Source organism: Taurulus bubalis, assembly GCF_910589615.1.
Source record: "Taurulus bubalis genome assembly, chromosome: 5".
Taxonomy (NCBI): domain Eukaryota; kingdom Metazoa; phylum Chordata; class Actinopteri; order Perciformes; family Cottidae; genus Taurulus; species Taurulus bubalis.
The window spans coordinates 20,489,880-20,634,058 of NC_136593.1; the positions used below are offsets into that span (position 1 = coordinate 20,489,880).

General features: G+C 45.0%; 1 protein-coding gene across 2 annotated transcripts; it reads right to left on the bottom strand.

The window, feature by feature from the left end:
* Window positions 1-9,431: 9,431 nt before the first annotated feature.
* Window positions 9,432-96,486, bottom strand: pdzrn3b (PDZ domain containing RING finger 3b; the record flags this gene model as incomplete). 2 transcript variants are annotated; one of them, XM_079218674.1, is made up of 10 exons in its annotated part: window positions 9,432-11,789; window positions 12,280-12,396; window positions 12,620-12,721; window positions 12,945-13,007; window positions 13,096-13,194; window positions 15,035-15,119; window positions 17,011-17,264; window positions 88,301-88,408; window positions 90,377-90,457; window positions 95,773-96,486. In XM_079218674.1, 10 exons carry the CDS (start codon window positions 96,484-96,486, stop codon window positions 10,296-10,298), a joined length of 3,117 nt encoding a protein of 1,038 aa, XP_079074800.1. In that variant the 3' UTR covers window positions 9,432-10,295. The 2 variants fall into 2 exon arrangements, with proteins under 2 accessions (XP_079074800.1, XP_079074799.1); XM_079218673.1 differs by having other exon boundaries at window positions 90,371-90,457.
* Between the last annotated feature and the right edge of the window lie 47,693 nt (window positions 96,487-144,179).

The window sequence follows — 144,179 nt, forward strand, 5'->3', positions numbered from 1 at the left end:
ATTGATTTGACTTTCAGCTGGAAGAACATGAAGTTAAAAATGTCGCGAGAACATGTCATGGCCATTTTAGAGGAACTGCTGCTGATGAAGGCCACAACGCCAAACCGAGCCTTCGTCCCATTTAGAGCTGCTTGTCGTTCGCTAAATCGATAGGGAGGAAGTAAGACTTACTCACAGAGTCTGTCACGCAGCCGAGGGTTCTAGGGACAGCAGCATTTTATGTGCACAGCACTTGAATTACGTCTGATACGTCATGGCACATACATTATAAATGAACAGAGGAAAGGGGGATAGTAAATATTAAAAGGCTGACATCTAAATTGTAAGAATCAAGTGTTGCTAAATATGTGAACTTCCGCATTACCTCATGCTCTCTAGGGATATTAATAAGTGCTAATGTTCAATAAAAGCCCAACTGAACTACACACATACACAATAACTACAAATGTGCTCTGTCCTGTTAATATACTGCACCAATAATGTGCTCTTCAAAAATCTGAATCTTGGATGTTTTTTCTTTATAAACGAACTACAGTGTGAACACACGTTTTTCTTTCAGCAACTGATAACATTATGTCTTTGAGAAGTCTCTCAATTACGGCCTGTATCACGCTGAGATTGTAATTCCTTACTCCAGTGGTTCTCAAAGTGGAGCCCTTGGCGGGGATGCTTTGAAACCGAGGAGCAGTTTAATTTTACCATAGTTTAATTTAGCAATTACATCGTTAGCTTGTAGAGCTCTCAGAGGGGCAGACTGAAAGTCAAAAGCCAATATAATCCTTAGATTAACTCAAATGTTTGACATGGTCAGATTAAGCATCTAGGGCTCTGAAAGGCTAAAAGTTGTATTTCTGTGGGTTTTAATCCTAACCTTGCTTATAAGAAGTAAAGATACCCAACAGCAAAACATATTTTTGGCAAAGGCCAAATTACTACATCCAAGGCCATGCTCACACCAGATCAGGCGGTGCGGCGAAAATACCAGTCCTCCCACTGAGCTGAGATGGAGTGGTGCGTTTGGGCTTTTACTGTCGGCAGCATGGTGACACACAGGGCAGAAAAGTTAAATTTTGCACTCAACACTTTACCTTTACACTTTCTTTTTACTTTAAGCACATAGTGCAGCTGCCCTGTACTGTTGCATGCAGAATGAATTCAACCGAGACATTCTACTTCCTCATTACATTGCACCTTGGACCTATAACCTTTGGCTAAATATACACATTATCTGTCGAACAAAATCGACCCCATTGGAAGCATCAGCTCCTGGCTTAGCGGAGTCTGGATCTTTTTTTATCTTGTGCTGAAAGTTTGCCGGAAGTTTCATGAAACGCACAATGAGGAGGTTCACGATCCGGGGAGCATAACTAATTTCACGGCAATCTGCTTGTTCCGTTTTAATGTTTCTTTTCCACGGGATGTGATTGGTCTTTTTAGTCACACCCACTTGTCCAGCATTGTGCAGATCACCCCTGGATATACTGTTTCCCAAGAAAGATGCCTTGAAGTTCAAGTGCTCATTACAAACAAGGACTAATGGCCTCTGTCTTTACACAAAAATGCAACAACATCAACATCCTGTGTGTGGGTTCTTAATAAGAACTCACTCAAAGGTGCTTCTCAGACAGTGAAAGAACAGTAAAAAAAGAAGCTCTGTTGTGTCTTTTGCTTGCAGAGCCTCCAAGTTGTGTATTTATTTATCATAGCCCATTATCTGTGTTCAACCTCTGTCACCAAAAACTCCAATCTGCTCATTTCTCGGCAGCTGTGGTTTCATCAGATTCATGCAGTCAGCCTGTTGTGACAGTTCTGTACCTAACACTCAATGACGTCGGTGTTATCAAGCGACGAGCCTCTTTGAACGCCGGCGTCGATCCCCTCTGCACAGGGCGAGCTAAATCATTTGGATCCAGTGGGAAATGTGGTGGCACAGAGGAAAGACAGCACGCCTTTCCCTTTCTCTCTCTCCTTCTCTCCTTCCTTGTTCCGTTGCCGCCATCCTGCTGACTGAAGCCTATAATTTGGAATAATGGATAAATTAGCTGTCAACCAATAAATCTGCAGAGCGGGAGACATAGAGGTTCATGCGATCTGACCCGGGGAACTGCGCCGTGAGAATAGTCGAGCGGGAGAGGGGACGAGCTGTGGGAGGACGGACGGCGGTGAGTTACGGCTCCACGGGGCCATAAAAACACGAGCAGCGGGCCCTTTGAAGCTACCAAGACAATGCAAGGGTCAAATACGTAGTTAGAGACATTTACGTGTCTTTGGCATTCAAAGAGTTGGCTTGCATTCCGCCGCATGCACGTGGTGGAAAACATGCTAGGAGATGAGACAAAAAACATTTTCAAATGAAGCTGAAAAAAGCTAAATTCATCTTGAAGAAACGGAATGTGTACAGTGTGGTGAGCAGAAGGTCCAGCACAGTCTTCTCATACAAAAACATTAGAAAGAGAAATTAAAGGTCTGGATTCATTTGTGACCACTCATGTTTTGTCATTTTGAAAGCCCATTTCCGTCAGTAAAAGAAAAAAAATATCTTATGAGATAAGAAATTCGAAATTATGAGATTGAAAGTTTAAATTATGAGATAGAAAATTTATATTGTGAGATAGTAAGTGCGCATGCGCTTTTTTCCCTTCCTGTTTGTTATCTGGTGATTTTTTCTTTTGACTTTCAATCTCATAATTTCGACTTTCTATCTCATAGTTATGACTTTCTATCTCATCATTTAAACTTTCTATCTCATAATCTAAACTTTCTATCTTATAATTCTTTTCTTTTACTGTCAGAAATGGGCCTCCATACCTTCCTGTCCGTTCAGGTGAAGGTTTGAAGGTTTCCGAGACACCTGCGTTCCTCGAGCTGACCTTAACACTCACTGCCGCATTTCCTCTCCTGACCTTTTAGTCAAAGTGCAAAGAAATGACAATAGCATGAGCCGCCCACAGGCCCGACTACCGACCATCACGGTGCCGCCGCTTGTTTCAGATCACTGTGAAGGTCGCTCAGAGCTCAGCGTTGTGGAATCTGAACTTTCCAACCAGGCTTTTCTTGACTTTTAAGTCCAGGAAGTCTAAGGACCCCATAAGCAGTTACACAGGCAGAATTAGACCCCTCCTCTTTTTACAGTCTTTAAACTAACATTATACAAAAAGTCCACATAGGGCTGATCACAAAGCCTTGAAGAACAACTTTCAAAATGTCTTGTTCACTAATGTGTAATATGATTCAAATCAATATCTGTGATTCAATTTCCATATTTGTTTTTCTTTGTATTTATGGAAATATAACTATTTCTACATTTATGTGACATCCAGTGCCGCTCCTGCCAAATCTCTCAGCGGGGGGGGAAGGGGAGGGGCAATTGTTGCGATGACAGCTGAGGTGACCTGTTCAATAGGTATTTTACAAATAATGTTGGACAGTCATTTTATCCAGGAGTTTATTGTAAAAGTCTTGAGTAAGATGATATCGGCTCTACAGACTGAACAAGCTACTGCGGTTGTCAACAGATTGCCATTTATCAGTTTACCCTCACAAATACATTTTAATGTAAAGAGAGAACTGCTCTACCATTAATCAAATGAAATTGAGTAAGGTATTCACTCTCACAATAATCAGATTCAGTCTTCATCAAACAACATTTTATTTCAGTTGCAGCAAATCTTAGAAAATGTATTCGGTAGCTTCTGAATAAACAAAGAAACAAAAGCATGCAGAACCTATATCCTAAAGTTACAGTGCACATCACATACCCACTAGATGGCAACACACATACGACAACCTTCTCTTTCTATTGTGGAGTTTGAAGAAGAGCTTTGCTGAAGCAACACATTGCCCGTTAACTCCAGCTGGCTCTAAGCTGCTTATATTGTGAAACACTTGACACTGACACAGGAAGCTGTTCCTGATTAAATCTACTGCTGATTTCTTCTGTTCTTACTCAACTGTTGCTCAGAGGATCTTTATCTCTTTCAGTTGTCTGTGTTGTTATTCATGTACAAAACATGATCTGCAAACCCTTCATACAAAATAAACATATAATTGTAAAGAATACACCTTTGGACGTAAAGGCAACTACTTCCTCGAGCAAAATAAAGAGCAGTGACACTTATATATAATATATATATATATATATATATATATATATATATATATATATATATATATATATATATATTTCATGTAAAGACTTTATATATATATATGTGTGTACATATATATATATATATACATATATATATATACATATATATATATACATATATATATATATATATATATATATATATATATATATATATATATATACACACACACATATACATATATATATATATATATATATATATATATACACACATATATATATATAAAGTCTTTACATGAAATATATATATATATATATATATACACGTATATATATATACGTGTATATATATATATACACGTATGCGTATATATATATATATATATACGTATATATATACGCATATATATATATATATACGTATATATATATATATATACGCATATATATATATATATATACGTATATATACGTATATATATATATATATATATACGTATATATATATATATATATATATATATATATATATATATATATATATATATATATATATATATACGTATATATATATACGTATATATACATATATATATATATATACGTATATATATATATATATATATATATATATATATATATATACACATATATACGTATATATATACGTATATATACATATATATATATATATACATATATACATATATATACATATATATATATATATATATATATATATATATATATATAAAGTCTTTACATGAAAGTCAGAGCGATTTGGGCAATTTTGCTCTACTGCACCACCTCTATTGTTTTTGTACAACGTTTCTTAATCAGTGTGGTGGAACTGACTGAGGAAATGACTTTAAAGAAGACGAAGACAAAAATAACCCCACAAAGACATTTAAAATGGGAGAAGCATTTTAAGGGTCAGGCGGGTCAGAGAATTAAAGTCCTGCTACAGAAAACACGTATAAACTGAAACACTGAACACAAGTGAACAAGCACATCTCAAACATCTCGGGCTTTGCAGCTCATATACATGTCAGTGTAACCAACACTGACTCAAGGACATCGCATATTGGGAGTGGAGAAAATCAGCTTGAACGACGATCCTGTCAGCCTCAGATGAACTTGTTTATGATTTTTTTATTTTATTAAAATGACATGACGTGCATCAACGCATTTGTTTTGTTTCAGCAGTTAAAATCATTAAAAGCTATGCATCCTTAACCCATATCCTGGATTCTGGTTTTTGAATGTTGGGCAACTGAGAATCAATATTTTCAAAATGATCACACGATCAATATTTTGACTCTGTTGTCCGGGCTCATATCTCCCGCTCGGCCTCGTGTTCCTCTCCTGCTCATCAATCATCGTAATGTCTCGGTGTTGTTCCCTCTTGTACTTGTGATACATCAGGGCGGCCCCTGGGTTTCATTATTCATTTTATGCCTGTGATATATTTCGCTACGTTTGGAGAGTTGCCCGTCCATCCCGGCTGTCACATGCAACTTCACAGCAAACGTGTTGCTCTGGAGAGAAACAGGAGTGATAAAAATGCTGTAAAATACAATGAAGTTGTCACTTCTTGAAAACAATCCCTAGCTGATCAAACGCTTGTATTTCACCGCTGCCATGTTTGACATCGCTGCAGGCAGCATGAAAGACGAGGTCGGCCGAGACGCAGATAAAGGCAATTTACGGTTCTTCACAGAGTTGTGTATAAATACACGGCAATTGCATTGCCCCAGTCCATAACTCACTTAGAGAATGCAGTTTTATTTCTATACGTCTCCTTTCTAAAGTCTAAGTATGTCTTTTCTATTGTACATTAAATAGCAATATTTTTTGCCACATTTTTCAAGGTTACCACAGTAGTCTTGGTACAATGGACTTAAAACCACTGATCACTCAACCATCTCTGCTATTTTAATGTATTGTATATACACATTTCCCCCTGGGGATGAATAAAGTATCTATCCACTCAAGTCGAGCTCAGAATGATTGCTCTCAACACACACATATCCACTAATTAAAATATTGGGAAAAAACTATAAAAATCACTAGTGAAGATATGTGCACGATCTACATTAGGAGTGCCGGAAACATATGGCCTCAAGTTCGACTAACATTTTGCGATAATTCCATTTTCCATGCAGAGCTGCAGTTTTACTTCAGCAATATTCCTCTGGCTTCACGTTTTATTGTGAACATCACATTTTTTGGAACAAAACTCTTAGAGGTCAGAGACCGAAAAGCTCCGAGGACACGCCCACACATGTAAGAGCAATCTTTCTGGCTGACGTTCAGAAAGGGTGGCGGGAATCCGTGGTTCAGCACTTCTTTCTGTTTATCCAGTAGCCTGCTCCCTTTAATCCAAGATGTGCTAACACAGTCTCAACGCTTTTGTTTTTTTACTTGCTGGAGCGATGCTTCGCCTCAGAGGTTTCCTATAATTTAGGTCATGCAAAAAAAAATAAAAAATCATCCACTATAAGTTGCTTTTTTACAGAGCCACAAACATTCCCTTGAGGTTGTCCGTCAAAGTGAACGTGGTAATACGGTCTTGTAAATATGTGGAGGGATAATATCTGGCTTGTCGAGCAGCTCCTCCAGCGCCTCTCGGTCCCCACGGCGAAGCAGCATCAGAATCAGCAGAGGGCCGCCTCCTTATCACGTAATGGATGAGTACACTGGAGTCCCGCTGCCCGAACACGGGACGGGACGAGGGCGGGCGAACACTTTCATGATTTATAGAAATAAAGGTATCAAGATCAATCAAGATAATAAAAATACATGGGGGTAGTGAAGCCAAGTATGTGAGCGGACTAATCTAACGCATAGCGTTCCGTGGGGATGGGGCTCCCAGAATTGATTGCCAGAGCTTTTTGTTTGCCTTGCATGCCATATTGTTATCTCCCATTAAAAGAGTGTGTTCAGAGACTTGTACCCAGCCATAAATCACAAGGCTTGGATTTGGTCAGGCTTAAGGAGGAGTAATCAGTTACATTGCTTACTCTCATCATCATAACCCCTCCTTTCAGTCAAAAATGGAGAGAAGAAACGCATGCATGAACCAGGTCTGACAATTTTTGATAATAATAATAATAATAATAATAATACGTTGTTTTACATAATTCAATAATTAAATTTAGTCATAAGAGTTGCATGAGGCGGGGACATTTTGTGGGGTGTAGTTGGAAGATGTGATGTCAGTGACCTTGAGAGTGAGGTGACTGATTTCTTTATTATATTTACAGTTAACCTGATGATAATAAATCAATCCCAATCAAACTTTAAAAAAGGACCACTCCGCTCATATTACATGTTAAAGTAACTTTACCAGTTATGGCCAATATCTTATCTGGCACTAGGAAAGACTGACAAAGCAACACATTTCCCCCTTTCTAATTTAAACGAGCATTACAGATTCTTGGCGTGGAGTTTAAAGGCCGTGGGCGTTTGCAGTACTAGGCAGGAAGGTCTCATGAATGACGCCTTCATGGGAAGTGTACTGTGGGATTAATAGTTTTTGGTTATTGGGGATATGTCAACCTCCGCTGCTTCAATCTTCTTGCAATTCGTCCAATTTTATCACAGTGAAATACTACATTGCTAAAGTTCCCCTCTGAATAGCAGACTCAGAATCTCGGGACTAATGTGGTCAAACAATTTAAAGCAGTATTCATTGATTTTCTTTGGGGCCTTTAGAGGCAGCAGAACAAGCTCTAACCATAACATCGATATAGCATTGCCTTACTATATGTACAGATCCAGCAGACACGGAGCAACACAATCATTCATTTAGTGTTTCTGCCTGGAAAATATTGATCCTCTTTTTAGCTCCATGTTTGGTCTCCACCAACCCGAGAAACATATCTGGCTTTTTAGCATTAAAACGCCTCACTACATTCACATTTGCTGCTGGCCAGATGGCATTTAGTGGGTTTATCAGAGCTAACAGATGCATGTATGCCGTTACAAGAACAGTGAGAAACAAACCAGTGAAGATGCGGTCTGCAAATCCAAAACAATGAGCTGAAAGTCACTAAAATGCTCCATGGAGCTGAGAAAAACCTGAGTCAAGTGGTACTTCTATGGAGGCTTATCACATAGTACACAATTGATTAACACATTGTTGATATGAACGTATTGAGTAGTGCAGCTTTAAGCTCAATCAAACCTTAATTTAAGCATGACATTATGATCGGAGTGTCATACATTTCAAAAAGATATGTAAAAGATACAGATCAAAGTACTGAATTTGCAAATGCACTTGAGCATGTCTAAACACGCTAAATGCATATGAATGTTGCCCTAATTTGTGTTGCCTCATCAAGAAAACCATACAAAAGGTGTGTTTGATGGAGGCGCGATGACATAAGGAGTGTCAGCAGTATCAGCAGAGTCTGAGCTGCCTTTGTCCTCAGTAATGAGGCACTGAGCTGCTAATTGCAGGATCATATGGGACTGAGGGTACCAGGTCCCTCTAACAGATGGTAGGAGTCTTGAGTCAAATAAATAAACCAAGGAGACATCGCCATGCGAGGGCGCCTCATGCCAGCATCCCGGACGACTTGGTCCCAACACAAAACAACATGCTGCTTCAGAACCGATGGACACATTTGTGTAAAAGCAATAAAAGCGGATGGAGGGCAGCCACCACGGCAAAATACATTGGGAGGGAAGGACTGTCACAATGACAAGAGAAAACAAAAGTTGTTAGCCTTCAACCATTTAGATCTGGACAGCGGGGATCTGTGCTGATTGGATCGTTTAATGTCGATGCCAGCCCGACATGCTGTTGCCTTACTTGGGCTCCGGCATGAAACGCAGACTTCTCTTTGCCTCAGGATTCCTGGAATCATTACGACAAGTTGGCGAATGTAAATCGAGCAGAGCGTCGGATTGTGCGAGTCCGTTTAGGACGCACATCCGTTATTTAAAAATGCGCTAAAGAAGAGAGCAATGGGGGCTTTTATTACCCAGCGTTAAACAGTAATGCTGAACAAGTACCAGAAGGAAAGTTGGAAACGAAATGAATCCCGTGTCAGCGTTTGTTCTCAAACCCGTGGGATATCCTTGTGGGTATTCTGTCACATGGACCACCCTCTGACGGATTATTGGACGCTGCACACTCAATACAGCTCAATAAAACTGGGTCGAGTTGTGTTCCACTGTAGCCACCCTCACCCATTCCTACATACTGGAAATATATTCTTATTTCCCTTGTGTGGTCACATTCCTGACGGTCCAACAGCTCGCACAAACGACAAATTCCAACAACATTTGAAAGCTCATCATATATAAAACAATAATTTATTATTTCTCTCATTTTACAAGACATCAAATTGTGAGGCTAAACTAAGGATTTGTTATGCTGTTATTCCGTCCAATACATGAAACCCTAAGAAAGCAAAAGCGACTACGACGTGCGCCTTAACAAACACAGACATGTCAATTCCAATGCGAGGAAACATCTTTGTCTAAAAGGTGGGTTACATGCACAATGATATCACGTTATGACGTCCTCTACATTATGTAACAGATGGTACATCGTGGGCGGTATTAACTTTGGGAAATCAGCACCATTAGAGAGAAATTTAAACTAAAAAAGTGGATTTGTTACAAAGATTTTTATTTTTTTTAATTTACAAAAGTCCTTTTGAAAAGGAGTACGTGTTCTACCTTGCAGGAAAATAGCATTGTTTCCAAAAAAAGCATTAAGTATGCATAACAGTAAAATACTGATAAGAGATATATAGTACGAACAAAATAATGTAAAATAGTGTAAATGCTGGCTGTTTATGTATGGCAGTCTTCACACACCTTCAAAAAAAAAAAAAAAATCCAAAAAGTCTCATATTGTGTTTCTGATTCCAAAAAAAAAATTCAAAAGAGCAAGCACAAAAAGGTAGAAAATGTCATTGAAAGAATTTGAAAAACAAGAAAAAAGTTTTTTTTTCAAAATCATCCTCAAAGCCGTGACCCATTCGTGTCAAATCCAACCATCGTTATAAAGACCTTCTTTATGTTCGTCCAAGAAAGGCTCTCCTTATTTCCTATTTACAAAATGTTGCCACATTGAACGAGGCAGGAATCTCTACCCCCACCTGGTAGCGTCCTATGTACAGTCCGTTACTCCCCAGTCCGGCCTCCTCCGGCTTGGCCCGCCCACCTGAACTCAGAACCGGCCTCACACTGTGGTCACAGACAGGAGTGAGTTGTAAACCCTCGTGCCGTCTGGTGACTTGGTACCGTGGGTCAGCAGTTCCTGGATGGTCATCCAGTTGTCAAATATTTTCTTATTTCTCTTTTTATTCATCTTTTTGTGGCTGAGTTCGATGATGTTGGGCTCCTTCCTGTCCTCCGGGCCCGACTGCTCCTTCAGACAGTCGGCCCGGCTCTGCTTCATGAACTCGCGGCGCTGCCTCTGCTCTTTGGAGCGAACGGCGTGCTGCTTCCTCTCCTCCTTGCTCCAGTAGCGGCCCATCTTCAGCTCGCTGATGGCGTCGTCGTCCGTGGTCATGCCGCTGCGCTCCGCGTGGATGCGCAGGGCGCGCTCCCTCAGCAGCTTGTCCCGCACCGGCCGCTTGGTGATGTAGCGCGTGCCGTCGCTGCGGATCTTCACCTTCCACTCCATCTTGGGCTCCAGGTCGCCGACGGGGTCCCGGCACATGCTGACCAGGCTCATCTGGCTCTGGGCGTACTCCACGGCGGACTTCTGCTGGATCAGCTGCATGTAGCTCTGGTAGTGCTGGGCGTGGGCGGGGATGTGGGCGTGCTTGTACGGCGAGTGTGGCTTCCGCTCCTTGCTCTCTGGCTGCGGCGCTCCCTCTGGATCCTTGGTGGAGCCTCGGCTCCGGCTCGGGACACGGGGTTCTTGGACGGCAGACAGGAGCGGTTTGAGGACCCTGCCGTTAGAGCCGCTGGAGCCGCTAGAGCCGCTGGAGCCCGCCGCTCCGGCCGGACCCTGATTCTCCGCTCCCCGCCGGAGCGAGTTGTCTGGAGACAGCTCCAGCGTGAGAGGGGTGCTGCGGCAGCTCTCGCCCGTGTTGTACGCGCTGGAGCTGTCTTTGTCCGATTTCTCCGGCAGCTCCGTGATGTCGGAGAGCTCGTGGCGGCCCGCGTCGCTGCTGGTGTTGTAGTTGCGGAAGCCGCTGTCGTGGAGCATCCAGGACTCGCGGCACTGCTCCCTCAGCTGCTGCATCTTGTGCGCCCGCACGATATTCAAGCACTCCAGCTCGATGGTGCGCAGCTCCTCGTTGAGCATCTCCAGCTCCTTGTCCACGCCGTCTTGGTCCGGACCTCCCGCCCCGCCGCCCTGGTAGTAGAGACCCTGGGCCCCGCTGTTCCGCATCTGGCACTTCAGCTCCAGGAGTTCCCTGAAGCGCTCGCACTCGTCGGCGGGGATGCCCAGGAAGTCGGCGTCGGCGTAGTCCGCGGAGGTGAACGACTCGCCGCCGAAGGGCAGGTCGGCGCTGCCGAGGGTGTCCTGGCTGTAGGTGAGCTTTCGGCAGCTTCCCAGCGTGTTGGAGGCCGTGGTCTGGTCGTCGCCGAGGTTCTCCTGCTCCGAGCTCTCGTCGTTCCGGGTGCTCTCGTCCGTGCGACCGACGCCGCTGTCCTTCTCGTGGTGGTTGGACAGCAGCGTGGCCGTGTCCGTGGTGCCCCCGTCCTCCTCGTGCTTCTTCTGGTAAAAAAAACAATGACAAAATGATTTGGAAACAGGGTTACATGTTACAAATCATCAGCGCTATTAGATTTTGTGTAAAAGACACACATATATAGCATGCATAATATCATTTGGGTCAGGGATGATAATAAGGTGAATTCGATCTACTCTGACTACTGCCAATAAAAATGCTACTTTATCGACACCAACTTAGAGAATCTTTCAGCTTCAAACAGTTTTTGTCAACGACCATGTGCTTTTCCGTGCTACACCCTCCATGAAAAGTGTTGCCAAAAGAAATGTTGACAACAACAGCTGCTCCTCTCTGCAGAGATGGGCTCGGCCAAATTAATCTATAGATGAACATATGTGTGCAGACTGATTTGCCAGTTTGCCTCTACACGCTGCGTGCGTGTGCGTGTGTGTGTGTGTGTGTGTGTGTGTGTGTGTGTGTGTGTGTGTGTGTGTGTGTGTGTGTGTGTGTGTGTGTGTGTGTGTGTGTGTGTACCTGCTGCAGCATGCTGGCGGTGAACTGCATGGCCTGATGGTGCTGCTGCTCCAGCATGTCCATGTGGAGGTCATCCAGGAAGTCGTTCCTGTCATCATCCATCCAGCCCTCGTCCAGCTGAGACGCAGTTGGGGGCAGAAGAGAGGCCTCATTAGAAGCAAGTCCAGAGCAGAAGCTCGACAGAAAAAATAGGAAACTCTGCGGTTGAAAGTCTTACTGTTGTTTGTTTGCATTGGAATTTGATGGGAAACTATATTTTGTTCCAAAAGTGACCATATGAGGATTTAATAGCCTTGTTGTCATTAACTGTTACTGTGTTTATTGATGACATTCTCAGTACCTGGATCTCTGGTCTGGCCACCAGCAGAGAGATGTTCTGGTTCCCCTCACTGGTCAGCAGCGCTACAGCATCCTCCCGGTTCTGGATCTCAATACCATTGATCTTTTGGGGGACAGAAGGGAAACACATTTAAATACCTGGTCTTTTTTTACGTGTATGTTCATTTTAACTCCAGATATCACTTCATAAAGAAACCTAACATACGTCAAATATTGTTTTTCCATATTTGTAATTAATTGACAACCAAGGAATGGGGTCTTAGAAATATACATCAACTGTATATTGAGGAAACAAGTACAACTGCTGAGACTTTCAGTGATCTTACCTGAATGATTTTGTCCCCTTCTCTAATTCTGCCGTCCTTTGCGGCAATGCTGTTTGGATCAATCTAAAAAGGAAAGAGAATAAATAGCTACTCATCGTAACTGCTGACAGTCCTAGCCGTCACCATCTACTAGCTGTAGTTGGCCACATACCTCACTAATGTAGATCCCAGCCTCGTCCTCATCATCAGTCCTGTAACAGATCGTCAGGCCGAGCTTGTCTTGGATGTTGGCTCGGTATAAATCCACTTCCTGGTAGGGCACACGGACAAAATAATATCAAGTCTATCTGAAATTATTAGCTTTTTAAAATTATTATAAATTATTTTTCAGATTGAGTAGAAAACATGTGTTTATTTTCTCATGTTTTTTTTTCTGGACAGACTAAATTTACTGACTACGAAATGGGTTTGTGGGGCAACAGTGATCCATCAATCACTGTAATGAATCTTTCAGCTGGACGCTGGGAAGCCATTGGCGTTCTGAGAGGACCCCGCTGACAGGATGAGAGACGAGGCAGCGGGCCGCAGACGGGCAGAGCGCCGTTTCTCACTTGTCAGCGCCTGTAATCTCACAGATACAGATAAAGATACGAGCGGCGCTGTTCTTCGAGGGCAGAGGGCGGACTCCGAGAGGGTTAAGCCCGCCCTCTCCAAAAAACGGAGTCTCGGCTGAACGCTGAAGACGATCTTACAGGAATAGTTTGACATTCTGGGAAATAGGTTTACTGCTTTTCCCCCCCCAACAAGAGATAAATGAGAACTCGTTTTTATGGCGAAGCTCTGGGGTCTCAAAAGTTCTGTAAACTGTGCTGAACAGCATCAGCTCAGGGTGGCCATGTTGACAACGCCCCCAGGTGCTCTTCAGTGGGCTCAGACGTCCTGCCACAGTGTCTCTATAACATCTTTTATCACCACCCATTGTATATTTATGGCACTCAGATAATCTTATATGACCTCGCTGTACTTTTGGGCATTTCTTTTATCTACTATGGTGTCAATTTAATACGGTACTGTAATATTCCTATTGGGAGTTATATCAATTCATGCAGTGTAGTGAGTTTATAGTTTATAGTCACCATATTATTCCCATAGAGGAGAGTGCGTTTTGTTTTCAATGTTGTGTTTATTGACTGAGGAGTCTCTATTGCTGAAATATTTATTCATCAATAATTTATTCATTTATATGTTAGTTGAATGATATGGGTTGATGTCTTGGACAATGTTACAACAAAACTAATGTAGTATTTTTTGCTTTTAACTCAATGGTATGACTGTACCGTGATGAAACGCATTAATGCTGCTGTTTGTTGATATTTCTTTCCGGATGTATACAATCTAAAATATAAAAAAAAACAGAATGCTAATGCCCACTGAGCAACTCCTCCTCTTACATAACTTACTGGTAGTCACTGTACAGACATCCTGTTATTTCTAATCTATTTCTGCATCTATTCTTGTGCGCTTTAGAAACCTTACGGTGTACACAAAGTGACAAAGCACGAAATGAAAACTGATCTGAGTCAAGCGGAGCATCACTGGATCGATCAGCTGTTCTTTTCCAGGTCTGAGAGGCCGCCGGGGTTACTCGGTGTTAAGTCTGCCTTAAAGCCACCCGGAGCGTCACCTTCCTGGTCTCAGCCTCCCAGCTCCTCCGTGAATAGTATTAATACCAAGCAGTGGGTGGCTGGGGTTCTTAATGGGAGGTGGTGTCAGGAGTCAGCGGAGGCCTGATCATGGCCTCGTTCAGACGTTGTTAGCGTGCATCATCAGAGTCATTCCCGCAGACCTATTATCTGTGCCATCTAATTATCCTCCAGCCCAGGAAGACATATTAGGCCTTGTCACTAAGAAGTAATGATGTCACCGCTGTGCATCTGTTGGAGCAAACCGGCAACTCGATCCCCGTCTGGCCTACATCTCAGTGTCTGCACAGAGAGAGAGTGCCCCATTAATAACTGGGATATATCAGTACTTGTGGCCGCCAGCGAGGCCATTGGACTGGAGACACGGCGGCGACCTCGGCTCTGCTTATGGAGCAAATGATGCGCGGCTGTCTGAGCGGAGACGGAGGGGGTGGAGTCGGTGTTTACCTCATATTCCAGCTCCTCGCGCTCGATGTCCTGATGCATGACCTCTAGGAAGTCGTTGGGGTCAAAGTATGCATGTGGAGGATGCCTGAGAAAGGAAGAAGAGGAATGTAAGACACACCGGAAAAGAGTAAATGCTAGTTTGAAAATAAAAAAAGGAAAAGAAGAACACATTTTACCAATCCGGATTCAATTTTCTCCAGATTTGCAATGTAATGAGAAGGAGTGAGGAAGTAAGACGAACTCAATGTAGAAATCACTCTTGAATCAGATCTATTGAAGCTTCACCCCGAGGCTAATCACAAATTAACATGCCTTGTTATTAATTTGACTCAGAAATCAATTAAAGGAACCACACTCATTCATTAAAGAGCAACTGCTGCTGCCATGGGGTTTGAAATGCAGCCAAACTCTCTGAGCTCCAGGGGCTCTCTCTCTATGCAAATACGGCTGAACTGAACCATCGCTTTAATGCGTCTGTGTGCCCCGGAGGAGCTGTCACCTCCCGTAAGTGACAGGGACATTTCCCTTTCAAACTTCAGACGCGTCCCGGGTGTTCACAGCTGTGTGGTCTGGAGCAGAAGATAAGGTGTCGCTCTCTTAATTAACTGTTAAATTGAAAGGTCTGCCTGTGTCTCAGAGTGAGCTGACCTTTTTCTGAAACCAAAGCATTCCCGTACCTTCAAAGTGCAAGCGAAGTGGGCTTTCTGGACGGCCGTTTAATAATCTTTCCGTTAGCACGGCGGTACTGCAAGTAAACGCTGGTTTTAAAAGTCAGTTTCAGGTTGATAGGAATTCGTTTTTCCTGGATGATATATAAAACAATATTATATTCTACCGAGCAGGCAGCATCATGTCATTGGGGGACCACACACACAACCTGCATTAGGTTGGAGTTTGTGGCAGCGTATCGCTTCAGGTACCGATAAGGTGATGGCAAACGAGACGCCGAAAGACTGCCTGCACAAGGGGGTTATAATACTCGGGGCTACGGCAACAATGCTGTCGGCTTTCATTGCAACAATTGCGACATTACAGTGATGCAACAGAGGAACAGCTTCATAGCATTTGGACAAGAGTTGAGCAGGATATAACTGTTCTGCATCAGCACCTTCTCAAGGTCAAATTCTAATGACTTCATCCATCCTGGTCTGATCTCTAAGATATCTGTACATGAGTGCAGAATCTGTAGGCAACAGGCTATGAATTTAAGTATGGGAGGCGTTTGGTATTCTGATTTCCGTTAGTGGTCCGAGTCGTATGGACCAATCACATTTACGGGCATCCAACACGGAGAGCAAAAGAAGCCTTGGACTCAACAGAATCTCCGATCATTATTAAACCATTATGTGGTTTAACGACGATGTAACATTTTTATTAGTAAAAACTAAACTGCTAACTGCGTGAAAAGTGGCCACTTTCAAATAATTTGGGAGTAGACATCGTCTCTCAACGCCAAATCCAGTTTTGCGTTGCCAAGTTGTTAATTGGCCTGTAAACAATGACCGGTGCTTGAAAGAAAAGATTGTTGGCCTTGATATTTTTTATTCAGACCAACGCAGGGCTACACCGATATTGTCCGTTACCCTCACACCGATTGCCAATGGGTTTGGAGGCTCCAGCAGGCGGGCGGGTCAGATTCAGGCCACTGAGGAGCCATTTTGGCAACCAGGTCAATCATGAATTTCTAAGCTGACAAAAGAATATTTCTGAATTCTTTATTGAATTTCACAGGAGGAGGGCCTGCTTTGGCAGGAGCTTTGTCCTTTCTGCCATGGGGAAAAAGAAATACCCGGTTGACTTTAATGTGCGTATGTACATGGGTGTCTACGTGGGCATATACAGCATGTAGGGGCAGAAATGTGTATATTATTGTATGTATTATGCAGACAACAAATAAATATGCTAGTGCTTCAATTTCTCAGCCGCCTACTCATTCTGGCATGAACTACTTCTTCGTGAACCGAGTGGGCACTTACTCCTCTGGGAGCAGATACTCCTCCAGCTCCGTCATGGGGGGTGAGGAGGGGGAGAGCTTCGTCAGGGCCATGATGTGCTGCAGGGTGATGTCGGTCTGCGTGCTGATGTCCGAGACCTGGGCGTCACCAGCCGCGCCGACCCCATTGGGATGCGGGGCTCGGCGCAGGACCTGGACCACGATGGGCTCCTTGGCGGTGCGGAAGGCCTCCACCGCCTGGTCGTGGGTGGCCTTGGAGAGGTCCTTGCCATTGACCTGGAAGAAGATGAAGAAAAGGACAAATCAGCTATTTTTGTTTAGATTCTGTATGTTTTTTTGACGGAGAAGAAACAGGAATGGAAGGAAGGACGGACGCACAATATGACAGATTTGATTCCATTTGCTATCGTGGTCCCTGAGACTGAAGATGATGTTAATTGCTCCGCACTGATGTCATCATTACCCGAGACGATTAGGGCCTCGCATGAAGCACTGCGCCCACACACACACACACACACACACACACACACACACACACACACACACACACACACACACACACACACACACACACGACTCATCGCTGCCTCGGCTTGTTTTACAGGGTCACAGTCGGGCCGAGCCGAATAAGACCGTAATTAGGACGAGTCTCTCTTTAATTAATCAAGGTCAATAGCCGAGGAGCCCTCATTTAGCCGAGTAATTTTTCAGAAGGAGATAAATGTGACCTGCCGTCGGCGACAGCGGAGCGGGTGCCGCGAGATTAACTCGGGCGGAAAAAAAAAGGGCCGCGTCGCGTCGCAGGGGAGAGGCTAATTCGTATGGTTGAGACCCTTTGGAGCTCTCAATGGAGTGTGTCGCCCGCATCCAATGACACTCAAGTCTTCACACAGATCTGTCAAAAAATGTCAGGCCGAACCGCGCGGATCAAATTTAGATTGTAAGTTCCCCAAAGCATTGATTGTGGGAGACGCAAAACCCCCCAAACAAGCATTAACCCGGTGCATGCACATCGCACATCCCGGGTCATCCCACTGGTCCTCCGATTATATCAGGGCTCACCCAGAGCCACCGTCCCTCCGTCAATCACCCCATCGTGAGGACGTTTGTGATTCCGGGACGTGTCGAACGCTTCGATAGGATCTCAGGCCCGGGCGCTCATCTCATTTCCCTTCATCCTTTGGAATCGAGTTACTTTCTGCCGTTTGGAGTTGCAGGTCATAGATCCTCGCCGTTCCTTTTCACTCCTCCCGACATCTAACATACATGCGAGTCCGCGTTCGAGGATTAATTTTCTGATAAAACGCGAGGGCCCGGTTGGCTCGTCTGCCTTCCGGCCACGAGCGTCTCATTCGCATTCGCGGCACACTTTGCAGACTTAACTGTGGCGCTGCGCTTAAATCGGCAGCAATATTAAATCTCCTCCAGGGAATGAATGCTTTGTATATATACACAACCTGCCTTTGACCCAGACAATGTAAAAGCTGAGGACGTATTTCTATAAAAGAGTACATATAGAAACCACAGGCAATGGGCTCGTGTGTGTATGTGTGTGTGTGTGTGTGTGTGCTTGGAGGAAGGACGAAGAAGGCAGGAAAAGGAAGGAAACTTAATGCAGAAATCAGAGGCGGCTATGTGCCCACTAATAACCAGAGCTGATTAATGCTAATCCGGGTCTGCAGGATAATTGGATCATCTCAGCGGACTTAAACTTCTACCTCTCCTACATCAAAACTTAATAGCTCATCTATTCACAGTTTTCTCTGAATAATATTATATGTTATCATATCACAGAATGCAAATGTGAGGAAAAACCTGCGGAAAAGAAACAACAAAAAACACAAAGCAACCTTGAGATGTAAGACGCTCTCTCCTCATAGCCAAAAACACCCCAACAGAAAGACAAACTGGCCTTGGCGTAAAAAACAACCAAAACAAGTAACACCAGCACATAAAAGAAGACATCTGAATTCCTGTGTGCGGTTGCTGCTGGTATCGGTAATAAATAAATCCTTAAATCACACGGGACCTCACATCCGCAGCCATCTTTGTTTCCCACAGTGAGCCGCGATGTTGTACATCAGCTGAGGAATACAAGCGCCTTTGTGTCCCCGCCTCTCTGCATGCAGGCTCCAACAATCAAACCTGGTTGCCAGGAATCCCGGGGGCTACTTGGAGGCAGTGAACCGGAGACAAAGCCTTTAGCCCCCCCTCGTCTTGTTGAGCCGGAGTATTCTGCCTCAGTGCTCTCAATGTTTGAGAGGGAGGATGGGGGGGTCTCCTACCAGCTGTGGAAGAGGGGGGAGGGGGGCACGACCTCCATTCATCGAGCTCACCTCTGACACGGAGCGGCCCTTTTCGGCACACTGGGGGGGCTCGTGAGGAGCGAGGACTTGGAGCTGATGCGGCGATGAGCCGAAGAAACCAGACTCCCAAGTTCCTCCCTAACTGGACCTGAAGGTCAGAGTTACCTTTAGGAGGACCGATCACTCGAGCTGAAAAAAGAAGAAAAACGCTGGGCAGGAATGACTCCGGTGCATCCTCCGAGAAGGGGGTCTTCCCTAAACCCGTTTTAATGACAAGAGGGCAGCCGGGCCCGACTTAAAGGAATACTGATTAGGTCTAAATCACACGTCTGCTGTGTCGCTGTTTGGTGAGGAATGTACACAGCTGTGGCTTTGTTTAATGGCTGCTGTCATTAAAATATCACATCTGACCTGGAATGCAACAGTGGACATCGCTGGACCCGTGTCCCTGCACAGGATTTGGTTTGGGTTGTTTTCGGAGCAAAGAAATAAAGAATAAAAATAGGATTTAGTTTTTTCATGAGATATCTATGCCAGTCTACAACCCGCTGGGGAATAATTAGGAGCAGCAGGGATATCTTCCATGGAACGCACATCACGCTGGGTTGAGATGCTGATGTGGGAATATCAATATGTGTGTGTGTGTGTGCGAGTGTGTGTGTGTGTGTTTGTTCAGCGATTGCTAACCTGCTGCCAAAGATGCTTATCTGCCTGGCGGCCAGCGCCGTCTCTTTCATTATTGTCTTTGTAATACGGTAGATGGGCTGAGGCTGCCTCAGCTTCCCCCCACCCCCCCTATTCTTTATTTAATCAGGCAGTTTCATTGAAATCGAGCTCCTTAATCACGGATATATAAAAAAAGTATTAAATGCAGGAATCAATCAGAGTTAAAAATGTATTTGAATTTACCATTTGCCAAGTCAGTTTGTATTATAAGTATGATAATATGTGTGTGTTTATACAGTATATACACACACTGTATATCTTTTTTTCTTTCCAGTTTTAACAAGAAAGGAAAATAGTCCTATGTACATTCTGATGTCGCACCCTAGGACCAGTTTCCACATAGTGCGGATGTGCTAATGTCAACTGGGCTCTTTTTTTTTCCAATGTAACCTGTGAACCATCAAAAATAATGGCGGATGAAATGCTCATTGGCCTCGGAGGAGAAGACGAGGTCAGCAGTAAAGCTTGTGGGCCAAGCATGCTGACATGCCATGTCTTTTTGGTTCACCACCGGTATAATAAAACAAGGGTCAGGGTTGCGCCACGTTCGTCTTGGCTGCGGTCGTTTAACGGCCGCCTGATCCTTCAGTAAAGAAGAGGAGAGCGTCATGAAAGAGCCAGTGTTTCTGGTCCTTGGGGTGAGCACATAGGAAACTCTGGGCTGGGCGAGCGGACGACCTTTTAGAGGCCGAGGGGAACCCTGGGAACTTCGCTCTGTACGCCGAGCATTTCTATTTTTTTAACGGCGCCTCGAGAGCCTCTCTTTTGGATGCACTTCATAGACGGATTCTTCAAAGTCTGTATTTCGGAAACGGAGAGGAGCGCTGACGTGATGGAGAGCGCGAAGACTTGAAGGCTTTATTTTTCGGGGAGAAGAAGGGGGGCTTGGGGGGGGAGGGTTTGAGTGGCAGTTTGAATGTGGGTCGTTCTGAATGAAAAACAGTTAATCCCTCTTTTATTTCACTTGTAACAATTTTCATATGAAAGAAAGAAGATTCAAGGAGCAGCCAGTGATTTTCTCAGTGTGTGTGTGTGTGTGTGCGCACACTTTCAAGTGTGTCTTGAAATCGGCAACATGTTTTCTTTAAATACAAAACAGAGTGGACAGAAACACTCTCCGCGCCGTGGGGCTTGGAAACACAGCGGCCTTTATTTGCCACAGTGTGCGAGTTTACTGAGGATTACGGAACAAGCAGCCAAAAATGTGGACTGAAAGAGACACCACTGTTTACTGCTAATCTCATTAAAGCACGGGGCATTGTGTTATCTGCCGTTGATCAATTAAGAACCCAAATCACTTCCAGTGAGCTTACTGCTTCCCCTCTCTCTCTCTTCCCCACTTTCTCTCTCTCGTCTCATTGAAGCCGAATTGAAGCTTACAACCGTCTGCTAAACTTCACTTGAAATTAAATACATTTTCACCCGTTCCACCCATTTGGTCAAATTTGGACTAAAAATGTATGATTTGTCTATTTCAAGAGGGATTTCTTCGTGAAACACACCAGCAGTATCCTGCCACCATGACGTGAACCTTGAATTGAGAGCGGACAAAACTCTTCTCATCGAAAACTACTCAAGTGAAAATACATAATAAAAACAAAGCGATGCAACATTCTTCTGAGTCATTGGTCGGATCCCAAGGCTCCCCGAAGGAGAGAGCGCCGCCAGAGGACTTCGCTCTCTGCCCCTCAGCACGGACACGGGAACGCCGTATGGTGTTAATGAAGGCCGGAGTTCACGGGGGAAATCAGTAAAAACAGGTCCCAACCCTCGGTCTGCTTCATTAGCGTCGTTATCTCACCCCGCACTACCCCTGGGGTTCCCCTCTCTGTCCAGCCACACACACACACACACACACACACACACACACACTAGCCTGTGAGGAATCACATGGAGCTCTATATGCCAGAGCAAGTCGGTTTGCTCAAGTCCTGGGCTTTCGGTACCGGTGCCGATAACAGAGTGCTGATCTGGTGCCAATGTTTGATCAATAAGCCGCATGCCTCACGGTGTGGAAGTTAGTCCTACGCTTGAGGTTTTGCTTTCTTAACTTAATCAAACAAAATGACCGATACCAGGTGGGTGTTAATGCGATAACGTTATAATCTGCTGCTCTTGCAAAACAACAGCTCCTTGAACCTCCTTGGAACATCTGGGACAGGGGTTTTAAAGTTGTGCAGACTTTTGATTTCGTCAATGAGTCCTGATGAAGCGCTTCAGTTGACCCACATGGGACTCGAGTCAAACCTGACACCCCTGGGTACAGTGACCTGGAGCCATTTGTTATAACGTTGTCCGCCACATGTATATTGAGAGACATCTGTGAGCGGCAGGCATTGCTAAATCTCTGTTTCGTTTCAATATGTTTCCTCAAAGCTTGGTTTGATCCCCTTTGTCATTTGCTATGGACTGACTGGTAAGTACACACGGGATCCCGCGAGTGGTCCCCTGTGGCCGCCGGCCACCTGCTCCAGTGTCTAACAGATGTGGCGGCCAACGATCTGAGCTGTTATTAAAAAACACACAGTTCAGGCTCCGGTGGCCGCCCTCTGAGCTGGTCTCCGTACGCCGTCTGTGTCAAGCCTCATTATCGGGGAGGCCGAACGGGGACAAGCTACATCTTTGCGAGTTCCTTTTGATGACCGGGGTCTCTGACAGCGGGGCAGGGAAGGGGAGGGGCAGAGGATTGAAGGGACGGCGGGTTGTCTTGTACAAATATTTCCATCTAATTTCTCCGTCGGGTCTGGGCCCGAGACGTGTCACACTGAGACCATCTGGCGTTGTGACAACTCGGCTTCTCCAGCTGAGCGGGACATCTTCAACCAGGAAGCGAGCTAATTAGGCCGCCGCTCTCGCTTCCAGAGGGCTCATTTGTAAACTTCTATTGCGCAGCAGATCAATCCGGTTTTTCGGCTGAGGATGCCGTTCCTCTGCAGGGAACGGGGAGAGGACGAGTGGACGACGAGAGACGGAGACGCCTCAAGAAAGCGACCGACGTACAGAAGACAAACAATAGTCCGGATCAGTTTAGCATGGACCCGCGTCCTCGGTAGCCGACTGAGGCTCTCATTAAGCTCCGGGTCTCGTAAGAGCCGCCGCACGGCGCCACAGCCATTACAGAGTGCTTCTGGAGAGATTAAGAGCCCCGGGACTGTCAAACAGAGTTTCCAAGGCCTCCGCCTGAAAGTCCCTGACAAAAGCGGCGGAGCTTACGTCTCCACATGGCGCTTACCTTCAGCTTTGAAGAAAGGACCGAGGGGTCCGCCGCTGTCAGAGGGGTCAAGTTTGAAAGGGAGCGCTGAGCCCCGTCGCAGCTCAGGCCTTTAATGATCATAACAAGAAATGGGGAGGACGCTTATCTAGAACGCCACGTTGGCTGCCTTTAATAGACCCGAACAACGTTTGATCTCCAGCGTGGCTCCATTGACTCTCAGCATATTGATAGGAGCAATTCCTTTCGAGGAAATAATGTACACCAAATCTCTTAATTCGTTCTATCCAAGCAGACTGCTAAAGTTTTATGTAAAAAAAATAAAAAAATCAAGCGAGCATTTCTAATCCTGCCAGGATGGATCAGAATGCCTCCAGGTGCCGTCTGTTGACTTTCATAAAAAAAAACGTGCAAAAGCATATTTTTCCACGCTTCAGACACGGGAGTCGGAGCTGAGGTGTTTAATGAACTGGAAAGATTTCAAGTGTTGGCGGATTATTAAGTCCTTAGAGAGATGAAGGGGGATGTGAGTGTGTGTGTGTGTGGGCGCCGTGCCAGGACTACCGAACAAGAGGATCCGCCTGCATTCTATCAGGAGGGAGAAATAAGACCTCCCAGAATCGAAGTTAGGGTTAGTCTAAGTCAAGTAACACAGAAGCCTTTTTTTCTGCAGCTGACTAGGAAATCGCAGCACTGGGCTGAGCAGACGGTGAACTTTTCACCTGTCAAAGTGTCTTGCGCGCATGTATCTGAGACCAATCGCTTCAATGCAGTTTGAAAAACTAAAACCAAAAAAAAGAAGAAAAAAAAAAAGACAGAACGTAACGGCCATGCTGGCATGACCCCGTCGGTCATCATTAACAGGACACATGCGTAATGATTACACACAGTGTGTCAGACTGGTTGAGTCGGCTCTGTAATGTAGATTGGTCATTGTGGTGTAATTGGCTAAACCCCATGGAAAAACTCACTATTTCTCATAGTCCTGGGCATACGGAGCCACTATTTAAGCTCCTAGTTGCATTATTACGGTTATTCAGTCACCGTCGAGGTTAAAGGGGAAATAGTTCACGCGTGAGGGATGCGGCCTCGGACTTCACAAGGTCAAAACGGATTGAGATTTTGCTTTTAAAACTCAAGTGAGTCTCACAGCATCAAGCCTACGCTCTGCTGCGCTGCTGCTCTCCTCCTGACTGGCAAGAGGACAACCTTTCAGTTTTATTGTTAGTAACGACTCAGGAAACGATGGCGTCACACGGTCGGCCGATTTCATCAGGAAAATGGTTGAGCGGAAAAAGCTGCGCTACAATGATTGGTCGATTAATCCATCACTTGAAGTCCCAAGTATTGTGACAATCAACTCATTGTTCAAACTCTTTTTTTTTCAAACATTTCACAGACTAAATGATTAAACAAGAACTCGAGAACACGATCCGCAGATTAATGGATGACGAAAACAGTCGCAGCCCAAAAACAAAAAACAAAAGGGTTCACAACATGGCCACCTTCAAAAACAACCAGAAAAAAATAAACATGAAAAGAAACAGTCACTAACTCCTTCCCCGACTCTTCTGACAGCATCGTGATTATTAACCGCTTCAGATCCAAGCAACTGTCAGAAATCATCCATTATCTTTGCTGTCACGTGGGGAGGGGGGGGGGGGGGGGGGGGGGGGCAACATGACAAATGACTTGTCGTGTTAAGACCCAGCACGCCGACTTTCCCTGCGGAGCCGACAAAAAGGAAGAGACCGCTGAGAGACAGACAGGAGGAGGGGAACGGATAACTGACAGGAGGGATGACTCTGTGGCCGAGGAGGAACAAAAGAAGTGACAGCCCTCTTCCATTAACCATGTTTTTGCCGTTATTAGTGGTCTGTTTGGGAGGGGGGGGGGGGGGGGGGCTCTCTGACCCCAATATCGGCATCCATGATCCATTTATTATGCCACTGCACAACATCCTTTCCTCGAGACACGCAAACACCTCTTAGTCTTTGTTGTTGTGTGTTATGAACAGACCTGATCAAAGCAGAACTATTTGCAGACACACAATCTCAGCCCCCCCCCCCCCCACCCCCTTCTTATCTTCCCCTTGACGGGAGGGAGCATAATGAGCGAGATCCGCAGCAGAGAGCTCGATCATTACGTTCATTTAAATCAGCCACTGGCCGCCCGGCAGCCCTGTGCGGCAAATGGAGATGTAATTCGGTGTGATTGGAGGATAACACTTCGGTCGGGCTCCATTATGGATGGAAAGAACGAAGAGGAGAAGAAAAATAAACTCAAAAGATGTGCAACACAGTCTGCTGTCAGATGTTTTCACTCATTAGACCGGCCAATTGAATCCAAACACTCTCAGACGAAGAGGCCGGCAACATTGCTGTCGGTCTGTTCTTTGTATTTGTTTGGGGGCACCACACCTGAGGGAACGGAGAATAATTCAGTCGGCCACGAGTCTCGTTGTGACTTTCTCTACAATCGAACGCTTTTCTTAAGAGCAGAATTGGAAAAGGTGGTTCATGCCGAGTTCACCCGACGGTGCGGAAGATCCAGACGGAAAGGCTTTAGATGGAAACGACGTCCGAGGGAAAAAATAACTAAGGAAACAAAGAGCGTTTGATCATTTTCAACACGAGTCCATCGACAGAAAGAAAACCACTTCAGGATTGGGGCAACTAAATCGTCCATTTATCCGATAATATTATCAAAGAAAAAGTCCACGATGATGTCTTGAGGTTGTTAGTATTGGCTGACCAACAGTCCAAAGACATTACATTTCCAACAATATAAAACAAAGACAAGTAGTTCACTGGAAGCTTGAACCAGAACCATGTTTGCCATCTTTGCTCTGATGAATGTCAGTTAATCAATCGACCAAATCATTGTTTCCCAGCCCTCATCAGGTCTTCCAGGTTTCAGAGACCTGTCCCCTCGCTCTCGTGAAAACATCCTCCCTCTGTGGTAACACTGCGTCTACAACGACGGCTCTGCTCCGTTTTTCTTTGGCGGAAAAAAGAAGAAAAAAGTGCAACACAAGCACGCCGCTGTTAAATATAAACTTTTCTTTTTTTTGTGTGCGTGAAAGTCAAACAGCGGTTAAAGCCGGAAAGCTCCGAGTCAGCATTCAGTCCACAATGAAGAGGTGGGCAGCGAATCGGCGCACACACTAGCAGACACATTGAGAGAGCTGTCACCTCTTCGTCACCCCCCCACCAACCCCTCTTCCTCCTCCTTTAAACGCAGCGCGCCACCTCTCGCTGACCCCCGCGGCCAGAGTTCAGGCTGCTCAGCTGCAGGAGCTCCCAGCCGGCAACAACTCTACTCCACTCCACTCTCACACTTAGCCGGTGACCCCCCCTCCCCCCGTCACAACAAAGTCACAATAAAATAAAAACAAAATAGCCTAAAAACTGACTGTGGCTTTTGCCGAAAACTGAAATAAAGAAAAAGTACAATAATACAAAGAGTTTAAAAAACAAAACTTCCTCCAGAGGCTGGGGTCACAGTACCTGGCAGACTTCATAGAGTAGTTTATAATGCTCCTCGGGCTTCTGCAGGGTACAGAGGCTGCATCCCATGGTGGAGGAGATCACACCATCCAGGCTCTCCCTCCGGCCACTCGAGACAGTGGAAGCTGATCTCTTCTCCTTCTCGCTCTCCACTGACTGCCTCCGTCCGCTTGCAGACACACGACAACTCTGAGGGACCCGGGATTGACTTCCCACCCCCGGCTTTTCTCTCTCTCTCTCTCTCTCTCTCTCTCTCTCTCTCTCTCTCTCTCTCTCTCTCTCTCTCTCCTCTCTCTCTCTCTCTCTCTCTCCTCTCTCTCTCTCTCTCTCTCTCTCTCTCTCTCTCTCTCTCTCTCTCTCTTTCTCTTTCACACACACTCTTCTTACTCCCCACCTCACCCTTCCTCGCCTCACACGCTCCCTCCCTGCCTCTCCGACGTCCCTCCAGCTCTCTGCCTGAGGTTCACCGGGCCAGAGCTCGGCCTAGCACACGCCCCCACCCCTCCTCCTCATGTCTATTAAGTGAACCCTCGTTGATTATTCATGAGTGGGCGGGGGCAACTCGTGGACGAGACAACGTGCGAGACGGAGTCCTCCTTATTAGCAGCGGTTCTAGACTTTTAGTTTGAAATCCAAAGTGAGACAAGAAGACGTTCATCCAAGATTTGAAGATCAAGCGGCAAAATATTTGTGACTCCGAAGCGTCCGAAGCTTTGCTTATTGCAGCACCTTTTTGCCGAGCCCCGGTTAAAATAGCACCCGAGGACAATGTTCCCTCTAATTTTTGCAAAAATTTTTTTTGCTGAGCGCACATTTCAGCACTGTGAGCAATTCGCAACCACGCGACCTGCCGAAAATGACCACAAGCCTGCGTTAGCCGTAGGGGATTCAAAGAGATGACAGCAAATGCATCAATATGTATACAAGGTTGATATTTATTCAATATCCTTTATAATGGCTGGACTTTGGGAACATTTTAATGATGGTGTTTTACCAGTCAGTTTAGTTGAACTTAAAGGATCTTTGTTGAACTTCAATAAGGGGAGGTTACGACTGGTTCACTGGCTATGACTGATAATGATATATATAAAAAAAATAAAAGTATCAAAAGGTGTTTAGTCATTTCTCAGCAGGTACAACATTTAAGTGGAACTTCATTGAAAGAAAAATGCTAATGCAGTGCTTAACAATAATTATAGGCCTATTAAATTGACATGGTGTCATTTTTCCTAAAGGTAGCCTATATAAACAATTTAATCAAAGATCTTATTATTGCGGAGATGCTCACTCCTATCTCAGAAAAACTGGCGCAAAAAAGATTTTTAAAAAAATCGTTTGTGCGGTCTGAAAAATCTATTGCGCGGCCACTTCGACTGGCCTGCGCGGCCGCGCACGCACGCAGCTTAGAGGGAACACTGCCCGAGGACCCCCGGTGTACTAATCCAGCAGAGAGAGAGACACTGAGCATTCTTTCCTGTCTGTCCAAATACACAGGCCCAAAGCCAGGGGAAACAAATAAAGCAGCTCCCTACGTATGCCGCCCCTCTCCAGCGCAGGCGGCCAAAGGCCTCACCAGCAGAGACCCGCGTGCAGACTGCGGGTACGTCTCCACAAGCCAGAGCTGGCATCCGCCCGCTGTTTGCTCTGGTGGACGACGCGCAGCCAACCAAAAGACAAACGTCAGTTTCAGGGCAGTGAATTCCGTTGCCTCGGTTTTGTGAGGGTCAGAGATGGAAAACTTTACTGTTCTACGGGCAGAAGATGTGATACAGCGTTAACAGTCCCATTCTGGACTGCAGGAACTTTCCCCCAAAGACTGGAAAACCTTTTAAAAGAATTTTCCACCGCAGGGACCCGGGTCAAAATCAAATCCCTGGGACATTCCCCCCCCCTTCCAAAAAAAAAGACTGTTCAGGGGGTGGCACTTCCTGAAAGAACTTTTGGTTGGTTGGTTTTGAAGTTGGTCAAACAAACAGCAGCGCTGCTTCAACTCGTGTAGCGCTTCATTCATAAAACCAACCAGATTTAGGGCCATTTTAGGACAAGGGGAGAGCAATTTTTACCTAGCTCTGAAGGACGCTGTATGGACATGCAGTGAGCGAAGGGAACCTTTTAGTTCCTTAAAAACTAGTCCCGGGACTAAAATCTCCAGGAACGTCTTGGCGGGTTAGGGTTAGGATTCATGCAGGACAGATCTCATGGCCGGAGGGGGGGATGGTCATGTGGGAGGAACCGTCGACTGCTGGTGATTTCCTCCTGCCAGATGTGTCCACTGATCCCTATCTATCAGCACTTCCTGCGTCTCCAAGACCGTTGGGTTGTTAGTGAGGCTGGAAGCTCTCCAGTCAAATGTCAAGCAAATTGTATGTAAATCTTTTCAACTGCCACATCAGAGACGCCGGGCAAAATATAAGCGGCTGTCATATTGTACACTGGTGTGATGGTATGTTCAGCGTTTATGGAAGGCTTTGATTTGGGCATTTTACTTTCTCAGAATTCACCATTTCTATTCACTTCCCCAGTTTCTAATTTACATACAAATACTTGGACGGGATTTTGGCTAATGAGATTTCACTTTCCCATCTTTCTCCATATTTGTATTCCGTCCAACAGCTATTAACTTAAAGGCTGTCTTCAAATAAATCCCCGTCTTCCCCCCTACCCACAACCATGAACACCCAGAGTACTGAAAAAGAAAAGAGAAAGATCTTAAAATTATATCTTCCAGGCAGAAGAAACGATGTGACAGGAAGTTGCCTCGGGGCAAACAGTGAAGGTATCCGTGTGAACGCAACAATCATTCATAATTACTGCGGGCTGCACTCGTCTGGGTGCGAGCGAAGCTCACGCTCTCATCCAGCAGCAGCGTGGCAAACTCATTCTACGCTCGCATTAGCCGCACCAGTTGTGCCTGGGGCTGGGATCGGTGGAGAGTTTTAGCCACGGCTAATCTTGCTCTCACACCGAGATTATCCCATTCACAAAGTAAAAAAAAACAAACAAAAATGCAGACGGCGCTTTGATATGAACGGCCGCTCTGAAAAGGTTACGGCAGCTGTTGCAGAATGACATGAAACAAATTTAAAAAAAGATGTGGGTATTAATGAATGTCTGCGGTAAAACACAAAGCAGAGAAGTCAACTGAGGACTCGAGTGCACACTGACCGCCATTGTGTTCAGAGATTTAATTTAGCAGGTGCTGATTACATTTCTTTCCCCGGCTGGTGACGGAACCGTTCTCCTCCGTCCCCGGGGTTTGATCTGTGGGCTCAGCGGAGGGGAAACACGCACACTTCAGCTTTCATTTATTACTGGTCCAGACGGTGACACCGTGTCAGAGGTTCCCGTCTCAGCGGGAGCGAGACCAAACGATAATAATGTCATGCGGTTTGTTATAATAAACATCAACATTTTTTTTCTTTTTTAATAGAGACAGGAGGGTAAAAGGTCACCACATACCCGACCAATTAGCAATGTGGGGCTTGTATCCTGTGCATTTGATCTATGCTTGGCTGGATCATTGATATTCATAGAGAAGGCCTGGTGTTGTTTCGGCGTCCCGCTGGGCCCAGTTTAGGAGTCATGGCTTTAACTCGAGCGCCACGGTGGGATCAGGTGGCGTCGGCTGCGGCTGTGTGGTTCAGAACTCTTTAACACCTCACATCTCACCACAAAGCCAGTGAATCACTGTCTGTCTGCCTGTGTGTCCTGCGCGTATCCCGAGGGCCGTCCAACTGATCTACTAGGGTTATAACGTCAAGCAGCAGCAGAGCAATGGCCGTCTCTTGTTCCCTTGTGGATGGGTCGTACAGTTCTGGATCGCCAATCGGTGAAACAGTTGGATTTTCCCAACTGTTTCAACTTTTCCACACAGACCACTTTAAAAAAAACTAAATAAAAAGTTAAACGCACAACTCTGGGCAAAAATGGTGATAAAGCGCATTTCCCAAAATGGTGAACTCTATACCTTTTCTGAAAACCTTTTAAAGTTTTACAGTGTGTGACTGAGGAGTAATTGCATATCCATGACCCTCAACGTCTTTAGTCCACTGAAATTAACGTAATCCGACCTCAACGTTTCACCCTGCCGTCCGGGCAAAAATGGCAATCCACGTATCTCTACATCGTGGGAAGCGAGATCTTGGTGATACAAACGGAGAAATAATTATCATAATGTTTTTTTTCTTTTTTTAAAAAGGTGGATTTAACAGGGTGTGGAGCCAAAAGTCTGCAGAAGGTGACAACGTGGCAACATGTGAAGAAACAGGACACCGATGGCTGATTGTGATAACACAAGGAAAGAGCATGATGTCCAGGCGTCTTGCACGACTCTAATGCGCGGTCCAGACGGCAGGATGAGGGGAGGAAGGAGGGAGGACGAGGACCGACAGAGTGACGGGGGGAAAACTAAATGGGCCACATATTGTGAATCCATGAAGGGAATGCCTGAGTGTGGCTCGACAGTTGTATATAGAGAGTCATTGCTTTGTGCATCAGCGGAGGCTGGATCAACGCCTTTCCACGTCATACTACTTAAGGTCAGAAGAAAGAAAAAGAAATCCTGACTTTCCGCTGTCAACTGTTCCTTTTTTTTGTGTGGGGTGAAACCACAAGTGCTGAGTAACACAAACAGGCAGATGCTTACATTTTCCTTTTTCCTACATGACTGGAGGGACAGACTTGTCTCAAGTGGGACGCCACTTAAAGCCAAGTGTACCACTTTCTAGTAAGTTCCTTTTTTTATAAAGGCTTTACGAGTTACAGACAACTTTCCTGTTTACATTAAGTGCCACTCACCAAAACGCATTATGTGTATCCTTGAGCTCCAACAAAAGGTGTTAAATATATTTCCTTTTTTTTTTAAATAAATTATTATGCAAAGCCAAGACGTTTTTTTTTCTTCGCCTTGGAAACACCATTATTAGCACTTGTCAGCGGCCTCGCTCCCTGCTCACCGTCGCCCGCTGTTGATCAGAAAAATAATGTGAAATGCAACGTAGCCACCGCTCGTCTCTCATGTGGTTAAAGTGTTGTTCCTGGGGCCGATGCAAACGTGGACAAAGTATACATTTGACTTAAATGTGGCCACACGTACATTGGTGGGGCCCCCGTGATTAGAAAGGGCCACACCACCATTGGTTTACCCATCATCAACAGTGTTCAACTAGTTAAAACAGCTGTTTAATGTCTTCTGCGTTAGATTGTGAATTTAAAAAGACGTCGGCATTCTTCACGCCCTGACAAGTAGCTCGTGGTATTATGGAGAACGTGGGATCCATCATGTTTCACACAAGCGATGATAAGTAAAACTATCTCGACTCCTGCTTTGAATTTTAACCGTCCATTTTTTAATCCGTCTTTCGCAAGTTCCTGAACTTTATAGAAGTTCAAAGCTAAACCCCAAGAATTCCCCTTTAATTAAGTATTTCATAAGACTCGAAAGCAAGATCGGGTGTCATGCTGGAGTAGGATAACGCCAGTCGACATTGGCAAACCAAAAGTTATCAATAATGTTTATAGTGAACCTATAAGAACATAATTATCCATCAAACTTTAATAAAGCTATCAGTTACAACTTGTGGAACCTTTACGAGGTTCACTGGATAATGTGTCTGCCTTATTAGAGAGTGGAACCAAGAAAAGTTAGCTTGAGAGCAGAACACAAAAAGGACATTACACTGAACTACTAAATAAGACGGCTTCTGTCTGGAGTATGACTTTTATCTGGAGACCGGGATTAGAAGACCTCCACTGAGTCGATTTCAGCCACATATATATATATATATATATATATATATATATATATATATATATATATATATATATATATATATATATATATATATATATATATATATATAATGCCGCCGTGTTAATGGAGGTACTGGATGAGTGAACAGGAGCGTCAAGAGGCAGCGAGAGCGAACACACGGGATGTTAAAAGAAGGTGTGAACAAGAAGAAGAAGACGGACACATGAGACGGAGAGAGACGCGCGGTAACCGAGACAGAAGCCAAATGTGTGGGGGACTTTAATGAGTCTCCAGTCCCTCTCAACTGTACCGCTGGGGCCTGAGCGGCATGAGGATCAGTGTATGCATGTGGGTGCCAGTGTGTGTGTGTGTGTATCCACCTTTGAAACACTAGACTGTGCATAATTTATCAGACAGCTGTCAGCTTTGTACTCCTATTTACACTGCCAGCCAGATCCTGTGCCAACACGGAGCCCAGCCAGCAGGAATGACAACCACCGAAACAGTTTAATTGGAGACTCAAACAACTAATAATGCCATCACTATCACTTCGCCGTAATTACTTAAGTACGAGGGGATGCTAACAAGACTGATGTGTTAAAATCCTAATGTATGGCACTGGATATTTTGGAAGGATTTAAATTTCGGTTCACAGAAAATGTAAATCTGTAAACCTGTTTACTCCTTTTTGGAGCTCCTCGGGGCCGTTTCCTATTATCCAAAGCCTGACAGTCAAATTCAAAGAATTTCCCTCTCTGCTGTAAATAATCATCTTCATTTTTTTGGGGGGTCTTGGGAAGAAACAAAAAACAAAAAAAACAGCTTCAGGCATGTGTTGCAGTGCGGCCACCGAGGAGCCGGTTCACACAAACACAACGACGCAAAAGCAATTATCAGTATTTTGTGTATGTGTTCGGGTCAGACTGGGACCTCTGTCCCTCTGCCACCTCGCAGGAATATTTCCCTACTTTAAACCCCCCACCAAGAAAATTCTGTCAGCTTCTTCAAATAAAAAACAAACATCACTCGCGAAGGAGTGTATAGAGGAGAGCTTTCTGGCTTTCTAAATGAGCCAAGTATTGGTGCCAAGTGGATGCAGGCATGCGGGCGGGAGGACTTGAAGTGTAAATTAATTGGGCTTGGTGCAGACAGACTTAGCTCTTGCAGTGATTCTCTTGGTCGGGTCCCTTGTAACCCACCACCACCTATAAGAGACCTGTAGTAAAATGACCACCTAACCTTTGCCGCTGTAAAAAATTAAACGTTGTGATGGCGAAGTATAATACAATACTATTTACAGCTAATCATCCAAATGCCACGACATTCCTGCAGAAGGTAACTCACGGGCGCTTGTCAACACAGTTATTAGGCGGGATATTAAAAGGAGTTCATATTTCATCCCCTCTGCTGTGCCGACAGCGGGGCTCGATGACGCAACTCTACTGCGAGGGTCCCTGCAGGCCTCTCTGTCAACTCCCGAGTCCGCGCAGAGTTCCTGTCACCGGCTATAATTCCCCCAAGCCTTCATCGCTCCCGGCTGCTCCGGCATGTTGGCAGTCAGAGTCACCAACGGCAAAAAAAATAAAGAAGCTTCCGACCACACTGGTTGCAGAGTGAGGAAGCGCGTGGGCACGCACACGCACACGCACACACACACACACACACACTATAGTCAGCAGAGGTGGGCGCTCGGAGAGAAACGGCTCCGGACTGAAAAGGCATGGAGGCACTCAGAGTGTTTGAGTATATGACAGTGTTTGATTTTTTTTTTTTTTTTACAGCATTAAAGCTGTATCATTTACAGCTATGGTGCAGCAGATAGAGCAAGTCGTCCATTAAAATAAACGATAATAAAAAAAAGCGATCAAAAAGTCTCTCGCCATTGACTACTGTACATATTCTTTTCCCCAAAATAAAGTCCCATGGGGGACACTGGGTGAGACAGGCCACATGTGCAGAACACCCGGGTGCTGCCCGGGCCGGGGTCTTTTAACTATTCCAATCTTTTCCAATCCAACCTAATTACCCATCTAATGCAACCAGCGCTGCCTTCATGACAATAACAGCAAGCAGGAGAAAAACAGAAGAGACTATGAATCCAGACAGCTACATCAACAGGAAACAGGTGAAACCGAGACCAGCCCAGTGGGTTAAGATGAGTTACTTGGAACATGAAGGTAGGCTATGTGTTCACATTTTCCACAGCCATTGGCAGCTGCAGAAGGAACCTGCAGCGTATAATCACCTCCTGAGGTTCTCCCTAAAGCAAAGAAATAACTAGAAATGGAAATAAAAGCAGACCCCTCGACAATGTCTACATGTTACGGTACATTTAGCTTCGTTCCTGTCGTTGAAGAAGGGTAAACCTGTTTGAGCTAGAGGTTCCGTAAAGTGAGTTATAGCCAAAGGTCCATGTTCAGGCCTCACTCTCATTACATTACGGTGCTCTTCCAAATGAAAAGCTCTGAGTGGGAGCGGAGGTCACTGAGAGGTAACTGGCTGACGTGTTGGCTGACATCACTCATACGTCTCAATAGCCAGACGGATAGCCGGGTTCAACAGCACAAAGTCAGCGGTGATGAATGGGGGGGGGGGGCAATGTTATTTTTTACACACAATGTCTTTGAGCGTTCCACGAGAATTTGATGAAATTGCTCGCGATGCTAACTGGATGTCTTGACCGCTCAGTAAATCTCTTTTCTGCGTGACCCCCCGCGACCCATTAGACGGGCCGAGGCAGTGACCTCAGAGGCCTCATGGGCAGCGGGGGCCGGTTCACAGCCTCCCCTGTTGTTTTTCTGCTGAGCCCGTCGGTAATTTGAAAGCGAGATGTTCAAATGTGTCAGACTCCACTGGATGGATGGATCATCGCGAATGATGGCTAGCTTCATATATGGCTCAATGAACCTCAATACACAGGCCAGATGGAGGAGCTTTTAGCCATTACGCTTTCATTGCTGGGCTTTTTAATATTCAAATATTGGGAGCCTCCAACGCCAATGTAATGGCTGGCAACGTTGTGCTTTAAATGAACACTATTTAACTATTATGAGGCTTTTAAAAAAGGTATGCAATGAGCTATACACTGGATATCATAATTAACCAAGAAACCCCACAGGATACCCCGAGACAATCTGATTTGATGATGACAGCTGACCTTTAAGATTAGACCAAGCCGACAAATTCATTTTCTCCTAGAAGTTAAAATGTCTTTGAGCAACACATTTAGCCCTGATATGGGGACTTCATCTTATCTGTCCTTGCTCTTAATGCTTTATCCTTCACATGTAACCACAGGGTTGGTGTTAAAAAGATTACATCACGGAAGATTGCATTGCTCTCATCGGAAAGGTCAAGCTGCAACTGGTGTAAAATCAAGGAAATCTGTCAGATTTCCTAAAATGCATTTGGGTGATAAATTTTCCGATTATGTGATAACTATCAACATTTCAGAGGTTGAATATGAGTCCAATATACCTGTCAAAATAGCGGTGTTCACTACAAATTTTGCCATAAAAGAAAGTAGCAGTTTAAAAGTGTCAGGATTTTACATCGCTGATTATGCTAACAGTCATGAGTAGTCAGTGCTGAATCGATTTCGTCAATATACTCCTCAAATGCTTCCCATGACACATCTGCTCATGGCAATACAAACCAGATTTGTCCAAAGTAAATTGAATTAGCAACTCCCAGGAAATCTAAGTGTGTGCAATATCCCATTCTCCACTCCTGATCCAGTGATTGCCCTGACCAGTGGGCCTTTTAACGAACAAAATGCTAATGCCGTTATCGCGAATGGAAAATTAATTTGTGACATACGTCAATAGATGTACTGAAATGATTGTGCAAAGTGGTTCTTAGAATGCAAATGGGAGCATTCAGTTTGCCAATGTGTCTGAATGCTTTGCAAAGCATTCAGGGAGTTGAATTAAAGTGAAAACATGACCGCAACAGCAAAAAGATGTTATTTTCCTGTCTATTTTCCAAATAGACAAAAGTCTTAGAGCTTTTACCAAACAACTCAGTGGATCATAATGAAGCCTTTTTTTCTTTTTCGCATAGAGGGTTTGAATGAATGAAAGACATTATATGCTTTAGTCACAGTGACACTCTTGGCTGCCACGACAACAAGAAAATACTAATGTCAAAATGGTTGAAAGCATTTCATTTCAGACCCAGCCAGTGGGCTCTGTGCATTTCACATCAAAACTGGGAATTGGAAAATGGCCTCAGAGTGCAGGTTTCTCCTTTAACGCTCTGAGCGTCATTAACCCAAATATAATTTCTTGAGAACTGGTCCCACCAAAACGCCTTCAGAAGGAGTGCATCTGATTGAAAATAACAACAACTTGCAGCTTCCCCGCCCTCCCCCCAATTTCCGAAATGGAACGAGAGAGAAAGAAATTGAAGCTTTGCTGTCAAGCAGCCCGAGCCCGTAATTTCCATCTCGTTCCGACTTCATTTGCGCTGAAGTACCCTGCGAAGGCTGCCTGCACAGAGCGCAATGCTGTGGTGATGCTGAGAGTGTAGCCAGTCCATTAAGAGCGGGAGGGAGAACTATATTCTCTTTGGAGAGGAGCAGGGGAGCAAGGGGAGGGGGAAAGACGCACACAAAAGAGCAGGGGATGGGGGGTAATGCGGGGAAAAGGAGGGAGAGAAGGGAAAGATGGCTGTGGTTTAATGAGGAGACAGTGGTTTTTAGGGAGCGAGCAGAGGGGGGTGGCTTGATCTTTGACCTCTCAGATCCCTCGGTGCGTGTGACAGGACTGGAGTTCAGACGGAGGATTAAGGTAATCAAGGGCAGTAATGAGAACAGAGCACACATTCATGAGCCCGGAGACTCCCCGAAAGCAACAATTATGCACCTTACTCGCCGCTCTCCTGAGAGTGTGTGTGTGTGTGTGTCTCTGCACCAAGACATCATCGTTGCCCGTGGTGGTTTTCTTCATGACAGAAGGGGGCCGCAGCAGACGGATATAGAGATGTGCGAAACAATGCCCATGGAACCCCCATCTCTTCCAATAATGGGACACCTAGCCTTTGTCCCACTTTCCAAGGACACGTGTCTTTTAGCTGGCAGCCTACAGATGACACTTCAATCCAACTCGACAGCAATGACTTATTGGAAAGGGGATATTTGAGATTCGAAAAATCACCTGTCACAGAAATTTTATTTGAGCAGCAGAAACACCTTTTTCTGAAGTTTCATGGACCAAAAAGAAGGAACTAAATAAAATAATCAACAGATTAATTGGCTACGAAAATAACGAGTAGTTCTCGCCATACTTTGCAGATAAATCAGAGAAGCAATTAATGATTATTTACGTTAAAGATTATTTTCTCGACCAATAATTCAGGTCAATCAATTGGTCTAAAAAAATCACCAGACATTTTCTTTCTTGAGCTTGAGGTGAGGTCATCAAAGCTCTTGTTTTCTATGAGCCAAAGATAATAAAGACGTGACGATGATATGACAAGGAAAAGTTATGTATGTTTGCCTTCATTCCAAAAGGTGGGTAGATGTATATTAGAACCCACTCCACTGTCATTACACGAGGCTAAAAGCCTGCTTTTAATGATTAATAATAATGGATTCTGTCTTACTTAAGTTCTGTATGTTAAATATTTCTCCTGTTGAGGTGCATTACGTTTCTCCATTAATCATGACCAATCACAAGCTCGCAAACTGAATGTGTGCCAACAGTTTGGCTGAAGAGAGAAAATTCAATTACTGTGGAACATTTTTGTCAGAATTGTGTGATAAGCTCCGAAAGAAAGGAATGAACCAACTCAGTGTTGGGAAATCCTGAAAACATTGTTTTGGCAATTAAAACTGGACCAGTATCTGAAGTTTGGTTTATTTTTGGATTAGGGATTTGCAAGTGAGGATACAATGTAAAGAAATAAGAAATCCCTCCAAAAATCCAACATAAAGAAGGGTATTACAAAAAGAGGGTAACTGGACTTTGTAGGCCTTTTTTTTCCAAATCCTAGAAAACGTATAACAGCCCGTCTGTTTTCCCAGGAGAGACGCCGATATGGCCAAGGGAGAGGAGGCACCTTAAAAGGCTACGCTCTGTCTGCAGCCGACCGGTGGAACATGACTTCATTTTGAGGTCGGCACAATCCTTTCAACAACTTCAGAAATCCTGGCTCCGGCCTTAACACCTACAAAAGGAGGACGTTTAAGTCCTCGTAATGAGGATGCCACATGCCGATATCATCTTTCACAGGCTCCGTTTGACCGGTGCTCCTGTTGGATGGAGTCACGTTCAGCGGTGCACATCCCTGCCCTTTCTTCTTTTTTTTTAAAAATCACATGTTTTCAATTACTCCGGGAGTGCACAGAACCGACTCGTGCTGCAGTTCAATGAGGGCACAAAGAGGAGGGGTGACAGTCGGACATTGTCCCGGGACAGCTGAGTGACAGGGGTGAGTATTTTTGGACCTCGGAGCGTACAGCGGTTACTTTGTACCGGTCACTCAAGCTGTGACACAGACAGCCCGCCAGGGCACTTGGGGGAGGGGCCTCCAGAGGCGAGCGAGGTGAGAGGTCCTCCTCCACAGAGCAGACCCCCCACCAGCAGGTGACCCGACGGCTTGAAAAATACAAAAACGTCCCATAACAATAAGAAGGGCAGAGCAGCTGGCTACCGCGACACAGCAGTCGAGCAAGTCGGCACGAATGTGCACTCTGGCTCCTTCAGTGACACTTCAAGAGCAGCCAGGACGACACTGAATACAAAATAAAACAGCCATTAAAGACGGCTTTCCACTTTATGTCATTACCAGGTATTGAGGACAACATTTAAAAGCGCATGGACATTTTTTCACAAAAACGTACTCCTTGCACCGCACTTTTCGAGCCATAATTGGCTGATTGAAATTCACAGTTTAGAAAAAAAAATCCACGACAAAGAAAGGTAAAAGAAAGCAGAGGGAGACAGATGGTGGATTTTCAGGTCTGACACAGTTATGCCAGCAGATGTGTAAAGTGGATCTTTTGCGAACATTGGTCATTAGTTTTGCAGGTATTTTGGTCATAAACAAATGTACTGGCCAATCCACCAAGTTGACATGGAGATATTGCCCTGAATAAGTGAAAACTTTGCCATGCTGGCCGTATGTAAAGACATGCCATCACCAACGTCTTTTGGTTACATTGTCGGGGTGCCACGACTATCTTTTACCAAACATCATGACAATACCTTTCATAGTTCTCAAGACTATGTAAATCAATGAATAATGAATTAATGTGAACGCCCGTTGCTTTAAAAGGAGATTTTTCTTCAACCATATGGGGATGAAAAAGCCAAATGTCTGCGTACTTTTGGCCGTGTAGCGAATAGCTCACAGGTAACTACAGCGCAGTACAGTCCAGCTGAAATATGCCAAACGGAGAACTCTGAAGCAAAGAACGATCAATAATATTTAACTGCTGCTGCTGGATTTAGTGCTGCTAAAACCATCTCTATTTTCCGGATCCAAGAGCACCACTCTGCCAGAAGAAAGTCAGATTTTCTCTCCAGTGACGCTCACACTCCGAGCTCCTTCGGCCCCATCTATCTCTGTCAAAGCTTCTCACTACAAAGTACTCCTTCCCTCGGTCCACCGCTGACTACTTCCTTATCCACCGCTCTCAGCTAATACACCATTATTCAGACTGCTTCCGAGCCAGTAGACGTCCCTCAGCCGAGGGAAGAAAAAAAAAAAGAAGAAAAAAAAGATTGATTTTTCCCGCTGAGTGGTAGAGGTAAGGAGGTATTATGTGCCAGTCACGGCTGGCTGGGCTGCCAGCTGGAGGGAACGGCTGCGGACAGCAGATCACACAGGGAGAGGCCTCGGAATAACACTAACAACCCTGAAGATAAAAAGCTGAATACAAAAGCAAATTGTAAAGAATAAGACTGGAAACGCTGGCGGATTTTCTGTCGGGAGAGTCCGGCAAAGCCTGTTATAACTGAAAACACCCTTGAGAACTGATGACGCCAGGGAGTGTTAATGCACTGATAATAATAACAATTTTATATTGGAAAATAATGGAGGCTGACAGAAAAAACGAGCAACATGCGATCTTAAAAGTCCATTGGTCGTTAGTTTATATATATATATATATATATATATATATATATATATACACACACACACACACACACACACACACACACACACACACACACACACACACACACCACTGATAGATTCTACACCAAAAGCTCGGACAGGAAAGGAAAAAGTTGGAGCGGAGCATCCTTGAGTGTTTCCAGAATAATTGTGCGATTGTCAGGAGGACGATCCTCTGAAACAGCTTTTAAGAACACGGCCGCTTTGCACTGGAACAAACTTTAATACTTTAAGTGTAAGTAAGCACTTTGAGGCGGAGAGTGCCGGTGCATTCAGTGGCAGAGGGACCTCTGGGCACATCACTGACTTCATACTAAGTAAAAAAGCTCAAATGAATGAATGTGCAACTTGAATAATAACTCATCACTGATTTTGGAGACTGACAAGCAAACATGTACGCTAGCCCAAATCACACTAAGCTAGGCAAAACGAAACTTGCCAGTTCATATTGCCTACAAGCCGAAGGGTAGAGGACGGCTGGTGGTCTGAGCTGGACAGGGTGTGGGCACTGGAGACCCGTATTAGATTCAGAAATTGAGAAATAAATTATGGAACCGCTGGACACAGACCAGGAATTTTCTATTAGATTCAGCCATAACAACCTTGGTGAAAGTTGTTTTTCTCTCTCTCCAAGAACACCTCTGTGTGTGTGTGTGTGTGTGTGTGTATGTGTGTGTGTGTGTGTGTGTGTGTGTGTGTGTGTGTGTGTGTGTGTGTGTGTGTGTGTGTGTGTGTGTCGATGGGATGACGAGACTGTCAGGCAGGCAGCGTCTGAGACGACAGCCACAATGAAGCAAATGCACATGCCGGGCAAGACCCGTCGCCAAGGAAACACAACCTGCCTCTGACCGTCGCCACGGAAACCTACATCCCAAAAACAATGAGGGCTCTCTTCAAGGGGCCGTGTCCCACCGTTACAGTTTTTGCTCTTGGGGTTGTCCGTCTCCATCAGACAAATCGAAAACAATTCAAGATTGGGCAAATTCAACGAACCCTCTGAGGTCACTGTATAATAATGAGAGATAATCCTTTCCAATCGGCAGGAAAGGAATTTGGATGCTGAAATATCACTAAATGTGCCAAGAAATGCTAATTCCGATGTTTTTTTGTTTTGTTATGAAAGCTGGCGCTCATTGGGCACGCTTGGCCACCGCGGCCGCTCAGAACCAGCTCAGCCACTCACAAAGTCTCGTTGCTCAACCCGAAGCCGGGCCGGGAATGCGTCTGGCGGGCTCTAATGCCGCTCTTGATGCTTAATGAGTACGAGGGTTCAGGTGAGCTGGCGCTTTTGTTCCCTTTGGTAATGAGATTATTGGTTCAAATGGGAGTCGGGAGGGGCAGAAGGATGGCCGAGCTGCAGACATATATATGAGAGGGCGGAGATTAACTCCTGATTACATCACAAACCTGCCCCAATCCACCATCCTCGGCCAAGACTGAGATGTGTATTGTAGAATCCCCCCCTTGTGACACACACACACAACACACCCACACACACACACACACACCAATCGCTCGCATTCCGGCACCGACGGGGGGGAAACAACAAACAAGCTTGCTCATGCAAAAACATACAAAATAAGTGAAAGCCTCACAAGGGAGAGAGGGGAGCGAGAGGCCACGGAGAGTTCAGCCGCCGTCCAGACTAAACAACCCAGGGAGAGCTGCGATCACTTGATCTCCACTCAGTCAGGGCGGTCGTGTCACTCGAGAGGGCATGGGAGGAGATGTCCAGCTCGGGGGGTTACATCAACAAGGTCAGACCTTTCACGGACAGCAAGAAGGATTGAATGGAGGGTCGCCCTGCAGTGAACCGCTTGGGCTCTTTAAAGTGGCAGGAGCTTGTTCAGAGTGAAGTCTGATGATGGTGTGTGGCAAGAGCAATCCATAGCGCTCTGCCCTTCGGGAGGATATCGCAGTGTAAAACTGTACAATGCAGTGTGTGAGTATGATGTATATGATTCGGCGCGAGAGATCTTCCCCGACGATGAGCAGCAAATCAGCTTTCATCCTCACAAACTGCCAACTTTCCTGAAGCACGTTTGATGATCGTCTGTCAAATACATATTCATCTATCTCGTTAAGAGCAGCCATGAAAAATACAAAAATAAAGCAGTTGAGAAACTTTGAGACATCCAGGTTTTCTTTTCTTTCTTTTAAAAAAATAAAAATAAAAAAAAATAAAAAAATATCACACAAAGCAGTAACAAGACTGTTTTTGCTGAAGGGAAATGGGATCAAATAAGGGCAAGGAAGAAAGGCTATTTACTAAAGAGAGCTCTGAGGGGAGTTTCTGAAGAGTCACATCGCCACCTACTGGTGATAGTTATAACGCCTTGGGAGTGAACCCCGCTGATGCTGGAGCAGCAAAGGAGCCTCAAACGCTCAAAGCTCTCTTGCTTTGCTTTTCATACGTGTACGTGTTCAACTGGGAGGACTTTGGCAGATGGTCGGTGCCGGGGAAGCAAAATTAAGAGGAAGTGGAAGGGAAACATAAACAAGTGGATGGACGCAAAGTGAGAGTATGAGGGGGCGTGTTAGCAAACATGGGAATCTGTGGAAGCAGCTTCAACAAGTGGCCTAATCTGTGGGGGAGAGGGAGTGTGTGTGTGTGTGTGTGTGTGTGTGTGTGTGTGGGGGGGGGGGGGGGGGGGGGGGGGGGGGGGGGGGCACTGGTGTTTACCTGCTAGATTCTACAGCAGGCCATCAATCTCAATGTGGGCCTCGCACCGCCCGCCCCCTACTCCTTCTGGCATTTCATCACTCCTTCTGTCCTCCCATCAAGTGCCTCTCCGACATGTCTGTATGTGTGTGTGTCTGTGTGTGTGTGTGTGTGTGTGTGTGTGTGTGTGTGTGTGTGTGTGTGTCAGGAGCCCAGCTGGTTATGTCGGCGGTGGGAGGAGAGGTGGGAAGGAAAAGAGGGAAAGGGAGCTCGGGGAGCCGGAGCCATGGCTCCAGTCTAGCATGACTCAGGCTGGGTGCATCCATGCCCCGAAGGGGAAACACACGAAAACATGTAGCAAAAACACACAGCTCTCACCCTCTGTAATCAGTGTGTTCAGATGCTCTCCCCCTACTTTTTCAAAATCCCCCTTTTAACAAGCATTTCCATGTCTCTCAGCCCATCTGCTCGGAGGGGTAATAACGGCAATGACAGGAGGGCGACTGGAAAAGCATTAGTCTGTTTTTGCAAAGAGAGAGAGAGAGAGAGCTGGGAGGGAATAAAAAAAAAAAGACTCCTGCTTCAGAAGGCTCTGCTGCGACCGAGGGCCGAAAAATGCGACGCCCGGGAGAGTGCACGAGCTGGACGACACAAGAGAGGGGGGGGGGAGAGAGAGAGAGAGAGAGAGAGAGAGAGAGAGAGAGAGAGAGAGAGAGAGAGAGCATTTTACAGCCCCCGGGGGGAGGAGGGGGAGCCCACCTGTTCAAACAGCCAGAGCTATCCCGAGGAAATGAAAAGGTCCATCTCTGCAGAGCGGTGCTGATCCCCGCGCGCCAAATCCCTTCCACTTCCTCGCTGGCTCACTCGCTATCTTCTGTTTCCACAGCTGGCTCCAGGACCGTCTCTTCCCCTTTCTAATCTGCACCATCTAGACCCGGCACAGAACCTTACAAAAAAATAAATATATAAAATCCCTCGACTCATTCAGGTTGGAAATGACGTATATGCCTCTTTAGCCAAAGGTTGTGGGACGTAAGATGACTTAAAAGTGGGTCACAGTAATTGTTTTACTCTCGCGTGGAACGCTCCGGTGAAGCGACGGAGGTCGAGATCCTAAACAGAGGGCCCTGGGTGGGTGGGCGGCGGCGAGCACAGAGACCAACGAGAACGTCATCGCTGAAGGCGCGAGAAGGTCCTCAGGGTCGAGCCGGGTTACGACCCCTCATGACCTAAAGGCAAGGCAAGTTTATTTGTATAGCACATTTCAACAACAAGGTGATTCAAAGTGCTTCACATAAAACCATTAGAAGCATCAAAAGGCTCTGTTGCTGTTGTTTCCAGACAGCAAAGAATAGCTGTATTACGCAGCACTTTTCAGAAAAAGAAGTTAATGGCCAAAACAAAATATGTTTTTTTATGATGCATTAGGTGCTCCCGTCCCAGAAACACTCGTCATTTACTTCGCCGTTCCGTCTGTCAGACTGTTTCTCTTGCACAACTTCGCCCCGAGGCGAAAGCAAACGTCTTCCAGACCGTGCGTGTTAACCTCGAGTCTCGGGCCTTATCAGCAGACGCAGACTGCTGGCGTCGGAGCGGGCAGACAGAGGCACCTGGAAGCAAACACCACCTTTAACTGCAGCCATCGCCAAAGAGACACATGCAGAGGGGGGAGGGGCTAATGAAATACCTGACAATGGGGGAACAGCTCTTTTTACGAGCAACTAATGTACTCCCATGCCTCTGTCCGTCAGTACCGGCGTCCACTTAGCCCCCTCAGACAGACTCATCTGATGACTCATGCAGAGGAGGAGGAGAGGTGTTGTTCATGCATTCTGTCACCTCATCACAGGTATACAATCCTGAACCTTTGGGTGTCAGAGGAGCGAGAGGATGGAAACGATCACAGCTCTGGCTGGTCTCTGCTTGACGTGACAGCAAAGAGACACCCCACCTTTCTTGCTTTCTCTCTCACTCACCCCTCACCCCGGAGCTTTCACCAGAAACCTCAAATTACACCTTTCAGACGAGTCATAAATCAGAGCTTGTTGGTTAAATGCTTTTGTGTCAGACATAAAACAGAAGCATGACAGGTGGCAGAAAAGATAGTCAGCGAGTGATACGAAGGGGATGGAGTGGAACTGCACGAAAAAAGAACTTCACACAGCAACCGAGGAGCACACACACACACACACACAGCTCTCTTTCTATCATCATTTCTGACACACTGCTGCTTGATGTAAGTACGCACGGTGGCCACCAGGGGTCGCTCCGACCCTCCACTGTCGAGATGTGAGGGCAAGGCTAGCTGGACGGGAGTCAAGAATGATCTTCACAGGACGGAGCCTCAGTCCAGATACAAAGACGGCAAGGAGCACGCAGCGCCAGAGGGTCGACCTGCGCTCCTTTTGACAGACACACTAAAATGCATATTTTAGGGAGCATATAAAAGCTTTATAGAACCGCCACAGCTGGCACAGACACTTGTAAATCCCTTCTCATTTGTGAAAACATCTGCCAGAAATATGCCTTTGTCTTGGGGATTATTACTGAAGTACAACTCCAGGGCTCCTTTGGGGAACAACGCGAGAAATAAAGCAAACGGAGAACAACACATTGTTGGGGGCCACGCTCCGGATGGGTTATGCAACGGGCCACACCTGAGAAAAGGAACAGAGACAGACAGACACGCGCACACACACACACACACACACAAAAATCGCTCCCTGCTTCACATTTAACTCTCTCTCCAGATGTCGGTGACAAATGTATCTCTTTTATTAGAAGAGTCCAAGAGAACAGCAGAGAGCGTGGGAGGTGGAAAAGTAGAAAAACGGAGCCAGAGAGAAATAGTCAAAAGGAAATAATAAAATAAAAAATAAAAACAGTTGGATGTTTAAAGCCCTTTTGCTGGTCCCACAGGGCATTGTAGGAGAAGCAACGGTGCAAAGCTCACGGCTGACTTGGTCCATCGTGGGCGCATTCGTACTTTTCCAGCAGGCAGACAGGAAGCACCTGGGTCCAAGGGCCCGAGAGTGGCGGTGTGTGTGTGTGTGTGTGTGTGTGTGTGTGTGTGTGTGTGTGTGTGTGTGTGGCTCCCACTCAGGCCCCACCCAACGCGACACATCATCAGCTCGACTTGAAGGATCCTGCGCCGGCTCTGTAGCACTAAACATCACTCCCTGGCTGGCTGTGCGTAAACAAACATGCCTCCTCTGCAGGCGGCTCAGGGGGCGAGCGTGCTTTCATTCAGTTTCCACCCTCAGGCGCAAGAAAGCGGCGCTTCGGCTCTGAGACCTGCCTCTTTACACTAAAACCTTCAACGAACTAAACGCTTCTCCCTCAGCAGGGGCTTGATATCCAAATGGCAAAGAGCTGCCACTGGAACGAGGAGGGAAAAACAAACAAAAAGAAGAGCGTTGTGTGAAGACTGATGGAGCTCTGTTGGGTATTTTGGGGGGGGGGGGGCGCACATGTGGGTCGTGTTTTTTTATTTTTTTGGGTGACTGTGCGGCTGCTCCCGCTGGGCTCGATGGGGAGCGAGAGGCCGGCCACAGCAGCCAGAGGCGAGTGGCCCAGTGTAAACAGCTCATTGTGGCGGCGAGCAGCTGAGGAGGCGGCTGTAATTACCGCCGGTCACGAGAAGATGGATAGAGATTTAGAGAAAAGGGAAGAGAAGAAGTAGATGAGGAGGACGTGGGGTGGGGTGTGGGGCGTTGTTCCCGCCCTCGCGTCGATCTTTATCAACGAAAGATTCCCAGGGAAAGAATCACACGGAGACCCCCGAAAATCGGGGAAATAACACCATTCCTTGTAGGAAATGGAAACGGCAACAGCTAGACCTTTAAAGCACACCGACTCATGTCGTCGCTCCTGATGCCTTTCTGCCCGTCCTTGTCTTCGCACAACAAAGGCCCGTTATCAAACCCCACAGTGCGAGCCAATTAGCGGCTGCTTTTCTTCTCTTTTTTTTTTTGTTGCAGCATGCAAACCTTGATCTGAAGTGAAAAAAAACAAGTGAAAACCACTCAGGGGGCTGTTATTCTTTGAAGGAGCTTCTACAGCCGACGATAGCGGGTTACTCTTTAACCCCGGGTAACAAGTTACAACTCCTGTCTTGAATGATAAAAGAGCCCCTTTGTCAAACATTCCTCTGAAACCCGGGGTGTTCGCTAGCCGGTTCACCGCGGGCCACCGGCTGATCCAGAGTGTTACTGCTCCGTTGCTGTATTCACATCGAGGCACAGTTGGCTTCCTAATTGATCAACCGTTTGACAACAGTGAACAATGCCCACCACTATTTTTCAGTCAAGGAATTGTTTTGTTTTGTCTCGCCAATAGTCCAAAACTCAATCAGGCAGCCCAACTAAATGTAGGATTAGGACCGTGTTTTACCATGTATTTCTGTGTCATTAATCCACCACTGTGTCACACATGCCCTCATGCACAGTTCAGAGGTTGGAACTCCCCCTCCGACTAACAACTCTTCCTCTGATCCCTGCTAGGCCTTTCCCCGAACCCGAGCTCTGATTAACAAATTAACGAGCTCTGGTATTTATCTGGGCCTCAGGTAGCGGCGCAGGAGTATGCGGAGGATTAGTGCTCTTTTATACCCGGATTACACAGCATTTAGAGACCCCCGCCCCTTGGCGGAAAAGCAAAAAGGGCGGGGATGCTGTGCGTTTTGTGGGAGTCGGATAGAGAAGAGGAGAGGGGAGGGGCCTCAGGTGTGCCCGCTCGCGGATTAGCGTAAAGCTCCTGGTAATGAAAGAAGCGATGACCGCCGCTCATCCGCGTCGCCTTTGAAGTCTGATCAGACAGGGGAATAAAAGCCCCCCCCCCCCCCCCAAAAAAAAAGAGCCCCTAGAGGATCAGGATCCACGCACAGACTCCCAGAGGTCGGCGCTGTTAAGGTGGACCAGGATTAGACCCACCCGGCCTCGAGATCTCTCCGTCTCTCTCTTTCTCTCGCCACTCAGCCCCCGAACAGTCTTCCTGCCGTTGCGCCCGCTAATTGAATTTGATTTCCCCCATATTAGGAGCAAAAGAGCCAAAAGACAATGGTGACAAAGGAAAGTCTTCTGGCTGCTGATTGAGTTTGCCAGTTACAAAAGGTCAGCCTCTATTGCTGAGACTACAGAGACAGAGAGACAGAGACAGAGAGAGAGTGCGATACAAAGTCTGGATTGATCCGCATTTTCTTTTTTCTTCTTCTAGCAAAGCAGACCAAAGCGGACAGGAGGAGAAGGTCAGGATAAATTCTCCCACCGCCCACCTCGTACACATTAAATAAGGATTTTTGAAAAACCAGCATTAAGACTCTGAAACCCAGGGCTCGCCGACGGGGCAGCGAGGGATGTCACTGATGGACGTGTCTGGCATTGTACTAACAAGCAGCCGGTGGATTTGTGCAGCACACTGAACCACATATGCACATGAACATATTGTACGGCGCACGGACACATTGCTGTACTGCTATCCTTGTAAAAACCCTCCGTTGACCACAATTATCTCCCCAACCCCTAACCTCACTAGGTACGTCTGTTTCATTTATAATCCTCAAGATTTTCATATCAAATCCCATTTTCTTTTTACACCATTCTTCACCATTATTTTCTAAGAAATAGCCACTCAGCATATTTGCATTTAACCAGTGCTTCTCTATAGAGTACTTTTAGTGATTAACTGGAGTCTGCCATGGTTGCCATTCCCACCAGTAACCCCAAATGACGCCATATAAACCAGACCTCAAATCTTAAAGAATTTATTGTTAACCTTTATTTGTTATTCCATCTACCAATTTTATATATAAAGATCAGGATACTTGTCATGCGGAGTACTACTAAAACTGTAAAAGTGGTCTCTGAGGCAGGCTTCTGGACGTTTGAAGCACATAAATACTCCAGATGACGGCTTCAAGGTCATCTTGGTTTGGACTTGGAGATGAGATATTTCTAACAGCAGGCCCTGCCTTTTGAACTCGGTCTGTGGAGCTGGCGGTTACCAGGCGTGACGGGTCGGTGGAAAGATGCTATCAAGTTGCACTCTGGGAAACGTAGGATATAGTGTTCTTGGAGCTTTACCTACAGGGATTAAAAGTCAAGAAATCTTGGCATCCGCTGCATCAATTTTGACCATTATTTCTTTAATACGTCTATTGCTACTCCCTGAACCTTAGAGAAGTACAATACTGAATCACTGGTAGGCCTCCAAAATAAAAAAAAAACAGGACTTATTGCTAAATCTACATTTTTACAAATTTCAACCACGTGCAACCGTAAACAAATCATAACTCTAACACAACGGTATAACCCAACACTACCAACAGCCATGAGGGCAGGAAAGGTTCTCAGTCCTCTCATATTTGTTCAACAACTTATGGTCCTCATAAAGACAGAAAACAACATTTTTCTCTCGGAGCAACTACCACCTGATCCAAAAGCTGTTGCTACATGGAGGGTTTTAAACAGTGGGAAGGATCCTCTGACCAATCCCTGCCCTGAGGGAGAGGAATGCACCCTTGTGTGTGAGCCGCCCTGGGGGGTTCACACAATGTACTAGCAGAGGATTTGTATCCAGCGAAACAGGGCTCCCTCCAGCTGTGCGGCAGTCCAGCAGGGTTAAATTAAAGGCAGTCTAAACAGTGTTGGCGCTCTTTGTTGAACCCGAGATCTCTTACAATAGGCTGGCTCATTTTCAAATGATCTTCTCCTAGATAAATGTCAGTGACCCCGCGTTAGTTTTCCAAAAGGCTTTAACTAGCAACGCTCGGCTGACTCTGGAAGCTGGATTTGGCAGTTTCGAAGGGTAAAGTGGCATCTGAGCCAGATCCGTCAGAACGCTGCCAGCCAGTTACGACTCGCTGTCATTCCACTATGCCAAGGCGCTGCCATCCTTCACCCTGATGAGCCGGAGCTGCTAGCTCATCGCGAGCCGAGCAGTAATCCCCGTTCCTCTGACCCTTCGTTAAAGTCATCAGCGAATGTCCCCCCCCCCCACTCTCGGCATCTTCACTTGACCCCTGGCTGATTGAGGGGATTTGGAAAGAGAGATAGTGAGAGTAATGGAGGAGAAACTGAGAGCGAATACGAGAGAGAGGTTGATGAAGAACACATGCTTATTCACAACCCGAAGGAGAGGGCTGCCAGCCAGTTCGTCATTGGTACTGTAGACGAAGCACAATCAGAGCGGCAAATGGCACTGGTAGCGTGGAAAGTGTCTGGGAAGGAGGGGGGGCTAAGACAAGGCTCATTATCACTTCCCTCTGTGTCACATCCCCCCCTTTCCATCGCCATCCGCACCTCTCGCTCCTCGTCTGATAACGGTGCATTACTCTCCCAGCACGGTCTCGGCTTCCGCATTTCTGCAGCTCTCTCTCTCCCCGTTCGGTGACAGACACGTTTGGTCCACGCCAATTAAAAAGGAAACGGGCAAATCTGAAATCAAACACGGCGACGAGAAAAGTTCTCTCGGCCCCGTTTGCCACCCCGAGGATTCATTTCAGATGTCTCTGCATTGTGGGGCGTTGTTTGTCCTTTTTCTAAATTTGTCTGAACCCTCCGTGGTTCCCGCCCTCGCGTCGATCTTTATCAACGAAAGATTCCAAGGGAAAGAATCACACAAAGACCCCCCTAAAACCTGGGAAATAAAACCATTCCTTGAAGGAAATGGAAACGGCAACAGTTAGACCTTAATAGCACACCGACTCATGTCGTCGCTCCTGATGCCTTTCTGCTCGTCCTTGTCGAATTTCTAAATTTTTCTAAGATTTCCCTGGAAATTAATTCAACCATCTGTTTGTCTTCACACGGGCCTTTTTGCGACGCCACTGCACTCCTCCTCACATGGTGCAACTACATTTGAAAAGCTCAAAAACTTGCACGCCAGGATCTCTGACTCTGCCGCGACCTTCTTGGTCAACCCCATTCTGGACACCCAACACCGGCCTGGATTTGGTCAGTCCAAAAAAGGGCTGAGCTGCTCATGTGATGTTTCATCTCGGCTGCTGCCGCCCTCTTGTAACCTCCTGCTCAACCCATCAACCCAGCGTGCATCTCTATACCGTCAGCCCGGCCAACAACGAACCGCACCAACAGCCCGTCGGTAGATTGAGCAGCGCACATTTCGGTTCACTTGACAGCCATGTTGCTGTTGACCTCCCAGAAAATTACAAATTTCAGATAATTTCATTGAGCAAATGTGATCATAAGTGTTTATAAATACTGAGGGGTACCTCAAGCCCTGCTCGGTTGTAAACCCAAAATGCAATTGAGGGTAGTTAGCAGCCAAGCGAGGCTGAATGTGATCCCTATCTGAGGTCGTGACTGCGCGGTTGTGTGTAACGGAGAGCAAGTGCAAGCCAGCAGAACTATCGACGGTTAAGGATGTGTGGTCTGGCCAAAGTGGATGAAGGTTTGGAAGGGAAATGAGGTTGAATGCGAGACTGCACAACACGCTCTGTTCCTCGCTCCCAACGGTCGGGGGTTGGCTGGCCCTCTGGGGAACCGAGTTCAAATGTTTCTATGTAACCGAGGCACCGAAATACACCCTCAACGTGGTTTTCGGGGGGTGACGCAGCTGTTTCTTCTCAAGAAACGCAAACCTAATGGGCAAAACAGCGATGATGTCAGTCATCGCAGGCAGCGCGCGGACAGAGCTTGGTCGCGGAGGAATGTCCCAGGGTTTGAAATGTGGTGAGATCAGAGGTCAAAATGTAGGATATTAACAAGGGCTCTTTACAGCTCAAGTGCCGGGCTCTTGCGCTTGGCACCTTGTCCTGAATGGAAAGACGTTGCGTCGTGGTCAGAGCAGAAATTTCCGCTTCTTGAGGTTGCGCATGGACGGCACCATCGGGATTTGCCGCCCGCGACTGCGATACGCCGCTACGTCACCCTTGCCTCTCGACCAGCCACGCTGCAGTACAACAACTTTACCTGCCAGCTCGGGGAGGAAGGCTTCAGTTTGACTTCTGTCCCGTGGTCATAAACACTGCAAAACCCCCAGGAGTGAGCCAAAACTTCTTTATTTGCTTCCCATTTCTTCTAAACGCCGATTTGTCCTTTGTACTGCTTGTCAGATTCCTTCAGCCGTCTGCCAACACCACAGAATCAAACTCTTTCCATTGTTGACTCAGTTCGTTGTTAATGATAAGAACGTCTTTCAGCTTGCCCACAATGTCAGAGTAAACACGCTTATCTTGAACAGCCCCTTGTCATCCCCCCCTCCTCGGCTCCCTGTTGCTCCCAGGATGTGTCTGAGGTCGGAGAAAGGCAGGTGGGTTATGTAAGCAAGAGTCATGGGTTTACACTGGTGTGTGTAGGTGCTGATGGAGGCGTGTTTCAGTCTGAGATTCTTCGTCTTTCTCCTACTACAACCCCCACTCAACATACACCCACCGCTCTTTAATCCTTTAGATATCCCCGTCCGGACAGATACAGACAGTGTTCTTTTTCAAAACCTAGACACTTACAGCTGACACTTTCATCCGGAGTGCCATAAAAAGCATTACATTTTCAGATAACAAAAAGAAGCTTGTGCAAAAGAGTGAAATAAGAGCTACGAAAAGACAAAAAGGAAGTCTGGAATCACTCCTAAAGACCTAAAGTTGTATTTCATCTCTGAACCTCGCTCCCCTCTATCTTTGAGCCCCGGGCCCCTTAGGAAGGATTACAGCCAGTGTCACTCATCTGTTTACCTCTGCGCTATTAACTTGTAATGTAATCACACGCTCCCGACTGGAAGTTACTCTTTAGCACTGGCTTAAGGATTATGCAAAGGAGGCGAGTCAATACAGGTTAAGTCTCCATTATCGCACAGCCAATACTCGCCTCCTGGCGCCAAATTGCCGCGGGTAACAGCTCCATCTGTGGGCGTCTGCACAATAGGAAAAAAGAGGGAGGGGTGGAGACAGCATCGCTGTGTGCCTGCAATCAGCGGCCAGGTTTGAGTGACGCGCGGCATTATTAGCATGACACAGGCTAAGCAATGGGAGCTCCCAGATTACAATTTACACACTATCTTCTAACGCCGCTCAAGTCAAGAGCCTGTCACAACAACAGGTACCCTGGGGATCGCACTCTCTCTCTCACACACACAGACACACACTGGGAGGCAATGTCAGAGAAGGAGGAGGACAGGATAGAGAGCCTAAAATCGGGACACTTTACTTACAAGGTGGATCACAAAGGCTTTTGTAGCACAGGGAAATCTTTCTTACCTGCAGAGAAAGAGAGACAAGAGATGGAGAATGTTAAGTGTATTTCTTTAGCGCAAGAGTGTTCATGTCACTTGTCGGCCAGTTGCTTTGGGTTCACTCTGGTCTCCCTCGGGGAGAGGGAGAGGGCGACTGGATGTCCATATATGGCCACGTGGGCGCTCCTCAGACGGTCTCTGTTTAATAACAAAGTGCCTGGTCTCAGCTGGTTGGGCTGATGGGCATAATTCCTCTCTCGCTCTCTCTATCTCTCTCTCTCCAGTTTAACTTCAACACACACAAACACCACAGGCCAATGTAAAGGAATCACATGAGTAAAGTTTGTGTAAAAAGAAAAATTGATGCTCCTAGTTATGAGTATTGCTTAGTACAACTAATGCCATGACCAGAATCACTCATTTTCTACCACACTATTTATTCTATTAATGCTAGTGCTACCAACATAAGTCACCACTACTACTGTTATTTGGTAGTAGTGCTCTTATTACTGCGCTCATTGATATTTTTGTATCATGAACAGATGACATACTGATGCATGATGGGAAAAGGGGTGCAGTTTAGGATTTTTCAGCTAATTCTTTTGGTTTCAAGACCCGCAGCTTTACTGCGTTGGTTCACTTTTGCGGATAAAGAGACAGATATTTCCCTCGGTCGGGACCAAAAACAGAGCAAAAAGGAAAGAGTGAGAACCGAAGACTTGGATTCCCGAGGGGACCAGGTTCACAACTTCAAATGAAAGGTAGTGTTGCGTCTTGTCTGTTGGATGTGTAGATAGGCAACGACTTGATAACATGTTCTCTACAGCTTTGTAAAGGAGATATGAGATGTGTTGACAGCTTGTTGCGTTGCCACCAGTCGCCCAAAGAATTCGGCTTCGGGACATTGATTCTTAATTCCATCTTAAATCCTCGGAAAAGACAGTTTTATCATGTTGCTGAAACACATGGAAATTGCATTTCCGAATGTTACATAAAATAACCTTGAGGTCATATTTCATGGATCATTTGGTTGTATGTGTTATTGTTCTGTTATTTGAGGAATTTCTAAATGTAAGATATCCCGGTACATAATCATGCTCATTTTAGTTGCTTCGACGTCAAAATGCCACTGCCAGAGATTAAAGCTCTGAACAGCAAACAATTCACATGTGTGTGAGAGAGAGCGAGAGAGAGCAAGAGCGAGAGAGAGAGATAGAGGATGGAAGGATACAGGAAAAGAAGGGAAGGAAGGTGGACAAAGCCAGAGTGGAGAACACACATAAGTCTGTCTTTGAGCTGTCTGCCTTGTGAGGTCCGTCTAGCTCCAAGCTGAAGCTTCTCCGCTGGCTTAGCTCAGGAGGGCACAAGCCATGTGGGACTCGGCCCGGATCTGCTGCATTCTGCTGCATTTTTTATTCTTCTTTCCATTGTCATATAAAAAAAATCTGGCAGACTGATAATCCTCAGTGCGGCAATAAAAAAAAACCAAGTAGACAAATGTAGCATAATAGCGGCTCTGTTCTGTGAACATCTGTGTGTGTTTTCCAATCTTCCACTGAGACGGTCTCCCATCCATTACATGACTCGGAGGAGCCAAAGCATCCAGGGGAGAGATAAGGAGAGGCTGTGCGAGTGCATCGGGGGCGGGGAGCAAACATTTCCCAGAACAACAGACTATTATTATCATAACCCTTAGCATAGTATGTCCAGTACAACGTGTCCGTGTCTACCTTGTTTGAGAGCTTTCATTTTACTCAAAACTAGCAGCCACATATTTGCTAATTGCCACTTTGACATCTTCACGTGTTTAGTTTTTTTGGTATGTCCAATCATGTCTGTTTTCTTGGATGGTCTCCTGGCACCGGCCTTTTGTTTCTCCAGGCGCGGGGACAATCACCGCTCTTGCTTCATATTTTATTCACCGCTATTCCAAACAAACCAATTTAAAAAACAAAAAGAATCGTCTTCTTTCATCAGGGAAACATTCTCCCAGGTGTTCATAAAAGCAAATGAAAACAGATTTTGTACAAATTGAATCACTGCCACGTCAGATCCATCACAAGGAAGAAGCCAAATGTATCCGCTGGAAACCGCAGTGGATAATTAGTAAAAAAAACAACAACAAAAAACATTACGACTTTTCCAAAAGCCAGAAGACGGTGCAGAAAGGATTGAATGGGAAGTGGATCCCACTGGCGCACTATATATTTCACCTCAACAATGCTTTAAGTACTCTAATGTGGACAGGTTTTTTTTCGCCCACTTCTGGAGCGTCTGGAGGCCGGAGAACATAGCCAAAGTTATGAAGTATAATTTCAAAACTGGAAGAAAAACAGATGAGGAAAGTGAGGGAGAGCAGAGGAGGGAGTGAGAGGAGTAGGAGGACGGACATAAAAGGCCCGAGGCCGACTCTCTCTCTCTCTCTCTCTCCCTCCATGCCGTGGATGATCAGCGGCTGGAATGAGGACGGCCGCTGGCTAGACTCGTCTGTCCACAGATTTAAATTTAGGCTGGATCAGACGGCCCTCGCCCTCGCGGCCAGCCAGACGAGTCACTCGCGGAAGCCATCGCTGACCACATAATCATTTCTCCTCACCTCTCGGCGAAAGCAGGACATCAATAAGTCATTTGAGGACCCTGTTCGTAGCAGAGGAATTCAAGTGAACTTTTGCAACAAGGCTGACAGCAGAAGGTTGATAAATATGCTATTTGGGACATTAGACACTTGATGACGGTGTGAGAATTGCGAGCACACTTCCTCTCCTCCAAATCGAAATCTCAACACGTTACACATTCTAAATTCGACCACATTTCCACTGCGCGCCAAAAACAGACGGAGGGCTGTTTCTCTTCTTCAACGCAGAAAAATGTGAAGAAAACAAATATAACAATCGTCGTCGATAAACAACTGCCGTGTGATTCTGCACAAACTTCTCCATCGGAGGTAATGATATTAGTGACACGTCTCATCACAGCCTTCGATGGGGAACGTCTTCTGACCAGCATTCAAATCAGCAAATGAAGCCTAATGCGTCTCTTTTCATCTAAGAACACGAGTATCTGTTTACAAGCCCCCCCTCTCTCTCCCTCCCTCTCTCCTCTTGCAGGCTTGTTTTCCACATTATGCTCTCGTCTCTGTAATTGCGCCTTATTATGCCGGAGCGATAAGGGAGCGACGAAACGGGGACATCGCCTCCCGTGTAAACATTTGGATGTGATTCTAGCTTGCGCTTTCTTTGCTGTTTTGTGTCAGTGTCTAATGTTTGTCTGTGTGCGTGTGTGTGTTTGTGTGTGTAAACCTCCGACGGGAGACGAGCCGCGACCTTCTCGACAGCAACTGAGGAGAACAGACAGCGTGGAGTCTCTGCAGCTGTTCCTCCGCGGCCGCAGAGGGGGAGCTTTTAATTGAATGTGAATGCAAGTTGCACAGGCTTTTCATTTGGCCTTGGCTGGAGACACACACTCACACAACCCCACCTCACCCCCAGTGTGTGTGTGTGGGGGGATGTTGAGGGGAAGAGAGCCCCCGTCTCATCCACAATATCACCCCCCTCAGACACACACATACACACACACACACACACACACCTCTAATTACTAGCCATGGGAAAGCTGGGAGAACAACAACATTTTACAACAACAACACCAACAAGACATTGTGATGTGCAAAGATCAAGCTGCAACATCCGCTGAGCCCGGAATCAAATTAGGGAGTGTGGTCAAAAAAAAAAAAGAAAGGAAATGCAGAGAGGGGGGCAGAAGAGAAGACGAAAGGAAAAGAGAAAAGAAGAAAAAAAGGGGGCTCAGCTGTATCCTTGCGTAATGAGCAGCAGGACGGACACTGCGATTGGCTCCAGTACGGCGGGAAGGGGGGAGTGTGTGTGTGTGTGTGTGTGTGTGTGTGTGTGTGTGTGTGTGTGTGTGTGTGTGTGTGGAGATTTGGTCAGTGTATGTCAGCTACATTACAAGGCATGTCTATCTGTTTAAACAGATGTAATTGTGTGATATAGCTCCCACGGCTAGTTGGGTGACGTGGAGCAACCGAGGAGGGCCTAGACTCTCGGCCCCATCTCTCAGTGTGGGACCTCAGTGGGAAAGCTTTTTGGCACACGGGCCTCATTTGCACTCGGCTGTCGGCAAGAAGGGAGAAGAAGACGGACAGTCAACAGCCTGAGATAACTCCAACTCCCATCAGCGCCTCAGACTCGGCTGACTACGTGCGGACGCAGAGCCAGCTCTGTTTGCTTTCCTCCCAGAAATATGGGACTGTTTAACATCCCTGATGAGCCCAGTTTGTTGTTATAGGGACCCCCCACACCCCCCCACCCTTCTCCCCCTCCGCCCGCCTTCCCTACACATGTGAGTACACACACATAACCACACAAACACAAGCAGACAGGCGAGAGTGGGGGTCGGGCCTTGTGTACCCATCCATGAAAAGCACACATACTCGGCGCTCCTCCGCACCGCCGGGCCCCGGAGACAGAGCACCTTTTCAAACCAGCAGCGCAGCACTAACTCATGGGTGCCGCAGTTAAACTGCCTCGGGGGGTGTGTGTGGTGGTGGCGGGGGCACGGCAGCGGTGTGAGGGCCAAAGGCGTGTAAACGCCAGACGACAATGAGTGGACTGACCAGAGTGCACGCTTCTGTCATTCAAGCCCTCTTTACAGCCCTGTTCCCACAAGCCGCAGAGCCGCGCTGGAAAACAATGCGCTGTACTCTGCATCGCTCACATTCTGTCAAGTTAGGGCTCCGAGTGGAGGGATGTTGAACTGGAGGAAGTAAAAGGGGGAAAAAAAGAAGGAAAAAGAACGAAAAAAAACCTGTGCATGAACTCGGTGGAATGCTGCCCTGCTCGACAAAGACGAGCCTTTGAGGAGTTTTTGGGGAGTTTTTGCCAGTGACTTTTCCTGCAAAAAACTTTAGCGCTGAAAGCTGCGGAGAGAAGAATATCATCTTAAAATCCTCACGAGGCATTTTGTTTGGACCTTTTTTCTTTTCTTTTTTTCTTCTAAATTACATCTGGAGATGTTTAAATGTCATTAAAATATGTGCCGGCTGAACGGGGTCGGGCTCAAATTACAGCCCCAAAATGTGTGGGGGAAACAAGCGCGCTCGTCTACGGCCTCGATCCTCAGACGCGACTCCTTCCGCGCAACTTTTATCGGTCATTTAGGTGTGAAAACCCGTTCGAAGGATGGAGGAGAAAACAGATAAAAATCTTGTTTCTCTTTGTAAATCCATGAAGACGAGAGCAGAGGGGGAGCGAGGGGGAGAAAGCAAAGAGAGGCGGCGGTGGCGGGTGGAAATGGTTCTGTGTGAGTGTCTGTGTCCGGCCCTTGCCAAGAAAAACAAGGCCTGAGAGACGCTGGGATCTGATTTCAGCACGGAGGCATGGCAGGAAACTGGCTCCTCTGGGTGGAGGGGTTGGGGTATGGAGGTGGGGGGAGCTGTTTGCTACATTTCATGTCCTCCCAGAGAAAAAGAGACAGAGATTTAGAGGCGGAATAGCCGTCCCCGCCGCTCGCCGCCATGCCAGGTAACGCGTATCCCAGAGATGTGCACAACGGCCGGGGGCCCGCGAGGGTCCGCGCAGTGTTCCACCGAGAGGTCAGCGCGGTTCAGAACCCCCTTGTATCTGCATCTGGGTTAGCGACCACGCTGCTCGAGAGCCGGGAGGGACGGACACATGTGCAGAGCATTAGCGCCGGCTACGCAGCCTTTTTGTGTGACTCAGGCTTCGTTCACATTAATGCATCTCTAAACAATGTGTCAACCTTAGAAAACGCACATCACATGACCGTTCACGTACACAAGGTGTAAACAGGAAGCAGGTTTTCTACACACTGCAGTTAAGTTGCAGAAAAACACTGCGGCGGAAGAGAACGGCAATGGAGAAAAGAGCGACGGGAGATTTCTTCGCTCGGGCCGGCGATGAGGTCGAATCGCCCTCAGAGTCATGTGATCGGGGATCGACGGGAGTCCAGTTCTACTACAAGTGAAACAAGAGGGAGGAGGATGGGACAGAAATGGAGATGATGGAAATTAAGGTTCTGTGTCGATAAGGGTGTGAGGTGCGCTGGGGCTTCTCCAGAAGTGAGGAAACCTTTGTGTGGCGGGGGTGTTTGTGTCAGAGGTATGTTCTACATAAACAAAGCAAGAGATTTTGTTACTCTTGCACCACATTTCATCGGAATTTTAACCAGAGATTTCAGAGTTAAGAGTTCGAGAAGTTTGCACATTGGAGCTAGAACGATAAATCGCCCATGGGCCCCACATCTGAAAAGTGTCTGTTACAAAGAACCCCATAGTTTTTAATTCACTCAAATATCAATATTGGTACCAGCCTCCAAAAATCCGGACTTTGAAGACAATACCGAGTAAATAAAGAACAAAGAATACGTTAACAAGAATCTGACCGGGCAATCGATGCCAGCTCTCAGTGGCCCGGCCCAGTATGTTCACAGAGGTGGTACAAACTCTCATTATTAAAAATAAAATCACTCAACGCAAAACAAGTGTTAGCATGGAGCACAGAAACCAACTGTGTTCTCAGTGCTCCACTAGTGCTCGACATGTTTTCTAACAAAGCCTTTTTTTTTTTTTTCTTACATTTTTCACACAAAAAAAGAGAAAAAAAAGCCAAACTCCCCAAACGCTAAACGCTGTCAAACATAAGCAACCGAGAGCAGTTTGAATTCAATGTAACTAGGATTTAAGCAGCGGAGTTGCTTGAGATTCTCATTCCTCTCACTTGAAAGATAAACCACTCAACCCAACAAGCGTTAGCGCGGATCACTGGAGGCAAACACGAAGACGTTGCACAAACTTGGGCTGGGAACTGTTGGAAATCGATTGATACTGGGCAGGCACAATACTAGTTTTGGGGAAGTACCAACGCAAAAACTTTTTGGGGATTTTGCTATTAACTACTCTTTTTTCCATTTCACAAAAAAAATGCCAAATGCTAAAGGGTCCACATGTACAACATCCTTAAACAGCAATACGTTGGTTTTGAAAAAATGAAATTGGCAAAAGAAATTGCGAAAATTCTGATTTGAATAAAACCTAGAGAGGAAGAATAATAAATGTACAAACGTAACTTAAACTCGCCTTCGATGCATTTTTGGTCCTAGTGTGTGAAATTCTGAGCTTTGATAGATAACTAGCATGGAGCACTGAATATGAGCCACCAATGTTGCTCTGATTTCCGGGGGCCCCTCGTGTGCTGGAAGACCTCGGGGCGCACAGAGGGCAAAAAAACAAACACCGGGGGTGGGTTAGGTTGGGGGGCAGCAAACGCAAACAGAACCCAGCATCAGATCTCCCACCACTCCACCCCCCAAACCTCCCCGATACGCGGGGCAACACCAAGGTGGAAGTAATGACACCCCATGTGACCAATCAGGCTGATAAAGAGCAGGGTCTGCTGTGGGCTGACGGAGCACAGCTGTGGGCGCAGCTGTGCTCCGTCGTCAGGGGCGAGAGAGAGAGAGAAAGAGAGAGAGAGAGAGAGAGAGAGAGAGAGAGAGAGAGAGAGAGAGAAAAAAACAGCCGTGGTGTCCTAAAATAATCCCCCTTCAGATCTGAGCATCGACATCTCTGACAGATCCATCACTTTGTTTCCAAAAATTCTACTCTCTCTGTTCCGCTCTTTTCTCCCTCTCCTCTCTCCCCCCCCTCCCCTGTGCCGGCACAGGGCCTGCTCAACACATTAGCAAGATATCCTGTTCTGACAGAAGCTTTAGCCCAAATCCAGCCATCATGAAGAGTTATGCCATGGTAGCGAGCTGCGGATTTGGGAGACATAATACGACTCTAACCCAGAGGGACCCGCGGGGAACCAGAATGAGGAAAAAAAATAAAACGGCAACAATGACGGAAAACTGGAGGAGCTGCGTCGTGCTACTGGGTTTGAATGAATTTCTGTCATTTGATCTGCAATCGGATTAAAGACGGAGGCAACGTTTCTCTGAATGATGCATACGTTTGTGGAAAATGCATGTGATATACGCACAACGTTGTTTTTAATGTTCAGTCTCTTCCTGCTGAAATTCACTTGAAAATAAAATGTCAAATGTCTGCAAGGAGGGTCAGATTATTCCCCCACGCCCAATGCGGTGCCACATCATTCAGGGAATCTCTAGAACCGAGGGCGAGCCCCTTGAGTTCACATTGGGAAAAAAGGAGTTTAGGAGTTTTATGAGAGAAATGCAACTCGGTATAAGCTGACATGGTTGGTTTTGTTCCTGCAGGCCGCTCACATCGTCGTCCCCCTCGCCCTTTAAAAAAAAAAAAGGAAAAGTAGCACAGGCTTTGTTTATTTTCCTCTTGCCTTTGTCCATCAGTCTCCCCTCTTGCCTTCCTCAGAGCTCCGCCATCTTGTGTACAATCTGACCAAATTAAGATAGAGCTGCAGCAATCTGCCAGACTTTTTTTCTTCTTTTTTTTTTTTTTTTTTTAGATAAAGTGATGTGATGTTTTCCTCTTCGAGTAAAACTTTTTAAAACACACACAGAAACAAATCAATAATGTCCCGCGTTACTTTATCTGAGGGGCGGCCGTGTTGCGTCCCGGCCAGGACGTTGTAAATGGGATCTGCTTAGACGGATGATTCTGTCGACTTAAAGAAGAGAACTTGCTTGCCAGCTGTAAAAAAAAAAAAAAAAAAGGAAGCTGTTTTTCGAAGGTGCGAGATCTTCCCCCCAGAAAATGAGAGTAATCATGGAGTGCATCTTCAGGGCAATTACTGTGATTGTCGTGTCGGTGCTTTATTCAAAGCGAGGTCATCGCCAGTGTAAACACGACCTGATTACAAAACACCTCGCTTCCCGCTGAATCTTTCAATTTTGACGTGTAAATAATTTACTTTATTCAGAATATCATCATAACACGTGGCGACAACCGGCACCTCGGCCGCAATTACAAATCTGTCTTTTTGTTTTTCAAGCAAGCGGAGAGGGAAATTAAATAAAATATGAACACCAGGATTTTGCAGCCACTTCACGTGAACGAGATGTCGGCCTAATCGAATCAATCGAGGTAATGAGAGGCGGAGGGTGGTCTCGTAGATTCAATCAGCAATGACGCTGCGTTACTTCTTTACCCGCAGGTGGTACGACTGGTTCAGACTGTCCCGAAAAACAAGCCTGAAGCCATTTTGGTTGGTGCGAACGTCATTCTGATGCTCGCTCATGACAGACTCAGTACCATCCGAATCAGAGCTTAAGGTGGACTAACTGTTGCACACAGAAAATGGATTCTTGTCAGAGGCCTTTTTTTTTTCTTCTTCTTCTTTCTTTCTCCCAAAGGAGCTGACACAGCTTCAGACCAATCACACAACAGGCGCTCTGTTGTACGCTTGGCAAGCTCCCGGCCGCCACCGGGCCTCACTGGATGAATGTGGACCTTTTAAAGAGTAAACCACACACACACACACACACACACACACTTAGAAAAACAGTGTGTGCCCGTATATAAAAAAAAAAGTAAACCCCATGTCACTCGCGGGGATGTGAGCGACTGTCACGTAAATAAACAACACAAGCAGGACCTGAGCAGCCACACACACACACATACAGATTTTCACACACACACCGACCGTGTCTTCCACTGCACAGCGATCTGGACGAGAGAATACTTCAAACGTTTAGAAAGGGCCCTCTCTCACTCTCTAAAAGCAGGCCTCCGAGGTGTAAGGATACAAATGACCTAACCCAGAATAAACATATAGCCGGGGCGGTAGGAGAAGGTTTATATGTCTGTGCTATACGGAGTGAACAGCGTGCCAGTGTTTTAGGAGTGCCAACTAGCCAGCAACCTCCTGGTTGCGTCCCGTGTAAATGTAATACCGACATTTGAAAGAGCTGGCTATTAATAAAAGGCCGTTTATGAGCCTCTTGGATATGTGGAGTGTTTTTTTAATTTTTTTAAACGCACTCAGCACTAGTTTATGCCGGTGGTTATCAACGCAAGTCCACATGAAGGCATGCGCAGGCCGGAGATGGAGTTTCACTGCGGTGCGTGTGCTCATCAGGGCTAGTAGTTTCCTCCGACATTAATTGCTCTGACGCTCCCGTGCCCTCTGATCGTGTCGGCGGGGTGAGACGGATCGGGGTTTTCGCTCGCGTCAAATTACCGGCTGATATAGAGCTCCCCTTTCGAAAGGCGAGGTATCACTGCCAAGCCCCCACCCCTCCCGAGAGAGTCAGCCAGAGACTTGTAACTACAGGATCGGTGAGAGATAACCAACAAAATCACACACCCGGGTGTAACACGCAAGGCTGGTCATGACAGAGCGGTGGAGTGGCACCTGTTCCTGGGTGGGCACCAATTGCGAAGGAGCCTGGACCAAAAACAGACCAGCGCCTAGACGCTACGCTGGCGTGACGCATGTCATACATGTCTGTTTTAAAGGTTTGAAAGCAAGACGACTTCAAGGAACTTTTACGAGGACAGAAACCAGTGAATTTGAACACAGAACAACTTCTGATTACAGAATTACAAAGTTGAGGTCATTGGCAATAAAACTTACCCTTGCACAATTTAAAACATTAAAACGTTTTGTTGCTACAGCCATATCGTGGTCTGGTTTCTACTTTTGGGTAGATATTGCTATCTGCTTTTTTTTTTATGATGTTTTTGCGATCACCAGTTGGGATTGTGTGGCCATTGTTCAGTTAAAAGGTGCACAGGCTCGCTTTATAAAGGGACGGTGTGTAGGATTTCGGGGGATTTATTGGCAGAAATGGAACATAAAATTCAGAACTAGGTTTTCATTCATGTATAAAGACGAAGTCTGCCATGTTGCTCCACCATGTTCCTGCAGTGTCCCAGAACGTATAAACCAAACTTTGGCTTTAATGAGGGCCTTTTGTGTTTTTACATTACCGGAAGCCAACGTAGTTCTACGACACGCGTGTTAAAGGAGAGTAATCAGGGAGGGGCCAATCTGCAACCTCACCACTGGATATCGGCAAATTCCTACTTACGTCTGTCCTCGATTTCATGCATACTTTACGACCAACTGGGGCAGACATCACGCAACACGTAGCTCCACAGATGGATGCTTGGATCAAATGTGTGACAGACTTAGCACCAATCTCTACAGCTCTATGGAGCGCTCTTTTTTTGGGTGCCTCTTTTGAATATTGTTTAGTTTTTTCTAATCAAGACGCTCTGCTCTCTTGATGATAATATGTCTGGCTGCCCCCAAGGGACCAAGTGATTTTGTTATTTAAAAAAAATACATACAAAAAAGGCAAAAAAAAAGAAAACCACCCTTTTGGCGCTTCTAGATACAACTTCTTATATTGTTAAGTTCCGATTAGCGACATCCATTCTTCCAAAAGCACTGCCAAAACACAAAAATACAGAAATGACCAGCATTGTTTTGTTTTTTACTTTGGCAGAACATTTTGTTTTAAAGTTTGATGGTGATGAAAAAACTTGGTTTCTCTTAGCCTTTAAGCGGTCGTCATTTACAGGAAGAAAAAAAAAAAAGTAACGCGACAACAAAAAGAGCAACAGTTCAAGCACAAGCAACAGTGCGTTGACATTTGGTTCCTAGTTGTGAGCACAATTTGAAGGGACAGTTTTAAAAACGCTTAAAGAGATTTAGGTCATTACGAGAGCCAGTAAACATCGCTCTGCTCTCGCTGATCTGACTGATGATGTCTAACTCCAACAATGTGACCACACAGGCTAGGGAGATATTAATGGTGTCTGTAAATACACCTCTCCCGAGTACACACACACACACACACACACACACACACACACACACACACAATCTGCTTCTTCGCTCAGGGCCTGAGTCAGGCCAGGGAGATGAGCTCAGCTCCAGCTGGATGCTGAGGCCAGCTTTAAGTCAGTCTGCCACATTTTCACATTCAACTGCGACAGAACCTAAATCAAAACTGCTCTAAATCAAAGCTGCTCCTGAGCAGATGCAATATTTCATCAGCGTGTTGTCTCCAACCAGACTGGTGGTGGTGGGGAGAGAGAGGAACAGAGGCTGTATACATATTCTGCTAATGAAATTAGAAACTGCGTGGACGTGAAAACAGTAGAGGAACCTCGGCGAGCTGCCCGCGCTCCGGCTGGGTTCGGCTTTAAGCCGATTTATGGTCTCCGGTGGGGGAACAGGGGGATTTTCAGACCAGACCTAAATCACGACGGAAACTACGAGGAGCTAATTAGGATAGCGGCGGTATGCGGGACAGTGTGGATTTCAGCTAGTCCACCACCAGTGAGCATTGTGCTCCACACAAAAAAGCCTCTCTTTACCTCGCGCAGCAGCGTTAAGTTCCAAACAAAACCCGGCGCGGGTTCTTAAGCACTCGAGTGCAGAGTCACCTCCAAGTCAGAATTTCTTGGGGTTGTGAAGAAGCCGTCTGGGCAGCTTTCAGTAGGCAAAGCCCTACCCATAGAGCTCGGAGCTGGCTGTTCATGGTTTTGACAAATGGGTAACACGCTCCGGGACTCATCCCTGCATAATATTAAATGGCACCGGGCCTCGACTTATCTCAGCTCCTTCACTGAGAGGAGTAGAAGAACTGCTTACATCTGCAGTGCAGCAGATCTTGACAAATAACTAAAAAAAAAAACGTCTTTCAAATCCACTGGAGGAAAATCCGTCAATCAATCCAACTTCAGTCTGCCTCATTTCAACAACGAGCCTCGAGGGCCGACGATCAAGAATAAAAGATTCCGATCGCATCTTGGGCCGCTTCCCCAACCCGCCTGCCTCTTGCACACCGAGCTCCCGGAGGCCCACACCTAAACCTAACTAGGTCGGCATGTGTTGGTAATTTGCAAGCAGTCGATGTTGATTAGCTGGGTTATGACACCCTGCGACCTCGGCCCTAGCCGAGCACATAGACACACATTCTCCAATTAGCCCCTTTGGCGCTCGGGCCATCAGGCTTTACGGGGCCATAAGAGGGACTTATGTGAGAAGTCAGCAGGGACTCAGCTGGGCCCTCTCACACACACGGTGGCACACAAACGCACCTAGTAGCTGCGCACATGAAATTGATGCGAGGGTTTTTTTCTTTTTAATGTGTTATACTCGGTTATTTACATCGTATCTGAGCAGCTGCTCGACTTTAACTTCCCAATGAACTTCCAGGCAGCTAATGATGTGTACACCACACTGTGTTTTTTTTTTCCATTACAAGTTTCACAACTCCCCGCTGAACTGCTGTTATACCCTATATAAACTCATAAACTCAATAACAGCAAAACTGTTCTAGGGGAACTTTGTTTTCGCCGGCACACTGTTGTGTCTGAGTGTGAAGTAATTCAATCTGTCAGTTGGAGTAGTGGTGTGAAACAACAGGAACACGAGGCTTAGCACCTCCTGATGCCGCTGATTCCTACTTTCTTTTTTTGTATACTAGTGGAAAGTACTCCGCAAAATGTAACAGCATCTGTAAACAAATTATATCTTGGTAGGCCCTCCAGACTGACTTTGCTCCTGGAAGCACTGGTGCCACCAACTCTATCAGTTGATCACCAACTTTATTATTGGTGGCACCAGAACATGAATTGGCCGCACCCTTTTTCTGGCAGCATGTTATTTTATGAAGGATTCAGTCAGTCAGTCTCTCCCTGCATGCCACTTTCATCAACAGTCGAAACCTTGTCCCTCCCTCCTCAGCAGCCATTATGCTTTTTTTTTTAAACCATCAGCTAGATCGCTTCATTTTTGGAACACGGTCGAAGCTAAATTAATTATTTCGTGTAAGTTCTGAGCACCACTACATACATACATACATACATACATACATACATACGGTAAATAGTCTCAAATATTAAAAAAACATTGCGTCCACGTGATGTATCACAAATTCCTAAAATCACGGGGCTGCTCAAGTTGACATTTGAGGCTTTGGAGACGGGGATGAACCAGACAGCCGTAGTCGTCTCTGCTCCACCAACGATAATGATCGTTCGTTGTGCACTCGCATAATTGCGACCACGTAAAATAGGTTATATTCAATGTTTGTTTCTGATGCTTCTACTCTTTTGTTCTAGCCGGGCATAGATAACGCAACGGCAGTAAATCTCGTTGCATTATCTGGTCAAGCACATTCGGGAAAAACAGACACCAGATCAGATTGGAAGAGGAGCCGCGGCCAGCAGCCGGCTCCCCCAACGTGATTCACTCGCTTTAAAATGACTCCATTACCGCGGCGAGAGGTAATATTCCAGCAACAGCGCTCAATGCTTTCTTGGCCCCGCGCGGCAGCCCGGTGACAGATTTAGTGCTGCTCTTGGATCCTACAGGGTTGAAATGACTTAATAAAGTGAAGCTGACATTTTGAGTACAGAAGTGGAAGCCATGAAGAGGGTGGAGTGGGGACGCCAGGACTGTTTCCTATCCAGTCGGACGAGTGTGTGAGTGCTCAGGTCTGCCGAAACCTCGACCTGATTCACAGCACCACACGCAGTAACCGCCAGGACCCTCCTATAAAGGGGGGGCGGGGGCCTTGGCAACCACTACCAAGTTCTCAAGTCGGCTTCCTGTGTGGGGATTGCCTGAAAGCACCCAGAGAGGCCAAAATGAAAGTCAAGACGGGAGCCAACTCAACCATGTTTGGGGCCGAGATTATCACGTCACGATGCGAGAGCTTGCCTGCCTGGGTTGATGATCAAATTAATTCCCTATTCTATTGGGAACCTACATATTAAGCTCTAAAGCCCAACGCTAAGTCCTAAAATATGCCAAAATGACTTCATTTTGGAAGACTCCAAAAAAAGGTCCAAAGCTCAAACTTTTAATTCCTTACAGTTACAGGCTAAAACGGAGCATAAATACATAGTCGGGGGGGGGGGTTCTTGCTGGACCGGTTCTTTCAGTGTGTCTGTGTTATCGCACCCCTCACCCCGGCCCCGCTCTCTTGTCCCACCACTCCTCTCCCTCAGACATGCACTGATGGAGAGATAAGTTGAAGGTCATCCTGGGAGAACAGAGGCTCCGCTCAGGAATGTGTGGAATAACACTCTTGTTCTGCGTAAAAAAGGCACATCAGAGGCTGGTATGGCGTTCTATGGATCTGTGTCATCACCGCCGTCGATATGCGCGCCCCCCGGGGGGGAACCGGCGACTTGATTTGGAGGGGCGACACGGCAGCGAGAAACAACCCCAATTTTCTCAGATTATTCTCCTTTATTATGTGAACCATTGTTAAAAAGCGAAGAAATTAAGTGAGAGGAGTTTGAGATTACAGTATACGACGTTGGCAAAGACATCAATCTGAAAACTGAAGTAATTCCAACGCTGCGCCTCGCGTGCAGCTGTTTATGCAAACCAAGGCACTCACGTCGGTGCTAAAAACGCTCCGAAAAGCAGCGAGAGGCAAACTGGTAAATAAGATTGGAGAGAAAAATGGGACTCAGTTCTGACAAGAGTTCTGGCTCTTAAAGAATCTCATAAAAAAAGAAAACAAAAAAAGATTCCGTTTTACTCTCTGCCAAAATGTGTCGTTTTCCCAAAAAAAAAAAAAAGGAACACCAGATCGTGATATCCGCCAAGAGAACACTGACATCAAACTGATAAAATATGGACACTTATCTGGTTTGAAATGGGATGTTTGGATAGGCAACAGAACAGGACTCTACAACATCCATTAGTCTCAGTCTCATTACTCAACGCGATAAAGAGATCCAACTGACACATCAAAGATATGCACATTGTGGTAACGGAGCTCTCTATTGGCAGTGTTAGTCTTGCTCTGCACATGGACATTAATAATGTGTTTGCGGCATGCGAGCCTCCCAGCTGCTCCCAACCAGATCTGCGAAGGCTGGATGAGTCAGCATGTGAGCTGGAGGAAAAATGAATATGGCTGCAGATCTGTCGTACAGCATGAGAGTAACCATGCCAACATGTTAGGATCCAATAATCACCAATATGCACAAGTACGGGCATTATCATGGAAATCAAATATAGAAGGCTTCAGGCACATGACATGTATCTACGATGTTTCATCAGCAGGGATGAGACTCTTTTTCTCAGCAGACCCACGTTTGATTTAGAAGGATAAGACTGAGTTTATGTTAATTATTTTTTTCCTCGGTTGTAGTGCAACTTCAAAGGAACCCCTGTGGAGTTGGACCACAAAGGATGTGGTATGTTTTCTTTGTATCTGATGCTCATCTAGCTTGCACATGAGGACAACCAGACACATGAAAATATCCTTGTGTAATGCATAAATGCCTTAAAACGTGAATAAAAAGATCAACAGGAAACAATGAACAATACACTTAAAAGCGAGGGTTGGTAATGTCCTTGTTGGTGTATTTGTTGACATTCTCATTAAATCCCGGCAGCAATCAATCATTAAAAAAGAAAAAGAAAAAAAGCCATGTTGGTTGTTGAGGTTCATAATGATCATTTTGGGGGAGTGGCTTTGGAGGGTGGCCTGCAGGGAATAATTAAAAAAAATGGGACGCTGTTCTGACAACGGATCTCTTGAAAGAATCTTGTAAAAAAGAAGAATCTCCTTTTTACTCTGCCAAAGTATGTTCTTTCCAAAAAAATTAAAAAAGGACATCCAACACTGACTAAATGATGAAATATGGTGACTACTTTTGGAGCTAGCGCTGCAAGCTACTTTCATTGGAAAACAGTTGGCACTGGGATGTTTTTTTGGGTGGGATAATTTTTCAAATATAGCGTATGCACGCTAGCTTCACATTACCAACCCTTGCTTTAAGCATTAGCTAATGTTTTTTTTTTTTTAAGATATCTTACTTAGGCCAAACGACATCAGTTCGGTTTCAGTCCGACCCGACAGACATGAGACCTTGCAAATGGGAACGCAGGCTCGTTTTATGTCAGTGAGTCACAGTGGAAGACGACTATCACAATTAGCTATCCGAGCATTCTTCTGTGCACAACGGCAAACATTGTGAAGATAAATAAATATAATGCTGTTGCAATAGAACATTTAAGTCAGTTCTTAGCACCTCTTTCAAATCATCTATATAACATGCAAGTCATAAAAGATGGCCAGCAGTGAATAGTTGGATCCAACATGCATTAAGCCATGGCTCTGGTGAAGACACGACAATAATTTATGGCTGTATGATCACAGTATCCCTCTCTACAGGCAGATATTATGTAGTTTGATCCCAGCGTTACCTCAGGTAGAAACATCTCATTAGCTACTAGCATGTCAAATCACCCATGTAATGGGAAAGAGCATTTACCTCAAAGTCCGTGTGCATCGACTGAAAAGGAGACAGCGCTAGTGACGAAACATCCCTCAGTTTCACACGATGTGACTGATGTGACAGTTGGCTGCACTTATCCAAGCAACGCAGCAACATGCAATTTGACATACTTTGACACAAATACATATATTTCCGTTAGCGAGATCGCTTATCTAATTGCATCCATCTTGGTTTTCCTGGGCTACAGGAAAGGGTAGACCCATGGGAGGTGGTTTGAGCAACATTAGTCTAATTAATGCTTTGTGGTCGCATCCCATCTGCCCAAGACGATGTAAATGGGTGAATATGTTTTGGTGAGAATTGCTGATTGAAGAATTAGAAAACTCCAAAAAGGTACTTTCAGATATATATTCAAGGCCAAACTGATACTAATGGAAATCCATTTTTAGGATGGATGGGTAAAAAAACATCGGGCTGAAAAAGAGCAGTGGGTCAAAAACTGGACCAGACTGGATGTGCTTAGATAAGCAGAACCGGGGGGGGGGGGGGGGGGGGGGGGGGGGGAGGGGGAGAATCTGCCCCTTAGAGCAATACAGCAGACAGAGAGCCAGCAGACAGCCTCCAGGCACAGCAGCTTTTGAATTAACCAGCAGGAATGGTGAGGGTCCTGTTTTAATTCCACTCCCTGCTTTGGGTCGCTTATATTTTCTTTTGCCAATATGGCTCTGTCAACTTTTTTTTCCCCACCTGTGGTCCTGATGGGAAGCTGTACAGGAATGTTTTCTCAGGCCTTCTCTATACTGACCAGACATACACCATTTCCCCTTTTGTGTTTTACAGTATACAAAGCTCCTTTCAGTACCTCAACACAACCTTTGTACGGACTTGACAAGCTCATGATGTCACACTTGCTAATCAGCGTACGACTTGGCCATTTAGCGCAGTCCTTCACAGTGAAAATGTTGCACCTAAAATAAAAATAAAATGTTGCTGTTCTTCCTATTGAACCACCAACATCTTGAGCCAGGATTGCAGCCCATTTTGTCAGCTCTCACCTTTTTGCCTTTGTTCCCTCTTCCAAAAACACAACTGCCAGAAGAAATGTTGGCGTTGTACACGTCCGCAAACCACGAGATATGTCGAATGCAGACGTTTCTGAGCCCAAAATACATTTGATAAAAAGTCTCATAAATCGGATCACGCTTGGAGAAACGCGCAATGCCACATGGTTAAAGTTTTGAAACGCTCGTGGTCTGCGGAAACGTACAATGTAAACATTGGATCCTGGGCGACTGGGCAGCAAAAACATCAGCATCCTTTAAGCACTTTCCAAAGAAGAACATGTTAACAACTTGCCTCTCGAGCGTTTGCAGAAAGCTCTGATTCATTTTGCAGTTTCGGTTCGTGAGCCCAAATCTCCCATCGCGAGAATGTTGTTCTTGTTCTAAACTAACAAACTCTACAAACCTAAACCACGCACACAGGCTTCCTTACAGATTCACAAACCCAAGCATCTGAGTGATGCATTCCTCGAGCATGCCTTGCCAGTGTTTCCATATTGCGCTACCTTGGGGTTAAGTCATGAACAAATGAGTGATTAGGCTTGACGTGCCTAGATTTTGGCACCAAGGCGAGGACTTGATTGCAGTTGATGTATATGGTGCAGGATATACATGTGTATGTCTGTGAAAGAAAAGGGTTTGAGTTCTTATCATTCTTTGACTTATTGAGTTCAATTCTTTTGCCAGGGCTCTGGGCCTCTCGTCCAAAACATGCTTGTTTTACGATTTACAGATCAAGCTCCGGAATGAACAGCACAAAGGCAAAATGTTTCTGAGGTAAAAAAATAAAAACTTTTGTCGAAAGAAACAAGCTAATTGACTAAAGTGAATCATGTGTTTGGTGGGCGAGCGTTCCTCCTCTGGTTCCAGCTGGATGCTTCTTGTTCTTGTGATGCTGAAGGGGAGTGCAGTTTAACTCTCTGTGTTGACTTTCTCTCTCAGTGTAGGAGCTGGATAAACAGCTCAGTCAGCTGTGAAAGCCCATGCAGCGGTTTCCTCAGGAGACGCGGGAGCCACAAGGGGAGCAGCTCGGGCGACGCTGCAACCAGGTGATGCGGGTTGAAGATTACCGTAACCCTCCTCCCTCATTGAAGCGATATAGACGAGGGTCCGCCCTAAACGAGCCTTCTCTGTGGCAACCTTTTCTTACGCAACTTCAAAAAGTCTTTTACTGTGTAATTCTGGATGATTCATAGAAACAGCTTGAATGTTAAGATTACAATGATGCTACTCCAAGATGGACGCTCAAACAGGATGACACACTCTTTTTCTCTTCCCCCTCCAAGTCCAGACTTAATATTTAGCTCCAAGCATTCCACATTTGGACACACCGTCGAGAAACGAAGCATCAAAACCACCGAGTTGCATTTTTTCCTCAGAGAGTCATACTTGATTAATCAGAGCCGGGGGAAGAGAGAACAAATGTGTGCTCAAGATGAGGAGGGAACCGACTGAAGAAACACAGAAAGAGACACTGAGGGCTGAGAGAGCAGGAGCGAGCGAGGCTTTCAAAGTCGTGAGCGGCTGTGCGGTGGCACAGAAGCCTCTTGGAAAAAGGCAAACCAGGAGAGTTATTTCACCGCCCCTCACCGCTGAGTGAGTGGAGTCTCCAGTCTGGCCCCCTAGAGTTTCTGCATCATGTAATTTAATTCATGGGCCGCGAAACACAGCTAAGCGATGCTCAAACGGGACGAAGAGACAGAACCACAGCAGCCATTTATGAATGACGGCAATTTTGGGCTTTTTACTGCCAGACAAATGAGCGCAAAAACATCTGAGAAAACATTTCCAGCGATTCCAAGTCGATCCCCTTTTTTCTTGTCTGCAAAACATGGGGTGCCAGAATACAAGCCGATTGTGGGATTGTGTAGTTAGCTCATACCATACTGGTACAAGTGGTGGCTGTTTTACAGCCATTTACCTCATAGTGTAAAATGCTCTTTAACACACACACACACACACACACACACACACCAAAAAAAAAGAAAAAAAAAAAAAAAAAAGGTAAAGATTTGTTTTTCTAATCCTGCAGAGCCATGTTTTAGCTATTCTTAGATGCCTTATGGTTACACGAATGGATGCTCCAATTACAGGAGTACAAGAAAAGAACTGCGCCAACTGCCTAGGCATACTACTCACAGCCATTGTACATGAGGTAGCGCGTGATCCAGCTGAATAATTGATTTCGAAGCATAGGAATCATGGTAGAGCCGTGTTCTCTCAATGGATTTGAACGCTTCGATCATGCCCACACCCTCCCATCCTTCATTATCTCCTCGGGTGGAGCACACTGAAAGGAATTCAACATCTGTCACTGCAATGTGTCGGAGTGAAGTGAGAAGTCGAGGGCAGTCGGCTAGTAAGGCCACGGGGGAGGGTGGGGGTGGGCGGGGGAAGGGGGCCCTCACTCCCCATGTATGAAGCTGTGCTCAAGTCCCTGGCGAGCACCCAGCCTGACATCTGATTACCCCCAGCCTGGTTGGAGGCTTCTTTGAGTAGAGTCGGAGGAAGGTCGCGGATGAAAGAACCGTTTGATCAGCCTGCCCCTAATGTACACGCTTACATAAATATTGACCGGATTTGCGGGGTCATGTAAATTGTTCAGTGGTAGAAAAGCCGGGTAGATAGCGGCAGCACGCTTCAAGGAGTCCTTCGGGCTTTGAACATGTTTGAAAGTGTTGACTTTCTCCACTTGATGGATCGCTCACACTTCAAAGAAAACCCCGCGAATATGAACTGCGTTCGCTCCCTTGAATGGATGTGCAACATACAGTACGCGCTCACGTTCCCGAGTTTTAATGCAGCCGCCGGCGACGTGGAAACCGAGTCCACTCATTGAACACAGGTGATGGATGAGAAAGGCATTTGTCTAGACACATTTTGAAGGAGGCATCAAACGGGTTGGACTCAAGCGAGGATTTGTGTATTTGTCTAAAGACCTGCCTGATGACTCCTTGACAAATGAGGTTGCGAAAACAAGCTGAGCAGATAAAGTCGGGCCTGTGAGCGGACCCGTTCTCAGCTGGAATGTTGTGCCCGAGAAGAGCTTAGGCGGAGAGCGAAAGTGGAGGGGGGGCAAAGAAAAAAAACATCCATTGTCGCTCACATTTAGCCACTCTGCACGGTGAGTCTTTCAACAAAGGACGCAAAGCGCAGCACATTTGGTTCAGATCAGTGAGGTCGCGACCCCGCACAGGGTTTATTTGGACCTTTGCACCAAAATAGTCACAGGCCTCTGCCTCTGCTGTGACAGACATTAACAGTCTGGAACCACTTCTCCGAGATACCCCTACCTGAAACGCGAACTTAGGGGCCAGTCGCTTGCCACGAACATTTCCTAATTATTGTTTGAATTATGTGACTTCTGGAAGTGGAAATGTTTCTTGCAGGAGGCAAAAGTGCTTTTTCTGGGTCGCGGGGAGAGTATGCGAGTGTTATGTACTGTGGCTGTGGTTTGTCTGCAGAAGAGCGTCGGCTACTTGGAGGTAAGGGACTGGGAGGAGGTCCAGATGAGAAAGAGAAGCTTTCTTCTTCCTTAACCTATACTTTTAATGCGCAAGGAGACGGCCAGACATGTGGTTCATATTTTCACAGGCAGGTTTTTTGACACGCTGGGTTTAGTATTTGAAAATGTTATTGCAACCATCAAATCTAGTGGCTTTTAAAGAGTGAAAACAAGTTGTGGCATACAGAAAAAAGAAGAGATCTGGTCTAACGCATTTAAGGGAGTCTTTTTCTGGGCTAACCCCAACCCTAACACCTAACCCTCCGTTATCGTTTTCAATGAGAGGGAATCTTTCACCCACCGTAGTTACCATGATCTGAATTAAAATGTAAAAACTCTGTGACTGATCGGGCAACTAAGAGTCAGTTCGGTGTGCCCCGCTGCGTCTGATCAAGGCCTGAGGCCGTTGCCTGAACAGACGGAGCAGCACTGTTCAAACAGCACCAACTCAAATTCTCCCCAAAAATCTGATAAAGGTCTCGTCTTGATGTGCCAACTAAGGGACAGCTGCGAGAGGGCTTACATTTCTTTGGCTCCGAGTCAAGGAATTTGAGTGGCGGAGCACAAGGCACACCCTTTACCTGCGATGCCTTAAATCTTCGACTGCTGGGTAAGACAGCAGCTGGGCAGCACACACTACATCTTATCCACACACTCAAGGTTTCCTGTCAGACGGGAATACATGTTTTTATTTTCCCTAATAAAAATCAAGATATAAAGCTGGGGTTGTGTTTTGTGTGCGTGTGTTCGAAGTCATGAGCCCAAAAATAAAGGGCCTTGTGTAAGATCCAGTATGTGTGTGTGTGTGTGTGGAAGCCAAGCCCCGGTAGTCAGCATGCCTTTGCTGAGAGACAGCTGCTGGCCTGATATAGCATGGCTAGAGAGCAGAGAGGCCACAGTGTTAAAACCAGCCTCGTTAGTTTGCAGCTTCTCCGTCCATAAGAAGAGCGAGAGAAATTCCGGGATAAAAACTAAAGTTTTAAGCAAAGCCGACGGGATCTCATAGCCAAACGGAGCGATGCCGTTTTCCCCCTTTACTGTGGGGCCACATTCTGCTTTATCTACATCTGTCCTGCTTCAGGTGGATGGATTCTTGAGCTCTCATACCTTCCATGTTGTGCTCTGTTATCGCCAAGGGTGCGTGTCCTGGCCTGGCAGAATAAGACGAGATGAAGCAATACGATACGGAAACAAAAGAGACATGGATATATCTGGTGTAAATCATCCGGGGAGATGGTGACCTTGTGTTTGGCAAAGCTAGAGTGAGCACAAGTCAAGAATTCAAGGAGGGTTAGGTGGGTGAACTCCATCCCTGACCCTAACATCCAAAAGACAAAAGGCCCTCTGCAGAAAAAATCATATCATATATTGTGAGACATCATAGACACAAAACATTTCCAGGCTCATTTTGAACCACAACCAGAGCATAAACACATAGCTGCATCCCAGCATTTACGCCTGGCACAGACTGTTCATCGGCGCAAATTAACCGAAACACGTCAGCAAAAGGCTCTCTGCTTTACCCTGCAATAATTTTCCATCTTCACTCTTGGCAGCCTCCTTCCATTTTATTTTCAAGGGTAAAACTGTCGCAGAAGAGGAGAATTTGGAAACAGCAGTGACAAAAGGCTAAATTTCCTTGCATTTTAAAGTAAGCCCAAGGCAGCTGGGCTTATGGTATTTAAAAAAAAAGAGCCTACAATGGACTCACAAAGGCTTATTGTCTAGCCGGAATGGGCATGACGTTAGAGACATTAGACGTTAAATGACACTTCTTCTTTCTTTCCCTGGTCTGCTCCGACTCTCTGCTACGAGCCCGCTGTTTTCATAAGATGGCAAGGCGGGAAACTACTCCCTTTCAAGTTAGCTGGGAGCTCTTACTCCTTTACCACCTGCGCACATCAATCACACATTTGGCCAAGCGCTCCGCTGGAATTGCGAAGGGAAGACGGGTGAAATCTCTTTGGATCTCCCAAGATTCCGACAAAATGGCCGCCACAGTTAGCGTCCGCTGGCATACCTCGCTGATTAAATGTTGCTGGAGTTCTAATCAAAGCGCCCCTCTGTTAGCGGCGAGTAAAGGGTATCTTTATTGACACCTTTGCGTTGACCTTGGCACGGGGCGCTGTGCTCTCTGCCGGTGGTCCCTGGGCTTCTCCTGAGCCTGCCAGTTATTTTCTCTGCCTGAGCACTATCATATGTCACGAGCTACACAAATGTGTGGACACAACCTATTCAACCCCAGGTACAAGGCGTGCCAGTGAGCGAATGGGACAAGTTATGAAACATATGCTTTTGATTGAGTACTGCAAACTCATGCTGAAACACAGAAACTAGATATTCACAGGTGACCTCCGAACAGCGAGATTCAAATTCATAGTAGCTCCTTTTCAAACTACAGTATGTCCCCGAATATTCAGTGATGCGTGGGAAAAAAGCTATGAATTTTTATTCTGATTACCAGGCGATATGAGGCATGTGGCACACTGTAAATCGCTGCCGGTGGAATTATAAGACGGAGAAGTGGGCACTTGCACGGAGAGCACCTATACTGGGAGGAAGGGGAGAGCACACTTTACGTCCCACTGTAGAATAAGTCATCCTCCGACATATCTCTCACTCCTCTTGTTTTCCCTTTGGCTGAGAACTGAAAAGCTCGCTCAATGAGCCGACGCCGGCCATTCCTCCTGGCTGCGTGTCAAAAGGGGGAAGAGGAAGTCTTGAATGAGACGGAGAGGTGACACTTGAAAGGGAACATCTCTCCTGGGGCGAACGAGAGAAAGGCCAGAGCAAAGCGGCGTAACAAGAGATGGAGAACGGCACTGATGAACAATGTTTTTTTCTTCTTCTTTTTTGGGTGTGTGTGCTATTTGCACACATTTGCATGAGAAAAAGGCAGCGCAGCGGCCGCCAGTTCCACTTGCTGAGCGCTGAATGGAGGGGAGCTCCAGACCTCCGCCGGAGAATGGGAAGCCTGTCTAAAGAGGGGTGTGTAGCTGGGATTAGAGCGAAGAAAACTGTGGGTGCGCTTCTTCACTGTGGCCCATTCACGTTTTACAGTGTTAACAACGATGACGTACGCATGCAAGTGTGCGCTCGCTATTTGGCGACGGACACGCGGCGGAGCTTGTCAAGTTGTGCAAGGGCATGAACCACCAAAGATTGGGAATGTACCCAAAAACAAATTGACTTTCTCCCTTTGTGCTCTTTGAGAGTGGGTAGAACACATCAGCAAGTAGCCCAATATTTCGTGGTCGGATATATACACTTGTATTTGGGAGAGAAACCAGCGAGACGTCATACATTCAACAAACACCTGTTGCCCTGAAACGATTTCCGTGGAATTTGAGTCCACTGGTGGATTATCTATTCTGTCAACCAAACACGCGCCAACCACACACTTCCTTGACTCATTGTTTAAAGCTAGCTTACAAAGAATCTGAAGGCCGAACAGAACCCAAACACGTCACAAGCAGCAGGTGTGCATATCAAGTTGAGGCACATGTGCTGAAGTTCTCTCAAGAAAACGTGTTGATGTATCCCAATTAGCTCATATTATTAGTGAACATCTGTCACGTACAGGATAGACGATTATGTACGGTGATGTCACCCTGTGTGTTTTGCACCTGTTAAGTCCTAACAAAGCCTTACAACAACGAAACCCAACATCTGTTGGCAGCAGTCGGGCCGTGGCCTGCGGTACTGCAGTGAGCACAGGCTGAGTAGAGCTGCTTCAGGCTCCTTCTGAAGGTCAGACTGGCACCTTAAGGAGCGATGCATTTCGGAAAAAAGCCACGCTGTTGAGACTACTTTTCTTTTTAGCTCTAGATCAGGAGTAGTGCTGCACCCGTCAAGATAAACAGACACTAGTAAGAATGCATACGATGCAGTCAAAAGGGTTTTGGTCGCCAATAGCCAAGTGGTCGGACATTTCACACCCTACACAACTACACTGACAGAGCCTCTTCAAATATGCATCTGATAACATTTGCGGTAATAAATAGGCAATGAAATGGCTAAATTTGATCTTAAAATGTCAACTCGTCAGCCAAACCAACAAAGCTGGTCGGACTCGTTTGCATTAGAGGGAGATTGAGTGAACTAGACGCCACTACATTCATCCTCGCCTGCTCGACAGTGAGAGCAGCGAACCCGAGGCACGTCCCTCGCTCAATACCAGTTGCAGACAGAGATCCTGTCCTCTGCCTGTGTTTTCTTACTATTCTGGCGTGACTCTTCATAGAAACGTGGCAAATCGTAGGCGCCCAGCCAAGGTGGAAGCTACAAAAATATGGTCGTGCCGAATAAAAAAACGTAGCAATGAGAAATGTCCAGCGGACATAGCTGGCTCCAAAACCCTGAGCTGAGGGCCTCAACCCGGACCGCCGTCGGTGTCGTTCAGTGGAAAGTTGGAAGAGGGGCCAGCTTTGAATGTTGCGTTTACAAACCGCATCAGACATATTCTCATCATTGTTTCCTTAAGTTTCATTTTATTCCAGTTCGGCTCAGACAGGGTGCTTCAGAATGGAATACATTGTGACCCAAAAGAGAAACTTTGCAGATTTACCAGTTCAATTTGGGCAAATACATGACGTTTGGCTTCCCTGTGTGTTGCCGGAACCCTGCGCTCTGAGCTCGTCAGCTGGTGGAGGTCCCCTGCATGACCCAAAATGCGTAATTTTGTACGTCTTTTGCTGGGTGGAGGGGGAATAAATCAATTGAGTCTCTCTTCAAGGGCAGATGGAGCCAGGGAAGCATAATAAACTCTTCTCTGACACCGAGAGTCAAAACTACTGTTCATGAAAACACTTCATCATCTCACTGGAGCAACAGATGCAGTGACTCCACATGAGAAGAAGACAAGCTCACTCTGGCATTTTGACTGATGAGGGAAATCCAAAGCCTATAATCTGCCGAGGGACCGATGTTGGATCATTCAATGCCCTCACGAACCATGTCTAAATCACTGTCAGCCTACAGCCATCTCCGTAGAAGCACCGTCACAGTGGCTAACCGACAACTAGTGAGCGATGGGACCTGTGCAATAAAAACAGCGACATCCCTCTGTGCATCGTGAAATGAATGAATGTGGGCAACGATCGTGAAACAGGCTCACGAGAATCCAATTGAGCCAAAAGAGATACAACCGGGGTTATTGTTGAACTATCTATAAAAAAATAACTTAAGTTTCTTATGAAACATTTAAAAACAAAAAAAGGCCAACATATTGTGTTTTAATTAAGTGTAGTGAGGCTCAGCAGCCTGTTTCTCTGCTTAATTGATTCCCTTTCACGGAGCATTCCCTCAATCACCACTGCCCATTTAGTTTTTATGTTTTAATGCCGCTATCTTTCCACTCGAGGAGGGAAGAACGACCTCTACATGGGCCCGACGACGTAGTTTATTTGACAAAACCACCGCGGTGAAGTGTTCTTTTTACCGCGCGGAGTCGTTTCTGCTGACTGCCCCTAAAGCTCAGGCAGAGACGAGCGAGAGAGGCCCGGCTCCTCTGCAGCGACGGAGATTTACGACTACTTACACGGACATAGTTTTAAACTGTGGTCCACACAATGGAGGACACACCTAGGGAGGGGGGGAACTGTCAACGCTTTTATTATGCCGGCAGTTTGAGGACCGTGCCCCCGTTTGCTACTCCACCGTTTGGTTCCCTCGAGAGATTCCTACTGCGATCCTCTCAGACGGTGAGGAAGCTGCATTGGTCTTTTCGGTGTGGTCGGGCAGAAGACTGGCGTGAGGCTGGAGTGTTAAACTGTGGTGTGGAGTATCTCTTGGTGTGGGGACGGATTGGTGTCAATTTGGCCGAAAGTTATTGGTTTTTATTTGTACTACACAGGGAAACAGGATATGGGATACATTCTGAATATTACGTGGGCCAAAAAGCAGCTTTTTAAAATAGTTTTTCCCTGGAACGAGGTCGATTTCTTTTGAGCTTTCACACCGCTCATGAAAAGGCAACCACCAATCACGTTTCGGACATGTTCACAATGTATACGACAGTGTGCAACGACAAGGAGGCTCCGGAGCACGAACCAAGAGGGAGCACTTCATTACTCCACCTTGCTAACTCCCACCTTTCACAATAAAATCCCTGTATACGCTGTAACTGTTTGAGAGAGGGAACTCAGATTCCCTCCGAGCTTTTCGCCAAAAGGAAACTCAATAAAATAACTTACATTAACTTAGCTTACACAATTGTTGACCTCAGGCAGACGCTGCTCTGGGTCAATGGGGTCCCAGTGGTCGGCCCTCTGCCTGCGCAAATCTATTCAACCCTTTTATTGAAAAAAGGGTGGCAACAGTCGCAAATTTGCATCGCTGCAGGCATGAATAGTTTGAATGCAAAATATTCCTGGCGGGTGTGTAAAGGTCTCTAAAGGGGAACACCAACTAAATTAAGAATACCAATATGTCGTTTCCATGGCCGAGGAAAAGGGTGACGAGAGCTGTTCATGTTTACTAAGATTTTTCTAAGGCCATAAGAGCAACAGATATGAATTTTGAAACTGGCCGTATTACCCCATAAACTATTCCACACAATCTCACTTCTAGTTACATTTAGTAGCTGCTCTGGAGCTTTCAAATGTTTTTAGTATCGACGACAACGTGAACAGGTCCTAAAAATGTGTATTTCATTTTAAATGAATATTTAGTTTTTGCACTGCAATTCTGCCAACTCTATCTTCTGATGAAGATCATGTAAAATATGATCAAAAGCTCCAGAACAGCTACTAAATAGACCTTGAGGTCCATCTTCATGTGCCATAGAAGCAACAACAACCTCTGGGATACTGGGAACATGTTTTAGCATAGTCCCTTGTAATTACCGTGACTTTAACGTTGACTTTACGACTGCTTGTACCGAAGCAAACTTTACTGTTTGCCCGACTGGTTTTTCAAATCCTGAGGCACTTATCAGGATTTAGTCGGGAAATGTTATGTAAATCCTGAATTCATGATACAAGAGGAAACGGAAAGCGGCTCACTTTTCTCTGATTAACCGTCTTTCGGTCTATTTATCTAAAAATCGCTTCAAACTTTCTGTCTCCGGTATTCAACCAGATGGAAACACACTTGCGCTCAAGTGTGCTAAGCCAATGTCTGGAGGGAGGGAGGGGGAGAAAAGAGAGAGGGAGAGAGGGGTAGGAACAAACAGAGAGAGAGGAGAGAGTGGGCGGAGATTAACATGCTGCAGTCGGGATGCATTTCAGAGGGGCACTGGGAGGAAACGACGGGCCATTACAGCACAACTAAGGGTCTGTTAATCAGCTTATTAGGGTTTAATTGAGGGTAGTTAATTAGGAGTCGGTGGGCAGTCCGTGCTCGGGGGTCTGGCTGACATGACAAGCAGCTGGCAGAGCAACCTGAGACGATTGTTACTGATCCATTTAGTCAAGACTAGTGATTGACTGGCAGGAAAATTAGCCTTAATTACACCTGTCTATTTCTAAACTTTTCAGGAGCCATAAATTAACCCGCTAGCTCCAGTGAACACGGAGCTGCTCGGCGAGACTGTGTTGGAGCAGAGCAAACACATTTACAGTAGGGCCAGACTGTGTGTCTCCACAAAAAGAAAAAAAGAAAATCATCAAGAGCGCCGGTCTGCCTTTGAGAACGCAAGCTGTTCAAAACCGAGTGGAAAATACAATATTCTCTGTGTGAGTTGAGGGACGGAGACAAAAGCGTCCTTCTGAAAGCAGCGAGGCATAAGCTCGCCTCACACCATCTCTAGACTGAGACGACCCCCCCTCCCCATATAGAGCGGGGGGAAAACAAAGGTGTGCTTGTCCTCACTTCTTAAAACCTCGGCTCTGCATAGGGCAGCGGCTACCACCAGAAGCTGATTATGGACCCTTTAAAGTTAGATTTGATTTAATGTCCTGCTCCGGCCTCAGCTGGACCACGGGACACAGGAATGCGGCTCGCTGCTCGGATTGGCCCGCTCAGCCCACGGGGCTGGATTCATCCCGTCTAGGGGCCGGACAGGAGAAACAGAGCGCTGCCACATTCGGCTCGCCCGTCTGGGGAATAAACACGCTGGCTGCACAGGGGCCCGAATCCAATAAAGAGCCTGACAAAGGCCTGCTTCTTGCCGAAGAATGCCAAACAACATGTGATCCCCCGCAGGGAAATAACTGCTGTGTCTGTTCCGCGTAGCCCTCCGGGGTCAGAAATAACGCCTGGGGAACTTTGTTTTTGCCACATGTCCTACCGAGGACGCCATGTGCTGCGACAACGTATTAGTGACGGTGGGGTCGAGCCAGCCGCACGCTTCCGTTGTAATCTGACGTGCTAAATAGGTCGTCGCATAGAAACCGCTGTCAGACTCAATGACGATACAAGTGCTGGAGAGCAAATGACAAACCGGTGGACTCATCAAGTGGACAGCTTCCTTTAGAGCCTGTAAACACTCGATTGAGATCACACACCAAAGATACGTAGAGAATGTTACTCGCTGAAATCAGCTGTAGTGATACTAAGCTTCATGCCATCAGGTGGGGCATAAAGGGCAACACATTAATATGATATTGATAATAACCGTCATACGAGACTGGAAGTGGTTTTAGATATCATAACATGACATAGCTGTCGTCTCTTCCTGTTTTTAAAGGATCAAAGTGATGCAACTTTCTGAAATTGCCTTTCGTCATTAAATCAACATTACTGATGATTATTATTCGAACATCTCAATAATTGGAAGAAAGTGGCAAACCTTACAGTATCTTCGCACAATAGACAAAAAAAAAATTAAAAAAAAAAAAAAAAAAAAAAAGATGTTCTCTACTTCCATGAATCAGAAAAACATCTGGAATGTCTAACGGCTAAAAGCAGCGCGGCTACTTTTGCAGCAAAAGCCAGCGGTCTCGCTTCCAATTTCCTTCTCAAATATCTCCCTGGCCTCGGATGACACCGGAGGCGGAATAAAGGCTCATTGACGATGCGCGCTTTCGGTCCCACCTCCGACGCGGCTCACTTCTCATTTCTGTCAGTTACTGCTAAGTGCTATTTAGCTGTCTCTGGCTCTGGTGACTTGACACTTAAACGTAACGGTGGGGAGGTTTGAGGTGTTTAGTGGCTCACCGTGGGTAACCTCGCAACTCACACAGCCAAGCGACAAGTACAAAAATGCAGATGTGCTGCCTTGAGAACTGTCAGTTACAGTTTATATTAAGACATGATATTACTGTGAATAAAATGCATTTCAAATTTTTGTCAAAGTTGTATGCAACTCCAAAAGCCCATTGATTCTTTGCTAATTAAAATAAGCCGTAGCAAAATGGTCATGGAAACAGGTTGTGTCAAACGCAATAAAGCTGATCCGAGTCCCAGGATGAAGGTTCGATTTTAAATCCTTTGTCGATAATGCAATGCAGTGTTTAGAGCGGTCTGTTTTGCATTTCAGACACGCTTGATAGTGACCCCTGGTAGTTCTCCCCCAGACTTCGAAAAAAAAACTATTAATATACATCATGTATCTAAATGAAGAGGCAACCGCTAGCGGACTTGCATAATCTAAACTGTGCCGGCACGTACATGCCCGCAATTTATTCTGCTCCGTGTTTTGCAGATGAAACGGTTGTGCTTTCGAATTTTAGCCTTCAACTCTCCCATGTTTTTATTCAAATGACGTGCAAATGACATATGTGTGTGCAAACATTGTCGTAGTAGAAACACATTCCTGCCCCCTACCTCGTCCTCAGTATTAAAATTGGCTTCCACCCCCCACAAATGTCAGTTTATTTTAAAGTAGTTGTTGCTGTCCGCCCCCTGCGACCTTAGAATGTTTGCTGGGGAGATTTACAGGCGACATTTACAACAGCAGCCCCGGTGTCTCCATTCCCGTCCTATTTTCACACTCGGGGCGGGGGTGTGGACATCCCCTCCACACGGAGAGCTCAGGCACGATCACTCTGGGATTGTGACATTGGCTTAGTCGTGTTGCGCAAGCAAAGAGGCTTGAAGAAAATGGAAGGCCATTTTTGTGGGGAGAGAGAAAAAAAAAAAAGTGTTCCAGCGTTGCTCGATGGGAAGTGACATTGGAGAAATTGAAGGATCAACTTTTATATACGGCAAATATGTAAAACACGCCCGAACGTGGCATGCGAGCCCGAGATTGATGATTTGAGAAGGAGCCAGGGCACCTTGGCACCAGATCGTAACGCCGAATCAGAACGCATTCATGAAAATCCCAGGTGGCAAACACGGGCAGATCCTGACCAGAGTGCTAAGGCTTTTCAGCTCGCGGAGGGGGCCTCGGCGAAAAGCAAACACAGCAGCGCCGGGTTTTTATGAGTAAAAAAAAAAAAAAGAGAAGACGAAGAAGAAAAAAAACGGCCGAACAAGGAGGCATTCATGTGCTGATTCATACCAGCCTGTAGCTCAGTTAGAGGACAGCCATCTGCTATCACACTCCCCCGCTAAGAGCCTGTTATAGACGGACGAGCCGTGGATCGCCATGTACATGCGACGTCCAAATAGACTTACTGGAACTGACACCTCTGCTACAGGAAGAGAAAACAGCTCCGCGGAGGTGCGTTTCTTTCTCCTCAGGTGAACGCCGCTCCGTGACATACGGTGGTTCTCTCGCAGTGCGGCGGATGCCCTCCCCCCCACACCCCCACCCCGTAGCGGTGAGAGGCTGTGCCTGGCTGTCAAAACACTTGCTTTCCACTGCAATGGAAAGAAAGGGAGGTGATGCCAGTAGTTACAGCTGCACTAATCCTTATTTTTTTTACATAGAAATAGATCAAAAATGAGGGAGGGACGTCACCGAGTCTGCTCCATTCAGGTGTGCTCCAAGACGTCAAAGTGACCTTTGACCACCAAATTCTTATCAGTTCAACCTTGAATCCCAAGTGGACGTTTGTGCCAAATTTAAAGAATTCCTGAGATGTCACGGCGTGAAAATCCCATGAACCCACTGTAAGCCACTTGTTCAGCACCAACCAACAGACAAAGTCCATAGCTAGTGATCATAGTGGCATATCGAGCAAGCTATGTACCAAAGAGAGCGAGAAGGAGAGTGAATCATACACTTCAGTTCATCACTTGGCCAGAAATATGTCCGTAGAGGCAGCTTTGAGATAAGGAAATCTATAAGGATGGCAAGAAGGTGTTTGATGAGCATGTTAAGAAACGTTGGAGCCAAGACCTTAAAAGGAGAGAGTAAATCTGAAAAGGTTAAACTGACTCGTTGCTGCTGATTCAAGCTTAACCTTTTAGAATGGGCATGAAACTCTTGGACTTTAATGACTTTTTTTCCACCTATGATTTCGTTAAATACTATCTTCCCTGTTAGGATCATCAAAAGTTTAATAAAATTATTCCTGTAGATATGATCAAAGCCACCCATGTCGTACAGTATTTGCCTGAAAAGAAAAAAACTTCCAGAGAGATGTGATGAGAAATCAGATTTAAAAAAGGCATCAGTTTATCTAATGCGCCGCGTCCCACACAGGATGCTAAATAGGTCGGAGTTACGAGCTGAATATGAAACTGCCTTTGGGCGCTCCGGGTTTCGAATTCCTTTGATTCACCACTGAGTTCACAGACCCAACCACCCAAGGGTTAAAGATGCAACCCACACACTTGCAAAACATGTCATATTGACGTTGCGTTTCCTATTGTGATGTCTGAAAAACCTTGACACGGAACTTTCAGCTTGAACCGGCAAACAAAGAGGGAGTCTTCGAAATCTGAGCCACCTTCAGTGTCAGGTTTCCCCATCAGAGGAAAAAAAAGAGAACGGCAACTCTGAACGGTCTCTACTTTTGCTCTTTTAATGGCCAGGATGATTTATTTTGTTGCTTTTTGTCTGCTAATCCCGCACCTCTTGAAAAGAATAGGTCACTTAATCGGGTGCTTTGCTGCCTCCTTAGGCTCTTTGCGTCCTCTCTGGGTGTCCTCCTCATCGGAGAGATTCTGTGACTTCACCTTCTTTTTTCTTTCTTTTTTAAAAGGCGATAAAGGGTGAATGGCTATTTCAACCCGAAACCCTACACAAAATACTTTCTTAAGTAACCAAATACAGCAACAGTTGGCCCATCGACATGATTCCCAAACCTCCACACACGCAGACAGAAAAACTCACACTCTGGATTCTCTCCTTGGCCTCAACTCACCAGGTCACGAGTGGATCGCTGGCTCGACCTGCCCTTTGTCGGGAGATCTCCAGCTGCAGAGAGCTTGGAGACTGCCACTGGGATGAGATGAGAACCGAAGGCGGACACGTCACATCTCAGTTATGGTGCCGCCGTAATTACAGCCACAACCTTTAGACCTGTAGCCGCTGCCAGAGGATTCCTCTCGTCGACTGCGCGAATGCCAGGATAGAGTGATCAACCCAGAAGCCGCAGTCTCTTTCTCTTACAAACACTTTCCACAAACATCTCTGTGATCAATGTGCCGGGAGAACTGCTCCGCGGGGGCAATTTCACTGCGGTCTGACAATAAAAAAGCCTGCGACGGACCAGATTTGTCATCTTGCGGCGCGCGGGTAACACACACTTGCAATCCACACAAACCTCTCCGTTCAATGCAGCCATTGTGTGGCATTCTGCTTGACAGCTGTTCCGTAAAAGGCGACCTTTGTGATGTCGAGTTTGTCAACGCATCCCTCGAGCCGGCCTTTCCCCACACAATAATCTGTTTGACGGCGAGGAGGAGGATGCTACACGGCGGCTCTGTCGTGAGGCATTTGTCAGCCCGGGAGCGAACACTGGGCGCTTTTTTTTTGACGAGGCGGCCTCGCCTCAGGTTTAGAACCAACCTATCTGCAGCGGTGCCCTACTTAACAAAGCCTTCTCCTGAACGCCGATTGGCAGAAAATATTTGTTGAAACGTTTATCATCTGCAGGATTTACTTCCTCGAGCTGAAATAAAAGCCCCAAGCGCAACGTGCCACATTTGCTGCTCTCAGCCGGAATCACATTTTTCCAAAAGTCACGGGAACATTAATATTGAGTTGTGGGTTCTTCTTTGCTCTCGTCATCTTTATGGGGCAGACGGCAGCTGTCACGTATTCCGACTTCCCCATCAGTGCACAGTGTGGTGGAAGCCACATACCTCTATAATTCTGTCCTGGATTTGAAGGCCCTCTTCCTTGTCCGCCGGACCTTCCTCGATGACCTTGGATACAAAGATCCCTTCATTCGAAGTGCTGTCGCTGTCGTCCTGTGGAATAAATTGCAGTTATTGCCTGTCAATAATAAAGCCACCGAGCTTTGATGTTGAGGAGAATCGTGGCGTGCACATTTATGACACAATCTTTGAAATCTAGTGCCAACAAGAATTAAATATCACACTTTAAATGTTTTACTACTTTTAAAAACCCTGGAAACGCCAAACCAATACATTTTGAGCGTCAAGCAAGTTGAAGGGTCGGTTCACCAAAAAGATAAAAACATCTTAGATCATCCTCACTTAGCAGCGCAGACAGTTCCAGTTTCATGTGCCGAGGTTTCAAGGTACCCCCCCCCCCCTCTGAAACCTCTGCTGCCGCCCCAATAAAGTGGAGGTTGAACTGAATCTATTGTCTGCTGCTCAAACCACTTAAAAGAAATGTGCCTGTCTTTGCAGAAGTAGTTCCTGAGTTACTCAGATTAATCCACAGATTTCACCGTCAGCTGTTTACACAAAGGAAAACAGCAACTTCAGAGGCCGCCGTCTCAAAATCCGGGCACAGGAAAACCAAAAATATCCGGTCGGCTCGATACCACGCCGAGTCTATTTCCAATTCGGGTAAAGCGACCCTCTGACCCTGCCCTTGAGTGTGGACTTAAGGGTTCGCTTTACACCCAGATGCTTCCCAGGCATGAAGCGGCGCTCCTGGACTGCAGAAAAGGGGCGAGGTGGACATGCTGGATGGACGTGAGGTATAGGATCCATCCAACACTGTGGCCGTGACCCCCAGACTGAGAGCTGGCATCTCTATCAGCGCTCTCTTTAAAACCACATGAGATGCGTGCTGCAACACAACTGCAATTTAATGGGATACTTAAAGAAACCTCAGAAGTCACCGCGCGCTAACTGTAATTCATTATTTCTGGTCTCGTGCACAGTGTTAACGCAGCAATGCTACTAATTTTTTTTTTTGACGAGCTCAATGCTTTGCCTTTTCAACTTGCCCCAATCTTCAACATTTTTTGAAAAACCAGTCCTCTCAGAGGCCACAAAATCTGGCTGGCTGATTGCTTTTACCAAGCCATGCCAGAATAACAGCCACATGAAACGCATGTGTCAAAGGCTATGGGGATATTAGCTATTTCCATTTTAATGAATAGCTTCTTACACAGACTGCTGATTTGAGGCTAGCGGGGGAAAATGAAAGCCAAGTATTATCTCCGCTCTCTCTCATGGTCGGGTTTGATGCATGGTTCTGTCACGAGAGCGAGATAGGTCGCAAATCTAACGAGGTCGTGAAGAAAAAAAATATTGTTTTTTTGAAAAACACGCTCTTTGTATGTGGATCTTTTTATAGTTTCCCGCTATAAATGGTTTTTCTATGATAGTCTAGAAAAGTGAGTCACGGCGACAGTGGAAAAACAGCCCTGTAACAGTCGAGTGCAGTACCGATGAGGCGGAGACGGGGAGCAGCTTTTGAATGGGACCTCGGAGGCAGAAAGAAGCGTATCCATGTATGGAAGACAGAGTCGTAACCAAGTGTTGAGATGTTTTCAACCCCTCACTCAGCGGAGCGTGTGGCATCATTAATGCCTCTTACTTCAGAGCCCCCGAGGTAGAAAACATAGTGGCTGTTAAAAGGTTTAGGCCGGGATGAAAGACCCTTTCCTTTCCTCTGTGTTTACCTCACCACCAAAATCCCCTCGATTAGAGACAAAACAACTGCGGTCAAAGCCACAATCCCAGATTTAACTCTCGTAAAAGTAATTATAGTTTTTTTGTAATCTGTAATGCCAAATCCGCCAAACCAGACCAATATATAAACACAATAAAACGTAATAGATGCGGTCCATCTATCCAGACTGGAGAACACATGCATGACCGTGTCAGTCAGCACAGAGAGAGCCTGTGGTGCTTTCCAGTGTACATGCTATTCATTCCTGGGTTGCCATACGACACTTGGCTGATCACCGGGGGAGATGAAACCTCCGAGGCGCTCGGCTTTCAACCTACCGCGCATGGCCTTCCTCCTACGATGTTAAAACCCAGAGATCCGCCCTCACGAAGAAGGACGACCGTCGCGCTTTGAGTCTCGTCTTCCTACAGACACACAGAGGAGAGACACGGGCAGCAAAGTGAAGGCAGGAGGTTATAACATGATAATCTATTATTAACTCCAGGTGAGCGACAGGACGATTGGACCGGGTGCTTCAGGAGGAAGAGCGGGGCACGAAAACGTGACCGGCAAATGATCAAACTTATTAGAAGATAACAGAGGGCAAGGGGTGGAGGGTGAGAGAAAGTTAATAATAACCTTGTCTACACATTAAGGGGTGGTGTGGAAGTGGAACAGTGAACACCTTGGCTTCATATCTTCATTACGGGGCGGAACAATTCGTTCTTTCTATGTCAAAACCACAGTTTGAAACCAAACTCCCAAAACGTCTGTCAACAGGATCATTAGGGCTCGTTAGTTGGATTTCTAAACACTGTTACAGAGAGCTTGTCCTTATTATTCAAGAAATGTTATGTATACTAGTTCACTAATCTAGACTAATATCTTAACAAATGGCTAGAAGTATATATATTTGTACTTTTACTGATTAGTTTGAAGGAATAATTCTGGCAGGACCTCAACAACAAGTGTTACTTTTTCTGATTTAAATTTCTCCAGAAACAAAAGGTTTCGGCCCATGCTTGGTACAAATGATCTTGTTTGAAACTGTAAGCCTTTACAAAGCAAAAATATGTATCTTTTTTTTTTTAAACACAATTACAATCGCAATCTTTTTTATTCACAAAACAAAACCTAATTGAATATTTCCCCTCAATTCGCTCGGCCCTAACTCTCCCCCTTCTCCGAGGCCCAAATACCAGAAGTGACCAGTCCGAGGGGCCAGCAGCCCATCCCTCTCACAAACTGTTGTCCGATGTCAATCAATACACTCGAGGACCTCTGACTCAGTAGCAACATGACATGAAAACCTGTGGGAAACTCGCAGAGTCAGCTCTTATTGTTTTTTTTCTCCCCCAAGCAGGACTTAGAGGGGAGTTATGGGGTAATGTCATTTCAGCTGCCACTCCAGGACACAGAGAGACTAAATATAAAAGCTTGGCATGTACAGTGTCCTTGCTGCTGTGTCTTCGAAAAAAAAGCCCATCATGTGCATGTCAGGCCATCCGGGGAATGCAGTGCCTCCATGCAGCGCGTCACGGCAGCATTAGCGACGCATGCTTCCACATTAAACCCACCGCAACCGTTACTGTCAACACGTAGACAGTCGGGCATCAAGTGAAAACTGAGCTGAGAAGTCAAAGTAATTTCAGCCACTTGTAGATGTACACTGACTCAGCCACAAGCCTCAAAATGGGTGGATTTTAAAAGAGCCATTAAAAATGAACTCAGAGTAATTAGGGAGTGTTCTTTTCTTCCTTTTCCCCCACATCTGTGAACACTCTAGCAAAGCTCTAATCCCTAAGACATGAAGTGAATCTCTTCAGGAGGTTGTGTGTTTACTTAAACAAAAAGGCATGCCTCGGGTGATGAAAAAAATAAAAATAATGACATGTCCTTACTGCCGAAAAGGTAAAACATTATCACGCTGACATCACTCTTAGAGGGGGGAGAACACATGGAAGCTATGTCAAGTAAACAAACGCTCACCATTAACTTTAATGGGGAAAAGAAGAACGGGGCAGTTTGTTAGAGGGAGAGAGAGCAGGCTGGCAGTGAAGCGGCGCTCGCTGGTGACTTTGGCGCTCACGGCGAGCATTCAGCTCAGCACAGGTCACACTTTCCGAGGCGCCCAGCATCCAACCCGCCTCCCCTCCGCCAGCCTCTTCAGTAATAATAACAAAGCAGGAACTATGAAATGGGTGGCAGAATACGAATCCATTTGTCCTCCGTGGAGCTAAAAGGTATGACGCGGCGTAATCCATTTCTTTCTTTGAAAAGGTTCCTTTCAAATAAAAATAAAAAAACTGCCAAAACTCATGTCTACTTTTATAAAGCATAATTCAATTTGGCGCCCAATGCGTCCGAAGATAACTAATGGGCTACATTATTCTGTTAAACGATCTCGTATACTCCGGCTTTAAAATTAGACCACAATTAGCCTCGTCATATCCAGCCCCTGATTACCCAAATCAAATTCAGTGGAGGCCTAATCCGTTCCATGCCTTGCCCTTTTCGAGAGGCGCTCTTTATGGCGCTCGCGTGGCGGCAAACCGCTGCCGTCCGCGAGGAGCTCGGTTCGAGAGCAGAGATCTGAGGCTGGATGGAAAGTGTGACAGCCCACGACGAGAACCAGAGGGGGAGATCTGAGCTTCTTTTTTTTTCTGTGTGTGAGTGTGTGTTTTATTACTCTGGCTGCGGCGTTTAAAAAGTGTTGGGCCTATTTTTGGAAACTCAAGTCAGTTATTCCACGCAGCCAGGTCATCCCTGAGTTCCCTCACAGTCGAGGCCTGGATGTTAAAAGAAGACACTGAAGATCCTCCATCTGGCTCAGGAGGCCTCAGCCGAGAGGAGCGGCGGAGACCGGGAAAAAACTGCAGCAGGTTACCCGTCATGCCGGGCCTGTATCGCACTCTTTAACAGTGATTCAAGGGAGAAATATGCCACAACAAATCCGCATTAGACACCGCTCGCTATGGGAATTTGGGAGCTCGTTATTGGACGCTCTCGTTCCAGGTTCCCGGCGTTGTGAACGCTGGCTCACTAGAATAAAAAAAACGGAGCCATGATGAATGTCATTACCTGGGTTTCCTCCCCCCCGCTTTGTTAAATTTTCCTCTCAAAGTATGTTTTGACTAGTGGTCAGTCACCAAATCAGACAACATTTTGGATCAGTGACATCGGGAAGCTGGGCTCCGAGGGGAGTTTCGGTGGCAGTCTGCGAGTCGCCCGTCTCCCGCGGCTAATCCCACTTGTGACGCTCCGTTTCAGATTGCCATGTTTGAGGCTCTCCCACCAAACAATTCTGCTCTCTGCTCGACTGAACCCAGTGAATGAGCTTCTCTTGCAAAAAAAAAACATCCACAAAATGTAGATTCCCCTCCTCCCTGCTCTGTCTCTTACGGGAACGATTTCCTGGGAACGATCACTGTGTCTTTTATGCGTGTTCAAGGCGTTTCCAGGACAAGGGGCTCCTGTTAACATAAGCAGAGCCAATACACTAAACGTATATATCTCAGCGGTGTAGGCCCGGAATGCCGCTGTCAAATGAACTATGATAACCAGCTGTGCTACAGGCCCAGGGAGCTTCTGTATACCAGCACGAGCCATTTCCCCATTTTCCCCCGCGTCGGTGCTTTTGATGCGCAATTTAACCAGTCTACCGGAACGCCTTTTGCTGGGAACTGAGACCATGACGGAGAAATGAAACACCAAGCGAGAAAAAAAAGGGAGAGTGAGAGAGAGACGAGTGAAGTCTTTCAAAGATGTCACTTAAACAAGATGTGCACTGGTGTGGGAAACGGAGCAAGACGCCTCAGCGGCAGAAATAGAGAGTTGAGGTGTAAAATTAAAAAGAGGGACAAAACCCATGGAGGTTTCCCTGTTCAGCCACATTACTGCCAGCTGTGTGCGTCCAATCAGAAGCTCCTCCTCCTGTTCTTGAGACACGTTTTAGAAGTTCATAACCCGATTACCGCGGGACCACTCCCCTCCAGCAGTGCGACCAGCGCACACTAATTTAATTCATTAAGTGACTGGTGAACTCCTGCGTCCTTTATGGTGTTGGTAATTGGGCATTACAGGAGGCATTAGGTTTTTAAATGTGAGCCATAAAACACACCCTTACACCAGAGAGGTTCCTGAGCTTTTCCCTAAAGAGTGATGCGGGAATGAGTGCTAACAAACATGACACGAGCACAGACTGTGTAGAAGAAGTGGGCGTGGTCGTTGTGACGTCACGTTGGTTTGTGGACCGCCGTTTTGAAGCCTCGAGTTCGGCGATTTCGCTGTTGCCATGCTGTTGTTTTTTTGCAACCGGTGAATGGAAGTGACCATATTTGGAATGTGGAGAAGTGACGTAGTGAATCACAGTGAGCCCATCCTAAAGCTTTATGGTCTATTTGATCATAATGTACAAAATTAACATCATGCTGTATTGAAGAGGACGGGAAGCCTGCGATTGAGGCCATACACTCATGTTCACAATGTTTACTGATTAAATCAAGAGAGAAGTAGAGTCATTTTCTCATAGACTTCTATACAATCTGACTTCTTTTTAAAACCGGGAGAGTCACCCCCCGCTGGTCAGTGGAGAGAATGCATGTTTTAGGATACTTCCGTGTCTTTGTTTTTTTACGACATAAAATATGTCAGTGAATACCCCACTCATGGATTTTGGACCTTTTACCTTTAAAAAAGCCAGTAGCTAACAAGTGGCTACACAAGGCTTCAAAGCGCCATAAGACGGACACTAGTCCACCTTTAGCTTAGTATTTTTTATTTTGTTTTACTTCTGCCAATTGCATTCACAAAGTTGTGTCCATTGGTGAGGATTATCTTGTAGAACAAAACGTGTCGGTATCATAAACGTTTGCTTTTGTTATTATTATTATTATTATTTTCCGCAGTAATCCAAAATCCAGGGGTTTCCGGGGTTGGCCTAACTTCAGGGGTTTGGCCTGTAAAGCGCTGCATAGGAGCCTGTGCTAAAAGACCACATGTTTAGATACATTATCAACCAGTATGACCAGCACACAATTCAACACCAGTCAACAGTTTGCAGTATCCACAAAACAATGAGATTCCAAAGAACTCCCAGAAGTGTTGATAATATCCACAGTCTTCCACAACACCCATCCAGCTTTGGTGCGGGTAACACTGCTACACCCATGATTCTAATGTGTTATGAATGTCTGGTGGTGGTGGTGGTGTGGGGGGCTAACATCCGATGACAGAGAGCCTCAAACAAGCGTGCTGCGAGGAGCCAATATAACCGGGGCCTGGCTCTTGTTGTGTACAGAACTGCAGTAAATATTTGGCCCTCCCCCCCATTGACTGCCAGCTGGCCAGAGGCACAGCTGACATCCATGTCTCAAAGCAGACAGCGAAGAAACAATCTCCTGGGCGCCGTGGGACTCCTGAAAGCTCCCCAGACCTCAGATAAATCCTCGAATAAAAAAGTCCAATGTATATCTGGGGTGGAGTAAAAAAAAACAAAAAAAAAAACACACTGGAGGTAGTGAGTCTCAGAGAGCAAGCAAAGATGTTTTAAAGTTTATAAAGTTGGGCCTGAAAACAGTTGTATAGCAGGATGCCGGGGGTCAGAATATATGTGAATAATACATATTTGAGGAGAAGATGCACACTCTTTGCACCGTGTTGCTGTTTTATTGTTATTTCACACTCAGTGACGGGGGGAAAGTGATGTGGATAAAAGTGAAGGGGGTTAAACGGCGCTTACCTTGCAAGAAAAAGCCACGGTTTTAGTGAGGGAGTCGATCCTCTCGCTGTACTCGGTGAATTTCTTCTGGTATTTCAGAGCTGTCACCTGCAGCTCGCCGTGCACGGCGGAAAGTTGCGCCAGGAGAGCCTTCTCCCTCTTGTTGGCTTTAATGGTCTGCTTCTTGAACTCCCGGTCCAGGCTGATGACTCGGCACTGCAGCGCGCCGTTGTGCGCCTTCAGGGCTCGCAGGCAGCAGTGGCCGTTGGACTTCTGCTCCCGGTGGGTGAGCGTCAAGCCGCAGCCGCTCTCGCAGGTCCCCACCGGGCGGCAGTCGCACGTCTCCCGCATGTGGGCGTCCACGTCCCCGAGGTTGATCACATCTCCGCACCCTCGGTTCCTGCACTTGGCCGGCGCGTAGTCGCACATCTCGGCGTGCTCGGCCAGATGCTGCAGCCTCACCACGGCGTCGCAGCCCCGCGCGTGGTTGTCACATTTGATCTCCAGCTTCAGGATGAGGTTCTTCAGGGGCAGGACGTGGTTCAGCTCTTTAGCGGAGACCCGCTGACATTTGACGGGGCAGCTGCTCTGCTGGACGACCCAGGGCAGCACGCAGCCGGAGCAGAAGACGTGGCCGCACGGAGTCGTCAGCGGGTCCTCCAGGACTTTATTGCACAAGTTGCATTTGAAGTCCGGGTCCACGGTGCCCTTGAAGCGGTCCAGCTCGAATCCCATGTTTTTTTTTTTCCGAAGTCCCGAATCCAAACTTGTTGACTCCCCACCCCCGCGGATCTGAGTCGGAGCAGTGGGGCGGTTTTTTTTTAGCTGGTCATTGGTGGAGCGCTCACAGACCGACTACAAGCTCTCCTCGCTGTCTAAACTCTACTAATTGACCGAGACTTTTGGTGCGTTCAGGGGCGCCTCGTACGCCTAAACTTTAAAGTTAGAAAAGTTTCTACGCCTTAACATAAAAGTCATTTTAGTTAACTTTTCAAGTAGAAGCAACATTGTTGCGAAACTGCGAACCGAAACTGATCTGGATACAGTTGAATGTTGTTAAATACTTTGACACAAAGTTCGACCTTGTATATATAGATATATATTTAAAAACAAAACCAAAACAATAAATATATATAGAAATCCTCCATTTTCTGCAATAAGCTGATGTCACTACATACTTGGGTTTTGCCATGAAAATGAAGAGTTTTCAAACTCTCTCATACGCTGTTCCCCTGACCTATATAGGTAAACTGCAATAATTCTAACGGTCAGTGAAGGCAGCATTTCTCGGGGCAAAAGTATGGAGATTCTCTACCGTAACTGCTCTATTAACTGCGCATTTGAGATAGAAATGTTGCCATAATATTTTTTTTTGCTGTCCAAATATAAATGTTTTACAGAGAACATAGGTTGTTTGGCTTCGCCATCTACGTGTAACCACTGAACACACCATGGTTTAAAATGCAGGGAGATTGAAAGGGTTTTCCAGATTAATGTGATAGCTACTTGACTTACTGTGGGAGGCCCTTATTTGTTTTCATGCGTAGTCTGAAGTTTTTATGCAACTGTATCGGATAACAATATAATTATGCAATGCAGGTACAGTCTAACATGGGGCCCTTAATGGCTACATCCCCCAACGTGAATATTTCTAAGTGATAAACATGCCAAATTCCACTACGAAAATGTTAGAAAAGGTAACATGACAGATATTTACAACACGGTGGGTAAGCGTTCGGGCATGCACCACACTTGTGAAAACAAGCAACATTGGAAGGACCCTGGCAGTACAACCACAAGCGAGACTTTCAAGTTACAACGCACTGTGAGCGAGGAGGAGATCAGGTAAAAGTTGGGGAAATCGACATGGATCACAATGTGCGGTATGAAAACGGATTGTTCTTGTTTGAACACACCTCTCTCCGCACTCCTTACACCGTTTTTTATCACTTTGGCTGCTGAGGCCCTACAATGGGCTTTCTGAATTTATTTTAATTGTGAATTGCCTACCGGGTGCCCCCTCTTTCGGAAATCCAGTTTTATGCAATGCCATGCTCAATAAAACCTTTCCATATGTGAATTATCCAGAACTAAAAACAAGGGCTTATGAAAGACTTCATGGACAGAGTGTGACAGAGAGAGTCTGAGCTTCCAGGTAATCCTACACTGATGTTATGGGTTGTCTTAGATGGAGTGGTGGAAAAACTCCCTTTGCAGTCACGCCAAAGATCCTTGTACTGTGTATAAACAGCCCGCTTTTTTATACTCACTGTGCGATTACATACTTTTCTTAGCGGAGAGATAAGAAATGCTTAAACACGGGTGAAAAATAAAAGAGAGGGCCGGTGTTTTACTTTAACACCTGTTTCTACGGCCAGTGTTTCAAAGTAATTGGAGTTATTTCATGCTGATGCACATCGGCCGTAAATGGCCATATATTATTTCACAGTTCACAGCGTAAGGCTGATATCAAATCTAGCACTTTTGTTCGGGGTACCTTGGAAGGATTATCCTTGGAATATTGTGTTCGGTGCTGCAGAATCAAACCAGCAGCCCACCAGCTACAACCAGCCTCTCGACCTCTGGGCCAACCTGCCGCCTGTGATTTATTATTGCAGAGTGGGAACAAACAACCTGTCTGTGGACGGCTGTTTACTGCAAGGGTGCCTTGGTCGGAGAAATGTTTGCTCTCAAAATGGAGTGAGAATAAATAAGCAGTTGTTTTTATAGACCCTGTCGGAGTCATAGCATGAGGCTATGAGAGGCTGCAGCTTTTGGATTTTCACGGTACAGTGTGGTTGAGGGAACTGATACGCTATCTACCGGACAGGTCTGTTTGGGAATGTTTTCCGTGAGGCTGGGCGAAGTGGCAACAGCGGGGGCTTAGACGAGTCCATGTTGGGTCCAGGCCAAAAGACAGACGGCGTCCCAGTGGAGATAAGAGTTAATCCCAGTCCTCCAACGTAAACTGTGAGTGAAGGATCGGGACAGACCGGACTGAAATGCTCCCACCAGACATGTGGGTTGAAATAGTATTTGAAGATCATTTACATGCTTCCAATTCTTTTGGCTGCAGCAGATTCTGATTCAAAGGAATATAATTGGAAAAAATTTGGAAACATGTTTATTGCCTTTTTTTCATAGAAAGTTATGTGCTGGTCTATCTCTTTGTTTTTCTACAGATTAAACGACATATCGTGTTAATTAGTTGACTTATTTTACCATATTTATGTTCTGCAACTTAAATAACGCACAGTGTTTTTGTGTGTGTGAAAAACAAGCTTATTTTATAAAAATGGCCAATATTTTCCATATGCCAAAAAAGTACTTTCTTGTTTAAAACTAAGTTTTGTTGCGTAAGTAAATCTGAGTAACACTACGTTTGAAGTCTTTCCGCCAGTTAACCTAATGAGTTGGGAGTGAGAACCCGTTGCACTAACCGTATTAATGCTAAGCTAGGCTGTCAGCCTGCTAGCTGCCGCTTCATATTCAGCGCACAAACATTGAGAGTCATCAATCTTGTCATCTAACTCTCGACAAGAAAGCAAGAATGCCGATTTCCCAAACCTATTCCTTCAAGAGAAAATCATCAAACGCCTCGTATTCCTTTCAAACTAACTAGCCATCCCATAATAGATGCACACTAAAAAGTGCGCAGATGAGGCATGCTTTGATTGGCATGAACAGAGCGGTCGTGGGTTTCATTGTTGATCCCTCTCACTTGAAGCCTTTGTGGCAAGGCAACAGAGAGATTGAGTTTTAAAGCATGTGCGATGAGGGCGTTTATGTGCATGGCTTTGGAGTCAGGCCATTTAGTAATCATCGCCACTCTTCTTCAGATATGTCAAAGGACATGAGGGCCATGTGGGGAACTGCAAAGATGAGTTATTGCTCCTTGGGATGCCTTTTTTTATGCCGCGCTGAAACACGATGTACTCACAAAAGGAATACACTATCCGTCCCCGGTGTGGTTTCCCATGCGCCTGCAACTCCCTCGGGAGTCGGCAATATTGTCAAAACCGAGTCTAGCCCCCGAATGATTTATACGCCGATAGTATGGTTTGTTTTTCTTGCAAACATCAGTGACTTATTGGGCCTTTCACGAGGGGGAATTGGAGTTTTGTGGCTCCATCGCCTCGAGTGAATGAGTAACTTTAAAGGCTGTTAAGATCTCAGGGTGACCTTATGGACAGGCCGGGCTTGTGTCTGGGAACCGGCAAGGCTTCGCCGGTCTTCCATGGCACACTCCGGCCTTGTCGGTCTGTTGTGACAGAGAACAGCACCTCAACCGTCACAACATCTTCACAGACGCGCCATTTGGTAATGATTACACAACCCAGGTGTCAGAGACGTTGGAGAAACACACTCAACATAGTAAACAGGTATGACACCCCTGATTGATTGTTAACAAGTTGTCCCACACAAGCGGACTCTCACTATGCGCAATTGTTAATCAAACGCAGAAGAAGAAAAACAGATCCACAACAGAGATAGCGATGTGCGTGTGTGTTAATGAAAAAGAAAGCAAGAAAAGAAAGATCTTTATCACAAACCGCTGTGTGTACTTGATGAAAAGCTAATACATATTTAGCTTAGTTTCTTACAGCATGTTATGAGTTCTCTCAGGGAGGTTAGAAACAGGATGTGGGTCAGTGGAACCCAGATTTACCCAACAGTGAAACTGCACAAGTAGAGAAAATCCCCATTTTATACAAACTAAGTCAACGTCTCAGAACCAAATCTGACCTAAATCTGCAGTCACACACAGTAGCTAATTAAATCTTCATGGCAGAGACATGCAGATAGTATAGTGTACACAGACACTTTGCCTTTGCCCTCTTTGGCTGAACTGCCCTTCTGGACCAAAGGGAAATAATAATTATCATTATTACAAGTTTTATTGGTGTTGCCACAACTACTGCTGCTGCTGCTGCTGCTGCTATTATTAAAATAATTATTGTGACAGGGCCTGCCCTCTAAACCTTTCCTTCTTGGTCTGTGCACGAATGAACATGTAATTCCTTTATTACAATGTCATGCTGTTTACTTATGGTTTGGTGGGGTTGCTTTGCATGTCTGCCTGAGACTAATTCATGACTGTTCAATACTCGTAATTTGTATTCATAAAGTGATGTAACGGCGTACAAAAAAGCCTTTCCCAGGATGGGAAAACAAGAACAACCAATCAAAAAGACAGAAAAATAAGTGGTAAATTCCCAGAAGCTACTGCAACAATTTATTTTTGAATCTATAATTCGTTATGGTTTTTGTAATGAGTATAAAGAATTTCCAATGTATAGAAGCTGTCTTCCTGCATTAGCATTAGTTATCTTGGAGCTCAAACTTAAACAACAACTTTTTCCAAAAAATGTCAACATTGTGTCTAAGGAGACAACTATTTAGGATATTGGTCCAGTATTGAAGGAGAAGGCTGCAGCCGGCAGCTGCTTAATGGGCTGCAATGTAATTGCTAATGGGCAACTCCTCACAGTCAATGGACGTCCACTAAAAAGCTTGTTTTTTTGGACACTGACAGGCTTAGATTGTTATAATAAGGAAAGGACTTGACAGAGAAAAACTTTTTTCCCCCACCTTTCTGTTGCTATTGTTACTGTTTGTTATTTCGTCTTAAGTTATTGCTGGAAGACAACGGTGGAAACGTGAGTGTGAGCCGTTTGTTGAGTTGAAAGAAGGAAAGCGTATTGCTCTTATCTAAAATATCTTCAAGGTCATGGCTGGACATTTGGCTGATTTTGACGACGTGGGATGAGACTTCTCAGAGGGAACAAAGCTCGGGATCAAGCAAAAGGTGAGAAAAAAACAAGACATTTCTCTGTAGGGGCCTTTCCATAAAGATGTCAGACACTTATAATAATAATTTGTGCTCGTCAGTGGCCGTAGATTGAAGATGAAGAGTTTCCCCGAGCCGTTACATTGCAGCGGTCTCCTTCAATACTGGACCAGTTTCAGGAAAAGTTACTCTTCAACCCTGTTCTAAAAGCGATTATGGCTAACTAAGGTAAATGCAGCATCATAAATTAAACTACATTAACAGAGAGAGAGGCTGAAATATCCATCTTAACCACAGCTTCTTACACATTTGATCTCCATAATTATGTTTGTCTCTGAATCTTTAATTAAAGTCGGACATAAAACTAACATTCAGTTAGATATGGCCGACATTATAGCCTAAATTATGTGCGTATTTTACAACAGGGAAATTTAACGGAATGTGGAGATAATATGTATACATTCATTGACTTACAAAAGGAGTACATGTGCATTGGGACATACATGTAATGGGTTATGTGACCCAAATGGATGTACTATTTATTAGCATAGCCTATAAATAGCAGAGATCTGCCTGCAACAAAAGTATTTTGACCCCTCTCCTCTCTCCCCACTTAGTTTTTAGTTTTGTAGTTTATAACAAATAGTTCAAATGCCTTCTCACAAGTAGATAACAATGTGTATACAAGGATCATGCAAATCCCCATAAATATGACCTCGTAATATCATCTAACACTGCCCCCACATGAGGAGATCTCTCGTCTCATACTCCAACACAGAACATACATTTCTGTATATTAGTCTTTTTATTTGCCAAAATGAGCTGCTGTTCACCCAAACTTGCTAATAGGGGAAATGGCGTCTGCTCGCAGATACAATTTCCAAACAAACAGTTCTCTCCATCTATTTAATTCTTTAGAGAATTCAAATTAACAAACAACAGAAATTGGAGCAGGATAGCTTCACCGTGCCTGTGAAATGTTTGCCCACCGATAAACAATGCTGGAAACAATTGGCCCATGGCTGAACATAAGCGCTAACCTTGATATAGCACGTCCCATTTCATATTCTGAAGTAATGATAGAGTGTAATCTTGGTGAATATCTCCCTGAAACTGTCGGCAGAGCGTGATCTGCTGTAGCGCTCCTATAATTCTTCAGCATTTTTTCAGATGGACTAGCGAAATGCATTAGTTACAGAGGTTTCCAAAGCACAAGTGAGTAATATTAGGAACAGATGAGTCCCCTCTGCAGGGGGGAGGAAGGGAGGAGGGCACTTGCGAATCTACGAGGAGAAAAAAAAGTTGAAGCCTGTGAAGCGCTGCTGGCTTTCTGGAAGCTCTGTTCCCTCCAGGGCCATAAATAACATTCAAAGTATACTTGGCATATCTTATCTTGGCTTATTAAAGGGGGGGAGGGATGCTTAAAGAAAGAAGTTAAAAGTTAAACCACATAGAATTAAATGGATATGATTTAATATCCATCAAAAGACCATTTCACGTTTAATATATTTGACCATTTAAAGATTAAAACATTGATTGTTGTCAGCCCCAGATCTTTACTTCAGTGCCATCGTCAGCCCAATAACATTACTCTTAGATGACAAGAAATATGCTATTGCTAATGCTAGTTATTCTGCTGAATACATTCGTGCTCCTCAGAAGATTCCACAATGGACACCCAATGTATATACTTGTAATTGAAAAACATAACTTATAATGTCTGCATCTGCTTCGCTGCGAAGGGTTCAGTGTGGCCGCTCAACCTTTCTGATAATCCTCCTATTGGCCACTTGTGGTACTGCATCGAAAACTAATCCCCTGCGGCCGTAATAGCATTTCCCCGTCGACTGTTATCGAACAGACATGGACAGGACACGTAGAACGGAAACCAAGGACAGTTATTACTCTTTGAATGCTAACATTTTGTATTGTGAAAGTTGCGAGACGTCCTCAATGCAAAAAAAGACCAAAAAACGTATACATTTATCATGCAGACAGTGTACTTTTTTTTGTCTTGGAGAATATTGGCCTTCAAGACAAATATAAACATTTTAGCCCCATTTTGCGGCCTCTTGCGAGCACTAGCATGGCTTTACCCCGTTAGTCTGGCGTTAAAACCAAGCAAACATGTTCAATCAAGCATGATGCTCATTAAAGCGTCTGTCATTCATATTTTTTACGAGAGAATCATCACCTGCCTCCACTGACCCAAGTGACCAAATACTCATTTACTCATACTCGTTTACTATGGCACCTTTAAATAAATGACAACATGCACGTATGTTCTGACGCTGTATTGTTGTCACTGTTCAGTGAACAATCTACGCTTTTGGAGAAGCTGATTCTCACACCTGAAGCCGGGTGACAGCACGACTGGAGCTGCAGATAAAAGCTGTTATGCTGACAGCTCTCTGATAATGAGAACAGCGTCCGTGAGCCGGAAAGCCGTGACTACAGTGTTGACAGGTCGTCCAACCGGCATAGTTCACACTTCCCCATGCATGGCTGATGATCGTGATACGAGCACGATTCCCTTTGCTTTTGAGAACTGAACCACTGTTGATTGATTTTACACTTTAACGCCAGCCCAAAATTATGAAACCGCAGAGAAGTTTCGATTAAGCTAAATCACAGAGGCTTCTTGTCGTGTTATCTGTTACGACACGTCTTCTTCAACATCCTGAAAGCCGGCGAAAGTGTCAAAACCGAGAGTGGAATCCAGCTGGGTCGCTTCGGCTGACCCAGCGAAGGGTTTTTATGAGTCCCAGCAGGAAGCGAAGCCAGATTTCAACTCAACCGAAACAGAGGATCTGACGGCCCAAAAGGGAAGTCACATTTCCGTGCCACTCGCTCACCGCAAAGTCTCTAGGCTAGCTGCTGCGCGGCACACTCTGCCTCCATTTGTGTCACATCCTATGTGGCCGATAGCCGATGAACACGACAGTATATCCCCTCTGCATCGCAGTCGGAGCTGACGGATGGGACACACGAAGATGCTTTTCTGTTTCAGCTCTGGGATGCAATTTTAATGCTTCTTCAGCAAACACAAGGCTGTTCTGAATATAGTTACCCAGCACTGTCAACATTGCTCTGCTTTTATTATACAAGTCTGCAAGCAGCTCATTAGATTACTTTTATTTGAATATGGTAATGGTGATATATACAAATGTAATAAGACCAATGCTGAATATAAACACTGACTGCTGCAAGGTTCTGTTATTATATCTTAAATATGAAAACTCTCTCAGCCGCAAATATCACATATATTTCTCACTGTTCATTAAAGGGCTGTTTTGGCTTGAGTTCACTTCACATTTGTCCCATCTCCCAGGTGTGCTGTGCAATAACGTTCGAAATAGGTCAGCTCAAGATTGATATTTATACTCATGAATCTTGTGTGGAGTGGTTCCTCCCAGAGCTAAAAAGGAAAATAGTGAGTTCAGTCTGCTGGTGTCTTTTGCTCTGTGAATCTTTAATCTTGAGGCAATCTATTGGCATAAATGAAATTAAGAATTGTTGCTTTTTCAGTCACGTTTATATTTATTACAGTGGGTCCTCTTCATGGAGCCGATGACCATGTTTCTACAGGAACCCAGAATGGACAAACCAAACACTGGCTGTTTTCACATGTTTGCCATAGACTGTATATAGGAAGTGGGCCTAGTCATCAGGGCATCACCCGTTGGTTTGTGGACTGCTGTCTTGAAGCGTTGACTTTTGGCTGTCGCCGTTGTTGTTTTTTTGCAGCCAGAAGTGGTGCGAAGAGGGTGAAGCCAATTAGGTGCTGAATTCTTCAGGCGACCAAAAGGGTTACAATTAACTTTTATGAACTGAAAACACCCTGTGAGAGGATTAAAGTTCCAAGACGAGAACACAGACAACTCCCAAACCCAACAACGCCATGGCAGCCACCTGTCAATAACAAGGTAGCCCCGCCCTAAAGCGTACCCATGCTTTATGGTTTATTTCACTCCAAATTGGACCATAATTTACTAAATGAACATCATGCTGTGTTGAAGGATACTTGAAACTAGCGATGTAAACCATAAACACATGTTTACAATGCTTACTGAGGTAATAACTCAAGTGAGAGTCATTTTCTCATAGACTTCTATATAACCTGACCTTATTTAGCAACCAGAGGAGACATCCTGCTGGCCATTCGAAAGAATGCAAGTATTTTGGAAACTGTGGTATCAAAGGAGAAGTTAAGTTAAGTGTTTTTTTCTTCGAGGTCAGTCAGTTTGGTCGCTAACAGGACAATTTGTATTTGTACCATCGACTCTTGTCGATCCAAACAATGCAGTGGAAATGAGGCAATAAAGTTCAGCACTGTCTAGTGCTGATGCTATCGGTCAACAGCACAAACACACAAACAAACTACAAAGTAGACGTGACCAGGAAAAAGAGACAAAGTCCAAAACAGAACTGGAGTTCCCGGTGAGTTCAGAGAACAGTGAGCTTGGAGAGCTGCCGCTAATGTACAGTTGGCTGCCGGGGGAGAGGAACAACACTTGAGTGCTCGCATTAATGCAAACAATGCAAGTTAAAGATTGGCTTTGCATACATTCAGGGAGGAGGTTGGGAGCGATACGTCTCGGCCACCATTGGGTGGACGAGACGTATCAGCTTCCAACCAAAAGTCATCTATGGCGATTGTGAGTTGAACTCAGCTAAACCCGATATCCATGAAGTCTGCAGATCAGAAGACAAAACTCTCAATTAGGTAGTTTTGAAAGACATAACAAATGACATGTTTTTGTTAGAGTGGCTTATTGCTGGACAAGTCCTCATATATTAATATGACTATATCATTCCTTTTAATTAATAATTAAGTGTACGGAAGAAAGGCGAGGGATTACATTGTCCATGGACAGGCAAGCGTGAGCGCAGCCACTTCTTCACAGAGTAATTAAAGCCATTCATCCGAATACCAGTCCTCTCTCCTGGGAGTTTCTCAGGACCATTTTAGCAGAGTGATTAACCGAAATGTGAAACATAAATTAGGTGATGGTTTACAAAGCAAGAATAATGGCCTGACATTGTGTCATTCTTGTGTATAGTGATCAAGGACAAAAACAAACAGCCTGATTGGAACAGTCAGACCAGTTGTTCCAGCAGCACAGCATGGCGGGAGGGGTTCACTGAGGGATAACTCGATATACATGGAAACAAGGCAATGGCCTGTGTAAGAGACATTAGGAGCTAATCGGAAACAAGCCCCCTCTAATTAGCCATTACCAAAATAACAGACTGAGGTCATAGTTATTGCTCTCCCTTATGGGGAACGCTGGTCTGGGTTTGACTCAATTTGAACGGTTGCAGAAACAAAGGTATTTTTTGACTCTGGGTTTTACATGCAGCCTTGATGTGAACAGACGCCCTCATAATCAAGTGACTGTTGTCTCCAATGAGTGAATTGACGTTAATGAATGTATTTTGATTCATCGTTCTTCTCTCCAGCCTTGGCCCGTAGCTGTGGGGGGGATTTGAGATATCACTTGTCAAGCACTGAATATGTTGAGGAATTGAAAAAAAATAAAGTCAGGCTCAGTTGGGAAAAGCTTCAATGCAATAATCAAGGTGTGGCAATGTTTGAATCAAAATGTGTTGACAGTGTTTGCCAGCGCTGTCAAACAAAGCTGACGGGTGAATTCACAAAGAATAGATTCCTGACAGCCCCATGCATTTTGCAACACTCAGAACCAATATCTTCCCCTTCTTAAGGTCCGATTCACAAAAGATGTTGTGCTAATGTTATTACAGCGCAAACACGGCCATAACGTAGCTGAGTGGAATTTGCTCTTTTTTTGTTTATTTTTGTGTCACATAGCAATTATCCATGTGGCAAATGTAAATGTCGCCTTTGCGCTCAGAACACAGGAGACAAAGCGATGGCAGAGATACAAAAAAACTACTGTCAGTAGTGTTGGTGCTTTTAAACGCACCAACACTACTGTCAGTAGTTTTTTTAATCTTCAAAAAAGCGCTTCAGTTAACACCAACTCTCTGTGGACTCTAATAATTTCAGTGTAATTTGTGTGGCCAATTTTGCACCAAATGTGTGCATGCAACCTTATTTAAATAGTTGCAAATAGCACAGGTGCACCGAGGCGTTTTTTGATTTGCAGCTTAGTTAGGGGGTGCATTTCACCCATTGCGGATAATTTGAGAATTACGTCTTTCTTTTTGTTTCATTTGTCGCAGGGTTAGAGGCTGTAAAATCGATCCGATCTACCAGTCGGCTGGAGCACATGTGAGAGAATATATACTTATGATCAATTCAAATGAATCATTACCTTAAATAATTGTATTGGTTAATTTTGCAAAGAAAAGGACTCAGAGGCACAAGATTGCACGGCTGATTATACTCCTCTCTCCGTCCTACTTCGGATGCCTGAGAGGCAAATACCTCGACTCCATTCGGTCCAAAGAAGTCTTCGCCTGCCAGTGCTGCTGCTGCGCTACCTGGCCAGATCAGATGGGAATAGAGATAGCGTCTCTGCTTGTAGTTTTTGGAGCGATGTGAAAACAAACACACCTCCACTCTGCAGCTGAAGACAACCTTCTTGTAAAAGCTGTCCAAAAATAAGTAAAAAATCCCACTCTTTTATTTGTCTATTATAGATGCTGGTTATTCTGCTGTGGATCACAGTGCGAGATAAATCTCACAAAGGGAACAGTGTGTGGGCTGGGCCCGAAATAACATGCCGGAGCTTTGGTTTAAAAACATTTGTGTGCAAAAATATGTTAATTCTGCTTTGTACAAAACAACAAGTATCCTATTTAGAATTCCAGATTCTGACCTACTTGTTACAAATGAACAAGGCTGGAATAACTTGTGTATTTTGGAGAAGAATGTGAAATAATTAACCTTGAGGCGGTCCCGGTTTGTGTCTCTGAACACATTGTGCGTCTCTTTTGGGCTGCTCTAATGACATAATGTGGAGTAAATGTGTGGTGTGGAGTAAATGTTGTTGAGCAAAGTGCTTTACAAACAGTGACATGACAAATATGAGCTAGAAAAATACAACTGTCTATACATGAAAGGGAAAGCAGAGTTGGGCAAATATAAACTGGGACACATTAAATGTAAGAAAAGGAGGATAAAATGGGTCAAGCTGATAACAGTAAAACCAAGATATTGCTTTGTCTTATTCAGAATACGCTCACCAATAGACACACTCATGGTCACTTCAGTCTTCTGGTGACGTCTCGACCTAATCTGGGTAAAAGTTTACTAGTGGGGAGCACAGTCCAAAAACTCAATACAGAACAAGTTGTCAAGGAGAGATTAAGTCCAAAGAACAATACCTAACCTTTTGTGTGTTTAGCCCATCCTAAAATTCACACAAACACATTCTCACTCCCAACTCAATACCGAGGAGTTTCAGGGACCCACGTCAGTTCATATTTGATACATGCATGGTTTCCTTTCAAAATAAACTTAGTAGTTTACTCTCTTTACATGCTTTCTGTCTTTTTTACATACGCAACAAAACTACTTGGTTAGGTTCCGAAAAAGGCTGTGGTTTGTGTTAAAATAAGGACATTTGTCCCGTAACCAGTGTTACGTAAGTTATGTAACAAAGCTAAGGTAGACGATGACTTGGTTTCACACAGGACACAAACAGTGTTCTTCTCCGTGACAGTCCTGTGTTCAATAGATGGACTTTATCGCTCCTCTATGTCAGTTTCCTTGACTGTCTATTACCGACGCAGATGGAAAGCCTGGTGGGTCTCATCAGGATGCTAAAAGGTGCCTTGGGAGGGAACTATGACGGGCACTGACCAAGCGCTGGTAATTCATCATGAGTTGGGTGTAAAAACGTGTCGGTATACAACACAGTTCATCATTTTGCGAGAAATGTGAGAAATGTAATAGCGTTCTTTCTACTGCTCTCTACATCCAACTCCCATTTCCACTTCCAATCATTTCTGCATGACATACAAAATCTATGGTAATGAAAGTGAAGTTGATTTGAAAAGTTTGCATTAAATTACCTCAAAGCCAAAATGTAACTTTCTCAACTCGATGTTCACTGCCATGGATTATTTCCACCCTACATATAGCGCACATCCCAAATGTATGGTATGGCCCTCAGAGGGTTAACCGAGTACAACATATATCAAATATATAAAACCCCAAACGGTCTGCATGGCCAGACACTCCTAGAATTAAGCAGAGGAAATGTTTATTTATTTCTTATTTGGGTGAACTGACCCTTTAAAAGCAAACAAATAACCGTGGCAGCATTATTACTGATATAAGTTTGCGTTTGGTGTAAACGAACAAATCCACCCAATCTATCAGAATCACGTTGAATGCTGAACTCGCGTTGAACCAACACCGCTGACAGAATCACAAGCCCATCGGGACATCATTATGGCAGCTCGAGTACTGGGACGCTTATTTTTTCTTTCTTTTTTTAAACGACTTGTGCAGCACTGAATCAATGACACACTATTCATCACACTTTATTACATGACACCTTTTAGTCACGCGTCAGCGGTTTTGTTTTCCAAATGAAAATGATGAGCATCTAATGAGCAAGATAATGATCGTTCAGGAAGCATATACTGTAAAAGATTCTCAGTACAATTTTTTTTTTTTTGCATTTTGTGCGCTTGGAATTAAAGTTCCAAATGACTTCCTTCAATTTTAATCTAAGTTGCGTTGTCGACACATTCATATTCATGATCGCGGGGGTTTTAGTTTACTCTCAGTGTTTTTATCCACGCTATGAGATGATATGCAAAATCTGTGATGCTCAGTATCTCACACTCATTGCGGCCATGCCCTGATGCCCTCCAGGTCAAACATGGACTCTGCAGCAGGTCCAAATCAGTGATCTTCAAGGAGGACTAAATAAACTGTTGTGCTGTACTCCTTTTAATGCCACATACAATAAAGCTCTGAGGCTGCGTACACGGTCCTCACGCCAGATGGGGCTTAAATGGCTTGCATATCCTGCCACTTTTATCTGGACGTTCTCCAGCGCAGCGCGAGCCCATGATGTCATGCCTCTCAGTGCCGAGGCCAGACAAGCGCTTTTGTTGTAGAGAACCGTGTCAATATATTTTGCTCATGAGAACGCAGGGGAACCACAAGAAAGTTATGACTTTGACATAAAACAAGTTTTTACAAAGTAGAACAGGCCCCCCAATTCCTACTTACAAATATGCCTCAGCTCATTGACTTTGTTCTTTGAATTTTGCAGCAGAAAGCCACTTGCTGTGCTCCGAAATCACAACATCTGTTGTGAATTTGTGGCCGATATAATACGGCGCAAATTCCCAAGATTCAGTCGTCGTGATTGAGAAGCGTAATGGCTGATGGTGACATGTATATTGGGGCAACGGGGCCTCCATGAATACATGTAGGTTGGTCATGCAAAATCATACAGATAACATACGATTCAAGCTAAGGATTGAAGGCACATTCTACTGATTTTACACATAATAATCAGTCTATTTTATCCTGAGCAGCACTACTCTCCTGTTGTATAATGGCACTCTGGAGGTCTGAGTCTACAAAGAAAACCGTGATGATGTCATAGTGATGTCATTAGGATTATCTCAGTTTGGAGACTACCAACACATAGCAGAATGTTTGGAAGACGTGAGCATTTTCCAGGCAGGAGGGGCCAAACCAAACAACTTCATTATGGGATTGGTAGGATCCAGCTTTTTGGAGTTTGGGGACGATATCTCGGGATAAGCTTTCTTTTCTATTCTTTTTTCAGCTTGTAGCCTTATGGATAACAATGCCTGCCAGTCAGTCCACCACTTTGGCCCTTGTTAAATTGTCCAAAACGTCCTCACTCCCAACTCATAAAATACGTCAGCTTGGTCAGTGGGCCTATGCGTCAAACTATGACGCTGTAGGCACCTCTCTAGCCTCACTGTTGCGTGTGTCATGTTCCGCTCTTTACATGCATACACACACTGTCGTTTCAAAATAAAACTTTCGATTTCAGAGGAAACAGCTTGCAACAAAACTTCTCAGTGAGGTTTAGGAACAGATGGTTTGGTTCAAATAGGTTTATTACGTAGATAGGTAGGCTATGTAAGCAACGTGTGAACATAAAGTCACGTACATAATGTAGTTAAATAGGCTGTGTTAACAAGTAGGTAGCTTGTTAACTTAAAGTAACGTACAACGTAAATCACATTATCTGTATTATTTATTTGGGATTTTTATAATCTAAAGCTTAGTGCAGTTTCTCTTCATCAAAGCTTATCAGTTTAATTTGAATTTAATGTTTCACAAAACGTTAAATCTCTCCCTATAGATGAACTTGTGCAAAACGTATTCTTTACAGTTCAGTCATAGTTAAACAAAGAAATGCAAACAAACAAGTCAACATGTACATTATTAGGATTATCAATAAAGATGCATTTTCCACATTAATGTTAAGTTAAAAACTAAGCTATGTAAGCAGCGTAGTTACGAAATCTCCCGCCAGAAGTGGGTTGGGAGTGACAGGTGGTAATATCTCAACAACTCTGATATAATCAATAAATCTAACCCCTGACTATGACACAATTGTGGTTTTAAGTGAAATGCAGCCATCGAATGGATTTCCAATAAATACGGTTGAGAAATGGTACCCTCAAGATGAATTGCAATGCCTTTGTTAATTCCACAAAGTTTAAACTTGCTCCATCTAACCAATACTTTAGTTAATGACCAAATATGAAAGTGTTTCAACAATTCGTACTGCGTTATAAAAAAAAGGCAGCATCAAAACCCCCCCAAAAAAACGCACGGCCAGAAAAACATTCTTGTGTGTAGAACGGTGGAGCGATGTCAGTACACCGTCAAGGCATAGTGTGTGAAAAAAACTGCTTCATGTCTGCTACTTTGTACCTGTTAGTCTGGTTAAAACGGTCTCTCACAAACACAACTGTTTGGAAGAGCAACACTAAATCTCTGGAAACTCCTTTCAGCACCTACCGTGCTGTCACTTTTCCTACTAGAAACAAGCTAATAAAAAAAAACAAGTTGCACAAATAAGAGCCTTGTGGGTTGTAAAAGTTTCATATTTTTGGCGGTTTTTGCAGCGCTCGTTGCTGAAACTGTCCCCACCTCATGAGGTTAAAACTCTAAAAGCCTCATGTTACAAAGTCAAGCACACACCCTCTCAAAAAGGTCTCTCCAAAGGGAATCTAATATTACCCATCCCATACTGCGTGTATTATTATTCCACCACAATGCCTTGCACTGTTGATGTTACTCAGATAAACACTCATGCCACTTTGATACTGAAAAATCCTCATGAAACGTTTTACGTAAACCGCTTTGCTCGATTGTGTCAATAGCTGACCAAAAACACAGAGAAGACACATCTGTGTATGATAGTTACATTTTGTGAGCAAACAAACAGAGATATCGTATGACGTTCGAATCGTCGACGCCAGAACCAAAAGTTGATGATTTTTCCAGCGGTCTGCAGAACTTTTGGAGCTCGCGTTCACAAGCTCATTACCTGATACTAGTTGATGTACGCCTGACTGGAAGTCATCCATCTCCCTGCAGGATGTGAAGCATGTGTAATATACCTGCTGGATGCAAATCAGTGTTTTCTCACTCACACAGGGGACTGACTTTGTGGAATCCTAATTAGGCCGTTAAGAATATTTACACGTATCCAGGGACACATGGGATTTTATTAATAGTAAATTAGTGTGTGTTGAACCTGCCTCGAAAAAAAATAGATGCAAATTAGAAGAAAATAAAAAAAGGTGGTATTGTATTGATAAGGTACTGGAGGGAAACTGTCTGTCCCTCAAATCAATAATCCCAATCAATTTGAATACCAGCATTTAACTGATGTAAATAAAACAATACTTAAAACAAGCAACGAGGAAGAGCGTACTGTTCTTCAACGTACTGTAGATGCTGCCCTGAAATTAGTGTTTGAGATTTGGCAGCTGCATGGTTCAATGCCCCCCCCCTCAACAGCCCCTTGCTCTCAGTTCCTTCTTTAATCTGCCTGTGCAAGCTGAAACCACTTCAGCGTCGAACCGCAGAGGACGTGCAGCCTCTCCGCTAACCTTCTGGAACGGCACCAGCAGCAACTGAGCGCCGCCGCGACTGTCCGCCTGTTAGTTAGCGATGGACAATCGACTCAAAACAGACTCGCAGATCAATAGTAGCTGGTGCCACTTTGGAGATGGATCGGCTCTGCGTTTTTTTCCCCAATAGAAAACCAAGAATGTTTTTGTGTCTTGTTAAAGAAACTAATGGATGAATAACATTGGCATTGAGTGCAAGAGTTGAAAAAGGCGGTTGTAAGCGTTTTAGGGCTGCAGCAGATGGAGACGCCGCACGGAACGATCATAGGACTTTCCAAAAAGTGATTTGTCAACTATCTTCAGAAATAACTTGTTTGTGTACGCTTAGCTTCAGCAGCAGTGTATCCAGATGTATCCAGGGGTTAACCGGACTGCTGAAAGCACCAAAACCTCCGGGTACTAAGAGTTTGTAAACTATCTGCGACCACATGTGTGGAGCCGGGCATCTGCTGCTGAAGCGTGAGGCCCTGCCGTGTGCTGAGGCCCCCGGGCGTGATGGCGTAATTAAAAGGGCCCTGATGAACACAATGGTGACGTTGGTTCAAAATATGGGCGGCAAATCTGCTAGAAAAACAAGGCAAACGGATGAAGAGCAGCGGTTTTTCTTCTTCTTTCGGCCTTACGTGTGAGCTGCTTGCTGAAGGAGCAGAGCGGGGCTCCGGGGGCTCCCAGGGACCTCAGCTGCATGACATATGTCTTCCATTACGGTTCATTTTCAAACATTTCTTCAGGACTTGCGGCTTCGCAGCCGGCTTGAGAAGGAGGATTAGGACCTCCTGAAATTGATTTATTTCTGCGCCTTAACTGTTTATTAAATATAATTGACCATCAAAGTTGTCAGAGAGAGGAGGAGGGAAGAGGTGAAAAAAGGGAGCTGCTATACATGTACCGCAAAAAAAAAGGGGGTAGTTTTCTTTGAAAAGCTATTTATCTAAAGAATGTCTTAGTTAGAGGCTGGACTCGGAGGCAGAAAATAGGTCATATTTCAACCACTAATACCGCCACACTTGGTGGCTGCAGGATTAATTAGAGCCAAAGTCATAATAAATGTGATAAGTTCCCGAGTGAAGTAGTGGGCTTAGGCAGCACTCGAAAAATGGACTCACTAAAATAACTCTCCCTAAATATGCGCTGGGAAAATGATGTTAAAAACCAATTCATTACACCAGAATTGCACTCTCATGAACATCTCGTTTGTTATAAGGGCCACAAGACCTCAGTCTGTCACACTCTGACACCTATGTCTAAAATGCATTACATACATTCTCATAATGTTTTAAAATCTGCTTATTGCATTGCATAGTGATACTTACAAGCACTCATGTATATGTCCACAATGCTTTATAATATTAATCATGACACAAATACAGTCCATTGTCAAGTATCATTATATGCATTGACTTTTTTTCGTTGTTGCAAGGATCTTAGTATATTATTAGTCTTATAGTTATACATTATAATGTTGTTATAATCAGTGGTGTAAGTTAGTTACCACAAGTCAGTAACTGACCAGCTTTTATTGCTTCAAGCTTAATAAAGTACTACGATACTTGACCTCATAAGTCAATATAAAATACTTTATAATGTGTTATGGTTGTTATAAATGCATAGTTACAAGTGGTTATAACTACAATTGCATTGCTATAAGCAGTTATACACAGTCTGTCTGCGAATGTGAGAGAGGGCCTGTTTAACGGATCCTGACTGACCGACATCAACCCCATCAGCACTTTCCACGTGCAGCCATGGTGGTCTGATCGCCATTATCTGTGTCTTCAACAGACATGCGTCTGGTGTCTTTTAAATGCCACTCAGATACCAGACACACTACAAAAGGCCAAATTGCCTTCTTCTTCTTCTTCTTCTTCTTCTTCTTCTTCTTCTTCTTCTTCTTCTTCTTCTTCTTCTTCCTTGTTGTAAGCTGACAGCTTAAAGAAAATCCATCTTTCATGTCTCAAAGGCAAAACGATAAATGGCATAAAACAATTAATGCGTATTATGCTCCTATCATATCACAGTTTGATATCCTCTTACCCCATTCACCAATGTGTGACTGACGAAGCACTTAATTACTATTATTAACTAAATACAGCTTTTGGAGGAGCGCTCAATGGAGGACGAGTGCAGAAAACGAACAAAAACATGCCATTTAACAGTAACGGCAATGTCAAACCGTGCATGTTTTCAGTATTAAAACAACACAAGCATTGTCTTGTGTTGTCACACGTTGTTTTTGCTATTTGTGAGACAAATGAACGCCGATTAATATCCACTTACAGCTCCATTATATTGTCGGAAATATATATATATATATATATATATATATATATATATATATATATATATATATATATTTTGCTATGTCAGTTTGAAGAGTTCTGTTTGCATTTCAAGTGTGGAGAACTGGATGGATTAAAAAAAATATGCGAACCAGTTTAAAGAGACAAAAGCATTCGCCTGTTAGCCGTGCGCTTGACACTGAAAAACCCACTCCGCGCCCGTTTTCTGATCACACCATGTGCCAACAAAACAGAGAGATACCGTTAATAACAACGCGATGTATTCTGTTAAACCCGCAGAGGATAAAAAAGTAAACTTCTATTTCATTACTTGCCCCTGCCTTCTCCTCAGTGTCTCCCTATCTATTAAGTGAAGCGTGCACTGCAGCTGAGAAATGAAGGTACAAAGCGAGACTATCTATAAACGGCTGTGGTCTATTAGCAATGCCTCCCCAACTCACAAGGTAAGGTCGCTTAGATGTTGTGCCTTTTCTTTTCCTTTTCTCTTTTCTTCCCTCCTTGTGTCTGATTGATGAAAGCTAATGTGCCTTTGGGTCACATTAAGAGGAAATAAGGGAAGGGCGAGAGGAAAGCAGCACTGTTTAACTATCACAGGTACCGTGAGCTAGAAATAGCTAACAGTGAAAGTGATGAATTGGGCGTCGGATTTTTGATGTCTTTTCGGTGCCCACTTAGGGTGGCTCCTTTTATATTTTTTTAAGTATTGATTCCTGTAAGTAGAGGAGTCTGGATCAGAAGTATTGTGTACATCAGAGTGTCTTTGTGCCATTGTGGCTGCTCTGACTGCAACTTAACCCTCGTGTTGTCTTGGGGTCAAAATGACCCATCAACACACATACATATACACTCGTACACGGGTCATTTTGACCCTAAGACAACACAAGGGTTAAACAAGCTGAAGAGCCGCACTGTATTTGATTGGTAATGTGGTTTTGGATTGCTAGTGACGAGCCGTAATCCTGCAGCCTCCTGTTTTAGTTTTTTTTGCCTTTAGAAAACTCATAAATTGAGTTAAGGTAAAGCCAGGCAGCTCTTTGAAAGGACTCTCCCATCATTGTTTCAGTCTCACATTCGAGTTGACCCAAGTTGAGCTTCTCCTGGCCTCTCTGGTAACAGGAGAATAGATCTGTGTCATCTACGCCTTTGAGCGACGCGGCCGTCTCTTTGGTCTCCATTATCCGCCTGAAGGACACATGACCGCGGGGACAGCGTATCCCTCAGATCATCTCTCTGCTGTGCGGATGTGGCCCGAATGAGCTGTTACCCCCTTTAAAGGATTACCCGAGAAAGTCACATTCGCCTTCTCAGAATGATGAATGCCATTAGGCCTCTGAAATTTGCTGACAACAGGGAGGAATCAGCGTGATAGATCCTTATCCATCATCATTATCTACTTTCCCGTTTTCGTTTTTTCTTGCCTTTTTAGTCGGTAGCCTCCGCTCCTGCCGTCGACACAGTAGCAAACAGAATCTGTAATGATCTGTGTCATTGATGAAAGCTCCCCGCATAACGGAGCTGCGAGTGATTTCTCAGAACACTGACTCTCAATCATTTCCAACATCTGGAACAACTATGGAATACATAAACAAAGGGCTGGGGGCGGGGTGGGGTTGGGGGTGGTTGAGGTCGAGTGCCATCATCGCAAGGGATTCAAAGGAGAGCGGGGTAGTTGGAGGCAGAGTTTAGTCGAGAGTTTACAAGAGTGGAATGTAAACAGAGCTGACGGATGGGTCAGTAAAGCTCTCTGTTGTCCCGAGGAAGTCTGGTCAAGAGCTGCAGGACCCCCGCTAACGGGCCAGAGCATGAGGAAATGGGATCTGTGCTCCGGGGAGAGCATTCTTCTGCTCGTGCTGCGCCCGTACAGTGTATCAAAGTCACATCTGAGGCTTCCCATGTATGTTTTGGTCCCCGGCGTTCTGACCTATTGCCTTGCATGCTGCTGGGTTTGTAGACGACGTTCAAACAGAGAATTCCTCCTTACAAAAGCCCATTTCAAAGCTCGCCTCACTTAGCCATGCTGAGGTTAACTGCCAGGGGACTGAAGTCAAACAACGGCGGGGAGAGACATTTTTGAGTCCGTTGCCAAGTAGGAAATGATGGATAGGAACACGTAATGACAAGCGGGTGAAAATATCTGTGCGGCGTCAAAGACAATATGTTAAAAGCATGCAAGAAAAAATCAAATACATTTACAGGTGTCGATCGCTGCGGGATATTTTCAAGGAAGTGAAAAGCAGAACAAAGAAAATCTGCACATAAATCTGCGTTAACAGTAATAAGTGCATCAAACATCTCATGAAGGTTTGTTATTCACACTCTCTCACACACACACACACACACCAATCTTCTCGCAGATGGTCATGTTTACTTTTGTCGGTCATACAAAGACATCAGTATTACATTGAGATTGTTTCATAACCAGTTCCTCACAGAAACTTTAATTTGGAGGACTTGTTGACTTTACCTTATAAGTGCTAATTAGCAAATGTTACAATGCTAACAATCTAAACTAAGACCATGAACATGGTCAACATTATGCATGCTAAACGTTAGCATGTTAGCATTGTCATTGTGAGCATAATCGCAGAGATACAGTATTCTGCTTCCAAATATCTCTTGTTGAAAAAACGTCCTTTTCCACACACACTTTTGACTTCCTCTGTAGCCGAGCGTCCTCCCACTATAGAACCCGAATGGAAGGAGATACATATTTATATCCCTGAACTCAGCGGTGCTATTTACATAACCAGGAGAAGAGCTTTCATGTCAAAAGCTAATTTCCCTCCCAGATGTAAATCAGTTCACAAGGGTTGTGTGCAGAGGTGTCAAGTAACGAAGTACAAAGACTTTGTTACCTTACTTAAGTAGAAATTTTGGGTATCTATACTTTACTGGAGTATTTATTTTTCAGACGACTTTTTACTTTTACTCCTTACATTTTCACGCAAATAACTGTACTTTCTACTCCCTACATTTAAAAATAGCCTCGTTACTATTTCATTTTGGTTTGTTTTCACTCCGGCTTGTCATCATTCAAAAACACACACACAAAAAACCTCTCCGCCCTGTTGCCCACAGATACGTGCGCGCACACAGGTGAGCGCTGAGCACACACCAGCGGACAGAGAGCGTCGAAAAATATGTCGCGTGAAAAGTAGACCGCTATATCTGCGTTTTAAACGCTCCCAGGGTGAAGATGCAACAGCAGCTCTCATGTGAAGAGCAACCGGAGTTCTCCTCGCACCGGAGCAGCTCTCTGAACCCGGAGCAGCTCTCCTGCTCCAGGTGAAACGAGCCACGGTGCTCGTGTCTTCTACCAACAATGAGCTGCTGGCTTCACATATTACAAAAGTACGAAGTACACGGATATAAAACTAAGTCATTAAAAAATACATGGACAAATGCCTGTACTTTCGGGTAAATGGTTACGGTACGCCGTTAACAGGTTACGCTTGCGCATGCGCGATTTGACGCGACGCCGTGAGCTCCGTGAGCTCGTCTTTTCTTGCTGTTGCGTTTTCCCAAAATAAAAAAACAGATCTAAGCTCAATATTGAGCATGAATTGAGAGAGGCCGTATCAAATCTACAACCCCGTTTATAACATATGTGTCGAGGAAAGCAGGTCACTGAAGCCACTAATACTGATACAACCTGATGGCTCACATATCTGCACTCATTCTGTTTAGTTTGGCAAAAAAAATTAAAAGCTTATTGTTTTCCACAATGAGCTATTTAGTAGTAACTAAATATGAGTAATTTTTTGCACAGATAGAACTTACACAAAACATTGTCTGATGGGGCAATCTGATTTACTTGAAAGTGATTGCAATTGTCTTTATTCTGTTATTTATAAAAACACAGATGAGTCACACAATTATGTTATTTACAGAAAAAGTTTGAGAACCACAGCTTTAAGTGTTTGTGTCGGAGTCGCCGCCTATTTTGCACTATTGCAATACTTATAGGCAACTAGTTATCATGTCTTCCGCTCCATGAAACGCATGTTAATGCTCAGTAGTACACATATGGTACTTTAATGTATTTGCATTGTAATAAAATGTGATCATTTTAAATGGGCATATATGCAGCTGAAACGGGTAGCCTAGTGCATCCCACATTTTTCAACAAAACATTTTAAAACATTAGTCATTATGGCCTTTATAAAAATGATTATTTTGGGGGAGGTGTGGTAGTGCACTATAGGCCCCTGAGACGCGGCTTAAGAGTTTGTCCTTAATGGAAAAAAAACATTCCCCTTACATTACTTTTACTTTTATAATTTTAAGTAGTTTTTAAACCAGTACTTTTACACTTTTACTTAAGTAAAAAGCTTGAGTTGATACTTCAACTTTTACAGAAGTATTTTTAAACCCTAGTATTTATACTTCTACTTGAGTAATGAATGTGAATACTTTTGACACCTCTGGTTGTGTACCCTTAGGATCACACATTAAACATCAAGCTCGGGAAAAAACGGCACGCTGAAGAGGAATCTATGGCAGTTTTTTTTTTTTAAATGTGGCTGCTTCTTATTATCATGGGTCCTTATCACAGCAGGCTTTTTGAGAAACATCAACACCCGCTTGTTCCCAGGGCAGAAAATCAAATGGCTTATCTGTGTGTTGACTGTACGTTATCCACACACACACACACACACACACACACACACACACACACACACACACACACACACACACACACACACACACACACACACATGCAGGATGCATGCGGGACAACTGAGGCACGTATGCTCCTGCAGCCTGAAAGCTGCTTGTCGGGTAAGAGAGATCTGCGGAACAAGAAGCCATCAGTCAGGTCCTGACCTGTCTAATGAGACAGTTCTGCTCCCGGAGAAGTGTCACGGACATGAATGATGAACAATGTTCAGTGTCACTGCCCTATTTGGTTGGCCTTGTCATAAAATGTAAAATGTGAGCCAGAGGATCGGATTTACATTTGAAGGGCTCTGCTGTCAACTTCACTGTGTGCAACACAAGATTGTCTTTTGAATGTAATGGACATTTATGACGAGGCCATCGATGTGTAAATCACTGCAGAAATGTGTTTCCCGCTGATTACATGCCCTTTATCATGTAATAGTATTTTACAACGTGCATGTCAAATCCTGGCATTTGTTCTTTGTGCTTTTCAGAAGCACAACTCAAATTTGCAGTTGTCTGTCCAAATTTGAAGTCCAACGCTTCCTGATAGTTTTCAATATTTCAGAAAATGAACAACGAAAAATTGGAAACCAATTGGAGCTGCTCCACTCACAAAAATAAGTGGAGGACTGACAGAGAGTGTTTGTTTGAATTTTGACTTCAAACCCGGCTTCTCTTCCGTGCAGTGATAACGGTTATGGAACAGGATGTCTTTGTCTCCTTGTGAAATTACAGTGGCCACCACCTCTCTATCCACAAAGCTCTTACCTCCTTCATCAAGCTTTCGTCTTCAAGAATGTCTCGTTGAAAATAGAATGTGGTGTCCAAGGTCATAAATAAAATGAACACACACACACACACACACACAGCTGACATATTATTTCCAGTGTAAAAATGATCAGACATTCTTGATGCACATGTATTAAAGCTATGACACTCAGAATATGATTTCTTCATAGTTTTCACTTCAAATCTTTTTATTTTTGATTGCTCGATGCCTGTATTTGCAGTGCAAAAGCTAAAATAAATCCATCTAGTTCAGGGAAAAAAACAAGCGGCGTTTTCAACACGTAATGTTCTGTAGGGGTTAGGGTTAGGGGGTACATATATAATGAAAAACAAACGCCCCTGGTCCGTAAAAGACTCAATTTGTCACTAACTTCCACACTTAAGTAATGCCACTTTATTTGAACCTAACAAACCTGCAAAAAATATCATGGTAATCTATGTTGATACGTGATACATGTTACTCAAAATATACCATTTACATTATGGTGGCACTAAAGGAAAAATCTGAGGGTCACCAAAGTCATCAGGACTCATCATATGGGAACCATGAATGTCTACACAATCTTTGCATTCATTATTACCGTAGATGTTGAGGAATAAGTGCAAACTCTGACCTGCTGGGGACACTGAATGAAACGGCTAAGGGTCACCAAAGTGAGTAGGTTTCAAAACACAAAGTGTGCACAAAACACAATGAAAGCCATGGAGCAGTTGTTGAGATATTTCAGACTGGACCAAAATGGTGGACACAGCTTCTCTGATGTTCAATTTTAGTGTATTATTTTGTTTTGCATTGCAGACCTTCCTCACCTAGTTCCCTCCAAACTCTATAACACACACAGTATGCAGCTTACATCATAAATGCCAACAATCTCCCGTGTCAGAAGAGAGGAAGAGGTTCAGATGGGAAACAGATGTAGCTTGAGAAAGAGAGAGAGAGTGAGAGAGAGAGAGAGAGAGAGAGTTGTTGAGGTGGTAGACAACAGCACTGTAGCTGCAAGTCACATAGACTGATGTAGAGTAATAGAGGTAAACAGTGTGGAGAATAGACAATATCTTCCAATATCAGTACGTGTTATCATATAGCTGTTGAATGAGCGTGAAGCTTTGAGTCTATGTATAGGTCCTCCAGTGTGTACTTCATGTACTGCAATACATTTGAATGGTATTCAACTAAATAAAAAGGAGTTTTACATTTCATTGAGACATCAAATGTACCAACAGTATCCACAGTGGCCCATTTATGTTAAATATAGACCCATGGCTATTGCGATTGGTTTTGATCATCGCCTTGATTTGAGGAACGCCGCTCACGATCAACACCCTGAAGGAGTAATCTGGAGCAGATGTTCTCTATTGCCTTGTCCAACAGCGTTTGATTCAGCGCTTTGACAGAGCTAAAATAGAACATCTATTGCTACCACTGTAAAGGGGGGATTTGAAGTTGTCATTTCTTTATGAGAAAGGTTTTTGGAAGTGCTTCCCTTTGATCAGGCACCAATTATTCCCTTCATTCTGAGAAGTGAAGTCATTTCACTCAACATCAAATTGCATTTATTTCTATCAAAACTGGAGCCAGAGAGGCGCGGTGAGAGGAATTACATCTTTATAATGATACAATTAAGTCTATGATATCAGATTTCATCTTCTTCTTTTTTCATTTATGTAAAATCACTGTTAGATCTATTTCCTTGTTTATGCCCTACAGCCTCTAATCCCAGGCTGTTTAAGTAATCGTGGATGTAAACAATGCGTTTAAAATATTAGAAGTCAGCTTTGCAAATGTTTGATCAACATGACAGGCGTTCTTTTTGTTCTGTTCAATCTGTTACAGCTAAAGAGTAACATGAGGCTATCTTGCATGCACAATTATGTAAGCAGTGCACTAATCGTAGTGGATGGTGGCGACACAAGGGGACACACAACAACGACCGCTGACACACTTTTTATTGGCTTGAAAAGATCATGATTGACCGCGGTGGTCAGGTGACGTAGGTCAGGTGACAGTAAAAAAAAAGAGTATGCGGAAGTCGTGGTGGATGAACCGGTCAAACAAACACAGGACTCTCACCCAGGAGACCGCTTCCAGTGTCAACATTTACTTTTTTAGCCTCAGTTTTGTTACATATTTCTATGATACTTAACTAACGGCAACAACATACATTTTTTAGGTAACAAACATACATATTATAACCCAAACTATGATTATTAAAGCTAAACCAAGTTGTTTTGTTGCCTAACCTGTTCTGCACTGCAAGGAGCTTGTGCAAGAGCACTAATAGGTGTGTTGCTGCATCGTAGAAAAATGCAAAAAAAAGGATGAATTACTTTTAAGATATCAAGCTATCATACGAACTGTTGTATGAGTATACATTGTTTACAGAGCATATCTGTGCGCTGTATGATCATACATGACATTTCATTTCAGTTGGACTTTAAATCTGACATGAATGGGTCTTGCATTTTGCTGATTTGCCTTCATTTCAAGGGAAACCTTTTTTTCACATCCTTAAGAAGTTGCTTTGATCTGTAGCGGTGGTGGTGGTTGTGGTGGTGGTGAGGGGGGGTACCATTCCAAAAAAACGAACCGACCGTCATTTCAAACATGAAACGTAGGAGGCCAGATGCTTTGGGTCTTGACGCTGCCCAGGCAGGTTTACTGATGCAAGGTGATGTGATCTCCTTGAGCTCGACACCAGTATGCGTCTGCTTCCTGCGTCAGCTCCTCGGACCTCGTAGAGCGGCATCTGTTCCTGCTTAGCATCAACGCTTGCTCAGAGACTCACCATCTTTATCAAAGTCAAGAAGTGACTTCCCCAAATGACAGTTCTTTTTGACTTTTGTGGCTGTTTTGAATGCCGTCGTCCTCAGTCTGACAAACTGCATTACAGACTGTGCTTGAGCATTGTTTGAAGAGCTCTTGGCCATACAGGACCACAGCGAGTCCTTCTGTTGCGGCGCAATGCTGACGTTGCCGAGGCAAACATTGGTTTGTGCTGTCAAACATCTCGAAACACTAATGCAAGCTGCTATTCTGTTATTCTTGTGGCTGTGCGCGGGAATGTCATTGTCTCGTATTCTGTTGCACTGACGGCCAGTTACCCACCGGGAGCGAAAGGAGGAGCGAACTGACCTGAGAGACACTGCGGTGAGGTACTGACCGTGGCCCAGAAATGTCTCTTTGTGTTAGTCTGACCTGACACGTTCCACTGCAGGTCGCGGTGCTGAAGAGCAGGGGCGGGAAAAGAGCCACATAGATGGATCCCAAAATTCATCTATCCTTGACTTTGCCTGTCAGCGCTGATTCTTTCTGTCATGCTAACTCGTCTCATGACGGAAAGAAAACGTCCTCCAAAGGACGACTCCGTCTGCTGTTCTTTCTCAAACGCCACCTGGCCCTCATGTCCCTGTGTCCTCATTGACTTTCTGGCTCAAACTGCCATCGGGGAGAAGACTGCGTCTAGAACTACAGTGTTTCGTAACATATTAGCTGTATTTAAGATTCCGGCCCTATGACATGTATTTCCTCTATGAATGCGAATGTCTGAGTTGTCAACCGAGACACATTCTTCAAGAACTGAACGGTCGAATTTAGCGAAAACACTTTGTAGGGAGTTTTGAAACCAAGAGGGGGCTTAATCAAAGGAGATTTGCTGCTGTTACTTCACCAGGACTTCGTCGTCCAGGTCAACGGCGCGCTCCGGCCGCCTCCCCTGAGTGGGGGAGATTGAACGGAGCAGAGACAGCTAAATTAGAGCCTGCAGATAGCGGGGGAGGGACTTTCCTCTCGGATTCAGCAGGGAAATGAGGAGTCAGAGAATCAGATGGAGTAGATTAGCGGTCCAGAAGCCAGTTCGGCTGGGGAAAAATGTGCCTCTGATGATAATGAGTCTAACAGGGCATCCTCTACACCCTTGCCGCCACCGCCACCGCCGCTCTGCTTCCTCGTGATGTTGCAGCAAAGGTATTGACTTGAGAAGGGCTTTAACCAAAGCTGCATGCTACGGGGAGTCATGTTGTGGCTGCGACTGTGTGTATTTCCGTTCCGGGAAGTACATTGCAAACTCAAAGAGGAGAGCTCAAAGACGTCCTCCGACTCAAACGGCATGACGCCACCCAGGCGTAGTTTACACATCTGAGAGCCTCCTATCAGATGGAGAGGAGGTTGACAAGGAGAAGAGACACAATGCAAAGTGGAGCTTATCAGCAAAACGGACTGGGATTGTGGCAGAGCTCATTCTCTCCTGGAAGGCTCCCAAAATAAACAACGACTGACCTAAAAGCGTTCTCCCTTCCACCTCAGACATCCCACGGCACATGTCAGCAGAAATCCACAAACCACTAAATTGCACACATAATATTCCCTCTGCTGGACTGTTGAAAGCAAATGTGTTGCGAGTGAGAAAAGAACATCAGCGAAATGTCCGGAGCTTTAGACAAGCAGGCACCAAATAATTAGACGTCACGACTCAATTAAACGTCTAAGTCGTGTCTGTGTCGGTTTCGCAGCTCAAACTTCAAGAACATCTGGTTGAACCACTTCTTCTTGTTAACACAGATTCCCCGCACAGGTCTTTTACTTCATGATGTTGTATTTACAAGTCGGCGTCAAAAGCGCCGGCGAGTATTGCACGAGCCAGCATGGGAGCGCAGGAGCCTCGCGATTGCCAAACCGCTGGAAGAGGAAATGTAATCATACACAAAATACAAATTATGGCCCAATAAAGATTAGGTAGCAGCATTAACAAATTAAAGCGCTGTCAAAACGGAAGGATTAGTGCAATTACGCTCATTACACAACATCCATCTCTCTCGACCGGAGTCCGAGGCCGAGAAAGCGCCGCGGAACAGGAAGGCGGACTCCATAAAAAAGGTGGAGGAGGAGAAATGGGAGGACTGCGAGGAATGCGGGAATCTTTTAATGCACACGTCCAGGTCGGAGGCAGAAAATAGCAACATGTCTGGACAGCAGTTGGAGGAATCCAGAGCGGAGCGACAGACACAGTCGAAACCCCCCTCCTCCCAACAGCCCACCTCTCTCGCTACAGGGCGTTAGAAGCGACACCGCCGAACACAATGGAGAAATGTCAAGTGAGGAGATAATGTTTTTTTTTTTTTTTCTCTTTTAAAGGGAGCATCCGCTTTGTGAGTCAAACCGGAGTCAAACACGCTCTCGTCATCTAATCTGGGCCTGGCTACCTTGACGAGCAACCTCTCTCACACGGCGAGGAAGCTGAAGAGAAAAAAAAGAAAGAAAAGGAAGAAGTGAAGAGCCTCCCTGGCGTTGAGCCAGCTATTTGATGTTTCTTCAAATTAAAATCAGTTCTGCGCAGTTACACAACAGGGAAACCTTCCCAATCAGCGCCGATAATGACTCGGCATTATCCTCTGTTTAACTTTGAACGCTAATTGTGGCGCCGGCTACGCGGCCGTGCATGCGAGGCGACGCCTTTTTTATAAAACGGACCAGATTTCGAGCAAGCGGTGACGGTAAAGAATTTCCACTCAGTTTGGCCGGACGGCGCTCGGAGTTGTGATGCAAATTGGAGAGGCGGCGAAGGTGGCGGTGGCGTTTATACACGCTGATTGGGATAATGAGGGTGATAATGATGATAAAAAAATTATTACAACAATCAGCCGAAAGGGAAGGAAAGCGAGGGAGACAAGCACGCTTGGCGAGTGACCTCATCTTGTTAACGCCTCATTAGGGGATATACAGGTTATGCTCACTTGCAGGGGGCAATTATTTTCCAAAGGTTATGCGCACATAATGACCTCGGCACACGTGCGATGCGGATGCAGCTCAGTGCGGCGCTCGTGTGACAGAGAGAGAGAAAGGAGTCGGGGAACAGTTTGTTTGGTTCGACATGTTTCTTTTGGCGCCCGCCGAGGCCTCCGTGGCAGATTTGTACGAGCAGAAGTCAGCCGCCGTGCCAAAACAAAAGAACTGGCTTCCACAAGTTGATTTTGAATGTGTGATGAGCGAACCATTCGTCTCTAAAGTGGATCACATGCTGCTGCCTTTAACCAGTACAACTCCTCACACTGCATATCTCTCTCTCTCTTTCTCTCTCTCTCTCTCTCTCTCTCGTCGAGGCATTTTAGGCTCACGCGCATCCTTCAAAAGTTCAAGGGGGAGAAAAAAGTGAAAGGAAATCTAAACACATGACCCTCTTAAAAGATACGCCTCAACTGGCCTTTTGTGTTGGCTTCGCATGACAGACACCAGGTGCAGGAGGAGACATTCTTGGGGTGGGGGCCCCCAAAACGGGGAAGGGGGGGGGCATTAAGGACGGCATCGATGTATCGGACACTTTGGAGAAAGGTATGCAAATCACATGTCAACAAAGTGTTTTTATCATAATAAACAGGAAAATTAAGAACCTAGTATTTGATGACTAGCTACGTAAAATTCATATGAAATAAAAAAAGGTGTTTTTGCAAAGAAATCACAGAACAGAATCTCATTTGGTTGAAATAACAATAACAATCAACACTTGAAGGCCCTTGCAAATGACAACATGCAAACAATACTTTGTTGTATCATTTTTACCTATTTACTGATTTCATTCAATTTAACTTATTTGTTTCTATTTCACAAAATGATCAAAAGGCTGACAACGAGTAAGGTCGATAATAATGAGATAAATATGAAGCTGTAATTTAAATCGTACCCTCTAAACTGAAAACAAAAATAAATATTGAGTAAGAATTGACATCAAACACTATTACCATGCTTGTTTACAAGATATTTAGTAAATGTTGATCAAGAGAGGAAACCTTCAAGTGCATCTAATAATATATGTCACCTTTATTTGTTTTCTTTATTGCTCTCCGGGGGTTGGGGGGGGGGGGCATGTATTTTTGGCTGCAAATGAAAATGTACTGCTAATTTGTTTGGTGCAATATCTGTGCTAACCAGTTAGCTTGACGTTGTTCGCCGTTGCTTAGCTGTCCAGGATTTGAGCACTTCCTCCACTCCTCCTTGACTCCATACCTTGTTTATGGTCTGGATCACCAGGCGACACTTGTCTCTGAGAGTTGCATCAGTCAAATGCCAAAACCGAAGGCCTGAAGCTGAGACAATGGGCCTTTCATCCGGAACGGGGCCGACCCATCACTCGCTGACTCCAGGGTAGTGAGGATGAGTTTGGTCGTAATGTTAGTATTTGCAACATCTAGCAGTAAAAGTGGCCTGTAGTCAATGAGCCACGGCCTGTAACGGCACACACACACACACACACACACACACACACACACACACGCACACACACACATACACTACAAAGTGAAAAAAGAAAGACAGGCTCTAATAGGAGATAATGGATTCTGGGTCAACACCTGGTAATCCTTACATCAGTGAAGGGGAGGGCCTTGACATTTTCCAGAAAGTGCCATACAACATGCCTATAATAAGAAGGTCAACTATATTTCAAACACGGGCCGGCTGGAACAAAGCAAGCACACAAACAGAACATGTGAAGCCTTCAGATTAAGAGTTGAAATACAAATGAAATGAAATCTGTGGCGGCCACGGCCTCCGTCGGAAACGCTGATGAGATGCTGTAATCACTGGGTTGGTGATTTGAGCTTCTTACCAGATAATCTTGTTCTGGCTTGGGTCGCTTGGCGCGTTTTTTGCGCGAGCGCGCACATGCACGCGGACAACCGCGGTCGTTAAATGAAATAGCATACAGTCGATGTTTTCAGAGGATTTCACTATTTATAGACGTGTGGAGGATATGGTCGGGTTCACCCCAAAGAACTTTTCCCCCCAGGACGGTCTGCTCTGTGTCGACAGAGAGGGCAGATTTCGATTCTACTTTTGGGGAAATTGGAAGTCATCAGTGTAACTCAGATGCCAAACTTACAGGGAGGAGAGTGTGAGGGGCCCAGGGATGATAGAGGACTCCTGTGAGTCCGGCAACACAATAACGCCCCCTGCTGTCTGCTCAATTTTACCCCCCACCCGACACACACACACACACACACACACACACCCTGCTGCTCCAACCCCTCCGGCCTGGCTGCTGAGAGCCTTCGCTCGGTGTGTTGTACGTGACCTCTCGACTCGGCCGCTCTTCATGAAGACCCATCACAATAATGAACTCCTCGACCCCTCGACCTCTTTTTCCTCACCACACAGACTCTCGTGAAAGAAAAAAACACACACACAAAAAACCTCGCCAGAGCTGTGCATTCCTCCCGGTTTGGCTTTCAGAGAAAAACCCTCTGAACCACATCTGGTTTTGCTTTGCTGAGATCTCTCCCCGCATTCAATTGGTTCTTTAAAAAAAAACACGCTTTTCCAAGTAATAAATGGAGGGGTACGCTGCTTATTTGTACACTGTATGATGAAATTACAAGGGGCTGTAATTGGTTACTTCCATAATTGCATCGAAAGTAATTTATGTGCTGCCGTTGGGGAGGCCAAATGAGATGAACTGAAATGATAATGGCAGTGGAATAAGTAAACATTTATTGGATCTTCTCTGTGGATCCTGTCATTTCAGCTCCAGGAGAATTTGTGCGAGCGAAGCGCTGATGGAATTGGTTAGGGCGGTGGCATGCTGCTGCCGTGTGTGTGTGTGTGAGAGAGAGAGACACACACTGACTCGTACTATTATTAGAGAGCCACTGGAGGGCAGTGAAAGTACTGTGTGTTGCAAGAGGGATCATCCCTGTTCAAGTATGTGCATGTAAGCCCAGTAAACAATCAGCAGGGTGTGAAAGAGAGGTCACGCATTACTGGCTTATAAACACAAACATGGAGCCCCGTCTCCCTTTCTCCGCGTGTTCCCATGACCTGCCGCCGTGCAAATACAAGAGGCCGGTGGAAATATTCAAACCGTGATAGAAACATATAAAAATTGGCTTTGTGACTTGAGTTGTTTGTGCTGTGATATGGCATTTGATTTGCAGAAAAGAAAAAGGGGGTCCGGTCGCTGCAGAGCTTCTGAACTAAGAGTTAGCGCCGTGGCCTCGCAATAATAATAACAGCAGCTTGTTTCTCCGAGGACCGGTTTCTTTTGTATGTAAATTAACCGACACAGCGGTAGAAGTTAATAATGCTGCTGCAGTAATAACGACATAATGGAGCCGTGCAAGTTAAACAGACATGCAGCCTCCAATGCGACCGCTCTGTTGAATCTATCTTTCATCTGGGACTGTTTTGCCCGTCCAGGCTTCCCAGTGGTTGGCAGGCACACAGAACAGTTTCTCGGTGGCGGCAGTAATACCATTGTAAAAGCCCACCAACAGGCTGCGGGCTCTGCTTGCGAGAATTATCCGTCTTACGATGGAGGGATATCACAACGTGCGCCAAATGACCCTTCACTTTTTGATATGGAAACCTCAATTTGAAGGCTGAAATGAAGTAAATCTCGGAAAATCATGGGGGAGAGAGAGAGAAAAGAAGCTTTTTGAGTGCCGGATCTCGTTCATCACAGTTGACTACACCTCTTCCCGAGAGGACAAAAGGTAGACCCATTGTATCAAAAATTAAAAGGCTGGGGGGTTGGATCGCATTTAGAGAAAGCAACATGAGGAAAGTAGGCTGCTGGGTAAACTGGAATCTGTGGACAAAAAAAAAAAGGAAGAGTGCCTTTTTATTGCAAAATACACAGCACGCCGCTTAACAGCTCAGGTCACGCGCCGACAGTCGCATAGGTCACACGCGGAACGACCTCAACTTTCACGAAAGATCTTGCTCCGACGGCGGGGGACGGCTGATTGAGTTGACACCATTTTTGTTCTCTTTTTTGTTTCATCGTCTTTTCTTTCCTGCTGTCATTCACCTGTTTATTCACATTACATCAGTGTGGAACCCCCCAACCCCGGTGGGACTGCATCATAAAGTTGACAGGTGGCATCGCCACTCTCCTCCAGCCTCGGCTAACCTTGAACACCCTCCCCCCCCCCTGAAAACGATGTTTGCATTGATTGCTTTTTGTGGTATCCTGCAAACCCTCAAATGCCCTTGAAAAGTTTGTTTTTTTATTGCCCGCCATTGCGATGCAGATCACCCTGTCCAGGCAATGACCCATTAAGATGTGCGAGGATCCATCTGGCAAGTGGGGTATTGGAAAAATCTTCCAATCTGGTTATATAAGGCACACGCAGTAATGCTTTTGGGTCCTCGCAGCAAATTTGGCTGCACAGCGGTCTAATGTGGAGCCTAATAACGCCCCGATGCCCTTGAGGGAAATGACAGACTAGCTGCAAATCAGAGGATTATTACTACTCGTAATAATAACATCCAACGTAAAGGAAGGCATGCATTTTCTTTTTTTTTTTTTGGTGACCACATTTAGAAACACGTGCAACGCTTGCTCAAATATGAGCTAATGGAGGTAACGCTATCTGTCTGGGCCTCATGCACAGGAATGATTATGCGTATGTGCACCATGAAGAGACACACACGTGGATTGACAGCGGTGCCAAGAGGATATCTGAGGGCTAATTTGCTGAAAAAAGATCCGGCCTCTGCAGCAGCTGATCCCTTCAGGTAAGCGCACAAAGTTCATTTTCAGCTCCATACAAAAAATATATAATTCCGTCCGCCCAGGCTTTGTGTTGTGCACCTTTCTCAAGGTTATTGGGGAGGAGGGACCATTCAGTTTACAACTAACAGGTCTAATAAGCTCTAAAATCCATACTTGGTTACGGAGGGATACAAGACCGATGAAGTCTAGTGTGTGCACCTCCACGGCTATCTGCAAAACAACTTTTTGTTGCAGTAAATCATAAATATTTTAGTGGTCAATTATGTCTTTTCAGGCCAAAAGACTGGCGGTTGCATATTTCTTTTATTGCAATCTCAATTTCTCCACATTAAAACAAGGTAGAAGCATAAATAAAAGCCAAGGTTGAAACTACGTTGCCATTTCCACATAAATCTCTAAAGCAGCACCGTCCTGTGCTTTGACATGACATGGAAAGTAACGACTTTTAATAGCATCTGCTACGCTACAGCAACCCAAGCCAAAACTGTTGAAATGCTTTCATTTGCAAATCCAACTGAAATAAGCAGCAGCGTGGACAGATGTGTCATGTGGAGGATTGACACCACAGGCCTCTATATTTAGACAGAGGTACAAATTGGCATATAATGTCTCGTTTCACGTTTCAGCTAAGTGACAGTTGAAAAGACAAGTGGATTGTGTTGCAGCAGATGTTTTTGTGGACATTTTTCAAACTTTTACTTTTTTGACCCCCTTTGAGCATATTTTGGCTCAGCAATGACTGTTTGATTCTAACTAGTAGAGTAAAAACTCTCATTTCACACTTTTGTTTTGTTCTCTGATTTGTGTTGTTTGGTTGAAATGCCACTCTTTTTGTGGACTTCATTGAGCAGATTCTGAATGTTCTCTTCAGCAAAGATCCAAGTCAGTCCTCTTCCAGTCATGTGGACCCGTCGTTTTCCCTGTATCCATCTCAACGAACGCTTTGCGGAGGCAGCCTGCGTTTCGGTTCACTGCAATGGGGACGGAGAACGTTCTCACTGCAATGGAACCGCACCAGGGTTCGCCTGGAAACGAGACGGCCTCTCGAAGTGGTCTGGGACCGGTTGTTTTGGTCTGCACCAGAGTACCATTACTGCTTTCACAGCTGCCCAAAGGAACCGCAACAGGGCTTGATTAAAACCGACTACATGTTGGCTTGTGAAAACGGCATTACTGAACAATGAGTCAAGTCATGAGCTTTTAAAAAACAATCTCATATTGTTGTTTGGTAATTATTTCTGCTTTTAGTGGCCCGTCATGAACACCATCTCCCATAAGCCTAAGGTAATAAAAAAAATGGTGTTGGAATGCTGCATTCACGTGTCAGTATGATCAGAAATAATTGATTTTGACTGGGAAAATTCACATGAGCGAGCCCTCAAGTTGGAACAGCAACTCAGAAAGTTGGCAGAAATTTTGATAGTCGACTTGCTGAGCTGACGTCAGATAACATGGACACAGTAAATGTTTGGTTGAAACTTTTAATCAATTTTTTTCTGGCATCATTTGTAATATGTCATTAGGTTGTAACTGTGTTGTGACCTGATTAAAAAAAATATTTATGAGCATAAAAACTGATAACATGTCAGGTAAAGTCATATTTGAATGATTTTAGGGGATGTACTATTGCAGCAACAAGTCAGTTTTTATATTTAACATGCATGTTTAAAATGTTACTTATTCCATGTTTCCTTTGCTCTACCTTGTCATGAAAATACCGGAAACAGCTATCATTGTTAAAACACTGAGCTAAAAAATACCACACATCTTCTTTGTAGTGTTCCGGCTGTTTCCACATTAAACCTCATGAACACAACAAAGAATGACATCCAACTCGATAGATCCATGAATGCAGCAGAAGAGACTAGTGGTGGATATCACAGATATCTAGGACTACGACCGTCGCCATGTTGTTGTTTTTTTTGCAACCGATGAACGTAAATGACCATATTTGGAATGCGGAGGAGTGACGTAGTGAGGCCGTATATGGCTCTGGTAGCGACAGCGACCTTTCATTCACAGTAAGCCCGCCCTAAAGCATATACTCCTTCATGGTCTAATTGACTCTAAGTGGAACCATAATGTACTAAATGAACATCATGCTGTATAAGACTTGAAACTAGAGATTGAGACCATGAACTCATGTTTACAATGTCTACTCAGGTAATAATTCAAGAGCGAAGTCGGGTCAGGTCATAGACTTCTATACAATCAGACTTCTTTTTGAGACACTTCCACATCGGCTTCACTCGGCGGAACCGGAGGTTGCCGCCTGGACAGAACATGCGTCGCCACCCTAGTAAGTATTTATGTGTGCTATTTATTTATTATAGTGCTTTTGTTACAATCAATTTTTCTCTGACCGATAAAATAAATTCTAATGGAAAGATTGGCGTTGAGTTACAGAAGCTAGCCCGAATGAGACGCCGTGACCAAGATAGCTGCTCTCTCCATGAAGAGACTGTTAACTGCTAACCTTTTTACAGCCACAAGTCCTAGCCTGCAGATGCTGAGTGTTTTAGACTCAAAAGATCAAATCAAAACGTAAAAACTCCCCCCCCACGCTTTTGTCCTCAGCTGTATTCTCCAACATTGGCCTGTTCACAGGTTTCATGAATATGTTTACACTGGCAGGGAGAGACCTACAGCGGATGATGTGTAGGTTCCCCCTTTGAAGTGCCATGCTTCTTCCCCCGGTGCCCTCCCCTGGGAACAGCGCGTTGAAACTAATGAAAAGCGAGAAAACAAACTGCGTCTTGATAAGCGTTTGCACGGTGAGCATCTCCAATGCATATACATGAGAAGGCCCGGTGATGCGTCGACCACACAGCAACACAAGAGGTAAGGCCAGATGATAGCGGTTTACCAATGCCCTTTGATCGCGCACACGCACACACACACAGGATATGGCTGAGCTTCCTATTTCACCTTTTATCTCAGATTGCTTTCAACAGAGCCTCTCCTGGGCTGTGCCATGCATCTGCCATAGTATAAATCCCCCTTCTTCATAACCAGCGCTGCGTTGGGGGCTGTCTGCAAGATGAGCGCGGAGGCTCAGTGGAATAAAGGCATGCATTTGTATGTGCCTGAGTGGGTGTGTTTGGCTACGTTCAGCTCAGTTCTGAATCGCTGCTTACATCTGATGTTCTTGGATCGCCGCGCCAGTCTATTCTAGGATGCATCTGATACCAATATGAACTGACAGCGATGTGGAGATTTGCACTTGTACATGTCTTGCTTGCTCTAACACATTTTGGTTACCTTCAACCTTCGAACCACCCCACCTCCAGATATAGTATTATTTTCTTTGGCCAATAATGTTTAAAGTGTCCTTATCATCATCACCTGATATATTCACACACCAGACATATTTTTTTAAACACATTTTATATAGATCAGAACTGATCAAAAACAACTTTGAAAATTTACTTCAAGTGGCCATTCGAGGAACTGCCAGATGTTCTTCTTTGGGCCCTTCTACATTGGCTTTATTTCTAACCACCAGTGGTTGCCGCTCGGTTTGCGAGACACATTTTTTTCTTTTCACTTAAAAATGCACACACAAATTCAGCCGATATCTCCTTATGGTCTGTCTGTTGCGTATGTGCACTGGTGGTCATACACAGCCCTCTGGCTCTGTATTGGGGAAAAAAGAAGAAGTGACCAAGCAGTGGAATACTATTCAAGCCAATGAGTGCACAGGACAGGGGAAGGGATGCAGTGGGAAGAGGGAAGCTACATCTGGTAAAGGGGTATTTGTTTGGGTGTGAGTTCAAATATCACAATCTTTCTCCAGAATCACTGACTCCACATGTAATATAACAATAAAAAATTTCTGAGCCATACTTGTATCAATTAAACCTTGTTTACAGTTAAGGTTTAGTTATTAGTCAGGTCTGAGAAGAAAAACAAATAACTCCAAGAAAATAACTATGATTATTTTATTTCATATTACATTTCTAATCTGTGTGAGACTTTTGTATGAACAGGATAATTGCCAATTATTATTAATTAACCAATTATCTTTATTCTAAAATGTAATTAGTTAAGTTTATTCGATCGTTGTAATCCAAACTGGAGGAGACCCATGATGAGCCTTTTTGGGTCCTCCCACATCAAATGTTCTTTTTTTTTAAATGTCAAATCAAATGTGATCAAAATGCATATTTTTTATGTGAAAAATGATACAACCTGCAACCACAGCAGGTTGGCTGTGTTCACACCCCGGAGATTATCACCAGATCAGTGTCATGTCAGACCACAAAATTGAGACTAAATAACACTTTCTTTCTGCCACAGTGTGAATGCAGTAATTATTGGAATGGCAGCATGTGCAGGTGTGCGCATTGTGCACACATTTCTATAGCAGAATGCCCTTGCCTTTACGCCCAATGAAGTGAAAAGCCCAGAAATGTAGGGCATGGATCTTAACCCTTTTGACAAGCTGGTTAGCTCACATCAAACCGGCTGTGCTTTGGCACAGTTATTGAGCAAATGTGAGGAGAGAGCTCCTCCCCTATCTCTTTGAAGTGTTCAAATTATGATACAGAAAAAAAAGGAGCCCTCCCAGGCCTCGTCTGATGAAACAAAGATTGAAACCTCATCGATTTTGAGCTATGTGAAAGCGGATACAAAGCATCCAGAGCAGAGCGGAGGAGACTCGGGGAACGCCGAGCCCGGTTGGTGGAGAGGAGCTGGATTCCTTCCTACTATTGTCGCAGCATCCTTCTGCGCCCCGGGCCTCATATCGCCACGCGCCGTGTTGCCGGCAGTTAGTGCGACAGCTGGTCTCCACGCTTGCCTCCGCTCTCTGTCCCAGAACCGCCAGCCGCCACGGTCTCCCATCAGGTCCTACGAGCCAATCCAGGCTTTTCATTTCCTGACGGCTGACAGCAGAAATGCCTCTACAGATGCTCGTTTAAATCATTCATACGGCACTCCGCCGCGCTCGTGGGAAGCACCGAGATGTCTTTTTTTCTCCTCCCTGTTTGAATTTGTGGATTGGACCTTACCTAGTTCATTAGTCAGACATTGGGTGTATTTTCAGAGTGCTGCTGCTTCCATCAGCTGTAATGCAGATATGACGCAGCGCTCGTAAGCCTGATGAAGCCGTGGCTCATAGCAGTAGGCTGAGAGGCTCTGGGAGATTGCCTACTGCAGAGTCACAGGGCTTTGGTAGTTTCCACTTGATTAAGCCCGACTCAATGCACTCGGCTCTCGCTTTAATTTAAAAAACTGCAAGGGAAAAGAAATATACAACAAAAAATGTAATGAGAAAGTCAAATTCACAGATATAATGTAATTGACTTTGCTGAACATCTAGGAATCCGAAGGAGTTTGATTAGTGGAACCTAATCACGGTTTAATTAGTGGACTTAGACGAGATAAGCTTCTGCAAGAGGAGCGCATGGGACGGCGGATCAGGAAGGCGGCAACAGACAGTGATTGAGATGCCATTTATGTTAACGTCTCATCCCGCTGCTAGTCCTCCATCTCCTCTTTGCCTGATTTGATCTACTTTCCGCTCGCAGATTTGTATTCACCATCGCGCGCTCTTCCTTGATTGCGAGCTGCTCCGCTAATGGAGTACATTGTATCTCAAGCTGCCGCTGACAGCCAAAGAAAGCTCTCAGCATCGCACTTATCTTGTCAGGGTTTTTTTTCCCCGCACCTCGTGTTTGTTGTACACCAGCACGCCTCTGAAGGTATCCTGTGCCAGGCCCTCTGCAGCATCGTCTGCTGCTGTCTAGCGATTCTTATTTTGCCTGTTTTCATCTCCTATTTTCTATCTGCTAATGTTTTGCTGAGAAGATAAAAAAAAAACTTGTTGTGCATTTTCCTTCAACATTTGCGGTTTTCTTTATGGCAGTTTTACTTTGATTAGGGCATTACTTACTTTACATTTTTTTAACCCACCTAACAATGACAGTTTATTACAAATCGGGTCTTAATTCGCAGTTTTGGTCATCATTGACTCAGTTATATGCACTAAACAGCATATATATCGTGTGGATAAAACCAAATTAGACCTTATTCTGAATGCTGCACTTTCCGATTAAAACATGTGCGATGTGCCGATATTATTAGAGCTTTAGAGCATTCTTTGAACAGACATGCAGCGTCTCAATCAGGGTTCGCGGTGCACAAACCAAAAGCTTTTTTAAAGACACAGGTAGAGATGCATGCCCAAAAGAAAAGTCCATATTTCTGTTCGAAAGGAGAAACACCCCTATTTCTAAGCATGACTTGGATATCAACCGTTTTTTGGGGATATGCACAGATATTGCCACGCGGACCTTTGCAAGAAGGCTGCTGAAGGAATGACAGAGGGAGGCTGTGTTCGCACGGTCGAGCAATCCGCCATACGCTGCATGTGAACATGAATATCAGCGAATATCATTTTCATTAGCCATGTAAACAGCTTAGTAGGAAGATTGTCTTTTTTGGAGCTTGGGCAAAAAAATTTAATTTCGTTTGAAAACATATATTCGACAAATAAGTAATAACAGTTTAGCCAGATTATTATAACAAAACAGAAACGAGCGCACATTAAATGCTGGTAATAATTCCTAAATGCAAGTACTGTAGGTCAAAGTTGAACCAAGAAGTCGAACTGGGATGTTTGTGGCTGTGTGTTTACAGTCAGTTTGGGTAATTGTTTTACCCTCTTCTTATCCTCTGTAGCATCACTGACGACAGATTACGACTATTATAAAATAAGTAACAAGCAAGGACTCTACTCTGTCAAATGACACTCTCTCACACACACACACACACACACACACACACACACACACACACACACACACACACACACACACACACACACACACACACAGGTGCTAGTAAATCCTTATACACCAGATAAGGTATTCATTGCTTGAAAACCTGACTCAGGTTTACCCAAAAAATATTGGAAATATGTTTTAAAAACGACATTCAGACCCTAAAAACCGCGGCTGACAACTCTTTCCCATAGTCATGGGGCTCCCAATTAATTTATCTGCGGGTACCTGCATCCTCCGTGTAGCTGATCAAGATCAACACTTGTCATGGACAACCGAAGGCTACAACTGCTGGCCCCACCTGTTGCATATATTGATATATAACCCGGTAACCAAGGCTGGGAAGCAGTCTTGAATTATGGGATATGACGCAGGGTGTGCTGAATGAACTTGATGAAACTTTTTGGGGAAAGCATTTGTTCATGGTCTTTTATTATAGACTCTAGAAAGTCATATTAGGGGCAGCAATGAGCTTGTTCTGGGAAGGTAAGACATCTGATTACGTCCCAAATGGTGCTGGGCCAACATATGTTTGTTTGGTATGTTTGAACCCGTATGATCATCTGACAACTCCTGTTCCTTGCTTTTTTAGTAAAGCCAATTGCACAATTCTGCAAAACCCCACTTTCATGTCAATATCAACATTTCTTGCATCCAGTGCCAACATTTCTACAACTCTCGCTTCCTACAACAACTGTGCATGGCAAGTATGGTATGGTTATGTCAGGTTTTACCTCCTTTATTATTGCTATTCCCTTATCTAATGCATAGGACAAAACATTGTATTTTGTTTTACCTTGATCAGATATATTATCCAGATAAAAGGTCAACAAAGACCGGAAAATGACCTGTGATGAAGGTCCTTGGGTGGATTCATGCCCAGAGTTTTGCAGTTACATGGTAATAAAGACTTTGGTACCCGAGACAACTGGGCCACCACAACTCCCCCCTTGTTTGACATTTCAACTTGTGTTAATGCTATTATCCACAGGCAGAGACCGCAAAAGGTCCGCAACAACAAACTCTGCTTCAGGTGCTTTAAGGCGTCTTTTTTTTGCCTGCAGTGTTATCTTCCAATTTACATTTGCTCCATGTGTCGGCCTCGCTTTCATCCACAACACGACACTGTTCATCTATGTCACAGTGGGGCTGAATAGATTTCCTCTTTCTTTTTTTCTTCCTTCGCCACCGATGGCTAATTCTGAGCCCAGCGAGGTGCAGCAGTGTGCCGCCGCTCCTCAGCTAACAAGGTTATTGATCTGGAAACCACCTTCTAAGTATGGGCGCTGCTCAAAAAACTAACACACTAATTGCTATTTATCCCGCACTTTCAATGTGGCATAGTGATAATCCTTACAAGATGCAGCAGACTACTTGGCACATCAAAGTGAGGAGAATATGTTAAGAGGGACACTTTGATGAAAAAATTATACTTCAAACAGGCACAGCTCACTCCTACTCCCTTCTCAAACAACAGACCACCTGTGTCTGCTCGAGGGAGAGGGGAAATACGGCGCCGCAGCGAGCAAATGAATCTCCCAGCGATGGGGGTGCACCCGGGTGATTTCTACTTCTCTCTTCTGAATTTGCGCCAGCCCAACAAGCCTGTCCCACATACGCAGAGCGGCAATCATTTATCCGCACGCTTCCAACAAGACGTGATAAATCTCGACCCTCTAAGGCTCTTCACGAGACAACACCCCAATAGAGTGGCATCCTACCTGGCAGCTTCCTCCCTCCCTTTGCATTAATCTATCCGTGTGCACCCCCGGGTTATCCATTAACCGCCCCCAGTTTCCGTCTCCACTATTTACTGCAGAACCATGCTGGCAGGCCCTCTCAGGCAGTCGACATCAAGCTCAGTTTCGGGGCTCCATCAGCGTTGGGGCCACCGAAGACTCTGAGTGCAGGGTGTATAATCGAGGAATGGGGAATGAACCTGCAGGTGATTAATCTCTAGGCACCCTGCTTCTCCCAGATGGCATTTCACCAGGGGACGGGCATTACAGCCTAAGGACTTTGCCGTCACTGCCACCGGTCCATTGGCGCTTCCTCTGTCACGGCGATCGCCAACCGAGATCCATTCGCCCTTTGCCCCCCGTGATGTCTCTCCCGCCTACTCTATCCATACAGATTTATGCTTGTGCACATATGAAGGAGGTATTGACATTTAAATCAAGCAGAAGGATTAGCGGGAGCAGACAGCTGCTACTTAAGATAGACACTTATATCCATAAAAGCTAGACATGTATTCTAGACCTCCAATATTCAGGGTTTGGACTGAAATCTACACCTCCGAGAGATGTTAGCTCCATCATCCCTGCTGTGTGACATGCTCCATGTATTGCACATTCTACTTGATACATGTGACACACATATATATGAAGGGATCAATGGTACTCCCTGGTGGAAGGTTTAATAATGAAATCTCACATTCATATGTGGCACATGACCCAATATTCATGCTGTGTGGCTGCCAGTAAGCAGAGTGGCAATTGTCATGGGAGGGTCCATATTGAACCCCATCACCGACACTTTGTATGTTCCAAAGAAATTGCTTTCCATCTAACTGAAATTACAGACAGCTTATCGGGCGCATACATGATACAGTGTTGGCAGAAGTGTCTGGATAACTCTGTAAATCAGCATGAATACATATTTAAGCAGCAAAAGCTCCCCATAATTTGCATCTGTGAGAAAATGTGTTTTTTTGTTGGAAGGCAAAACATCTGGACTACCAGTGAACATGTCCACATATCAACCCCGGCTCCTAGAAATTACTCATAAAACTACTTATTTGCAACAGCAAAGACGTGTTTTGAGAGAAACAGCAGCACTGTTTCTTACAAAACACGTATTAGAGAAAAATAATGCCGCCTGAATAACTTTTTCAACATATGGCTTTCTTTTTATGAACAAATCCACAAAATTGACAAACGTTAATACACATTGCATCAGAAATACATTGACTTCTCTACAATGTTCGCTCGCAGCAACTAAAGCATGATTACTGTCTTTATGGTTATGTTGAAGAACTATAAACGGTTGGTGAGAGTTTAGATTCTTAAGATTCTCATTATATAAATCCCATTTTTTGTCATACTTTTGATAGCACAGAGTATATTCTATAGCTATTTTATATATTTAGATCCATCAGTTACCTCTCTACATAGTAGTTTTACATTGTTGGCTTCAGAACCTGCCATTTCAGCACTGGATTCAAACAAAGGGCTTCACATGAGAATACACATGTGTGTAGTAGAGGAAGCCTGTGCATGTGCACACTGCACAGAGTCTGTGCACATGCACAGGCTTCTTCTTCTTTGTCCCTAAATAATGGAATCTGGAAAGTATGTGTATCCCTACAGCAGTTAATAAAAGAGGCATTACATTTTCATCATGGTTGACAAACAAGGAAAATGCATTTTTTCGACAGTGTAGCCACTTCAAGCTCATTTTCTACCCCCAGTGACTGATACGCGTGTTATATTGAACAGAAATCTACGACTTACTCATGTTATTAAGACGTAACTAGCGGTTATGTTCTCTCATGGTTTCTTTTCAGAATGAACTTCCAACGTGGGTTACCTACTTGGTTAAACTTCAGGAAAGATTCTGATTCGGGTTGAAATACTGTATGTACACTCGACATGGAATGGTGTTAGTGAAGAACAACGTCAAAGGAGACTTTAAAAATTTGCTATCTGTGTCCAGTGTGAAACTCTCTAAAGTCTACATCAATTGCTCTGAGTGTCTAATGATGACACAGTTTGGTTTGGTGTTAGTAAAAAGCTTGGTGCATCTCATACAGACACTAAAGGGTCTTACGGTATAAGATGCAGAGAGGCACTGACCAAGCGTTGGTATGTGACGAGTTGGTAGTGAGAACGGGTTGCTCAAAACGTGTCTGGCAAAACTAATTAGTAAAATAGGAACTGGAGGTCATTTCTAAGAGACAAGGCTACAAATTGCCACATCCACATCATGGTTTAAGAAGCCCCGAGTCCAACGTTACTACCTTGTATGTTAGCACGGAAACATTACACGGCTATGATTTATCTTTTTCTTTAGGTTACCATTATTATAACAATGCCTACGAGGAAGCCCGTCCTCCTAATTAAGTCAAAATGTATTTTGTGGCCCGTCCACGATCCGTTGTCGAGTCAGAGGGCGAATCCAACAGTGTCATTTGTTGCTGTTATTGTGTGGTTCGGGAAAAAATGCAGGTGTGACAAAGAGGCTGATTCCCGACATCGAGGGAGAGGAGGGAGAAAAAAAAACAGCACATCTGTTGTGGGTCACAGCGCTGTCAAGCAGACGGACCATATGGGCTGCTTCTGCTCAGCACCAGCCGTACCTCAGCACCACTAATCTGACAGGAGTGACACCTCCGGAGAGGCTGTGAGCTATGTTTTAATGAACATTGTACGTTATTAAACTCATTATGTCTAGACTCTCCTTGCCACTAAGTCACGATGCCGCCATTGTTTCCCCCGCTCGCCTTGCATGCATATGAGCGAGCGTGCGGGCGCGTGCGTCCTTAACCTTAAGATAACAACACGCTCCGTGATCAACAGCCTGCGTCACATTGGCTTCTTGCAGATTGCAGTGTTGCGGCGTAACCTGGCCTGGTTTTCTCCTTGCACCTTTAGGCACCAAATGCAAATGTTGGTATTTCCTAAACAAAGCACATATAGACGCGACGCAAGGCGCATTAGTATTCATAAGCACGCAAATGCTTATTTTATACCCTGTACACAAGTCATGTCAAGCCTGCCTGCTTTATTACTGCATAAAACATTTGATCAGTGTCATTTGCCCCTTGGGATGTGTCTATACATTAGAGGATTTAAGGGAGAAATAATTACCCCAGTGGATTGGTCGATTTTGGCTCTGTTTGCCGGCATGTATGGATTTCCAAGTGGAACCTTCCTTGTTGTAATTATCTTTGCAAATTAAAAGACATTAGCAGGCGTCTTGGTAGTTGTGCAGGGGCATATAACTTCATTAGCCCAAAATAGGGAATCAGCACCACCGAATGTGTAATTTGCGGTGATGGATGCATCAGGAGTCGATTTCGTCGGACCCAGGTCCCGTCGGAACGTGTGCTGCCTCACAAATACGGAAAACAGACAGCGCTCCGTCTGTGAAGAGGAGAGAGAGAGACATGACGCCACGCACGACGGGAAAACAAAACTGTGAAAATGATGGATAAAGAAGGAATTCACGCTACGGCTGCATGGCTTCTCTGTTGGTTGATTATGTTGATTTACTCCCTTCTATAAATTGTGGGCATTCCGGACCCTAAAATGAAGCTCTTTGCCTGATTGTTTGCATAAATCTGGTCGCGACGCGTGAGTTTTCACACTGGGTGAAAATTAAACCCAGCAGCTAGCTCGAGTTCAGACTACACGGCTCGCCTTGAAAGAGAAAATCTCTCAGATTGCCATCGCTTTCTATTTTTGAAGGGATGTATTAATGGATGCGTCGATTTGAAAGATAACACCGGTTT